Genomic DNA, 144,179 nt, shown 5'->3' on the forward strand with positions numbered 1-144,179 from the left:
TCACAAAAACACTGAAATTCGAGTAAAATTCAAAACTGGAAGGTCCCTAATCAAATGGCAAATCAAAAGCTCAAACACAGCAAACGAATGGATAACATCTGTCATATTCCTGACTAGGTATATGCATTTTCATATGTCGAAAATGGTGGATTTAACCTGATTTTAACACTAGCTAACCTCCCATCACTTGTATGACAGTTGCATTAAATTCCAATTGACTGTCCCTTTGATATCTTTCGTCCCTCTTGCATTAAATTCCAATATATTGACAACGATGCGTGAACAAAACAAAGGTAAAAATACGAAACTGGGGATACAGTACTGAGCATTGTGTTATAATCTTAATCACAATCAGAACAAAGCTACTATTTAACAAAGAGGCACGAAAAGACATATATCAATTTAAACAACACTATACATTGCTTTTTATTTTTGTATTTCATTGATGGATGCTCTCTACACGTTCCGTTGCTGGATAACTTTTGATTGAGTCAGGTTTTTTTAATTTTACTTTTTAAACTAACATTGAAGTTCTGTATTTTGTAATACTTTTTATTGTTTAGTCATGATTTATATTAAGAACGCTTGCTTTCCGATACAACCAAAGGTATTGCTTACTTTCCGATATGTGTATAGCATGCTGTCAGCTATAAGGATAGACAAAACTTTAATCGGATGGTATATAGTACGGTGTTCTCTCTTATATTTCACGGAACACTAGAGTTTTTTTTCTGGAATGAAGACCGGCTATGAAATAAAACAAACCGGAAAAAAGATTCCAAAATCAAATCGCAGTCCAAAATAGAAAAATCAAGCAAAGAGAATGCATATGTCAAACCAAAAGTGCTGACTACATAGCTATTCATACCTTCGTGGAGAAAACTCAGCATTCGTATCGACCCAGTGGTTGTAAATAAACTTAACATAGTTACCGTGTCAGGTTTTTTTCAATGTTTCTATTAATTGAAATGTACACAGATCTTTATTTTTGGGCAATGAAATATTATTCATAACAAGAAGTCTTTAGGTATGCATTTTTTATTGCTTGAAATAGAAGCGCAACTACCTTGCTCGTGTCAAATGGTATGAAGTGAACAACCAATTATACTGAATATATAACAATGACTACACATGTTTGCAAAGCGGAGAATTCAATGATAAATGTTGATATGAAGTTGCCTGTTTTTTGTTATATGAAGATTATAAATAATTTCAAAGATAACAGAAGTGAAATTCAATAATTGGAATAAATGTGTTACACCATTAGGAATACGTATAGGTTAATTTTCCTCCTATTTTTCTTACTGTTTAGATAACATCCTGTGTTTTGGAACAAATCTTATTCTAAACTTACCATACAGCGACTTTTAAGACAAAGCTTAAGTTTACCAAATACTATAGAATACCAGACATAAACAAATGGGAGAAAGTAGTCCAATTGGCAATCAAAAGCCAGTATATATTAAATTGACAGAAATCCGATCACGAATGGTCAAAAACTACATAATTCCCACACATCCGGTTTTCATTGACTGTGCATATTGTCAAAGTGTTTTTTTTTCTTCGATTACTAGTATCTCAACTTTCTCAGACAAACGTAAGATGCCCATAGCAAATACAGTCAAAGGAATCAGACAAAGTGACATCACATACAATTATAACAGATATAATCATATCAAAAAGAAATTAATCTGTTTTGTGGAAATAAACTATTCACATATTCAAAAATAAAATAGTGCAATGTATAAAACATATGAACATGTACATCACTAAAACAGTTCAAATGTCCTCAATCAACCTGCATCTAAAACCTTGTGATACCTTACTTCCTGGCAATATTTTTCAAGAATGGCTTTGATTAAACCATTTGTAAACGTTATCGGAATAAACCCAAACAAGTTGCGCCATAAACAATGTGTGTTCTAATTTGATAGTATTCTTAAACATTGAAATCCTGTTAAAATGGAAAGGCATATGTCATGGTGTTGATATTTCGGATACGAGCAGAGATAGATGAGTTTTCTTCATATGGTTTCTGTCATCTATTAACAGATAACCTATTTATTTATTTTGTTCTTTAGACTTCCTGGTAATGGTTTGTGTAAAAGGAAAATATCTAAATGGATAAACTGGTCTTGCGTACAAAATTTGACCCGGTATTTATGATGAGAAATTTCATCATTAAGCATACATTGATTCACTTGATAATTCTAAATCCCGAACTTCAACTTTTAGTACTGGTGTTGGTCGACTGTCATTAAGAAAGCTGCATGTACTCCGTGTAAAAAATAGTCTTTAGTTTTATATTGAACATTTAATCATCCAATGTCATGGTTTCAAAGAGAGTGACTTACTAGTACATTCCATTCAATTGTGTTGGAACTATGTATTTTAAAAAACAATTTAATCACAACCACGACCTACTAATAAGTTATCAAAAGTACCAGAATTATAATTTAGTACACCAGACGCGCGTTTCGTCTACATAAGATTCATCAGTGACGCTCATATAAAAATATTTATAAAATCGATCAAGTACAAAGTTGAAGAGCATTGAGGACCCAAAATTCAAAACAATTGTGCCAAATACGGTTGAGGTAGTCTATGTCTGGTAAACGATACAGTTAACGAACTCCACGCTGCAGTCTGGATTAAAATGGTGTGCTAAAACATAGCAAATTATTTGTAAATATAAAATCGGAAGTTTCTTTAAAACATCAAAATAGAAGATGGACAACATCAACAGCTTTGCCAGCTGTCTCGAGGTTCAAGTATTAAAAAACAAAAGTCGTACCGATCTCAAACAACTCCACTATAACAGGTGCTCAAATGCAATATATATGCCATTATTCTGCTATTTTTTCATTGATCCGACTTATTTTTTAATTTATTAAATGCACATTTTTTTAAATAAAGAGGTGGAGTTATACCAATGTTCAAATATCAAAAATCCATTAAGAAAATTCAGTATAAATCAAGGTGATGTTTCGGTACTCTGATAACTTGAAGTATGACCATCTGCCATGCGCATCAACAATCAGTAATGATACGGGAAAGAGGTTGATAATACAAAAGAACTTTTTAACAAATGTCTTTCCCATGTTCGGATAAATAGGGAAAATTCTTCAAATAATCCATAATAACAGATGCACAACTTCAACATGTGTGCAATCTCGGTGAAATTTCAGGAATCTTGGTCGGAAACTGTTGGAGGAGTTGATTACACAAATAATCTACTTTTCATACGACAGTCCGATCATAATCCCGATATTATCATACTATTAGCTGGTACAATTCGTCAAATTCGGCCAATTATTCAGTATGTATGCATTATTTGAAAATGGGGTTAATTTTTAGTTTATTTTTAATTGAGATTTTACCTGCTACTCTATAAGACTTATTGCAATGTGTGTGTGTCTAAATTCATTAGCGATAGGTTTTAGATCTTTATTTTCATATACTAGAATAGTCGTTCGATCAACAAATTTAGCGATTGTGTCTGCCATGAGAATGATGATTATTAGGCATGGGTGGCATTTTAGTCTCGACACTGATCACATATGGTCAAGAGTTTTTTTCTGACAGCCGGAAGACCATAAAACGGCTACATTTGTGTATGCCAGTCATCTGATAGAATATTTGTGCTTACAACGAAGCTATTAAACCAAAGTCTCCCAGTTTAACAGTAAAAGTCATACCTTCGAAATGTTATCAAACACCATCATGATTTGTTTTACCGTTACAACATATCACATACCACAGATATGTTCCACTTATCGTAACCACGATGCTGTATCAACCTTTTTGTGTTTATGATAAAATTGAGGAAGGAAATGGGGAATGTGTCAAAGCGACAACAACTCGACCATAGAGCAGACAACAGCCGAAGGCCACCAATAGGTCTTCAATGTAGCGAGAAACTCCCGCACCCGAAGGCGTCCTTTAGCTGGCCCCTTCAAAAATATGTATACTAGTTCAGTGATAATGAAGTCATACTAAACTCCGAATTATACACAAGAAACTAAAATTAACCAGGTGCTCCGCAGGGCGCAGCTTTATACGACCCCAGTGATTGAACCCTGTCCAGTTGGGGCAAATTTGCTCACAATATTCAAGCTTAATACTGTTTGAATTTGGATTGTGATCAAATTTTTTACATAATATAGGTTTTTGTCACAAAATTAATCTGATCAAATATCTAACAAATCCATTGCACAATACTGTGCATTTGAATATTTCTTCTTAAAACTTTTCAAATGAAAATTTCGAAAAAAAAAAAAAAAAAAGGAATCCATTAAAAAAAATTGGTAAACAAAATATCCCCCCCCCCCCACCCCTCAAAACTTTTTTGAAGTCCCCGTGGAGCAATAACCTTAATTCAAACCCATGCTTTCCTTTGTAGTATTGAACCTTGTAGCACATTTTCAGAGAGATCCATACACTTAAACACAAGTTATTGTCATGACTGTTTTCTTTGATAACTATTAACACCACTGGGTTGATACCACTGCTGGTGGGCGTTTCGTCTCCGAGGGTATCAGAAGCCCAGTAGTCAACACTTCGGTGTTGACATGAATATCAATATCATTTTCATAAATTTCCTCAGTGTTTACAAAACTTAAAATTTTTCGAAAAACTAAGGATTTTCTTATCCCAGGCATAGATTACCTTAGTCGTATTTGGCACAACTTTTTGGAATTTTAGATCCTCAATGCTCTTCAACTTTGTACTTGTTTGGTTTTATAAATATTTTGATTTGAGCGTCACTGATGAGTTATGTAGACGAAACTTGCATCTGGCGTACTAAATTATAATCCTGGTACTTTTAATTAGTATTTGACCCTTAATTCCTAAACTTTGGCCCCATAACTCCTGAAATGAATCCAAACCTTCTTCTTGTGGTTTTAAACAGTGTGGTATAATTTCAGAGCAATTGAAATACTTGTACACAAGTTATTATCCTGAAACTAGAAAAACGCTTGTTTTAGCCCCTTTTAGGACCAACATTCCCAACCTTCCTTTTCCTTTGATATTGAACCTTCTGAAAAAATTACACAAATATCTATTGACTTACTAGTAACTTAAGTTATTTTCTGAAAACCAATGTGTCTTCTGTAGACGCAGATGACGACATCGTACCATTATACGATCCCAAAAATATTTTGAGGTCGTATAAAAATCATAAAAGACTAACAAACTGGGGAGGCTCCTGAATTGGGAAAGGCGTAAAATTGCATGAACATGTCTTTAAATGATTTCGATTTTATTATTAATTAATCGACAAGCAAATTGAGAATAAGATGTTCTATTCACTGAAAAAAAGTTCATTAAAGAGCAAAATTTTCTCACATTACATCAATAATATTTCACTTTGCCATTATTTTTCCAATCTCATAAGTCAAGCCCTTTCCAATTGCTTTTTAGTTTGTTCTTGTGTTGTATTGTTGGACCACTTCAATGGTTTGGGAGAGGATTGGTTACTGACAGTTTTCTTGTTCAGTCCATATCTATGGGTGGCTATGTTGCTCAGCAGTGTCTTCAACCACAATGTTGTGTGAAGTAGGTTGATGGACTGTAAATACATTGACTGATAACAAATGTCTATAAAAGGCATATCTGGCCCAGAAGCTTATTTGATTTAATAAAGTATCTTATCTGCATTTAGAGAGGAACCTGTTGTTGAGTGGTTATCGTTTGTTTATGTGGTTTATAAGTATTTCTCGTTTTTTATATAGATTATACCGTAAATTTTCCTGTTTAAATGCTTTTGCACTAGTAATTTTTTGGGCCCTCTATAGATTATTGTTTAGTGTGAGCCAAGGCTCCTTGTTGAAGGTCATACTTTTACCTATGACAGTTCATTTTTTTTAATATTGTGAATTGGATAAAGAGTTGTCTATTTTAAGCACTCATACCATGATTGAGTTCAATATCGTAGCAGCTACGTAGTGCTACATAGATTTTGACTATTGAACGTATAGCTATAGACTAGTTGTTACATAGATATTGATAGCACTTACGTAGCTGCTACGATATTGAACTCAACCCTGATCTTCTATAGAACCAGGTTTAATCCACCATTTTCTACATTTGATAATGCCTGTACCAAGTCAGAAATATGACAGTATTTGTCCATTCGTTTTTTATGCGTTTTGTTATTTGATTTTGCCATGTGATTAAGAAATTTCCGAATTGATTTTCCTCTAAGTTCAGCATTTTTGTGATTTCACTTTTTTCTTATATCTATTAGTTCATACTCCTAAATGCTGAATGATTCAAGTCTTTTTTCTTACTTGGCTAGTGTTATAACTAACAACCTTACAAATTGGAGCTAGCACACTGAGGTAGTCCTCTTAGAAAAAAAACAATTATGTGAAAATATTTGAATTTTTTCGTAGTGAAGATATTTGAATTTTTTGGAGGTGAAAATATTTAAATTTTTTGGAAGTGAACAATATTGTATTTTAAACAAACACACTTATACCAACAAAGTATTTTATAAGATATCAAAAAACAAAAATATTACATGTTAAAACATTTTATTTACAAAATAATGTGTTGTATGAAACAACAAATAAAACCATTCAAACAAATGTTCAAATTTTTTTCAATGTATAAAAATTAACTGAAAATGATCAACTAATGAATTAAGGTGGTACCCAACACTTTCACCATATTTAATTTCGCTCGTTTAATTTTCATAAAATTTTGACAAAGTATTTACTTTGACCCTTTGACAAAAATATAAAAGTTTCAAAAAATTTGAACCAAGCATTTTATCAGAAAAGTTACACTGGTTATATAGTAGATTTTGATCATTGAGAAGCTTAATATTCCCTTAACAACACAACATCATTAAAACGTAAAAGTGATTTTACAGAGTTATCTCCCTGTAGTGTTAGGTACCATCTTAAACTGTCTGCATTTCAGTTAGCAACTATAAAATGAGAATGATTCACTTATAAAATGAAAATGTGATCAGGTGAAAATGATAATTTTTTGATGACATGATCTTTCAGTCAATAGTTATTCTGTGACATAAAAACAGGCTAGATCAGAATTATAATCTGACAACTTAACACGATCTCAAATTATTATCTATCAGCTGCATTTTAACAATGTGAGGGTAAAATTGAGTGGTCTTTCTCCTGAGATTGTTCATTTCTTCCATTTTTCCTGGTGTGTATACTTTGTCATTGGTTTACCACTTTGACCACAGGTACCAACACCAACTTTACCATTGACATGATCTGGGGTGGCAAATATACTCTTCTTTACTTTACCTTTATTTGTCTTGGAAAATGTCTGCAAAAAAATTAGAAAAATTAATCTTTGAAATCAGATCTTATTGTTTCTATGTTGTTTTTTTTTATATTTAAACATTTGGAAAACAACAAAAACCAGGTTTAAAATATCAAACAATAAATTAATTTTGGATGTAACACATCTTCTGTTTGGCTGACGTTGTTTTGTTTATCATATCTTAGAAACAATTTTGTAATGTGACCATGATGTCATCAATGTTATTTTATGATTTACGCCAGTTTAAAATGGAATTTAGAATAAAATTATACAAAATAACTAATATTTTGTCAGTCTATTCAAAATAACATAAAAATTGTGTAGCACACAATTAAATAAACTGCTACACACATTATTCAGTGTGCACCACATTTTTATGTTATTTCTTCATAGACAGAAAAATATTACAGTCATTCCTTAATTAAATTAGCTATATATTTACATTTGTCTTCAAACTTTTAAAACATAATTATTTCTAGCAAATTGCAAAACCATCAAAACTCATTCCTAAAATTTTTGTGATATTTTTATTGTTAAAAAAAAAGAAACAGGAAAAAGTAAAATAGATATTAAATTTCAAAAGCTTTACTGTAAACAGTATTACCCAAAATTAAAATCACAACTTTCACTTTTTTTCTTAATTATTGATCAACCCAAACATTTAATTCCAGAACAACCTGAGCAACCTTAAACTATACTGTCTCAGCACTGACTTACTTTGGCATTAAAATCCAGCCATTTATTTTTCTCTGTTTCTCTTTCTTCTTCCTGAGCCTTCAACCTCGAAGCCTTTTTCTGTGTTTTCTTTTTCTTGTATTCTCTCTGTTCTGCTATCTTATCTCGTCTGCAAATAAATTTTATATTCTTGAACAATAAGTATTTCATTTAAATATGGTTAAATGTTATCATTTTCAACTGTTACACATTTATCTTTTTTCAAGATACCAATTCTGCTTTACTCTTGATTCCATTTTTTTCTATATTATCAAATTAAAGTTTTTAGGTAGAAAATTTATTACATTTTTTGGAATATCTGTTAATATTGTACTGATAGTTCATGCAAAGGAATCCATTAGGATCATGAAAAGCAATCAAACAGCTTAAACTAGTAGTGTCATAAAGCTAACAGTTTGTTATTAAAATTCTTTACAATATTTCATTAGTTACTGAATAACTGGAAATAAGAGATAACTGTATTGTATTTGAAGCTTTAAGGACATCCATCGGTAGTTTTACTGTCGCAAATTTAGTTTACCTGACGACACGTAGCGGAGACAGGTAAACAGGTATTTGCGACAGTTAAACTACAAATGGATGTTCGCAAAGCTTCAAATACAATACAGTTATCTCTATTCTAATGAAAAACAAGTTCATAACTACATTTAAATAATTATTTCAGTGTAAAATCTTCATTAAAGAAAATTCCCCGAAAAGATGTTATCTTTTTTGGTCCATTCACTAGGTGATGTCATATGTATGCTCTTGGCGTCAAACATAAACACCTGGCATTTTCTGGCTTCTGTGCTGCTTCAGAATGTAATAAAATTTGATAAAAAGAAGATTTTTAGGTGTAACATTTAAGTTCTTTGGCTTATTATTGTAGAAATAACATGTCAATACATTCAGCAATTCAAAATGTCGGCTTCCTTAGTTACAGACAAGGAGATAGAGAATTTTACGCTAACTGTCATCCAATCAGAACCATTGATACAAAATAATTGCATTAGAATATATTTTAGCCCATAACTTGGGCTCATTCCAAATACCATACCAAAATATCTTAACCTTTATGAACAATAAAAGGGTCAATAACATAGTTGTCCAGTGGCAAAACTGATGAACAGACAATGACATATAAAGTCCAACCACTTCTATGTATAATGTCCAGTGGCAAAACTGATGAACAGACAATGACATATAAAGTCCAATCACTTCTATGTATAATGTCCAGTGGCAAAACTGATGAACAGACAATAACATATATAGTCCAACTACTTCTATGTACAATGTCCAGTGGCAAAACTGATGCACAGACAATGACATATATAGTCCAACCACTTCTATGTATAATGTCCAGTGGCAAAACTGATGAACAGACAATGACATATATAGTCCAACCACTTCTATGTATAATGTCCAGTGGCAAAACTGATGAACAGACAATGACATATATAGTCCAACCACTTCTATGTATAATGTCCAGTGGCAAAACTGATGAACAGACAATGACATATATAGTCCAACCACTTCTATGTATAATGTCCAGTGGCAAAACTGATGAACAGACAATGACATATATAGTCCAACCACTTCTATGTATAATGTCCAGTGGCAAAACTGATGAACAGACAATGACATATATAGTCCAACCACTTCTATGTATAATGTCCAGTGGCAAAACTGATGAACAGACAATGACATATATAGTCCAGCCACTTCTATGTATAATGTCCAGTGGCAAAACTGATGAACAGACAATGACATATATAGTCCAACCACTTCTATGTATAATGTCCAGTGGCAAAACGGATGAACAGACAATAACATATATAGTTCAACCACTTCTATGTATAATGTCCAGTGGCAAAACTGATGAACAGACAATGACATATATAGTCCAACCACTTCTATGTATAATGTCCAGTGGCAAAACTGATGAACAGACAATGACATATATAGTCCAACCACTTCTATGTATAATGTCCAGTGGCAAAACTGATGAACAGACAATGACATATAAAGTCCAACCACTTCTATGTATAATGTCCAGTGGCAAAACTGATGAACAGACAATGACATATATAGTCCAACCATTTCTATGTATAATGTCCAGTGGCAAAACTGATGAACAGACAATGACATATATAGTCCAACCACTTCTATGTATAATGTCCAGTGGCAAAACTGATGAACAGACAATGACATATATAGTCCAACCACTTCTATGTATAATGTCCAGTGGCAAAACTGATGAACAGACAATGACATATAGTCCAACCACTTCTATGTATAATGTCCAGTGGCAAAACTGATGAACAGACAATGACATATATAGTCCAACCACTTCTATGTATAATGTCCAGTGGCAAAACTGATGAACAGACAATGACATATATAGTCCAACCACTTCTATGTATAATGTCCAGTGGCAAAACTGATGAACAGACAATGACATATATAGTCCAACCACTTCTATGTATAATGTCCAGTGGCAAAACGGATGAACAGACAATAACATATATAGTCCAACCACTTCTATGTATAATGTCCAGTGGCAAAACTGATGAACAGACAATGACATATATAGTCCAACCACTTCTATGTATAATGTCCAGTGGCAAAACTGATGAACAGACAATGACATATATAGTCCAACCACTTCTATGTATAATGTCCAGTGGCAAAACTGATGAACAGACAATGACAAATATAGTCCAACCACTTCTATGTTTAATGTCCAGTGGCAAAACTGATGAACAGACAATGACATATATAGTCCAACCACTTCTATGTATAATGTCCAGTGGCAAACCTGATGAACAGACAATGACATATATAGTCCAACCACTTCTATGTATAATGTCCAGTGGCAAAACTGATGAACAGACAATGACATATATAGACCAACCACTTCTATGTATAATGTCCAGTGGCAAAACTGATGAACAGACAATGACATATATAGTCCAACCACTTCTATGTATAATGTCCAGTGGCAAAACTGATGAACAGACAATGACATATATAGTCCAACCACTTCTATGTATAATGTCCAGTGGCAAAACTCATGAACAGACAATGACATATATAGTCCAACCACTTCTATGTATAATGTCCAGTGGCAAAACTGATGAACAGACAATGACATATATAGTCCAACCACTTCTATGTATAATGTCCAGTGGCAAAACTGATGAACAGACAATGACATATATAGTCCAACCACTTCTATGTATAATGTCCAGTGGCAAAACTGATGAACAGACAATGACATATATAGTCCAACCACTTCTATGTATAATGTCCAGTGGCAACACGGATAAACAGACAATGAAATATATAGTCCAACCACTTCTATGTATAATGTCCAGTGGCAAAACTGATGAACAGACAATGACATATATTGTCCAACCACTTCTATGTATAATGTCCAGTGGCAAAACTGATTAACAGACAATGACATATATAGTCCAACCACTTCTATGTTTAATGTCCAGTGGCAAAACGGATGAACAGACAATGACATATATAGTCCAACCACTTCTATGTATAATGTCCAGTGGCAAAACTGATGAACAGACAATGACAAATATAGTCCAACCACTTCTATGTATAATGTCCAGTGGCAAAACTGATGAACAGACAATGACAAATATAGTCCAACCACTTCTATGTATAATGTCCAGTGGCAAAACGGATGAACAGACAATGACATATATAGTCCAACCACTTCTATGTATAATGTCCAGTGGCAAAACTGATGAACAGTCAATGACATATATAGTCCAACCACTTCTATGTATATATAATGTCCAGTGGCAAAACTGATGAACAGACAATGACATATATAGTCCAACCACTTCTATGTATAATGTCCAGTGGCAAAACTGATGAACAGACAATAACATATATAGTCCAACCACTTCTATGTATAATGTCCAGTGGCAAAACTGATGAACAGACAATGACAAATATAGTCCAACCACTTCTATGTGTAATGTCCAGTGGCAAAACCGATGAACAGACAATGACATATATAGTCCAACCACTTCTATGTTTAATGTCCAGTGGCAAAACTGATGAACAGACAATGACATATATAGTCCAACCACTTCTATGTATAATGTCCAGTGGCAAAACTGATGAACAGACAATGATATATATAGTCCAACCACTTCTATGTATAATGTCCAGTGGCAAAACTGATGAACAGACAATGACATATATAGTCCAACCACTTCTATGTATAATGTCCAGTGGCAAAAGGGATGAACAGACAATGATATATATAGTCCAACCACTTCTATGTTTAATGTCCAGTGGCAAAACTAATGAACAGACAATGACATATATAGTCCAACCACTTCTATGTATAATGTCCAGTGGCAAAACGGATGAACAGACAATGACATATATAGTCCAACCACTTCTATGTTTAATGTCCAGTGGCAAAACTGATGAACAGACAATGACATATATAGTCCAACCACTTCTATGTATAATGTCCAGTGGCAAAACGGATGAACAGACAATGACATATATAGTCCAACCACTTCTATGTTTAATGTCCAGTGGCAAAACTGATGAACAGACAATGACATATATAGTCCAACCACTTCTATGTTTAATGTCCAGTGGCAAAACTGATGTACAGATAATGACATATATAGTCCAACCACTTCTATGTTTAATGTCCAGTGGCAAAACGGATGAACAGACAATGACATATATAGTCCAACCACTTCTATGTATAATGTCCAGTGGCAAAACTGATGAACAGACAATGACAAATATAGTCCAACCACTTCTATGTATAATGTCAGTGGCAAAACTGATGAACAGACAATGACATATATAGTCCAACCACTTCTATGTTTAATGTCCAGTGGCAAAACTGATGAACAGACAATGACAAATATAGTCCAACCACTTCTATGTATAATGTCCAGTGGCAAAACTGATGAACAGACAATGACATATATAGTCCAACCACTTCTATGTATAATGTCCAGTGGCAAAACTGATGAACAGACAATGACATATATAGTCCAACCACTTCTATGTATAATGTCCAGTGGCAAAACTGATGAACAGACAATGACATATATAGTCCAACCACTTCTATGTATAATGTCCAGTGGCAAAACTGATGAACAGACAATGACATATATAGTCCAACCACTTCTATGTAAAATGTCCAGTGGCAAAATGGATGAACAGACAATGACATATATAGTCCAACCACTTCTATGTTTAATGTCCAGTGGCAAAACTGATGAACAGACAATGACATATATAGTCCAACCACTTCTATGTTTAATGTCCAGTGGCAAAACTGATGAATAGACAATGATATATATAGTCCAACCACTTCTATGTATAATGTCCAGTGGCAAAACGGATGAACAGACAATGACATATATAGTCCAACCACTTCTATGTTTAATGTCCAGTGGCAAAACTGATGAACAGACAATGACATATATAGTCCAACCGCTTCTATGTATAATGTCCAGTGGCAAAACGGATGAACAGACAATGACATATATAGTCCAACCGCTTCTATGTATAATGTCCAGTGGCAACACTGATGAACAGACAATGACATATATAGTCCAACCACTTCTATGTTTAATGTCCAGTGGCAAAACTGATGATATATATAGTCCAACCACTTCTATGTATAATGTCCAGTGGCAAAACGGATGAACAGACAATGACATATATAGTCCAACCACTTCTATGTTTAATGTCCAGTGGCAAAACTGATGAACAGACAATGACATATATAGTCCAACCGCTTCTATGTATAATGTCCAGTGGCAAAACGGATGAACAGACAATGACATATATAGTCCAACCGCTTCTATGTATAATGTCCAGTGGCAACACTGATGAACAGACAATGACATATATAGTCCAACCACTTCTATGTATAATGTCCAAAGGCAAAACTGATGAACAGACAATGACATATATAGTCCAACCACTTCTTTGTATAATGTCCAGTGGCAAAACTGATGAACAGACAATGACAAATATAGTCCAACCACTTCTATGTTTAATGTCCAGTGGCAAAACGGATGAAAAGACAATGACATATATAGTCCAACCACTTCTATGTATAATGTCCAGTGGCAAAACTGATGAACAGACAATGACAAATATAGTCCAACCACTTCTATGTATAATGTCAGTGGCAAAACTGATGAACAGACAATGACATATATAGTCCAACCACTTCTATGTATAATGTCCAGTGGCAAAACTGATGAACAGACAATGACATATATAGTCCAACCACTTCTATGTATAATGTCCAGTGGCAAAACTGATGAACAGACAATGACATATATAGTCCAACCACTTCTATGTATAATGTCCAGTGGCAAAACTGATGAACAGTCAATGACATATATAGTCCAACCACTTATATGTTTAATGTCCAGTGGCAAAACTGATGAACAGACAATGACATATATAGTCCAACCACTTCTATGTTTAATCAGTAAATTGTCTTATTAATAATAATCTACTATACTTACTTTGATTTGTGTTTGTCATCAGATGATCCTGGTACTGCATTAGGGTCAATTGGCTTCAATATTGTAACCTGTAAATAAAGGATTGATTTATGGCTACTTCATGTCCAGCATATGATAACATGTTAATGAGGTATACACATGATACCCTTCTTACTAAAATGTACTATACTGACATACTGACAAGCTATAACACTGTCCCAGGTTAGAAGAGGGTTGGGATCCTGCTAATATGTTTAATCTGCCACATCCTGCAAGTATGTGCATGGCCCATCATACCCAATATTTTATAAGTAAACATTTCTGAACATGTCAGTTCACAAGGTGCTAGTCTGCAGGAAGAGGTATCACCATTTTCAGACAAATTATTCTGAATCTTAGCCACCTAGGCCATGAAGACACCTTAATACAAAATAATTTGTTGAGTTTTATAGGTTGTTTTTTTAGTATTCAGAAAGACATTTTTGCAGGTATGTGATAGTTTTATTAGGACACAGTAAATACATCATGTCTATACCCTGTAATGATAAAATAGCAACAATTTAAAAAAAATGTGTGACCAATTGATTAACTATCCATTTAAGATTTTGGAAACATTCATAAAAAAGAATGTGTCCCATGTACATGGATGCCCCATCCCCATTATTTTTTTTATATTCAGTGGAATGTAAAGGTGGGGGTAAAACTAAAATTTGGCATTAAAATTGGAAAGATCATTTTGTAAGGAACATGTTTACTAGGTTTCAAGTTGATTGGACTTCAACTTCATTAAAAACTACCTGGACCAAAAACTTTAACCTCAACCAAAAACTTTAACCTGAAGTAGGACGAACAGACAAACGGATGCACAGACCAGAAAACATAATGCCAATAAATGGGGCATAAAAATAAAAAATATTATATGCTAATTATGTATGAATTCTAATTATGTGTACATAATGGTTCACTTAATGGACATTGTATACCATACCTACTCTGTTAAAAATTGTGTATGAATGTCTTTTTTAATCAAATATGCAGAGTTTATAACCACTGTTTATAACCAACTATTGGTATGGAAGTTACCAAAGGATTTTTACATTTAAAAACAATGTTTGCTTTAGTTTTACACAGATTTTTTGCTTTTTTTTTTTTAACTTGCCATTAAGGTGGTACCCGACACTTTTACTTTAATTAATTTGGCTCGTTTAATTTTCATAAAATATTAACAAAATATTTTCTTTGACCCTTTGACAAAAATATAAAAATTTCAAAACATTTGAACCAACCATTTTATCAGAAAAATTACACTGGTTATATAGCAGTTTGACAAACACTATTTTTGATCATTGAGAAGCTTAATATTCCCTTAACAACACAATGTAATAAAAATGTTTAGCTGATTTTACAGAGTTATCTCCCTGTAGTGTTAGGTACCACCTTAAAATCAATATGTCAGAGCAGCAAATTTTGGTCTGTTAACATTTCACTGAAGCTTTTGTCTGAAAAAAAAACAGGAGAGAGGAATAAAACAAATTTTAAAAACAACCCTCTCTTACAAAGGTCATTACAAAGGTTATTAAGACCCTCTCTTACAAAGGTTATATGAATTTTGCAGGAATTTAATTTGACGTACATTGGTGACTTCTGTGTTACCCCAGCTATCAAAAGTTACTGTGCAGGTTCCATCCTCTAGAATCTCATCTATCTTACTGCCATAGTATCTGAAATAACAAAGGTTGGCATATATAATCCCCTCTAATATGTCTAGGATCTCTTATAATTTAACTGTAATTTAGAATCTGAACAAGAATGTGTCCTTAGTACACGGATGCCTCACTCATGTCACTCGTACTATCATTTTCCATGTTAAATGGACAGTGAAATTGGGTAAAAAATCTAATTTGGCATTAAAATTAGACAGTCTGCACGGTTAGCCACTAGTCTGATGCCCCAGACTAGTAAAATTTCATGCGGACTAGTAATCTTTTGCAAAACTTTGTGTAGACCAATAAGAAAAATGCCAGAATATTGGTCTTTGGACTAGTAGTTGAAAAAGTTTTTGGTGCAGACTGTTAGAAAGATCATACCATATAGGGAACAAGTGTACTAAGTTTCAAGTTGTTTGGTGTTCAACTTCATCAAAAACTAACTTGACCAAAAACTTTAACCCGAAACTCCCACTTTCATTTTCTATGTTCAGTGGACCGTGAAATTGGGGTCAAAAGTCTAATTTGGCTTTAAAATTAGAAAGATCATATCATAAGCAACAAGTGTACTAAGTTTCAAGTTGATAGGACTTAAATAGCTTCATCAAAAACTACCTTGACCAAAAACTTAAACCTGAAGTGGGGCGAACGGACGAACATAGACACAAACCAGAAAACATAATGCCCTTCTACTATTGTAGGTGGGGCACTGACAAATGGAGGCACAGACCAGAAAACATAATGCCCCTCTACTATTGTAGGTGGGGCATAAAAACAAGGGTTGAAAAATAATCTACATAAATCAGTGCATTGCCAGCAATCAGTCGCCATTAACAAAATACTTTTAAAACATTGAAAGCGAATACAGATCAATTTGGTCACTAGCATTAGTTCTTATTCCAATCATCATTTTTTGCACATCTAAAGATCATTTTGATTATATAATGCAACTAATTTTTTCTTAACATCAATTTTATAATTGATGGCCTCAAATTGGACTGGAACTTAGGTTTGATTGACTTTGCAGATCCAGACCAGATGCTCCGCAGGGCGTAGCTTTATACGACCGAGAGGTTGAACCCTGAACGGTTGGGGCAAGTATGGACACAACATTCAAGCTGGATTCAGCTCTAAATTTGGATTGTGATTAAAAAGTTGACACAGCATAGGTTTCTGACACAGAATGAATGTGTTCTAATAAACTTAAAATTTTTGTTTTCTCTTAGAGCAATTCACTATGCTGTTGAATATTAATCCTCTCAAAAAAATGTTTGAAGAAATTTTCTTTTTATTTATGAAATTTCAAATGAGAAAATTGAACCCAATTTTTTTAATCACATTCCCCTTTCCCTTATTCCAAAACTAATCTCAATTAAAATTTCTAATGGAGTTTGCAACAATAACTACTCATTTAAATACATCATAAAATATTAAGATGTAAAAAAACTGCTTGTTATCACTGAATGGTAAAGATTATTTTAATTTATCAGTTGGTAGTAAAAAGTGAATAAACATTGTATATTGTATATATAACAAAGATTTAAGTTGATTCTGGTCAAAGAAAGATAACTCCAAATAAAAAAAAATCTTTACAATTAGATATTTCTTGCTTACTATTCTGGACAAAGAAAGATAACTCTAATTAAAAACAAAATTGCTATTTCACAATATTTTGCAATAAGATATTTCTTGCCATTGCGCAATACTGTGCAATTGAAAAGACTTGCTATTGCACAAAACTCAATATAATAATTTTAGATCCTGATTTGGACCAACTTGAAAACTGGGCCCATAATCAAAAATCTAAGTACATGTTTGGATTCAGCATATCAAAGAACCCCAAGATTTCAATTTTTGTTAAAATCAAACTAAGTTTAATTTTGGACCCTTTGGACTTTAATGTAGACCAATTTGAAAACAAGACCAAAAATGAGGAATCTACATACACAGTTAGATTTGGCATATCAAAGAACCCCATTTATTCAATTTTTGATGAAATCAAACAAAGTTTAATTTTGGACCCCGATTTGGACCAACTTGAAAACTGGGCCGATAATCAAGAATCTAAGTACATTTTTAGATTCAGCATATCAAAGAACCCAAATGATTAATTTTGTGTCAAAATCAAACGAAGTTTAATTTTGGACCCTTTGGACCTTAATGTAGACCAATTTGAAAAAGGGACAAAAGTTAAAAATCTACATACACAGTTAGATTCGGCATATCAAAGAACCCCAATTATTCAATTTTGATGAAATCAAACAAAGTTTAATTTTGGACCCTTTGGGCCCCTTATTCCTAAACTGTTGGGACCAAAACTCCCCAAATCATTACCAACCTTCCTTTTATGGTCATAAACCTTGTGTTTAAATTTCATAGATTTCTATTTACTTATACTAAAGTTATGGTGCGAAAACCAAGAAAAATGCTTATTTGGGTCCCTTTTTGGCCCCTAATTCCTAAACTGTTGTGACCTAAACTTCCAAAATCAATACCAACCTTCCTTTTGTGGTCATAAACATTGTGTTTAAATTTCATTATTTTCTATTTACTTAAACTAAAGTTATTGTGCGAAAACCAAGAATAATGCTTATTTGGGCCCTTTTGTGGCCCCTAATTCCTACACTGTTGAAACCAAAACTCCCAAAATCAATCCCAACCTTTCTTTTGTGGTCATAAACCTTGTGTCAAAATTTCATAGATTTCTATTAACTTAAACTAAAGTTATAGTGCGAAAACCAAGAAAATGCTTATTTGGGCCCTTTTTGGCCCCTAATTCCTAAAATGTTGGGACCAAAACTTCCAAAATCAATACCAACCTTCCTTTTGTGGTCATAAACCTTGTGATAAAATTTTATAGATTTATATTCACTTTTACTTAAGTTAGAGTGCGAAAACTAAAAGTATTCGGACGACGCCGAAGACGACGCAGACGACGACGCCAATGTGATAGCAATATACGACGAAATTTTTTTCAAAATTTGGGGTCGTATAATAACTGGTGTTGGGCATAAATTGCAAGTGTTTAGGTTTGACTGAGTTTCAGAGCAAGTAACTGAAATAGGGCATGAATTGAAAATGCTAGGTTTGACAAACTTTGGAGAGCCATTAAATTGATATTTAGGACCATCAAATCAATGTTGATGTGGACAACTTTTCAAATATATTATATTGTTGTCTGCATTCTACTACAAATGAAATAAAACACCCCTTAATCATTTTGAGGAATTGATGCTCTGAAATTTGTGGTGTTGCTCACTTAAAATGAACATATATATTGTGTACAATTTGCAGTTTAGTATGGCGTTCATTATCAATGAACTAGTATATATTTGTTAAGGGGCCAGCTGAAGGACGCCTCCGGGTGTGTGAATTTCTCACTATATTGAAGACCTATTGGTGACCTTCTGCTGTTGTCTTTTCTGTGGTCGGGTTGTTGTCTCTCTGACACATTCCCCAATTCCATTCTCAATTTTCTATTAACCATGTTGTAACATAGTTTATAAGTTGTTGTTACAAATAACTTTATCAAGAGTATACAGAATGCAGGATTTTCTCGCTGTGTTGAAGACCTAATGATGGCCTTCAGCTGTTATCTGCTTTTTTGTCAGGTTGTTGTCTTTTTGACATATTCACCATTTCCATTATTAATTTTATTAATGTAGTACTAGTGCAGTGACTTACTGTCCATCTTCTGACCAGATAGCCATACATGGATCACCTGACTTCCAATTATATGAGGATACATCTGGTGCGTCAGATTTGAGTACTTCTGTTGCCTCAGGAGGTAATTTGGTACCAATCAGATCTACAGTCAGGTCTATGACTTCCTGTTAAATACACAAATACATCGTATCTGAGAAAATGGAATATAACACTCATAAAGAAATCTGTTAATAAATTGCTCTGTTCACACAATATCCTAAGATATAACAGATATAAGGACATAATGATATGTAACAAAAAATTGGTGAAGACTTGCAATAAGCATGTAAAGTTTTAATATTACATGTAATACTAGAGCCATCATAAATTTATAGTTTTAATATGCAATGTTAACTATTGTCCACCTATGTTCATAACTACTGTATGTTTTTTTGTACCAAATCAGGTATAACATCTTTAAAATTGGTCGTCATATATAAATATGTATCATCATGATCATCTCTGATTATCTGATGAATGATTCCCAATATGTTCTTAGATAAGCATTTGTCCACACTGAGGGTATTATTTAGCTTATATGTGTTAATATGTGTGATAGCCTTATCATGCTTCTCTTTTCTAAGTTAGTTGTGCCAGACTCCTTTCTGTTTAATTATAATCACAGAATCTAGTTAATATGCTTATAATAAATTAAAATTTTACAAATTTATTTTTACCCTTTTTAAAATCTTCTATCTAATTTCAGTTAATTATAAAAAAAATTATCAAAGAATCAATTACGGTGACCTATAGTCATGATAGTTGTTAATGTCTGTGTCATTTTGGTCTTTTGTGGATAGTTGTCTCATTGGCAATCATACCACATCTTCTTTTTAATAGCTACATTTCATAATCCTAAAATGACTAAAAAATATATCCTGAATCAATTTTTACCACTTTAACAGCCTGTATATATCTGTTTGGTGTGTGTCTTTGTTACTTACGATCCAAACTTATTCTTGCAATACAATTGTACAGCTGAGCTGTTGTGTCTTGTCTATAAAATATAAATCTATACACACATTAACACTGACAGTTGTTGTAATGCTTGGACGTTTTCAACTTTAAAATTCCTTTTATTTTTTTATGTTATTTTTTCAATATTTTTTGGTAAATACACTACAGTAACAGGCAAATGACAGGTATTTGGAATTTTTTCAATCAAAATATTTTTCACATTAATAAATTTAATTACTGAAATTTATGGATATAAAAAAAATGATGAATATTGGAATATTTTTTTTAAATATTTTTTTTCATCTAATATATCAATTCAATGAATTTTATATCTCTTACTTGACAATAGATGTAAATGTATAACAACCCACCTGTAAATCATTCTTAAGCTTCAATAGATCTTCATTATCAGGATCTGTAGTTAATGATGCTTCAACCTATAAAACAAAACAGATTGTCAATTGTTTACCATTGAGTCAAAAATTAAAATATAGTGTGTTGGTCTTTTCCCAACCCTATTTTTCAGAAGAGGGTAATAGAACTGAAATTTTAAAAATATTTTGAAATTCTTTTCATACATTCATAATGTGCATTTCGTTTAATTTTTATCATGATTTTGTGTGACAGAAACTGTATAGTTTTAATCCTTTTTCAGTGTGTATTTTGTTCACAATGTTTTTTTATATCTTTAATTTATAAATGTGAATTAAAAAATATCATTTTCTATTCCCTTCACTAAAGCAAGAAGGGTTAATTAGGTATGGCAGATTTTACAATAAGAAGGAATTATTGTTTTTTTGTATCCATCAAAAAAGCAATTGCTGAAACTGTGAAACAGACTGTGTAATGGAGTAATGCATTATGTTATTGAATAAAATGTGTCTTTCTGAGTAAATAAAAATAAAAATTACTCTGTGCTTGTGTTTTTTGTTAGAATTAGAGGGTTTTCAATTTCAAAATATTGGACATGGAATAGACATCATGACCTACTTTACTGACATCCAGCTTATTTGGAGTGGAATTTTGAAGTATTATTTATAAGTTGAGCCTTATCACATGGACTTATATTTTAATAAAAAGTCTTCTTTTGTGTTTTAATCATAACTTTAAGGCAGATTTTTATTGGTAAAGGCTAAAAAAGGTAATTTAATAATATTGTTGCTAACGTCACGTCTTTTCCGTCCATTGTGGTATGTCACGATCGCAATTTTCTTGTTGGTTCTCAGACAGGCAATTGTAGTTATTTTTATCCCGGGTTTTATAAATAATTGAAAATAGCAATCATATTAAATTTGGATGACGTAAGGGGGTCAAAGGACTTGAGGAATCAATATCATTGGCTGTTTTATTTTTTGCGAACGTTACTACTTGAGGTTTCCGTCCAAATCAGTGTCACGTGAGCAACATATATTTAGATCTGTAACTCTCCTGTATAGGAGTTACGATATCGCCCTTTGCAGAATTAGATTCGCAGTCAGTTTCTTCACATGATGGGGTAGCAAAGAAGGTTAGTTGTATGTAATATCGTTACAAGAGGACCTTAAATGTATTCCGTCCATCAAAAAGACGTTCGCAACAAAACGTAATGTCATGATAGTAGATGTTGCTAATGTTACTATTACGAATTGGTTTCATGTGTATTCATTTGATATAAAGTACACCTGCAAATGACATTCTGTATATTTAGAAATTCTAAACCAGACTGTACAATTTTATTACTCCAGGCATATATTAAACATCACTGTGTGCATACATTTGAACTTTTAAAGATGTTGTTGCTCATGTTACATGTCCAAATGTCGCTAACGTTACTTATTTTTGTCTCCGTCACGTTAGCAACATGAAAGTAGGAGACAGAACACAATACTGTAAAATCTGCCGTATGCTAACTGAATTAACAAAATCCACGAATCCGGGTCCGTTTGCCCCCATTCACGTTCGCATCCACTCATCTTCGCCCCTATTACTTTTGCACCCTACATGTTCGCACCCAAAGTCCGTTGGCACCCTACATGATCATGATGATCGCGCCCAATTTTAATTGGTTTTCAATTTGTGTTTAATAACTTTGTAATCATATTTTGGCAAGTGTATTCTTATAAGTATATTTGTTGTCATTGTCTCAAAATAAAGTAAGAGCATATTTTTTTTGTGTTGAATAAATCTTAATCATGATTTGGATATGAATTGTTAAAAAAAATCTTTCTAAATAAAGTGGGATTCTGTCAACGTTTTATTTTGTGGTGAATAACTCTTAATCATGTTTTGGTTAGTGTATTGCTATAACTTTGTTTCATTGACTTGTTTCAAAATAAAGTAAGAATCTGACTACGTTTTTTTTTGTGTGTTGAATAAATTATGATTTTCCAATTATTCAACTGGAATACATGTATATGGACCATAATTTGGTATTCGGCCTTTGGTTTCTTTTGGTTTCCTTTTTTATAAGTTCTAAAACTTTAACTTTTGGTGGGTTGTGTTGGTGTTAGAATAGTATTAATGGAACAATTGAGTTTTTCAAGAAAAAATTAATACATTTTGATTCACCGGTTACGTGACAGGAAACCAAACAGGAAACCAATCTTTATTTTCTTTATTTTGCACAATATATTTCAAAAGACATAAATGAACACCATTACAAGTGTTACTTGCTTGATGTTAATATTTAAAATCTATTTTCAATGTTAAATTAAAGTTTTTTTTAAACGCGACAGGAAACCATAAGAAACCGAAAGCATTTTATAAGTTTCATTTTATTGCAAAAAATCTGCTTAAAATAATCTGAACAGTATACTTTTTCTTAAAATCCATCTTTAATGTAACAGTATTATAAAACTCATAAATATGTGCTTGTTTTGAAAACAATTAGTACAATTTATTCAGAAATTTCCATTTTTTCTTCATTGATACAGGATACCATAATCGTTGTATCTTGATGTTTAAGCCAAAAAAATGTATTTATATTTGGTTTTGAAATTCCAGTTATATACAATTTATTCCAAATCATTGGCAATGTAACATTCTTTAAATCCAGTAAAGAAAAAAACTTTTAACTTGGAATTTAAATCTTTAAAATAGGCACAATGTGATACTTGTGACCTGTACACCATCTACATGGTTTCCACATTTTAACCTACTTTAGTGGGCTAAAATCAATAAAGTAATTCCTTTAAAGTCATGCATGGTAAAAGTTTACTTCTCCTTTGACAAGTTTATTGCGTTTCAGATAAGTGTTTGCAGAACATGAATAAAAAATGATAATTAAAAATTGTGACAAAGATGCAAACTTTGTACATTTTTATTGGTCGATGTTCTTTATTATTTGAAAGCAAAAGTTACGAATCTGCTGGTGACGATTATCTATAAATCAGTCAGCGTTATGCACTTCGGAAGCGGAAAGTAACGCAAGAAACGAAACAAAAATACGGTCGTATAATCTTTGAAATTTGTTAATTTCAATTTTTTTCTAGGGAAGAGTAGCATACACTTGTATGTTGATAAAAATAAAGGTTTCTTTAGATGTAGTTACGACTTTTCTTACAGTAATACACATTTTTATCACTTTTCTATAATTATAGGAAACGAGCCCAATAGCAAATTATGGTCCATATATTAAAATTGGGCGTGAACGTGTAGAGTGTGAACGGAACTTGGGTGCGAACCTGTAGGGTGTGAAAATGTATTGGGCACGAACGGACCTGATACCAAAATCCACAACTTACTAGAAATATCAGAATGTTGTGTATAGTTAAGGTTTCATTCCCAAAACAATCATATTGCATGTATTGTATTATAACGAAAGAAGAATCAATAAAAAAAAAAAATCGAGAATATTTCCCGAAATTTTAATTCTGCTAATGAACTCAAAATCGTTCCCTTTTTATTTTCAGACTTTATAAAATTCCCCGATTTGCGCAGAAACTACTTCCTTTTTACGGTTTCATTGTCCGGAGTCTTTAAGTAAAATATATATTTATCAGTCGAGTTAAACATCACAACTAAAATATGTGACAACAGAACCAAAATCGGGAAAGTTATTGTATTTTGTGTCTTTTTAAATATTTTTGAATTAAAAAAAAAATTCATACAGACTTTGTCCCCTTTCACAGGTAATGCCTGCCTCAGATGCAGGTATACCCAGGCTACAAAAGCTAATCTGGTTTCTCATCAGGAAAATTATATTCATATTATTATTAAACCATTAAGACTAAAATAACACCTGCTGAGACCAACAAATAAGACAGGACTAAGACTGTCAGACAAATAGCAATTTTAAAACATCATTAAGCATACAATCTGTGATGAAAATATTATTCCTCTGAGGGTTACCAAATCAGAATATCGTTGAGGACACAGATAAAACTTTCCAAACAGGATCATACAAATCTGAGTTGGAGACCCTCCCAGTCAACATCGTACATTTATTGTTATCACTCAGTTTTAATTTATTCACATATAAAACATGTTTAACATTTCAAAGCCTTATACCTGTTGTAATTGCAGCTTATACGTAGACAAATTTGTTTGTAAATCGTCAGCCATTGTTCAAGATGCCGGAAATGAAAATTTTAATTTTTGAACAAGTACGTAAAAATAAATTCCGTGTCAAAAAGAAGATAATCTTCCCATGTCTTGTCCTATTTAAACATATTTAAATTATAGAACTGTAACGTGTTACTGTATTTTTGGACACAAAGTTCTGCCTAAAAGATTTATTTAACGACAATAGACAATATTTATTAGCACATGTAATTTACAATAAAATAAGACATGATGCACTGGCACAAGTGGACAATGGACAATTGCAACGGACTTCTTGTATTATAAGACTTTCAACGGTACAATAAACTGACATAATTACAATGAAAAAAGAGGATGACAGTGGCTTTCATGTGTTCATATGACAATTAGAAAAATATAAGAATACTAAATGACAGCATATATTAGAGTATTTCTAACTAATCATTTATATCATTGTACAAAAAAGTATTACAAATGTAGTATACTTAAAAGTCCGACCCTGATAACTGTTAGGGGATGACCATTTGATATTCTGCGGGGGGGGGGGGGGGGCGAGGATTTTAAAAATAAATAAATCATCCTCGATAATATCACGAAAATAAATGGTTTGTTCTGTGGTAGTTTGAAAATAAATTACCTGAGTTGCAATGATTGAAAATATGATAAGGCTCAGCAGGTCTAACTGAAAGTATGAGCTGGCACTAGATTCGTCATAAATTCATCTTTTTCCCCAAAAAAAATCGGGTATAAGTTCCCAAATCTTTAAATAATAAAAGTATAAATATAATATTAAAAGTATAAATATTATTTAAATATACTTAAAATGTCTAAAAATTGGTTATATTAAACTTGAGCCTGACTGAGGTACACTTTCTCAGGAACTCTTATCTCACTTTTATTACAGGGCCATAACTATACATTGATGCAAATGCCTCATGCAGGAAGTTTTAAAACCAAACGCTCGTCTCTATATAAAATTGTGTCACGGCGAGTGCCTTGCAAGAACCAAGTTCTGTTCTCCCTCAGACGTAGCCCCTGATTTTTCGGGATAAATGTTTCTTTTTTATTTGTGTATTGTTCTGTATTCTGTTAGTGTTGCATTCCATTTTGTTATTGACTTGATCATGAGTTTAAAAAACAAGCTACAGACTTAACTATGTGAATTACAGTTTTTGCTTTATCAAGCATATTGGTCTTTTGATGTTGTGCCTAGAAACTTATGTCTTACAGTGAATCTATACATTTTTCTTTAATTGAGACCAAAATATTATCAAAAAATTATCAAAATAGAACTTGCATTATCAGATTAAGAAAGGGTCTGGGGAGCACCCATAAAGCATGATTTTGCATCATTTGTTCTATAGCTTCTTGGGCCTTCAATGGGTCCAAAACCCTTCAAATAAAAAAAATTGCTTCGCTCCGCTCGGTCAAACATGTTTCCCCAATCATTTTAAAAAGGCTAGATACAACCAAAACTTTAATACTTTGTATGTATGTATGCAATACATGTCTATTTAGTTGGGAATATAGAAAATAGATTTCTGCAAAGAATGCATGATGATGAATTATGATTAAATGGTATATAATGACTTGAATATACATGTATTAATTATAATAAACAAAATAATTTCAAAATTGTATGTTTTCGATTATAACTATATTATAACAGTTACTATAGTTGTGAAAATAAATAATCAGTCCCTTGCTTTCGGTCCTACTAAAATGCGCCCGGGAGCGCCCGGGTGAAGAAAAAGCGCCCGGGGAAAAGAAAAAGCGCACGGAGAAGAAAATATAGCGCCCGGGGAACAGAAAAAGCGCCCGGGAGAAGAAAATAATAATATTTCATAACAATATTTTTTTTCCTTAAAAAATAACTAAATAAATCATTGCTTGTTTTGTCCTAAGTAATAAAAATGGGGATATGTACGATGCTACATCTAAAGTGTTGTTGTACTTTTACATTTTACATTTCAAAATTGTATATAAGTAAGTAAATAAATATAAATAAGAGTATACAGAAGAATCATGATTGCCGGTTATTAAAAATAATCGGTGCTTGAGGTCTATTATTTTCGAAACTGCATGTTGAAACATGTCTTTTGATGTCTTACATGTTATAAATCTGCCGCATAAACTGTGATCCATTAATATTATTATCAGTCTTTCGAAATGGTATTCATATAATATTGTTAAAATTGAAATATTAATACTTGTTTTTGTGCTTTATAACAAATGTCTATTATCTGAATTTGCAAATTACTTGTCTAAAATTTAAAAAAAAATCAATGTCCATAACTTAACAAAGTTGTCTCATGCCAATAAAATATCTAAATATTTTCCCCGGGCGCTTTTTCTGTTTCCCGGGCGCTATATTTTCTTCTCCGGGCGCTTTTTATTTTCCCCGGGCGCTTTTTCTTCACCCGGGCGCTCCCGGGCGCATTTTAGTAGGACCCCTTGCTTTAATGAAAATGAAAAATCTTGCTTCAATAGTGCAGAAAATAGATAACCTGTCCTCTTAGTTTACAAAAATAAATAACCGATCCAAAACAAATACTCCTGACCCCAAGAATATCAATTGGTCGTCCCCTTAGGCATTTTTTCTTACTGAGTCAGAGAGACAATAATTAATACATTTGCAGTGATTTTGACAATGATGCGGCTCAACAGTGTGAACTCTTTCATATTAACGTGTACCCATTTTTCTTTTGTTCAGGGGAAAACAACACAAATATATATAGCACATATTTCAATATAAAGCTAGTAATCATATTTATCGCTATTTTGTGCATTTTTCGTTTGATCTTTTTTTGTGATAATTTTCATATCATGCTACTCGCTTGAGATGGAATAATTATCACTAGAAACTAAGGAGGCCACGTGGCGTTGCTAACGAAATTGACATGAACATGATGAAGTTGACAACGTCGTAATAGGTAAAATAGCGATAAATAGATTATCATTGGTCATCTCAACTCGATTGCTTTTCTCACTTTCGATGTACCATCTCAAGCGAGAAAATCAATCTCGTTGAGATGATCAACGATAATCTATAAATACATTCAATACGTTATCGGTCGTTGTCATGATATGCAGAAAATGCATTATTTATACATAATAGAATAATTGAAAAGCACTTGAGATCATGCCAAATTGACATTTTGTTCCTTCTTTTGGATATGGGAAGTTTGTCCTACAATTTGATCGGGAACTTATTTTGTCGGATAAGTCAAGACCCTTCCTTTTAAACGTTAGGACAGATTTGATCATAGTCACTGTTATGAATAGGTATTTTGGATCCTCAATGCTCTTCAACTTTGTACTTGTTTGGCTTTATAAATATTTTGATATGAGCGTCACTGATGAGTCGTATGTAGACTTAACGCGCATCTGGCGTATAATATTGAATTATAATCCTGGTACCTTTTATAACTATTATAAGCTTATAAATATAAAACCATATCGCAGCTTTTTTTAAATTTTCTATCAATATATTGATTGGGTTTACACAAGAAGGAAATTTGATGATATATAGACGGATCGTAAAGTTTTCTGCCAGAACTTACCAATGTAGTTAACTTGTCCTTTTTGGACTGATTGAGTTTTGGTCTAGTGACATTGTTAATGACAAACCATTCCCTGTTTAACCTTATAAGTCGCAAAGGATTAAATTTTAAAACGGCTTATAGGTATATACGTGCATATTATCAGATTTTTTTTACAAAATGTACCGTGTGGTATAACTATTATGTAGAGGAATGTGAATTCTATATTTATTGTTATGAGATTATATGTTTTTTGTCAAATTTTCATACTTTTTGTATTATATCATTTTAAAAGGACCACAGCGGACACAAGAGGTAACTTAAATCAATTAGTGAATAAACTTATTTTAAACAATAGGCGTTTTTAATAGAAATGTATGCTGGTAACTTAAAAACTGATCGAGGACAAAATTTAGGCCGAAAACACATTACAATTTGATGAAAAGAACTGAGGTAAAAACACATGAAATATGGAGACTTAATGTTTTAGTGTTTAATTTTTTGTTGTTTTAATTGTATGCATATTTGTATCTTTTATATCTTTATTTAGGCATTTCCAAATAAAAAAAAAAAATTGGGGTCTTTTAAGTATGGATGCTACTAGTGGCACATCCTATTTGTGAGATTTTTCATTTTTCAAAAACAAGAAAACAATGTTTACGAAGACTTGATTTCAATATCCACTTTACTTGCTTACAGTGACTACAATTTATCTTTCTGAAGATGTTACTTATTTATATACCCTCTCTTCCCCGTCCATTCGATGATTCTTTCGTATGTCATTCTGTCTCTTTTAATTGGCGTATGGTTCACAGAAATCAAAAGAAACAGATACAGACACACATTAATAAAGCATATTTGTTTTGTTTACATTGTTTTGAACTTGTTATATAGCAGGGTTTGTGTGTCTTTGAAGTTTAAACCAAAAAGATTTTTTTGTAGATGTCGTGTTTGTCCTAGATAGATCCGGCAGCATTTATTAAACCAAAAAGAATTATCAATGTTTTGTAGATATTGTGTTTGTCCTAGATAGATCCGGCAACATTTATTAAACCAATAAGAATTATCAATGTTTTGTAGATGTTGTGATTGTTCTAGATAGATCCGGCAGCATTTATTAAACCAATAAGAATTATCACTGTTTTGTAGATGTTGTGTTTGTTCTAGATAGATCCGGCAGCATTTATTAAAACAATAAGAATTATCAATGTTTTGTAGATGTTGTGTTTGTCCTAGATAGATCCGGTAGCATTTATTAAACCAATAAGAATTATCACTGTTTTGTAGATGTTGTGTTTGTTCTAGATAGATCCGGCAGCATTTATTAAACCAATAAGAATTATCACTGTTTTGTAGATGTTGTGTTTGTTCTAGATAGATCCGGCACCATTTATTAAACCAATAAGAATTATCAATGTTTTGTAGATGTTGTGTTTGTTCTAGATAGATCCGGCAGCATTTATTAAACCAATAAGAATTATCAATGTTTTGTAGATGTTGTGTTTGTCCTAGATAGATTCGGCAGCATTTATTAAACCAATAAGAATTATCAATGTTTTGTAGATGTTGTGTTTGTTCTAGATAGACCCGGCAGCATTTATTATAACAATAAGAATTATCAATGTTTTGTAGATGTCGTGTTTGTCCGAGATAGATCCGGCAGCATTTATTAAACCAATAAGAATTATCAATGTTTTGTAGATGTTGTGATTGTTCTAGATAGATCCGGCAGCATTTATTAAACCAATAAGAATTATCACTGTTTTGTAGATGTTGTGTTTGTTCTAGATAGATCCGGCACCATTTATTAAACCAATAAGAATTATCACTGTTTTGTAGATGTTGTGTTTGTTCTAGATAGATCCGGCAGCATTTATTAAACCAATAAGAATTATCACTGTTTTGTAGATGTTGTGTTTGTTCTAGATAGATCCGGCACCATTTATTAAACCAATAAGAATTATCAATGTTTTGTAGATGTTGTGTTTGTTCTAGATAGATCCGGCAGCATTTATTAAACCAATAAGAATTATCACTGTTTTGTAGATGTTGTGTTTGTTCTAGATAGATCCGGCACCATTTATTAAACCAATAAGAATTATCAATGTTTTGTAGATGTTGTGTTTGTTCTAGATAGATCCGGCAGCATTTATTAAACCAATAAGAATTATCAATGTTTTGTAGATGTTGTGTTTGTCCTAGATAGATCCGGCAGCATTTATTAAACCAATAAGAATTATCAATGTTTTGTAGATGTTGTGTTTGTCCTAGATAGATCCGGCAGCATTTATTAAACCAATAAGAATTATCACTGTTTTGTAGATGTTGTGTTTGTTCTAGATAGATCCGGCACCATTTATTAAACCAATAAGAATTATCAATGTTTTGTAGATGTTGTGTTTGTTCTAGATAGATCCGGCAGCATTTATGAAACCAATAAGAATTATCAATGTTTTGTAGATGTTGTGTTTGTCCTGGATAGATCCGGCAGCATTTATTAAACCAATAAGAATTATCAATGTTTTGTAGGACAAACACAACATCTACAAAACATTGATAATTCTTATTGGTTTAATAAATGCTGCCGGATCTATCTAGAACAAACACAACATCTACAGATAGATCCGGCAGCATTTATTAAACCAATAAGAATTATCAATGTTTTGTAGATGTTGTGTTTGTTCTAGATAGATCCGGCAGCATTTATTAAACCAATAAGAATTATCAATGTTTTGTAGGACAAACACAACATCTACAAAACATTGATAATTCTTATTGGTTTAATAAATGCTGCCGGATCTATCTAGAACAAACACAACATCTACAGATAGATCCGGCAGCATTTATTAAACCAATAAGAATTATCAATGTTTTGTAGATGTTGTGATTGTTCTAGATAGATCCGGCAGCATTTATTAAACCAATAAGAATTATCAATGTTTTGTAGATGTTGTGTTTGTTCTAGATAGATCCGGCACCATTTATTAAACCAATAAGAATTATCAATGTTTTGTAGATGTTGTGTTTGTCCTAGATAGATCCGGCAGCATTTATTAAACCAATAAGAATTATCAATGTTTTGAAGATGTTGTGTTTGTCATAGATAGATCCGGCAACATTTATTAAACCAATAAGAATTATCAATGTTTTGTAGATGTTGTGATTGTTCTAGATAGATCCGGCAGCATTTATTAAACCAATAAGAATTATCAATGTTTTGTAGATGTTGTGTTTGTTCTAGATAGATCCGGCAACATTTATTAAACCAATAAGAATTATCAATGTTTTGTAGATGTTGTGTTTGTCCTAGATAGATCCGGCAGCATTTATTAAACCAATAAGAATTAACAATGTTTTGTAGATGTTGTGTTTGTCCTAGATAGATCCGGCAGCATTTATTACGAAGATTTTTACGAAGCTGTTGACTTCCTCACAATGTTACTAATTGGTTGACAATTGGAACATCCACTGACGAACTTCAAATTTCTGTCATCACATTTTCAAATACAGTAACAGAAGAATTTGATTTGAACGACTATACATCAAAAACTGATCTCCTGGATGCCATTGAAGCAATAAAATCAAGGTCACCGGGAGGACAAACATACACACACGATGCTCTAGAATTTTGTTATAGTTCAACATTTACGTCAGGTCATGGTTCTCGAAGCGGTGTGCCAAAAGCTGTGGTTGTTTTAACAGATGGAATATCCACCGAGACGGCAGAAACCAGTACACAAGCCAGCATACTACAAAATGCTGGGATTGAAGTGTATGCCATTGGCATTGGTTCAGTTGTGACTTCATCAATGACAGAACTGGAATCTATTGCTTCAGATCCAGACTCTTACTATGTAAATACAGTTGGAACATTCTCAAATTTGTGTTTACATGTACCAGAATTGGTGGTAAAGCTAGGTAAACATTTTTTTGGGATTAATAGATTAAAAGCAGTGCATTTAAAAAAAACTCACCGATATGCAGACATCGGAAACTACCTAGGATTTAAAATCAATCAAAAACGGAATTTGTTTTAACGTAACTTTATATGTTCATTTGTCTTTCTGTCAATAAGTGTTAACACGATCATTCTCTGTTTTATACACATCTAGTGACAAACTTCCAGGGACAAATAAAATAAAAACATTATCGATGAAATGATCCAGCCATTGTTTTCTCTTGTTGGATATCCTTTTCTGATCGCGTGTGTAATTTTATTCCCATATTACACCTAGATTACTGTATCAGCATTATATACATTTAAAATAAACCTGACTTAACCGAATCCTGTATAAACCGAAAACCTCACAGGCACTTGACAAGTGCCTGCGGAAAACCTGTATAAACCAAACATGTTCGTAAACACCGTCATATCTAATTATGTGCGTTGTGAACCTGATAATTTTTTTAACAGAACATCGGCCAAAAACCGAACAAAATCTTAAGTCCCGAAGAGGTTTGGTTTAAATAGGTTTCACTGCATCACGAATTCATAAAAACAGTACATAATGTACAATCATGATGTATATTATTTCTTATTTCATTAAAAAAAATCGTGGATTTGTCGTCTGTTTATTTATCATTCTACTTAATAAATTCATCACGGATACAGTGAAAATGGCATTTCAGGATTCGCACATTATATACACTGATATTACCAACTCTTGTAAAACATTTCAAGACTGCCATCAAAACTTAAGATATTCAGCCTGAGTAAGTAATTTTGGCCAAAAATGTAAACTATACGCCGTAGCGAAATGTTCCCATGCTGTTAAACGAAACAGACTGGAGCCCCAAGTTGAAAAGGCGACATTTTATTATGAATGAAAAGACGAAATTTCTGATTATTGCCGGTATTTATTTTATTTGTAGATAGTAACGTGCTAGAATCGGCAGTAGATAAATGTGGGGTGTTTAATACCACCAGTACTGACGAAGACACAAGCGGGACAGGTATGTATGCATTGTGTGCCGTCCATTTCGCTGAACTAGTAATTACATTATTGCTAAAAGGCTAGCTGAAGCCTATCTTTTGGTGCGGGATTTTCTCGTTCGTTGAAGACCCATTGGTGGCTTTAAGCTCAGTGTTTCTGCTTTTATGTCGGGTAATTGATTCTTTGACACATTCACCTTTCCCATACTCAATTATATTTTTCTTTTATTTAACAAAGCAAAACTATTTTTTTTTATCAGAAGTAAGATAAGAACAATTCCCCTCGTTTTAGTTTCAGATGACACAACCGTGTACATTGCCGCAGTATCTGGGGTAGCAGCTACAGCGGCCATTATTGGTGGGATTGGTGTCGGTATAGCTAAAGCTTTAGCGGCCATGTAAGTCTTACAAGCATATATCTTTTACTGAAAAATAAGTCATGAAATTGAAAAACTCACGTTCAATATGTTATAAGGGATTTGACATATCTCTATTTCTCTCTCGCTCGCTTTCTCTCACAAACATAATGTATAAACTAAAAGCACATAATGTTGGCAAGGTATACATATAAAACATTTTTTTATAAAAGTTTTGACTGGCTGAACATGTTCCTTCTATCCCTTACCTCACAACACAGCTAAGCGGAGCAATGTAACGGACTGCTTTGATATTTCTTTGTCTTCCTTTATTTAGGAAGATGAGTGCGAAGATACCAACAATGTTATCGGCTGTCGGGATGTACAATCAAGCACCACTAGGCCCAGCGAAGGCGAAATTTACTACAAAGCTTATACAGTCTGGGATACCTTTTTCAGGACAAACAATACCATCAAAGGCACCAGCACAGACCTTCTCTCCTAGGTCGATTGCATCTATTACTTTTTTCGATTGAAAGCTCACGTCGCCTTTGAATATATTTGAAGGTTATAAAGATTAATCCTCTCCCTGTTTTAACCTATCATGCTCATAGTGTAAACCGATGTTCAAATGGAACTGCTTAATGTCAGAGCTGTTTTTTTGTAATATAACAATTTGAATAAGCCCGTATTATGGTATTATCCCCGTCCGTTCTTCTTCCCTTTCTTCTGTTCGTCATTTTGTGCATGTTTCAGTTTTTCTGACTATAATAGCTAAAAAATGATTTGAGCAATTTTCTTCAAATTTGATGAATTGATTATAGATATTGACATAAGTTACCTTTTGATAAAAAAAATCTGACTTATCAGAAAATAGTTAAAAATAGTTTTGTGATTTGTGTAGATCTATTGAAATAAGCTCCTTTTTTTCTTTTTCTTTTGTCTTTAAAAAAATCTAATTTCCGGGAGTGAAATCAGGTGGTTATCCTTCCGGAGCACCTGATTTCGGCACTCCCGGTTTTTAGAAGAGTTCGTGTTGTTTCTTATTTATTATTTATAACTGTTGATGTCAATGTCCTATGTTTTTTTTAGTATTTGTTTACTCCTTGGTTTTGATTGTTATTGTCTTCCGAATGGGCATATTTCGCGCTCTTGACGTATAGCTCTTTATTGTTGAATGCTTCGACTGTCTCTTGTGGAGGGTGATACAATGACAACGAAGGATCTGTTGGTATGTGGAAAACAAACAAACAATTACGCCAATTTACAGCTAATATATCTTTTTAATTTGACAGTTTTGTCATCTCGATAAGGCTACTCACATGCATATTTAGGGGATCACTAATTGTTGTTCGTTTAAGGGAAGGAGGGGGGTGTAGAGATTTTTTATTTCTTTTTACTTTTGTATACAAACATTTCCTTCTCCTCAGTCCTGATATTGGATGGTTCAAATATTTCTTTGTATTCTGTCTTGGGCACTGTAGTATGTTGTAACCAGTGTTTATGTGCTTTCTCGATTTAGCTTTAAAAGTTATATTGTTATCATTTTTACCTTTATAGAATAAATTTTTTTAAAAGCCTGTAATTTTTACCAATATTAGTGAGTGTGCTTATTGTTACGCCTTGTCCGATAACGAAACTGACCACAGAAATAACAGCATTCTAAAATTTTATAAATTCGTATGTTTTATAATCGGAAATATCTATCACTAGAATAAAAAATGAAATTACAAAAATACTGTCTTCTTAAGAAAACTAAAAAAAGATAGCCTCTAATCAAATTGAAAAATGAAAAGCTCAAACACATCAAACAAATGGATAACAACTGTCATATTCCTGACTTGGTACAGACATTTTCTCATGTAGAAAATGGTGGATTAAACCTGGTTTTATAGCTAGCTAAACATCTCACTTGTATGACAGTCGCATACAATTCCATTATATTGACAACGTTGTGTGAACAAAACAAACAGACATAATAGGTAAAAATGTCAAAAGCAAGGGTACAGCAGTCAACATTGTGTTATAATATCAAGCATTATAACTATTGTTATACTGTTATCTATTGCTTGACAGTGACGGACAGGCTTAAGAATCGATATTCGTGTGAGGAGCATTTATTAGAAACAATGTGTTGACAGGTAAACTGACATTCTATGTATGGGCTTGATGTCCATAAGTTGAATGTTTACGTTTCAGAATCTTATGGACATTTACATACACCAAAACCACGTTAGCCATAAATTGTGTAGACGTTTTGGTGCAAATAACCTTTTGGTTTTAATCCATTTAATATTTGTACAAGTATACGGATAATATACAGACACCTTCTGACATAAAATAGTGATGACAGAAGGTTACACTGGACCTTTGAACCAGATAAGCCATTACATAACTATAATCACACAGTTGTACATCATGAAAACTAAGAGTACATCCTTGTGATACTCAAATATTGGTCCTGTTTTAAAAAAAAAAATCTTCACAGCTTTTGGTATTATTAGGTGTATTCGTTTTTCTTTTTTTAATCTGGTATGAAAAGTAACACACTTTGTGACAATATATATATTGAATTTTTAACCTACTGACATTGCTGATTATTGTTACTTGCTCTGTAAGATGTGTTTGTCGCCACGTGTCCTTGAGCCACAAACCAATAAAGTGAATCAGTTTAATCAGATTACTTTGCTTTATTCCTACCAATGAATGTAATAAAAAATAACACTAAGAATACTTTGTAATAAATTGGATTTGCACATATCTTTATGTTTGATTACATGTATGACATATATGATATGTATTTTCTAGGGCTTTTTCAAGTTATTTAGTTTACATGTTCTAAATAATTATTTTTGTGCAATCTGAAAATGAAATAAAATGAATTGATAATACTGAAATTTTATTGCTTTTATAATTCATGTTTTGTTGATCGGAATTTAAAACAGTATTTACAAAACAATTTAGCATGCAGTTTTATTATATTAACATTCAACTGAAGGAAGAAAAAGGGAAAATGAATAAAGAAAATAATCATCTATTAAAACAACTTTAAATTGATATTTATATATAATACAATGAAATAAAGTCATTCAAGTTTGTGACAAATAAAGACATTTTATACGTTCAGGTATTTCACATCCAATCTTTTATGGTAATATTCTTTACAAAACACAACTAGAGGCTCTAAAGAGCCTGTGTCGCTCACCTTGGTCTATGTGCATATTAAACAAAGGACACAAATGGATTCATGACAAAATTGTATTTTGGTGATGGTGATGTGTTTGAAGTTCTTACTTTACTGAACGTTCTTGCTTCTTACAATTATATCTATAATGAACCTTGCCCATTAGTAACAGAGAAAAATATTTGGTAAAAATTTACATAAATTTACCGAATTAATGAAAATTGTTAAAAATTGACTATAAAGGGCAATAACTCCTTAAGGGGTCAATTGACCATTTAGGTCATGTTGACTTATTTGTAGATCTTACTTTGCTGAACATTATTGCTGTTTACAGTTTATCTCTATCTATAATAGTATTCAAGATAATAACCAAAAACGGCAAAATTTCTTTAAAAATTACCAATTGGAGGGCAGCAAGCCAACAACCGATTGTCCAATTCATCTGAAAATTTCAGGGCAGATAGATATTGACCTGATAAACATTTTTATCCCTGTCAAATTTCCTCAAAATGCTTTGGTTTTTGAGTTATAAGCCAAAAACTGCATTTTACCCCTATGTTCTATTTTTAGCCGTGGCGGCCATCTTGGTTGGTTGACCGGGTCACGCCACACATTTTTTTTAACTAGATACCCCAAAGATGATTGTGGCCAAGTTTGGATTAATTTGGCTAAGTAGTTTCAGAGGAGAAGATTTTTGTAAAAGATTACTTAGATGTATGAAAAATGGTTAAAAATTGACTATAAAGGGCAATAACTCCTAAAAAGGTCAACTGACCATTTCGGTCATGTTGACTTATTTGTAAATCTAACTTTGCTGAACATTATTACTGTTTACAGTTTATCTCTATCTATAATAATATTCAAGATAATAACCAAAAACAGCAAAATTTCCTCAAAATTACCAATTCAGGGGCAGCAACCCAACAACAGGTTAACCGATTCATCTGAAAATTTCAGGGCAGATAGATCTTGACCTGATAAACATTTTTACCCAATGTCAGATTTCCTCTAAATGCTTTGGTTTTTGAGTTATAAGCCAAAAACTGTATTTTACCCCTATGTTCAATTTTTAGCCGTGGCGGCCATCTTGGTTGGATGACCGGGTCACGCCACACATTTTTTAAACTAGATACCCCAATGATGATTGTGGCCAAGTTTGGTTTGATTTGGCCCAGTAGTTTCAGAGGAGAAGATTTTTGTAAAAGCTAACACCAGACGCCAAGTGATGAGAAAAGCTCACTTGGCCCTTTGGGCCAGGTGAGCTAACAATGTCAGTTTTCACCTCAAAAGCTTAAAAAACTTTAAACTGACTTATTACGAAAGGATATAGTTACGCTACTGTTCTCAGGTCATTAAAGATTGAATATTTTGGCTTTAATATTGATTCACTTATAAGGTCTTTTGCATCGGAATTACTCACATTTATTCTTATAAAAACCTGTTATTGGCATGACTGCAAGGATTGTTTTTGGATATTTTTGGAAAAAAAAGTTGGTTTCCAGTTTTTGGAGAAAAAAATAATTTGTTTTTGATTCTGTGAAAAAAAAAAATGTTTGTTTCACCCTCAGCTGCCACTATATGTAATGCTAAAATTGAAAGAAAAAAAATGTTTTCGACTTGTCCCGAAAAAAAATTTGTCCAGAAAAAAAACCCGTAGCCCCCCCCCCCCCCCCCCCGAAAATCAAATGGTTGTTGCCTAAAGGGGGAAGGTTGAGATCTCAAAAACATTTTTGACCCCGCTGCAATTTTGCCCCTGTCCAAAATCAGGAGCCTCTGTTAGGCTGGTATAGTTTTTAATTTTAGTTTCTTGTGTATAATTCGGAGTTTTGTATGATGTCCATTATCACTGAACTAGTATGCATATTTGTTTAGGGGCCAGCTAAAGGACGCCTTCGGGTGAGGGTTATTCTCACTACATTGAAGACCTGTTGGTGACCTTTGGCTGTTGTCTGCTCTATGGTCGGGTAGTTGTCACTTTGACACATTCCCTATTTCCATTCTCAATTTTATGTACCGAAAATTGTTACAATGTCGCCAACATAATGAACGGCATCTGTACATCTAGGCAACACAAAAGTAAGTTAAAAAGATGATGAGGATGATGAAAGCTTGCTTGTCCAGTGGCAAATTGATATGCATGTTAAAAACAACATGTAAATATAAAAAAGAAGTTGTGGTATGATTGCCAATGAGACAACTATCTACAAAAGACCAGAATGACACAAACATTAACAATTATAAGTCACCGTACGGCCTCCAACAATGAGCAAAGCCCATACTGCATAGTCAGCTATAAAAGGCCCTGATGTAAAGGTAACAAATATCAAACCTGCTTTGTACTAGACCAACACATTGAGCTAGATTTTTAAAGTGCTAGTTCTCAAGGTAGGCAGGCATGCCACCTTACCCAGTCTTACTCTTTCATATTAATTCTTAATGCAAAGTGTTTAGCAAAGAAGCAGCAAATACCAACTTTTAAGTCTTTGTACCAAGCTGGGGTTCAAACCCACAACTCTCCTCACTTAACGACAAACATACTACCACAATACCACCAAGGCTGTTGGTATGAAGGTAGACTTATCAGATTGGAACTAGGTCAAAAGAAAATATATAATAAATCTTACAAAAGACGCAACTTTCTTACCTGTTTGTATTACGTCATGAAATCAGCTAGGACTCAATGAGCCTGCCCTTTAACCTGCTAGTTTAACAGTATGCAGAAATACATCTCCTCTTCCAAGACACATACTACTTGTCTTTGAGCCAACCATTTATAATGTTGTGTGCTGGCAGTGAAGTACAAATACCAATTAGTTGATGGGAAAAACAGGGCAATTGCATAGATCCAGCATGGCTGAATCAAAAACCTTCTACACTCAAAATAAGGCACCAATGGTACTTCTGAGCATGAATCTCTCACCTCAAAATAATACATATTTTGTATAACTAATCATTTTAATTGTTTAAAGTTTCTAGCTTTCTAATGTTGTTCTCATGTTAATAGGTAATAAGGCCAGGTGAGCTCAAATCCATTTTACAAAACGTAAATTGGTAAATATGATCATAATTCTTTTTTAAAAATGTAATCATGAAATTATGATTGATAATAAATCCTTTATGATCAATTTTTAAATCATGATCAAACACAATACAAAATATTTGAGATGATGGTCAAAAGTTATGAAGGAGATACTGACAGAAATATGAACAGGGAATTTATACCACTAGAAATATGCATTCTGTATCATGCTGTTTTAAAACATGCATTCAAGTAATCAATGGTTACAAAACTTCTCACTAATTTTTTATTCAACATTCTACATAATAAACAATAACACATTAACAAGAACACTGGTTTAAAAATGCATCTTACAAAAAAATATTCTGTTTGTGAATTCTGTGTCTGGCAAGGTAACCATATAAAAAGATGTCAGAAGGAACATTAAATTATAAGATGAACAAAAATATCATTATTATATTGCATGTAGGTTATAGATTTTTTTTAAAAGTTTAACACTCAAAATTATAACTGTTTTGCATAATCTTTTGTGAAATAAGTTTAATTGTTTTGTAAGAGGTTCAAATGCTGCTTTTTGAAGACTAAAATTGCTGAATTGAGAAATATAATGTGTATACTGTATATATGCTTTTGCCCAAAAATGATTAATTATAGTCAAGAATTTGTATAGTGACAAGGATTGGAATCTTGTAGTACTTTGTTATTTTGAGGGTATAAAGAGCAGTCCCATACTCACCTGTATGTGTAAATATCCAGGTGTATCGCTTGGTTGACAATGTAATGAACATATACTAACTTCTTTCTTCATATTTTGTAGAGACTTAACGATAAAATAATTCTTATTTCTCTTAAATAATTACCTAAATCGATCAAAAGGAACAGTTGTCTTTTATATACTATTCTATGTCAATTTACAAATCCTTGTTCTAGTATTGTTAAATATTTATTCACAACATTAGAATAGTATATATATATATAAGGATTAAAATAATTTTTATTTAACTGTAAATAATAAAAGCTTCTAAAAATGTTAACAGATCGATTATGTCTATGAGGCAACTTAAAAAAAACCTTAATAGACTTAATACACATCTATTGGATTACACATATCAAACAGTGGCTATTCATCAAAAAATGAAATTCAACATTAAATAAGTCATTTGCTTCTTAATCAGTAAAAACATGATATAGTGGTTTACATGAGTTACTTGTTATTAAAAAGTTTTCATCAGTGAAAAAAGGTAAATAATGCTATTCATGATAATTTTTTTCTTCAAAAAATGGATTTGTTAAATCCATTGAGCTGTAAAAATTTAAAAACATAAAAAATATAATACTTAAAAAGTAAATAACATAACAAAACAAGATGGACGGCTACACAGTTTATAAAATGTAATAAAAAAGTTGGGTCTATGTCATATAATTATTCTTGCAAGCAGAAAGACTGATAGATTGGTTATCTGTAGGACTAGTCTACACAGGAGGGTAGTTTACTTTAAACCTAATAATGACTTCACAGTTCAGCTAGTAAGCAAGCTAATCAAAGATATAACCTTTGACTACACACTCAATGCATTCTGCTGTAATGTTGAATTTCTGGACATCTTGTTAAATGGCACATATTTTACAGTTCACTATGATGAAGTTTACATTACCTTCTTACTTCCTTGAAACTTCCTACAAAGTCCTTAGTTTCAAACTTTTTTGTATGTTGGTAAAAAAATGAAAGGTATTACTTAGAAGTCTAGCCAATAAACATGGTGGGATGATTGATTGGAAGCCTCATAATTTACATCAGCAAATGTCAAATGAAACAGCATTGACAAGGTTAGAAAACAATCACCTGAAAACCATTTTGATTTCACCTGAAAACCATTTTGATTACACTGAAGTATAAAAGAAACCTTAGGATATTAAAAAAAAAAAAATCTATGAGTATACATTTTCGGGTTGTTGTCTCTTTGACACATTCCCCATTTTCATTCTCAATTTTATTGTATATAAATCATTCAGTGATGTCAGTGAAATAATTGATAACTAACACAGGTTGGTTGATCTTGAATTTTTGTCTCAGACGCTGAAAACAGCTAAATGTCTATCGAGAGTTTGTGCATGTATAGGATTGCAAAACACGTACAAAGTACTGTAAATTCAGAAATTATTGTGGGCATTTATGATTGCCTTTTCTCAATATGGCAGATCCAAATGCAAAGCTGCATACAAATACATTAGTCAAATTTTATAATATGATTCATATTATTATGATACTCACTCGGTCACATTATTCGCAATAAATAAAACCTTGCAATGAATTTACAGTCCACCTTTAAATTCAACTTGTGAGTAAGGCTGTCAAGTCTGCTTGGAAATGACAAGGGAACATCAACAGCATCAACAGCCTATCATGAATACTTTACTTTACTTGATCAGAAATTAACATGTAATTTATTTCAGAACATAACAAGAATGTGCCCAAAGTACACGGATGCCCCACTCGCACTATCATTTTCCATGTTCCATGGACCGTAAAATTGGATAAAAATCTAATTTAGCATTAAAATTAGAAAGATTATGCTATAGAGAACATATGTACTAAGTTTCAAATTAATTGGACTTCACTTTCATCAGAAATTACCTTGTCCAAAAACTTAAACCTGTAACTCCCACTTTCATTTTCTATGTTTAGTGGACGATGAAATTGGGGTGAAAAGTCTAATTTGGCTTAAAAATTAGAAAGATCATATCATAAGCAACATGTGTTCTAAGTTTCAAGTTGATTGGACTTTAGCTTCATCAAAAACTATCTTGACCAAAAATTTCAACCTGAAGCAGGACGAATGGAGGAATGGAGCCACTGACCAGAAAACATAATGCCCCTCTTCTATCGTTGGTGGGGCATAACAATCTAAAGCAAATGGAAATTATTCCAAATATCTTATGAATTATACACATTGAAGTGGTTTCAGCTAAACAAGTTATTACACATGACCTGCATGTTACTATGGTGAATACAACTGTTAAAAAAAAGCATTTACCCATCAACATACAGTACACTTTACCTAGACACATATATGCTGAGTTATCTAAGATCATCAAAATGTTATGTACAAGATAACAAATAAATGGAGAATGTGTCAATGGGCCACAGATGATCACAGCTTGCTAATATACAGGAGCCAACTTCTACATACGGATGCCGGATTCACAAAGCAGAGACTGTTTTATAAAATAATGAAACCTATACACAAAACTTGATCTGTGTTTTGTGGTAATAATCATTGTGGATAAGTTTCATAAATTTTGATTATCTAATTAATATTTTATAAAATCTGTTTTTTGTCACGTATATCCTCCCTCCCTATTCTGTGAAGTTCTTCCAAGTAATCTATCTGTTGTCATGGTAACTGATGATATACTTTTTTGAAGTTCTTTAGTATACTGTTCTGTTTTCTTTATCAACAGTTCCGTATTTGCTCTGTCATTGGTTGAAATTCTAGTCCTGTCATCCAATGAAAAGTTGTCTCTTATTGCACTTTGGTCACTAGAATTTATATCACCTTGCACTATTTGTTGAGATTTTTTGTCATCTCTCCAATCAGGTAAAAGTTTGGCTTTCATATCACATTGAATATGTCTGAAAGAAAGAATTTAGCATCTATTCACACATTGATGCATTGTAGTTTAATTTTTTATTTATGTGCATATTTTTTTCATAAAATCAATAACTAAATTACATTCCAAAATTTATGTTCTTAGCTGTTATATAGCTTTCTTCACTATATTCTAAAATCTAACATTCTTTTGAAAGAAATCATCACTTTCAATGTAAGAGAATAATTTTCAAGAACATTTAAAGCTTTTTCAAACTATTGTAAATTAAAATAATGCATTCAATTTTTTTTTTTTTTTTTTTTTTTTTATCTAAGACAAGAAATAACACTTTAGTGTGCCAATCATCTTAAAACTGTTTCCCTCTGTCCTGAATTCCTTGCTTGATATTAACACTGTATTGGTCAAAGATTAACATTTTAGAAATCATACTTTCTTTAACACATTGGTATTTTTTGGGGTGCATTCAATCCTTTAAAGGACTTTTGCCAAAGAAAAGAAATTGTTTTGAAATTCCAATTAAAAATAAGATACTTTAAGCCAAAGTTTGGAAGTTCCAACCAAATAAAGAAACCTGACATCTTTAACTGTAACCTACTTTAATTTCCGTAAGGACTCTTTCATTTCTTCACATTTTTTGCGTGTATCTACTATAAGTCTCTGTACATGAGTCCATACAGCTCTTTCTTCAGTTAAACATGTCTCTGTAACACTACGTATCTGTTGTTCTTGTAAAACCTGAGCTTTCACGGTCTCAACCTGCTCATAGGCCTACAACAATAAAACACAACCATTAAATTTATTACTTATTCGACAATTCACCCCTCCAAATATTGATGTTAGTGTAAATGTGTAAAGATGACTGCCAAAAAAAAGAGCTAGTCCAAGGAATCTTACCACTGTCTCTTGCCCATTTATTCAAACCGTTGAAATTCATATTTCATAGGTCACAATACTATGATAACATGTGTTTTTATATTTGTTTCACTAAAATGCAATTTAATGCTTGCAGTATTTGAATATACAGATAGATATGTCATTTGTGTAAAAGGAAAAACATACCCATTCAAATTAAAGTTCTATCATGTGTAACTGTTTCAAACAAACGTTCATTATCACTGAACTAGAATACGTTCATTATCACTGAACTAGAATACGTTCATTATCACTGGACTAGAATATGTTCATTATCACTGAACTAGAATACATTCATTATCACTGAACTAGAATATGTTCATTATCACTGAACTAGAATACGTTCATTATCACTGAACTAGAATATATTTGTTTAGTGGCAAGCTGAAGGACGCCCCTGGGTGTGGGAATTTCTCGCTACATTGAAGACCTGTTCGTGACCTTCTGCTGTTGTTTTTTCTATGGTCAGGTTGTTGTCTTTTTGACACATTCCCCATTTCCATTCTCAATTTTATTTGTTTATGTTTAAACTAAAAGAAAAGAGAGCCGTGGTGTAGTGGTTAGTGCATCGGACTACTAACACAAAGGTTCCTGGTTTGATTCCCGTTTGGGATGAAAATTTCAGGAACTCAATTTTCGACTCTCCCTTGACACCATTTGCGAGTATGGTCTTGAGGAAACGATGATAGTCCGTCGGAAGGGGACGATAAATGGCTGACCTGTGTTAAGAGAGAGCCATATCTCTTGCACGTTAAAGACACCCTTGTAGATTTAGAAAAAGAGTAGGCTAATGCCGCTACAAGGTAGCACTCGCACCCGCAAAGTGGAAAGGGATTAATACAAGTTGCAAAACTTGTTTTCCAATCCACTCTAAATAAATATGTTTAAACTAAACTAAAGAAATACAGTAAAAAGATGTTTTTTTCAGATTACAGATTGACTTTAGTTTACTTGTATTGTCTGATTCTGGCAATTCAGAGATTTTACTTTAACATCATAAAATTGAGAAAGGAAATGGTGAATATGTCAAAGCGACAACCACCCGACCATAGAGCAGACAACAGCCGAAGGCAACCAATGTGTCTTCAATGTAGCGAGAATTCCCGCACCCGTAGGTGTCCTTCAGCTGGCCTCTAAAAATATGAACAATAGTACACTGATAATGAACGTCATACTAAACTCCGAATAATACACAAGAAACTAAAATTTAAAATCATACAAGACTAACAAAGGCCAGAGGCTCCTGACTTGGGACAGGCGCAAAATTGCGGCGGGGTTAAACATGTTTATGAGATCTCAACCCTCCCCCTATATCTCTAGCCAATGTAGAAAAGTAAAAGCATAACAATACGCACATTAAAATTCAGTTCAAGAGAAGTCCGAGTCCGATGTCAAAAGATGTAACAAAAGAAAATAAATAAAATGACAATAATACATAAATAACAACAGACTACTAGCAGTTAACTGACATGCCAGCTCCAGACCTCAATTAAACTGATTGAAAGATTATGTCATCATCATATGAATATCAGGCACAATCCCTCCCGTTAGGGGTTTAGTATCATACTATCATAAAATATATGAGAAGAACATAACCTGTGTCATGCCAACAACTGTTTTTTAGAAATAAATGTGTTTAGTTCCGATGCAAAGACCCTATCAGTGAATCAATATTAAAGCCAAAATATGCAATTTTTAATGACCTGACAACAGTATCGTATCTATATACCTTTTTAATAAGTCTATTTAAAGGTTTTGTTAGTTTCTGAGGAGAATACTGACATTTTTGTGCTTTATAAAGAATATTTTCATAAAAAATTGGATGTGAAATACCTGAACGTATAAGATGTCTGCATGTTGAGTTATATTTACGAATTATTTCCTTATACCGGTGATAAAATTTGGTAAATGTTTTGACCAGTTTGTGATAACGAAAAACCCTGGTGTAATAATTTTTCAGTAAAACATAAATTTCTCTCGCTAAAATGTAATACGTTGTTACATACACGAGCAAATCGTACAAGTTGAGATATATAAACACCATAAGATGGTGACAAGGGAACGTCACCATCTAAAAATGGATAATTAACAATAGGAAATGAAAAATCATCTCTTTTATCATAGATTTTTGTATTAAGCTTCCCGTTTATGATATAGATATCAAGATTGAGGAAAGGGCAGTGGTCATTGTTATCATTAGCTTTATTTAATGTAAGTTCTACAGGATAAATTTCTTTAGTATACATACTGAAGTCGTCATTATTGAGAGCCAATATATCATCCAAATATCTAAAAGTATTGTTAAATTTTTGTATCAAATGTTGTTTTGATGGGTCTTTGCTAATTTTAGTCATAAATTGTAACTCATAACAATACAAAAACAGGTCCGCAATAAGTGGTGCACAGTTAGTCCCCATTGGAATTCCAATAACTTGACGATATACGGAATCTCAAAAGCGAACAAAAATATTATCAAGTAAAAATTCAAGCGCATAAATGGTATCAAAGCATGTCCAATTGACATAGTTCTTTTGTTTATTGCTACTAAAAAATGATCTAAAAGAGTTTGAACATATCTACTCACATTCCGACTTTTTAAATGCCCAGTTAATTAGGGATGTGAATTTTTTCTCAATAAGAATATGAGGCAAAGTGGTATATAGAGTAGAAAAATCAAAACTTTGAACAGATTCAAAATCACCAATATATGCATGCAATTTATCAAGTACTTCCAACGAGTTTTTGACACTCCAAAAGTAATTAATTCCACTATTTTCAAAGGCCTTATTTGAATAATTTATTATCAGGTTTTTTATTGTCCAAAGTGTACTAGTAAGTAAAACAGACAATTTAGTAGTTGAACAATGGCTTGAAGATGAAATAAATCTATATTTGTAAGGTTTTTTGTGCAGCGTCGGAAACCAGCACATAGTTGGGACTTTCATTGTGTTTGGTTCTGCTTGTAAAGAAGTAGCTAAAAGTTTATGTTTGTTACAGATGTTGTTTTCTGAAAATGAAGTCAGTTGGAATGTTGGTGAATTCGTGATTTCCTTTTGCAGAACCTCTATATAAAATTTACGTCAAACAATAATGATATTATTAGCAGCTTTATCAGCAGGGACAAAAACAAATTCCTTGGCTAGTTCTGTTAGTTTATTTTTGATACACGAAATAGGGTTTTTATAGTTTTTGTTAAGAGTAAAATGTTCCTTAAAATGTTGTATTCGAATATCAACTATCTTCAATACTGAATTAAAAGAAGAGTCCAAAGATTTTTATGTCTTCTTTCCTAAATTCTGTACAGGGACCTTTAAACGTCTATTTTGCTTGACTTGTATCAAGCTTTCTTAATCTTTATTCTTTTTTTTGTGATTATTCCACTTCTCCTTTCACATACTGACACTACTTTTGTACAAAAGAATTGATAGGCATACCTTATGTAACTGCACAGCCATTTCTTGTAATTGTCCTTCGAGTCTATCAGCGTAGGCCTGTTCTAATTGGTTACTTATAGCCATGGGTGCCTGACTGTGCCATCTGGCTATTGCATTGGTTAACTTTTTTCTTGGTCCAAATAACCTGTCAATGTTATTAAACAGTGTACATACTTGATTGAAATTCCAGATGAAAAATAGATAACACTTCTTTAGTCTAACATTCCACTTATTATAAATTCAATGTAGGTTTTTGTATCACAACTTTTCATTGCCTTTCTGTATACAATGCAATGTTCTCCCTGGGGCCTTTTAACATCATGGTAACGTGATGCTGTAATCTTAAATGTGATGTTATTTGAAATGGTTTTCTTATAAATTATGTTATGGACGTTATTCTATAATTTTTAGAAACAAGATGGTATTTCAATTTCCCCTGTTTACCAGGATGCTATTTATAAGAAATATCTGGGGAGAACACTGCAATGTCACCTGCCTAATACGACAGTTGAGTAGTCCAACATCCTGCTTTAACTGCATGATCTCAAAATATGTGTATCCTTGCAGAAGATACCTGAGTATTCCGACATTTTTTTCTGGTCCTCCAGTGTGTGGGATTAGGCAGAGTACAATGTAGTTACTATGGAACCGTTCCATTGAAACTCAAAATTAAATGAGCTGTTTAGAAAATTAATATGTTTCAGTGAGAAATACCTTTAACCCATAACTAAAGATATACAGATACATATAAAAAGAATTTTCAATTGCTGTAAAATTTAGACATTATTGCTAGGATTCTATTAATACCAAAGTATCGCAAAAATAAGCAGGTTAAAATGTGTACATTTATTTGCTATTAATTAATATCGATGCTACTTAGTTCACCTGGCAGGTAACATGTGTACATTTGTTTATACTTAGTGCACCTGGCAGGTAACATGTGTACATTTGTTTATACTTAGTGCACCTGGCAGGTAACATGTGTACATTTGTTTATACTTACTGTATTCCTATTTCTTTGAGATCATTATCTGTTAGGGAGAGAAACACTTCCAGGTTAATTTCTTGTTCTTCAAAAACAGGTAAATATTTAGTTAGACTCAGCTGTTCTAATAAAGCATGTAAATCTTCTGGATGATCTGTGTTATTACCCTAAAATTACAAAAAAGATAAAGTCAATATTTAAGTTAGATATAAAGAGCATTAGCTGTCAAAATGGGTTTCAACATTTTACTCAAATTCTCGTATTTGATTTATAACAAACTAAAATATGCATGTTATCAGAATTTCATGTGTATTTTAGTCAAAACACTATCTAATTTGAATTCGAAGACAGCAATCTGTCACATTACCCTGATTTAAACAAATATAAATAGATAACAACCTCATGCAATTGGATTGTTCTATTTCTGTTTGATTTCATGAAATAGGTTAAAAAATAATTTGCTTATCGGTTTTTACCGGTATACATTTTTTTATTTGGGTTGAATCAGTCAACAAAATGAGTTCACATTCATCATTGGCATTCTTTTTCTTTTAACAGTTGAACACTACTTAAAACAAGTGTAACCAATTTCTGGTTAATGGATTAAATCAAAGGTCACATGAATAGATTCAATGAGTTTGAACTATTCACTTGCTTTGTTTATATTGACAAAATTGAACCAAATTGGCTGTTGAAAGTGGACAGTTATTCCTTCCTTTCACTTTCATTAAGGATTGAACCAAACTAAATCATATTCTAATTTTTTCATATCTCATAGCTAATGCCCCTTTAGATGTTTAAATGTCTATAATCGTTAAGTTTGTCAAACCTCAATTACACCATACATTTACCTCAAAAAACTAAATTATGGCCATTTTTATTTACAACAAGCTAATGGCATCTGTATTTCTAAGACCATATTATTAAAAGACAACATATGTACACTGTTGTTGTAGATAGGTTGCAGCATTTATTGCTATTTGAAAAATACCTATAGCCGTCAAATTATAATTCTCTGCTGCCATTGGAATTTATATACTAGATTAGAAAATAGATATTTAGCCTAAATATCTTTTTTCTAGACGTATAATATACAAATTAAATGGCAATATAGATTATAATTTGACTTATACAGTTACTTTGCAAATGGCCATAATTATTGTTACCTCTTGCGGTTTGAAGAATTGTTGGTCTGGCCTGGTAGCTGGATTCTGTGGAAATAACTGTCCAAGTTGAGCACCGAAATCTGCACCTATGTTAGGAAATCCTTTCTTATTATAATCATCAATAGTAGCACCATTGTTTACAACATTCTGATTGCTGTAGTTTATACCAATATCCCTAGACTTAACATTGCCTCGGTTTTCTAAAGTTGTCTTCCCCTGGTTTGCTAGAATATCACTAGGTGTCATTTTATATACATTGATATCTTGAGGAACATTTGTAGTTCTCACATCTTTACTTTGTTGAAGATCAAAATTAATACTAGAAGCTGGTGAAAGTGCACTTCCATTTAAACTACCAGTGCTGCCTCCTAGTGACAGATTGCCCATAGCGCCCCCTATACTACCATCATGTGATGATATACTGCTGTGAGGCTGGTAGTCATCACTGTCAACACTATTGTCCCGACTTAATCCTAATGCTGACATGAGTCCACCAGAGGAACCAGAGCTGCTCTTTATGGTCAGGGCACCAGTCTTTGAGAAAGCATTTCCATCATCATCAGGATCATTATCACAAGAATCTGGAAAAATAAATTGAATTCTATATAAATATGTAATTTTCGTAGGAGTATTTTCTTTACTCTTTTACATAACATAGCACATATACTGGTATACATACAAATAATTTTATTGATTTTTAAAATACAGCGTTTTAAACCAAAGACTTCAAACTATTAACTGATGTTTCATTGAAAAGCATGCCTAATTGATGAATAATGACATTCCACAAGCTACATTTTATTTCCTTAAGAAACGTTCAATCCTAAGTAAAAGCAATGACTGTCTCAGCAGTCTAAATAATGAGTCGCAATAGGATGGTATGATTCTGTGAAATGTTTTGTGTACCTTGTGAATTAACACATTAAAGATCTGTATGACTTTTGAAGTCTGGTACAGAGCAGGATTCACATTTATATCATATTGACATGCTCATGTTATCACATATTGGTTAATACAAATACCTGTTGAGTAAGCTCACATGAAAATAGTTAAACATCTAACTTAACTTGCTTTCATGAACACATTGTATGAATCTGACCTCTGCCACCAGAACTATCCAGAGCATAATCTTACCTCTGCCACCAGAACAATCCAGAGCATAATCTTACCCCTGCAACCAGAACTATCCAGAGCATAATCTTACCGCTGCCACCAGAACTATCCAGAGGATAATCTTACCTCTGCCGCCAGAACTATCTGGAGCATAATCTTACCTCTGCCACCGGAACTATCCAGAGCATAATCTTACCTTTGCCACCAGAACTATCCAGAGCATAATCTTACCTCTGCCACCGGAACTATCCAGAGTATAATCTTACCTCTGCCACCAGAACTATCCAGAGCATAATCTTACCTCTGCCACTAGAACTATCCAGAGCATAATCTTACCTCTGCCACCAGAACTATCCAGAGCATAATCTTACCTCTGCCACCAGAACTATCCAGAGCATAATCTTACCTCTGCCACCAGAACTATCCAGAGCATAATCTTACCTCTGCCACCAGAACTATCCAGAGTATAATCTTACCTCTGCCACCAGAACTATCCAGAGCATAATCTTACCCCCTGTCACCAGAACTATCCAGAGCATAATCTTACCTCTGCCACCGGAACTATCCAGAGCATAATCTTACCTCTGCCATTAGAACTATCCAGTGCATAGTCTTATTTCTGCCACCAGAACTATCCAGAGCATAATCGTACCTCTGCCACCAGAACTATCCAGAGCATAATCTTACCTCTGCCACCAGAACTATCCAAAGCATAATCCTGCATGTTGATAGGAGAAGTGACATCTCTATAGGATAACTGTGGTGTTGTTTCTTCTGCAGGTGGAGGAAATGTTACATAACCTTTTGGTACACAGGTATCTATAGAAAAATCAATTTGAAAACAATAACTGAAATATTAGCTGTAGAGTCTAATCATCTTTATCAAATTACTTGAAAATAAACAATACTAAGAAATGTGTCAATATTAGTGTGTTGTTACTATTCTTAAAACCATCTTTATCTTCATAGTTCTACTTAAAACTGTTAAATTCAAAATTGAAAACATAAAACAAAGGTCAAATCACAAGCATGTAGTGGTTAAACAAAACGCATCAGTGATGGACAATTTTTTTTGGGGCCAGTTCAAAAATTACTTCAAAGGTCCAAAGTGCATATTGGTAGCCCAATTATTTTACTAAAAACAAATTCCATGTTGAGCCATAAAACATGACAATTAAGCATTTAAAATAGATGTTCTTAATTAATTCTCCAATCAAACCTTCCCGACACTAAACCCTTCTCATTTCATGAGAGTAAGGATAAGTGAAGTTCCATTAGAGTAAGGAGAAGTGAAGTTCCATGAGAGTAAGGAGAAGTGAAGTTCCATGAGAGTAAGGACAAGTGAAGTTCCATGAGAGTAAGGAGAAGTGAAGTTCCATGAGAGTAAGGAGAAGTGGAGTTCCATGAGAGTAAGGAGAGGTGGAGTTCCATGAGAGTAAGGAGAATTAAAGTTCCATGAGAGTAAGGAGAGGTGGAGTTCCATTAGAGTAAGGAGAAGTAAAGTTCCATGAGAGTAAGGACAAGTGAAGTTCCATGAGAGTAAGGAGAAGTGGAGTTCCATGAGAGTAAGGAGAAGTGAAGTTCCATGAGAGAAAGGAGAAGTGAAGTTCCATGAGAGAAAGGAGAAGTGGAGTTCCACAGGAATAAGGAGAAGTGAAGTTCCATGAGAGTAAGGAGAAGTGAAGTTCCATGAAAGTAAGGAGAAGTGAAGTTCCATGAGAGTAAGGAGAAGTGGAGTTCCATGAGAGAAAGGAGAAGTGAAGTTCCATGAGAGTAAGGAAAAATTGAGTTCCATTAGAGTAAGGAGAAGTGAAGTTCCATGAGAGTAAGGAGAGGTGGAGTTCCATGAGAGTCAGGAGAAGTGAAGTTTCATGAGAGTAAGGAGAAGTGGAGTTCCATGAGAGTAAGGAGAATTGAAGTTCCATGAGAGTCAGGAGAGGTGGAGTTTCATGAGAGTAAGGAGAAGTGGAGTTACATGAGAGTAAGGAGAAGTGAAGTTCCATGAGAGAAAGTCCATGAGAGTAAGGAGAAGTGAAGTTCCATGAGAGAAAGAAGAAGTGAAGTTCCATGAGAGTAAGGAGAAGTGAAGTTCCATGAGAGAAAGGAGAAGTGGAGTTCCATGAGAGTAAGGAGAAGTGAATTTCCATTACCGTTTTGGTTGCATAATGAGTGCCCAATACTCAGGAAGTTTTGCTGTTGCTTTTAATATTAGACATTTTTCTGCAAATTGATCTAAAATTAGCATGGCGAATTTCCGCCATATTCTATTCTGTAATATTTTCTTGTCACTGCCACAGACACTTTCTGTCCTTGTGGGTTACTATCCACACTCGTATGAAAAATATTTTAATGGCTTCTCATTTGTATTAGTGTATGGAGTTCTTTCCAGAATTTCCTTGCCCTTGTTTGGTTTAGTGGGTCAGACGAGGTTTTACTGTCAATGGCTGTCGCTATCCTACAAAAAACACAAATTGTTTAGCGACAACCATTGCCAGTAAAACCTTGTTTGACCAACTAAACAAGCACATGTCCTGATGTGTTTGTATCCACCATGTTAATATTCTATTGCACTTTCACATTTTAAAGATGTGTCAAGAGGATTTCCGAAAATGGGGTTTCCAAAGTTGGGGTGCTTTTTTAAAAGGAGTAACTATAATTTAAAGAATGATAATGCACTCGCCAAATGATTTATTTTTGGGCCATTAACTATCTATCTTTTGACTATTTCTAATTGCCCAATCAAGGTTTTGGTCGCATTTGGCTACCAGGCAACCGGCTATGTCCTATGCTGTACATAAGTGATACAAACAAAAATTCTGTAAAAGAAAGATTACCGGTAATACATAACATCACTTGGAGTGTAAGAAAATATATCAACCATCAAAATAACAGGATACCAGTTTACTGTCATTTTCATGATTTACTGTCCTATCTTCAAGAAAACTAAGGCTGACCAAGTTTCAAATCCTGATTCAATAGTAGACCTACCAGTAAGTTACAACAGTAGACCTACCAGTATGTTACAATAGTAGACCTACCAGTATGTTACAATAGTAGACCTACCAGTATGTTACAATAGTAGACCTACCCGTATGTTACAATAGTAGACCTACCCGTATGTTAGACCTACCAGTATGTTACAATAGTAGACCTACCCGTATGTTACAATAGTAGACCTACCCGTATGTTACAATAGTAGACCTACCAGCTATGTTACAATAGTAGACCTACCAGTATGTTACAATAGTAGACCTACCAGTATGTTACAATAGTAGACCTACCCGTATGTTACAATAGTAGACCTACCAGTATGTTACAATAGTAGACCTACCAGCTATGTTACAATAGTAGACCTACCAGTATGTTACAATAGTAGACCTACCAGTATGTTACAATAGTAGACCTACCCGTATGTTACAATAGTAGACCTACCAGTATGTTACAATAGTAGACCTACCCGTATGTTACAATAGTAGACCTACCAGTATATTACAATAGTAGACCTACCAGTATGTTACAATAGTAGACCTACCATATGTTAGACCTACCAGTATGTTACAATAGTAGACCTACCAGTATGTTACAACAGTAGACCTACCCGTATGTTACAATAGTAGACCTACCCGTATGTTACAATAGTAGACCTACCAGTATGTTAGACCTACCAGTATATTACAATAGTAGACCTACCAGTATGTTAGACCTACCAGTATATTACAATAGTAGACCTACCAGTATGTTACAATAGTAGACCTACCAGTATGTTAGACCTACCAGTATATTACAATAGTAGACCTACCAGTATGTTACAATAGTAGACCTACCAGTATGTTAGACCTACCAGTATGTTACAATAGTAGACCTACCAGTATGTTAGACCTACCAGTATGTTACAATAGTAGACCTACCAGTATGTTAGACCTACCAGTATGTTACAATAGTAGACCTACCAGTATGTTACAACAGTAGACCTACCCGTATGTTACAATAGTAGACCTACCAGTATGTTACAATAGTAGACCTACCCGTATGTTACAATAGTAGACCTACCCGTATGTTACAATAGTAGACCTACCAGTATGTTAGACCTACCAGTATATTACAATAGTAGACCTACCAGTATGTTAGACCTACCAGTATATTACAATAGTAGACCTACCAGTATGTTAGACCTACCAGTATGTTACAATAGTAGACCTACCAGTATGTTACAACAGTAGACCTACCCGTATGTTAGACCTACCAGTATGTTACAATAGTAGACCTACCAGTATGTTACAATAGTAGACCTACCAGTATGTTAGACCTACCAGTATGTTACAATAGTAGACCTACCAGAATGTTACAACAGTAGACCTACCCGTATGTTACAATAGTAGACCTACCAGTATGTTAGACCTACCAGTATATTACAATAGTAGACCTACCAGTATGTTAGACCTACCAGTATATTACAATAGTAGACCTACCAGTATGTTACAATAGTAGACCTACCAGTATGTTAGACCTACCAGTATATTACAATAGTATACCTACCAGTATGTTACAATAGTAGACCTACCAGTATGTTAGACCTACCAGTATGTTAGACCTACCAGTATGTTACAATAGTAGACCTACCAGTATGTTAGACCTACCAGTATGTTACAATAGTAGACCTACCAGTATGTTACAACAGTAGACCTACCCATATGTTACAATAGTAGACCTACCCGTATGTTACAATAGTAGACCTACCCGTATGTTACAATAGTAGACCTACCAGTATGTTAGACCTACCAGTATATTACAATAGTAGACCTACCAGTATGTTACAATAGTAGACCTACCAGTATGTTAGACCTACCAGTATGTTACAATAGTAGACCTACCAGTATGTTACAATAGAAGACCTACCAGTATGTTAGACCTACCAGTATGTTACAATAGTAGACCTACCAGAATGTTACAATAGTAGACCTACCAGTATGTTAGACCTACCAGTATATTACAATAGTATACCTACCAGTATGTTACAATAGTAGACCTACCAGTATGTTAGACCTACCAGTATGTTACAATAGTAGACCTACCAGTATGTTAGACCTACCAGTATATTACAATAGTAGACCTACCAGTATGTTAGACCTACCAGTATGTTACAATAGTAGACCTAACAGTATGTTACAACAGTAGACCTACCCATATGTTACAATAGTAGACCTACCAGTATGTTAGACCTACCAGTATGTTACAATAGTAGACCTACCCGTATGTTACAATAGTAGACCTACCAGTATGTTAGACCTACCAGTATATTACAATAGTAGACCTACCAGTATGTTAGACCTACCAGTATATTACAATAGTAGACCTACCAGTATGTTACAATAGTAGACCTACCAGTATGTTAGACCTACCAGTATGTTACAATAGTAGACCTACCAGTATGTTACAACAGTAGACCTACCCGTATGTTACAATAGTAGACCTACCAGTATGTTAGACCTACCAGTATATTACAATAGTAGACCTACCAGTATGTTAGACCTACCAGTATATTACAATAGTAGACCTACCAGTATGTTAGACCTACCAGTATGTTACAATAGTAGACCTACCAGTATGTTACAACAGTAGACCTACCCGTATGTTACAATAGTAGACCTACCCGTATGTTACAATAGTAGACCTACCCGTATGTTACAATAGTAGACCTACCAGTATGTTAGACCTACCAGTATATTACAATAGTAGACCTACCAGTATGTTACAATAGTAGACCTACCAGTATGTTAGACCTACCAGTATGTTACAATAGTAGACCTACCAGTATGTTACAATAGTAGACCTACCAGTATGTTAGACCTACCAGTATGTTACAATAGTAGACCTACCAGTATGTTAGACCTACCAGTATATTACAATAGTAGACCTACCAGTATGTTAGACCTACCAGTATGTTACAATAGTAGACCTACCAGTATGTTAGACCTACCAGTATGTTACAATAGTAGACCTACCAGTATGTTAGACCTACCAGTATGTTACAATAGTAGACCTACCAGAATGTTACAACAGTAGACCTACCCGTATGTTACAATAGTAGACCTACCAGTATGTTAGACCTACCAGTATATTACAATAGTAGACCTACCAGTATGTTAGACCTACCAGTATATTACAATAGTAGACCTACCAGTATGTTACAATAGTAGACCTACCAGTATGTTAGACCTACCAGTATATTACAATAGTATACCTACCAGTATGTTACAATTGTAGACCTACCAGTATGTTAGACCTACCAGTATGTTACAATAGTAGACCTACCAGTATGTTAGACCTACCAGTATATTACAATAGTAGACCTACCAGTATGTTAGACCTACCAGTATGTTACAATAGTAGACCTACCAGTATGTTACAACAGTAGACCTACCCATATGTTACAATAGTAGACCTACCCGTATGTTACAATAGTAGACCTACCAGTATGTTACAATAGTAGACCTACCCGTATGTTACAATAGTAGACCTACCAGTATGTTAGACCTACCAGTATGTTACAATAGTAGACCTACCCGTATGTTACAATAGTAGACCTACCAGTATGTTACAATAGTAGACCTACCAGTATGTTAGACCTACCAGTATGTTACAATAGTAGACCTACCAGTATGTTACAACAGTAGACCTACCCATATGTTACAATAGTAGACCTACCCGTATGTTACAATAGTAGACCTACCAGTATGTTACAATAGTAGACCTACCCGTATGTTACAATAGTAGACCTACCAGTATGTTAGACCTACCAGTATGTTACAATAGTAGACCTACCAGTATGTTACAATAGTAGACCTACCAGTATGTTAGACCTACCAGTATGTTACAATAGTAGACCTACCAGTATGTTAGACCTACCAGTATGTTACAATAGTAGACCTACCAGAATGTTACAACAGTAGACCTACCCGTATGTTACAATAGTAGACCTACCAGTATGTTAGACCTACCAGTATGTTACAATAGTAGACCTACCCGTATGTTACAATAGTAGACCTACCAGTATGTTACAATAGTAGACCTACCAGTATGTTAGACCTACCAGTATGTTACAATAGTAGACCTACCAGTATGTTACAACAGTAGACCTACCCATATGTTACAATAGTAGACCTACCCGTATGTTACAATAGTAGACCTACCCGTATGTTACAATAGTAGACCTACCAGTATGTTAGACCTACCAGTATATTACAATAGTAGACCTACCAGTATGTTACAATAGTAGACCTACCAGTATGTTAGACCTACCAGTATGTTACAATAGTAGACCTACCAGTATGTTACAATAGTAGACCTACCAGTATGTTAGACCTACCAGTATGTTACAATAGTAGACCTACCAGAATGTTACAATAGTAGACCTACCAGTATGTTAGACCTACCAGTATATTACAATAGTATACCTACCAGTATGTTACAATAGTAGACCTACCAGTATGTTAGACCTACCAGTATGTTACAATAGTAGACCTACCAGTATGTTAGACCTACCAGTATGTTACAATAGTAGACCTACCAGTATGTTACAATAGTAGACCTACCAGTATGTTACAATAGTAGACCTACCAGTATGTTAGACCTACCAGTATGTTACAATAGTAGACCTACCAGAATGTTACAACAGTAGACCTACCCGTATGTTACAATAGTAGACCTACCAGTATGTTAGACCTACCAGTATATTACAATAGTAGACCTACCAGTATGTTAGACCTACCAGTATATTACAATAGTAGACCTACCAGTATGTTAGACCTACCAGTATATTAGACCTACCAGTATGTTACAATAGTAGACCTACCAGTATGTTAGACCTACCAGTATGTTAGACCTACCAGTATGTTACAATAGTAGACCTACCAGAATGTTACAACAGTAGACCTACCAGTATGTTACAATAGTAGACCTACCAGTATGTTAGACCTACCAGTATGTTACAATAGTAGACCTACCAGTATGTTAGACCTACCAGTATATTACAATAGTATACCTACCAGTATGTTACAATTGTAGACCTACCAGTATGTTAGACCTACCAGTATGTTACAATAGTAGACCTACCAGTATGTTAGACCTACCAGTATATTACAATAGTAGACCTACCAGTATGTTAGACCTACCAGTATGTTACAATAGTAGACCTACCAGTATGTTACAACAGTAGACCTACCCATATGTTACAATAGTAGACCTACCCGTATGTTACAATAGTAGACCTACCCGTATGTTACAATAGTAGACCTACCAGTATGTTAGACCTACCAGTATATTACAATAGTAGACCTACCAGTATGTTACAATAGTAGACCTACCAGTATGTTAGACCTACCAGTATGTTACAATAGTAGACCTACCAGTATGTTAGACCTACCAGTATGTTACAATAGTAGACCTACCAGAATGTTACAATAGTAGACCTACCAGTATGTTAGACCTACCAGTATATTACAATAGTATACCTACCAGTATGTTACAATAGTAGACCTACCAGTATGTTAGACCTACCAGTATATTACAATAGTAGACCTACCAGTATGTTAGACCTACCAGTATGTTACAATAGTAGACCTACCAGTATGTTACAACAGTAGACCTACCCATATGTTACAATAGTAGACCTACCAGTATGTTAGACCTACCAGTATATTACAATAGTAGACCTACCAGTATGTTAGACCTACCAGTATGTTAGACCTACCAGTATGTTACAATAGAAGACCTACCAGTATGTTAGACCTACCAGTATGTTACAATAGTAGACCTACCAGTATGTTACAATAGTAGACCTACCAGTATGTTACAATAGTAGACCTACCAGTATGTTACAATAGTAGACCTACCAGTATGTTACAATAGTAGACCTACCCGTATGTTACAATAGTAGACCTACCCATATGTTACAATAGTAGACCTACCAGTATGTTACAATAGTAGACCTACCAGTATGTTACAATAGTAGACCTACCCATATGTTACAATAGTAGACCTACCAGTATGTTAGACCTACCAGTATGTTACAACAGTAGACCTACCAGTATGTTAGACCTACCAGTATATTACAATAGAAGACCTACCAGTATGTTAGACCTACCAGTATGTTACAATAGTAGACCTACCAGTATGTTAGACCTACCAGTATATTACAATAGAAGACCTACCAGTATGTTAGACCTACCAGTATGTTACAATAGTAGACCTACCAGTATGTTACAATAGTAGACCTACCAGTATGTTACAATAGTAGACCTACCCGTATGTTACAATAGTAGACCTACCCGTATGTTACAATAGTAGACCTACCAGTATGTTAGACCTACCAGTATATTACAATAGTAGACCTACCAGTATGTTAGACCTACCAGTATATTACAATAGTAGACCTACCAGTATGTTACAATAGTAGACCTACCAGTATGTTAGACCTACCAGTATGTTACAATAGTAGACCTACCAGTATGTTACAACAGTAGACCTACCCGTATGTTACAATAGTAGACCTACCAGTATGTTAGACCTACCAGTATATTACAATAGTAGACCTACCAGTATTTTAGACCTACCAGTATATTACAATAGTAGACCTACCAGTATGTTAGACCTACCAGTATGTTACAATAGTAGACCTACCAGTATGTTACAACAGTAGACCTACCCGTATGTTACAATAGTAGACCTACCCGTATGTTACAATAGTAGACCTACCCGTATGTTACAATAGTAGACCTACCAGTATGTTAGACCTACCAGTATATTACAATAGTAGACCTACCAGTATGTTAGACCTACCAGTATATTACAATAGTAGACCTACCAGTATGTTACAATAGTAGACCTACCAGTATGTTAGACCTACCAGTATACTGTGGATTCATTTATTTTCGTGGCTACCAATTTTCGTGGATTGAGAAAAATTTATATGTTCGTGGATATTTAATTTCGTGGTTTTGCCAAAATCTGCATACAGACCTATAGAAAATTTGGTGTTCGTTGAACATTTAATTTCGTGGTTCACCTGTTCCCACGAAATCCACGAAAATTGGTATCCAACGAATAATAATGAATCCACAGTATTACAATAGTAGACCTACCAGTATGTTACAATAGTAGACCTACCAGTATGTTACAATAGTAGACCTACCAGTATATTACAATAGTAGACCTACCCGTATGTTACAATAGTAGACCTACCAGTATGTTACAATAGTAGACCTACCAGTATGTTAGACCTACCAGTATATTACAATAGTAGACCTACCAGTATGTTAGACCTACCAGTATGTTACAATAGTAGACCTACCAGTATGTTAGACCTACCAGTATATTACAATAGTAGACCTACCAGTATGTTACAATAGTAGACCTACCAGTATGTTAGACCTACCAGTATGTTGCAATAGTAGACCTACCAGTATGTTACAATAGTAGACCTACCCGTATGTTACAATAGTAGGCCTACCAGTATGTTACAATAGTAGAAACTATGTGATTAATCTGTGTCGATTTATACTATAATTGCACTAACCACCTGTACTAGTTGGAGGTTTACGAGATCTGTCTATAAGCCTAGCTATTGCCTCAGGTCCATCTCGTATACTTGGACCTCCTTTATTATTAGACCTCCTAGATTGATGTCTTCTTCTCTCAGGCAAATTATCATCAGATGAACTTAAATCTCCATCCAAACCTGAAAAATACAGTTGATGCATATTTTCACAAAAATCTTATGAATTATACATTCTAAAAAGAATTTCATTTTCAAGAGTTGTTACACCTGTTTTGCAGGAAAACTGAGAAAAAGTAAAAGAACACTGTTCTTGGGACACAAATGCCCCTGTAGCCATACAAATCAAAGTGCTTGTAAGCACTGAGCAATAAAGATTGCTTCAATTTATCAGTGGGAAGGAAAATTAATTATTGTGTTGGTTGTAGTTGATTTAACAGCAATTCTAGACAAAGGCAGATAACTCCAAATTTTTAAAGATGATGTTAACAATGACATCATTCTATTTTTAGAATAGATTTTAAATTCCTGCACCTTTCAAAAGTTATGTAATTTTCTTGACAAGTGTTACATCATTTTGTGCCTTGAATATCTGAGCATATATTACATCCATAAATGTCTTGAAAAGTTCATAGATAAGATGCACAGAATGTTATGATCAATGCACTTTATTTTGTGTATCAAAAAAGGTAGTGATAAGCCTTGGAACATTTAAATATCAAGTCAGTCCCATATTGTTTTGATTGCATTTCATGCAATCTTTACCTAAAAATTCAGCAATTTTCCTATTTTGAAATGGACATAACTCAAAAAAGTGAAAATGGCAATACTCAAACTAAAGGAGTAAGTTCGGTAAGTGCCATATTTGGCCCCAATTATAAAGTTCATGGTTACAAGACAATAAGTGTTTTAAGTTGCCTTAAAGACATGTGAGAAAGTTAAACAGAGCTGTTTTTGTCAAAGTTTAATTCTAACACGTTGATTTTTACATACCAAAAAGGTCAAGATAAGGGATTTTGGTAAAATTTGACGAAATCAGCTGGATTTCAACCAAATAAAGGACCAGGAAACATAGAGCGCAGGCGTCGACAAGCTTAATATTCAAATGAGACATGTTAAATGTCTTCACAAACATTATTTTAAAAGATTTTTGTTGTCGAAATATGCGCTCTATGCTTCCTGTCGAATAGTTCTTGGAAATTTACCCACTTTCATTGATTTTTTCGTGAAAAATCAATATGAGTACAACTTGTGACGTCATAATAATAATGAAACATAGAAACGTGAAATTTTTAACAAAATGGCTTATATCCTATCTAGTCAATGTATTAGCTATAATTTATCGTGATATTGGTCAATAAATCCGAATTTGAAATTTACGCTAAAAAATGGGGCCATTTTAGGACCTTTTCGAAACATACTCCTTTAACTGTGTAAAGTGGTAATGAGCATTATGCAAAATTTTCATAACATTTTAAGTAGAGGCAAAGGTACATTGAATGTAGATGCTGACAAGGGTAAAACTTAATGCCCCCTGTTAAAAACACTAATTCCATAGAATGTCCTATACATAACTGGTTTTGAAAGAAATAAAACCCCAGGACACACAACACTAACCTTACAGCTCTCAAAGTATCACAGCATTATGTGCCTCTCTGGCTCTCAATGTTGAGAAGGACATATAGCCATATTTACCAAACTAGCTATGGATGTAATAAAACATGGTACCAAGTTATTTGCCTCCCAGCTCCAATTGTAATGAAACTGAAAGACTCATATCTATCTACCTACCTAGTTCTGAATGTAATGAAACTTTGTGGTACAGAATTATTTGTCCCCTGGGTCAGAATGTAATCAAACTTTGTGGTACAGAATTATTTGTCCCCTGGGTCAGAATGTAATCAAACTTTGTGGTACAGAATTATTTGTCCCCTGGGTCAGAATGTAATGAAACTGCAAGACTTATATCAATATATACCTACCTGGTTCTGACCGTAATGAAACTCCAGGACGCATAGCATTATCTATCAAGTTGACTATGGCTACATGGTTATATATCATAGCTAATGATCTTGCTGTTTCATTTTTATAGGACTTGGCATTTATATGTGCTCTCTAAAACATATTGAAGTTAAAATTTATACTGAAAGAAATTAATAATCAAAAGGCATTTAAAGCAGAGACATAAAGATAGTTTTCATACATGTTTGATGAGTTAAGCCCTATTCAACTGGTTTTTACAGTTTGTTCTTTAAATATGTTGTACTGTTACACCATTGTCCAAGGTTAGGGAGAGGGTAGGGGTAGCACCTTCAAACTAGTTTATCTGCATCACATAAATCACACAGTAAGTTTTCTTGTTAGAATTGTATTACATTTCAGTGGCAGATCCAGAACTTTTCTAAAGAGTTGGCCCGCTGACTGACCTAAGGAGCGGGCCGCTTCAGTCATGCTTCAATGATTCCCTATATTATCAACCAAATTTTTCCCACAAGAGGGAGGGGGGCCTGGGCCCCCAGGCTCCCCCTGGATCCGCCTATGCATTTATCAATTGGGGACCCATATATCTGACTATTGGTATAGGTTTTGCTCATTGTTAAAGACCTTGAGTTGTAAATTTCTTTGTCATTTAGTCTTTTGTAGAGGGTTGTCTCATTTGCAATCAAACCACATCTTCTTATTTTTATGTAAGTTCATAATCTATATTTGTGTGAGTATTTCTGTCCTGAATTACTGATCTTTAAACAATTGCCAGTACACCTGTTCTTAAAATTGTTACTTTACATTACAAGATCTAACATCATCTGAAAATTTAGCTGTCACGTGATATCATCCATTTAAGTATTTAACATAAACTTGGCGAAAGACTTGTTATTTATACAAATGTACAGTTAACTCTCTTTGTTTCGAATTTGGTTGACTCAAAATTTTGAATGAGTCGAAGTTTTCAAATGTTTCCTAACTCTGTTCCATATAAATGTATGTGTTTCGACTCCTGTTGAGTCAAAATTTGATGAGTCAAAATTTCTGTCCCAATGTTAACAAATGACCTCCCGGATTTAAATGGATTGAAGAGTTAATCTGACAATACACGTGTAATTAAATTTCCGGTCACTGAACACTGTATTGACGTATGACATGCTATTTCCACAAGTGTTTACCAGTACCTAAGATTATCTTTTTATAAAAAAGTTATTCCTTGTTTTCAAAATTCCAATAGGGAACATACTTTATATAATTGTTTAAATAAACCAATTTTTCAAGACGTTTCGGCCATTGGCCTTCTTCAGTTCTTTATTTTTCCTCTCAACTACATGGCTGACTTTACATTTGTATTTCCTTTTCAATCATTAAAAAAAAAAAAATTATTAATAATTAGTTACACATTGTTAATGTTCATGAAAAAGTACTTATGTTTACAAAAACAATTGTGATTTACACTAATGATCTTGGATGTGTATAAAGTATGGATTGAGACATCAGTTAGTGATCACCTAAAAAGTACTTAATCAGCGTCTTTAATCTTGTTGTATTTCTTTTTCCAAAGAAAGAGTGAGATGAAAGAAAATAAAGAGAAATCTTAATTTTCTAAAATTTATTGTATCTGTCATATAATCTGAAAATAAAATTTTTTGTCAACTTTACAAATAACCTAGTAAATAAGCTAAGATCTATTAAAAATTACTCTCTCGGGTAAAAGCTATAGGGAAAAATGTAACTGAAACAATTGAATAAGTACAAATACATAGATCTGATACCAGAATATCGATTCCCTTCCCATATGCAACCAGATTTATTTTAGCTTTACCAAGCTAAGCAAGAGTTGTGTCCCTTGGTCTATCAAACTTCTGGTTTTTTTTTTAGTTGAACTACGTGTACCTGGAAATATTTCTCTGGTACGGCTGACTTCGAGAAAACGAGAGTCGACTGCATATCAAAATTTAACTCAAGTTGATATTAAGCAATATACAATTGTCAATTGGTATGAAACTTTATGATAAGTACAAATGTATCACATACATGTTGGAGAAATAACTGTACAATCTTCTCATGGCCTTCAGCTGCAGCCTCCATAAAGGGAGTTAATCCATGAATAGGTTCTCTGTAAAAAAAAAAAAGATATGATATATGAAGTTTTTACAAAAGGGGAAGGTATAATAGGAGCCATTATTTGTCCATTAAAATTCCAAAAAATTGTACAAAAAAAAAAAAAAAAAAAAAATCAAAATACTTTCAAAAACATGTTAATTGTATTGATAAATTAATAGGGTAAAATTAAAATGTAAAAAGTGGCTATTTGGTTCAAAGTTTGGGACCAATTAAATTAGACAGTGGCATTACTTTTAAATACATTTGTCTTTTTAGTTACTTATATATTTTTATTTTTATTTTGTTTTTATGAAGGTTTACATGATTTTATCACATCAAATTAAGAATATATTGAATTTAAGAGGACTATAGAGATAAAAGGTTATTCTAAATGTAATGACAAAAATACTACTTGTAAAAGTTATTTTATACATCTTTGAAAGAATGAGTGATCACAATTATTTATTTAGGCACATACATGATTGTTCTGACATCTGTGTTTAAGTTTGAGATAAATAATGCAATTTGAATTCATTTGTTAACCCTTGGAACATTAATCTTGGTTAATGTCAACCAAAATTTTGACTCATCCAATTTTGACTTGTCAGAAGTGGAAATACGTATATTGTAATGTATTTATATGGAACAAAGTGAGAGACCACAGGAAAACTTTGATTCATATGAAATTTCAAGGAAACTGAGTTTGAGACAACAACAGTTTCCTGTATTTTGTATTTTTACCAACGCAGCCTACACTTACACAGCATTGATATGAGCTCCTTGTTCTAAGAGAAATTTAACCACATTCTGATGTCCAGCATATGTTGCATGAAATAAAGCTGTCCATCCTTTTCTGTCTCTGGCCTCTAAGTCGCCTCCTTGCTGCAAAATAAAAATAACAACTTTAAGTTCTAATTCAAAGCTTAACCTTATCAATCAATTAAAAAGGATTTTAATCTCAATGTTTAACAGAGATCAAAGGTGGATCCAGGGGGCACTCGGGGGCCTAGGCCTCCTTTTGGTGGGAAAATTTTTGTTGATTATACATGTATAGGGAATCACTGAAGCATGGTTGGAGTGTCCCAGTGTACAGTATAGAGTTGTAGAATAACAACATATATTACATTGTAAAGTGTAATTTCAGTTTCAGTAATTGTTCCTGTTATTAAACAGACAGAACATGATGTCTTTATGGTATAAATTCAAATAAAAAGCCAATGCCCATTTCTCCCCAAAATAGTGGAATTATAATAACATTATGATATGATCAATAACACATAATCAATTCTACCAAGTTAAGACATATTTCTATCAAAGAAGTTATTGTGGTACAGAATCAAAGTCACAGAACTTCTGTAAAAATAGTCAATCAAAATGACAGTATAGCAAATGAATAAGACAAGTAATCCTACTAAGTAAGCAAGCTGTCTGAATGTTTTTGTATGGATGGAGGGACATCCCTACTGTATCTTTGCAGCATGAGCCCTAGCAATATGAGAAGACATTAAGTTTTTCTGTACAATATAAATTACAATTACTTCATGTACTGTGAATTTACAAATACCTTCATCATGTTCAAGAGAGTTACTGTTTATGTGTATAGTATAATCATGTGCACTTGTCTTTTGGGTATATTTGAGGTTTACCTTTTATTCACATGTATTCTGAAGCATTTGTCTTTTTGATATATTTGGAGTCATATATTTGAGGTTTACCTTTTATTCACATGTATTCTGAAGCATTGATCTTGGTTCTACTCTTACCTGGTAAACAAAGTAAGCAACACTTTCATTTCCACAGCTAGCAGCTAACATGAGAGGAGTCTGTCCTTTATTATTTTGTTCATTGACACCAACAGAGGCTTCTAGCAGTAGGTTGACTATATTGTCATGTCCAATGTAACATGCATACATTAAAGGTGTCCATCCTCCTCTGTTCTTCTTGTCTAAATCAACCTTTCTGCTAATGTAAAGAAAACAAAATGTTAATACTGTTCCTCACTCCAAAACAGTACTTTATCTAAATCAACCTTTCTGTACATGTAAAGAAAACAAAATGTTAATACTGTTCCTTACTCCAAAACAGTACATTATCTAAATCAACCTTTCTGTACATGTAAAGAAAACAAAAAGTTAATTACTGTTCCTTACTCCAAAACAGTACTTTATCTAAATCAACCTTTCTGTACATGTAAGGAAAACAAAATGTTAACACTGTTCCTTACTCCAAAACAGTACTTTATCTAAACATGCTAAATTAACTTTTCTGTACATGTAAAGAAAACAAAATGTTAACACTGTTCCTTACTCCAAAACAGTACTTTATCTAAATCAACCTTTCTGTACATGTAAAGAAAACAAAATGTTAATACTGTTCCTTACCTCAAAACAGTACTTTATCTAAATCAACCTTTCTGTACATGTAAAGAAAACAAAATGTTAATTACTGTTACTTACTCCAAAACAGTACTTTATCTAAACATGCTAAATCAACCTTTCTGTACATGTAAAGAAAACAAAATGTTAATACTGTTCCTTACTCCAAAACAGTACTTTGTGTAAATCAACCTTTCTGTACAAGTAAAGAAAACAAAATGTTAATACTGTTCCTTACTCCAAAACAGTACTTTATCTAAATCAACCTTTCTGTACAAGTAAAGAAAACAAAATGTTTAACACTGTTCCTTACTCCAAAACAGTACTTTGGCCTTGTCCTAATTTATCTTATTGATTCTTCATGTTCTTAAAAACTATCAGTAATAATTATGCTGTTTCAAAATTTAAAAAAAACCCACACTTTTGTTGACCATAGAAATGATTGGCTCTCAAAGAACCCCCTTTTAACTTTTAAAACCCCAATTATCAGTACAATACATCTTTGTTTTTCAAACAGTTATTTAGTATTTCAAATAAAGGTAGATTCATCAACAAAATTTCAGCTCAAAATCAGTTAGATCCATTATATATACATGACTGTGTATGTTATTTCCAACTGATGTTAAAATATAATACAGTATTTCTTATTTGAGATTGAAAAATTAATTATTCTTAAAGTAATAAAACAAGACATGCAAGATGCATGCTCCAAATAGTCTGTCAATTTTGATATACTTTATACAATGGCATTATACTTTTAGTATATATTTCAAATGAATTGCAGAAAAATACCAAATAAAGTAATACACCGTATCATCCTTCTGGGGTACAAATCTGAGTACACTGAAGATTCCAGGCATGTTGACTGAATTGTGTTAAGGGTCCATCCACATAATCCAGGAGATAAGTTTAGTTTTTTACCATTTCTCTCAATCTATAGCTACTATATAGATTACACACACACATACACACACAAAAACAACATGGTTATAGCTATGAAGATCTAGCAGTACATGTCTTGAGATTACCTGGATATAAATGACTTAACACTGTCATAATGGCCAATACTAGAGGCTGTATGAAGATCTAGGGGTATTGATGATTCATCTTTGACATCCCACCCATGCCAAACAGATAAACTACGTTCTAACAATTCATTTTCTGAGGATTCATCTGATGCTTCAAACTGGGCATCTGCTGATGCCATGTTTACATCTATTTAATATAAAATATTAAATCATTAAGAAAATAAAAGTATGTAAATTAAATGAATTTCTAATAAATATTAATCAATGCAAAACATTAGCCATGTTAGCTATCAAATTCACCTATTTAAACAAAATTAACACATTTAGCAATAGTTTTATTGGTCAACATATGATATTTTGCCAGCAGAAGTGCAGTCTTCAACTATTGTGTATAAGTCTCATAACATTTAGAGGCAAACTATATATGTTTTTTATTACTGTTAGAGAACAGAAACCAATTTTGAGACGTATGTTACAATGACGGACAATATCATTCAAGAATAACACTTAATTCCCCATTTGTCTTTGCATTAAAAAATCTATCAAAACATTACAGACTTAATATTTTATCCAAGTTGACATTGAAGTTGGTTTGGTTTTATTAGAGATAGAGTTGTCACAGTCACACCCTGCCTGTGACAGGTATCAGGTCCATTAGCGCCCTATATACTTTCGCACCCTACACGTTCGCACCTCCTACATTCGCACCCAAGGTTCATTAGCACTCGGCACGCTCGCGCCCAATTTTAATTCAAATTCCAGTTGAATAATTGGAAAATCATGATTATTGATTTTAATTGCTTTGGTGTAAATACTGAATGTATTTATAGCTTGGTATGAGTAAAAGATTGAAGATTTTAAATGAAAAACACAAAAGATAATTGTTTTAAACAGCTTGGTCCCTTTGATCTGAAACAATGAAACAATAAAATATAACAATACACTATTATGTAAACCAAAACATGATCAAACATGATAAAATTTATTCAACACAAACATGACAAACAAAAACGTAGTCAGAATCTCACTCCATTTTGAAACAAGACAATGAAACAAAATTATAGCAATACACTAACCAAGACATGATTAAGAGTTATTCAACACAAAATAAAATGTTGACAGAATTCCACTTTATTTAGAAAGGAATATTATTTTTTTTAACAAATTACACTATCCAAAACATAATTAAAATTTATTCAACTCAATAAAAAATGATGTCTCACTTTATTTTAAGACAACCAAAACAATTATGAATAATACTTATAAGAATACACTGGAATAAGTACTTGCCAAAACTTGATTACAAAGCTATAATAAACCCAAAACCAATTAAAATTGGGCGCGAACATGTCGGGTGCGAACGGACTTTGGGTGCGAACATGTAGGGTGCGAAAGTGAAAGGGGGCGAACATGAGTGGGTGCGAACAGAGCTCGGATTCCCTGTGACAGGAGGCTGTGTGCCAAAAAAATATATATTTTACCATAAAATTTATATATAGGGTACTCTATATCTGTTAGCAAATTTTAGTTCTATCAGGATTATTTGAACAACTTATTTGATTAAAGAAGTGAAAAAAATTACAATGTCAATATGAAAGAATATAAACTGAATATACACAAAACAAATCAAAAAAAAAGGGGGGGTAAGTTTCGAGCTCAAAGCCCCTGATCATGATCAATTTATACTTTCATATAGAGTTTATGTTATTTGTTATCACGATACTCTTTGTTGATTTAACACCTTCACATTACCATAATTTTACAATCTAAAATGAAGAGTCCTGAGAAAAAAAATCCAAGTTTAATGCCAAGGGATGTAATCGAAAGAAAAATATTAATAAAGTTCTTCCACAGTAACATATAAGATATACATAATACAAATTTCGTTCAGTATAGATAGAGCGCAACAACGTACCTTAAAGAATCGCATACGATTACGTCATACGATTGAGTATAAAATCGAATCAAATTACAGAGCAGTTTATATTCCATTGATAGGACTGTAATCTCCTCTATTCAATGTTATAAGTTGACTGATAGCTGAAAACTTCATAAGTTCTTTGTTGTTAGTTTTAGAACGTTGTGGTTTATTATTTGGAAGAACTTTCTGTATTTGATTGTACTTTTTTTAAGTTCTTTGAGGAAACAAACCAGACACAGCTTACTTTATCTGGTAACTTGTTCTTGGATAGAATTATCTTCGTTAGGGTGAAATAGGTAAACAATAAAAGAAGTACCAGTACACATCCGGGAAACTGTAATGGGAAAGAATGTTGAACGCCGAAACACGAAAAATCGTGTTTACTTCATGAACTGACCTCAGCTTATAGTTAAGATAACGATGACTTTCAAGTTATAAACAATTGCAGATTAACATTTTGGTATGAGAGGGAGTGTGATGCACTGATATGTCATTTTTATTCCATGATATTCCACGGAGCGTCTGCATAGTTTACACAATTACCATGGATTCACGAATTACTGGATCTTTTATTTTTACTCAAAACGCTCTATTAAACATAGAAAACATCTTAAAATACAATATCAAAAAAATATATGAACATGATTGCATATGTTTGATCATGTTGATAAGGACAGATTGGCAAATGGTCTGACCAAGATATCCCCCCTTTTATTAGGGAACAGGTCTGACTGATCGATACCTCATATGACCGAAATCTATCAGAATAACACTTGTAATGGCTGAATAACAATTGAGATTTTAACAATAGCACATATTAGTGACTTTTAAACAACATTGATTATTAAATACAAGTATATTATAAAGGTTTTAAATAACTTAAAAATTATTTATAAAAAAGCAAGTAAGTTCATAAAGATCGTTATAAATATAGTGTTTACATCCAACAAGGCGACCAAGGATAACCCATATATAAACCTTGTGACATGGTCCCCATGTTGGATGTACACACTTATTGACACTATAACAATCTTAATGAAGTTACCTGCTTGATATTAATCATTTTAAGGGGGCTTGCGGGTCTAAATGATTTTTTTTATTTAATATAGGATTTCGCTATATTTTTCTATAAATGAACTTTATCTTATACTTAATGGAAAAATGAAATAAAAAAATGGGGTTACCGTTCATGCCTTCAAAAGAAGCATACATTTTGGTCAATGTCCTTTTTTTCTGTTGATCTAATAGGAGAAATAACGGTAATATCAAAATAAAAAAAGAACTAAATTACAGAAATCGCTTAAATTTAACAATAATTTAGTTTGTGTACAGCTTATTCGAAAACAACAATAAAAAATATAGGTCACCGATGATTTAAAAAAGATATTTCAATTTTAATGCCAAAAAATGGCATTTTTGCACCAAAGGGAGATAATTTGGAGCTTTTTCAATAAAATCTACATTTTAAAAGTCACCTGGGGTCAACACGAATTAATTTTTTGGAATGATTTTTGTACCATATGATAAAGTAACAACTGCTAAAGGTAATTAATAAAATTTGTAATGAAAAATAAATGTTTATTTTTTTTCTAAAAATCTTATACCCGCGAGCCTCCTTAAGTTATCTAATATACTTAAATTATAATATCATTTATTTAATAATCAATGTTTTAAAGTCACCAATATGTGCTTTTATTCTGTTATTCGCTCATTACAAGTGTTAATCGGATAATAACAAAAATGCATCATTCACATGAACCAGAGCACTGGGATATAATAATAACCCAAAAACTTGATTTTATATGAATTAATGCTGCTATATCAAGTTCAACTTTTTAACATTTTTTTGGGGGGGGGGGGTTGCTGTATGATTTTCTAATCAACTTTATGTGTATTCTAAGTACTGGATATTCATTATATTTGTTATGCATGCTTTAACCAATTGAGCATTTTGCATGATAGTTGTTTTTATGCTGTTTAAACTTTCCTGAAATGCCACCTTTATTGCTGATTATTTTGCTTGTGAGTTTGAAAAATGGCAAAAACTTGACTGGTAGCCATGTGTATAAATGAAGAAGAAAAAATTTCAACTTCATAATAGAAAGAAACTAAACAGCAATAATGTTCTGCAAATTAAAATCTACAAATAAGTCAACATGAACAATATTGTCAATCTAGCCCTTCAGGAATTATTGCCAATTAAAGTCAATTCTTAACAATGCTTAACAATTTTTCATAATTTTTTTATCTTCTTTGAAACTACTTACAATGACTGAGAAAAATTTAAATAAACTTGGCCATAATCATTCTCAGGGTATTTAGTTTTAAAAATGTGTCTAATTACCCCGCCTGCCAACCAACATGACCATACATGGCTAAAAATAGAACATAGAGGTAAAATGCAAATCAAACAAAAAAAGAAAATGTATTTTTTAATCATTAGAGAAACAGATTCTTACATACATGACATAGTTACTGGTGGATTATCGGATTTATCCAATCTCGATAGTTAAATTATAAATTTTCAAGTGCTCACCAAGGCGGCTCAGACTTTGAAATTGATAATTTAACTATCTTGATTGGATAAATCTGATAATCCACTGGTATTAATGTGAGAATCTATATATATCTAATAATCTATAGTATCTAAAAGTATTAATGATTTTAACCTTATTGTACATGATTTTCAAAACAACAGTAAATTCAGGTGAGCGACACAGGCTCTTGAGAGCCTCTAGTTATTTTTATATCAAATCATCTGGCGATAAGGATAATTTTTGATTATATTGACTTCATATATCAGTTATTTAAAATCAATATGCTGTTTTTTTTGCTTATAAAACATTTACACATGTTAAAAGTTTACCTGGCATACTTCCAGTTGTACCTGTCAAAATCTAGTACATTGTATATATGTACAAATACAGAGGTCATAGCAAAATAAGATATCTTACATATAATATATAAATGTAAGGGGGACCACAACTAGTTTAAATTAAATGCAAGGTAAGAGATACTGATTAGAAAAGGATGTAATTTTGATTTGTGAGGAATCAGAAAGCTATTAGTTCATGCAAAAAATAGTGCTGCTGATAATTTGTGGTGTTTTCACTCCTCACCAGCTCTCATTGTACAAATGTAACCTACAATGTACATACCCAAAAGTCGTTAATCCAGACCTATGACAATATTCCAGAGTTGATATTTAAGTTTTTTCCCAGTCCATTTAGTATCTGAGATTGGAAGGAATTTTACATGAAAAAAATGTGTGTGCCATGTTTTTGAAGAATTTCATACAATTTCTACAATACAGTTCAACAGGCACTGCTAGATTGTAAAAAAACTTTGAATGACATAATCCCAAAAACTGTGTAGGTTAAAGGCATTAAGATGAATATAGTAGTAGGTCATCTTGCTATTTGAATAAGACCTATAGAGTAGAATTGAAATCTCAAATGTTATGCCTACTACATGTACCAGTTATATTTAAAAAATATATTCCACAAAAAGAGTTATTTTACATGTTAATATAAAAAAGAAGATGTGGTATGATTGCCAATGAGACAACTGTCCACAAGAGATGTACATGTATTATCATTTATAATGGTGCAATTATTTTTTCAATGTTATATGATTAAAAGTTGTGCCTCAATTGAGTTATATAATCATCATGATCATAGCATGTTTTACCTAAATAGCTTAACCATGTTTACATGAAAATTATTTATATTGTATTTCCAGATTGATTAATAAGTAATACCATAATGGAGTTAAGTGATGATGGGGGAGGAGACAGTGAAGTCAGAATGCCATCTCTTCTAGGACAGTCACAACTCAAACCAAAGTTAGACGACATCTTTGCTGAAGTGGAGAAAAATCTACCCTCCATTGATTTTGATCTATCAGATGTAAGAAGTTTTTCTCATGGGAATAATCATGACAATACAAAAATTGAACTTCTATCTGACCATTATAAAGTTATTTACTTTAGAATATAGTCAGAGTTGTGTTGTTTATACATACATTGGACCCAGGGAAGGCACTTGACAATCTAAGTATGGATGGGTGGATGTCATTACACAACAAAAATATGAGTGAAATTCTTTGTTTTCCTCTAAAGGTTGTTACTTAGTTTTAAAAGTGTCTTCCCTGGGTACCATGTTTGTTTTAATGAAACAGTTCTTATAAATTCAGATTTTGATAATGTATTTTACAACTTAAAACAAAATGCTGTTCAATTCTTACTTTCAGATGTCCCATCTTAATATTTTTAAATAAAACCTATATGATCTTTTATAAACTACTTATGAAAACAGTAAACATATATTTAGTGAAGATAAATCTATGCATTATTTTTATTTCATATGTTATCTTTGATCTTTTTAGGTGAGTTCTGATAATGAAGAACCAATTATATTTCACAGAAATTTAAAATCGTCCATATTTGACGATGACAAAGATTTGGATACAAGCCTTGATGATCCAGACATTATTTCATTAAGTGGTGTCTCTTTTGAACCTGCTGATTTAACAGATATATATGACAATGATCTAGCTTTTCAGCTTCAACAAGGTGCAGTGATGAAATCATCACCTAAACCAGTTCCAACTAAAACAGTTTCAAGCTGGACTGAAATCGTGATGGAAGCTGAGAATCGTCCTGAAGTTACTCCCCCTGATAAACAAGAGGTCACCTTACATGATGTAGGCTGTGGTCCTGATGATGGGGAGGAGGCTTTAAATTTAAATGAAGCTCTGAAAAATATGGAAAACGAACTGCTGAATAATCAGATGCAGGATTCATATGAAAAACATGAACGAGAATCAACAGCTGAGACGGAAAAAAAGAAAAGTTCTACGTGGGAAGCCATAGATGTTGGGGATAAGAAGATGAATAGTATGCTGAGAAAGGAAGTACGGCGAGATGAGGAAAGAGAACTAGCTCATAGTATACTGTCACCTAGAGCTCCTACATTAGTACCTCCCGGATTTGATCCTTCTAATATAGGTAAAAACAACCTCTGTTTGGTATTTCTCAGTTTAAAGTAAATAATCTATAAACTGTTTCAAGTATTGCAGTATCTCATTATTTTTATCAAATAATAATGTTACAAATATTCATATGTAGAATAGGTTTTCTTGAGACCTCTCAATGTGTCTAGTTACCTCATTCTGTTCTGATTTGAACCTGATATTAAATTATTTTATTAGTTGAAACATTTTACAACTTTAAAAGCAAGCTGTTTTTTTTTTTTTTTTTTTTCAATTTTGAAAACTAAATCTTTGATGAATCCTGTCTCAAAGGTTAGTGATCACCAAGCAGTAAGAACATGCAATTGATATAATATTTCACAGATAAGAAACAGTTGTGAATTGTATCATACTGTTTCTTACAAATATCTTACTATAAAAGAAAGTTTCTTTTTAATTTATTAGCCAATCTTTAAATGATTTCCTCATGAATATTGTCTGACAAATGATTTTTTGAATTTTGATAGACACAGTTATAATTTCTTTATGAATTATTTCAGGTATATAATAAAGATAGATTTTTTTTGAATTTCAGATACGTTATTGAACCAGTTAAATGAAGATAATCAGTTTGCCCCGCCTATCAACAGATCAAATCAGCAAAGATTAGAGGCTTTGTATGCTTCAGGGGAAGGAAACCAAATTGACAATAATGGTAATTCATTTGAATTGATGGGTTTAAAAAATGTATGAAATTAAGATTATTAGTACTGATATAAATTGAAAATAACACAAAATTCATTGGTGTGTTTAAAAAATCTTGAAAGATAAGACATAAAGAAAAAAATTTACACACAACATTAAAAGGAAACAGGGGCAAATGGAATGGTGAAGTATTTTATTTCTTTAAATTATCTTAAAAAAATTCAGAACTTAATATCAAATCAAATCATATATTTTATTATAGTTTCACCTCTCTACATGTACAATACAAACATGAATACAATACATACAACATGTTTAAATTAAAAGTACAAAACAATCTTAAAAATATTCGAGAGCCACTCTCAAAAGAGTTACGAGAGACTTTTGCATAAAAATAGACAAATCGATAAAGATACAAAACATTTTTTTTTGTTCTAAATAAAACATTAATTTGCGGATTAAGTTACTTGAAGAGTCAAGCTGTATGAAAATAACATTTAATTGCAAAAAAAAGGATTTTTAAGACTCATATAAACCATGCCATAAATTTTCTCTTTAAGTTCACATGTGATTGTACATTGACTTAATTTAAAGTTTATAGAAATAATGTGACTATGACTTTAAAATCAGAGTTTTGACTTATATATTTATATATATATTTCTACAAACAGAACAAAATCAGAATTTGTCGTTGATACAAAGATTAGCACTGATATCCACCAGAGTATCGGGAGAAGATTTGACTGATGTGTGTCCCATGACTGGAGTTAAACAACAACAGATTATAGAGGAGGCTCCTCCAGTCATTAATAAGTGGAAACCTGTTCCTCAATCACAGCCAGGTATGTTCTTAGTATTATATGTTTAAACCCCATTTTCCATTCAACACAAATATTTTAATCATGTTGTATCAAGTTATTGCATTTTAAAGGATGCTATCAAAAAAGAGTCTCTAGTTAACTTGGGATAAAAGTCTGTAATATAACTTATATTTTGATGCTCAATGTGCTCTAGCCTCTATTCCCCCCCCTTATTATAAATAAGTTATAACACTTCAAATTAAAAAAAAAAGCTCTTTGAAATAAAATAAAATTGGAAGATGCATTACGTCCATATTGGCATTTTTTTCTTAAGGATAGATTGCATATTTCATCTAAAAAATATATACCAAACTTAAATAATTATTTGTAAAAGATAGTGTGGAGCATGAATTTTTTAATTAGATGTTTAATTTTGTTTTTAATCAACAGAGCCAGCGAAAAAGGTGACATCTAGTTGTGGCACCAATACTAGTGATATGCCGGTTAGAATTATTACACCAACTGTAAGACCAGTCACGAAACCACCAGGTAAATTTATGTTACATTATAAGATGATTAAGGTGGTACCCAACACTTTCACTATCATTAATTTGGCTCGTTTAATTTTCATAAAATTTTGACAAAGTATTTACTTTGACCCTTTGAAAAAAATATAAAAAATTCAAAAAATTTGAACCCAGCATTTTATCAGAAAAATTACACTGGTTATTTAGCAGTTTGACAAACACTAATTTTGATCATTGAGAAGCTTTTTATTGCCTTCACAACGCAATGTAATTAAAACGTTTAGCTGATATTACAGAGTTATCTCCCTGTAGTGTTAGGTACCACCTTAAACATCTCTCTTTAACTCAGTCATTCAATACTTACACACTTACAACCAATAGCCATTACAAAAGATAAATTGTAGAAATATTGAAACATACACTAACTTAACTCCTACCTTATAATAACATACCATCTATTCAATCAGTACCCAAAATTACATATAAATCAAATTTTAAATACTAAAAATATTCACTACAAGGAAAAACAGTCAAAGATAAAAAAAAATTATGGGGGACAAATTCTTTCCCCAAAAAAGTAAAATCACAAAAATACTGAACTCTGATTCATTCACAACAGAAATCCCTTATCATATGACAAAATCAAAAGTTCAAACACATAAAACAAAAAATTATCAACTGAATATTGGAACTAAGGACTGTTCCATTAAAACATAAATGGTACCCTGGGAAGGAACTTCAAAAACACAGTGTCCTCCAATAGAACCTACATACATTTAAAGTCTATTAAACACAATATTTAAAACCAACCCATAGTGGCAAATTTAAGTTGTCTTCCCTGATTCCATGTATGTTTTCATAGATCAGCCCTAATCAGAATTTCAAACTTTACAGAGTTATAGAACATTTAATACTTGAGGATATGCATGAAGAAATATCCTGATCAAACATTTATCATTGTTAAAGGGGAGATAATCAAATCTCCTAAATTTAATATGTGAATAGTAATATTGGGCAGGGACTATCATAAGTTACTTGTGAGTTTGCTTACAGTTCTAGTTTATTACGTATATTATAGTTGTAAAGAAAGAACCCCCTAAATCCAGCACAGTATTTATTGATCTAAGAGATTTTGAGAAGACGAGACAGGAACAACAACAAAGTATAGAAAGAGTACAAAGAATACTACATGTATCTGGTGACAGGTATTTATACTGACTTTTCTCATGACTGCATATTTGAAAGGCTTTATTCTCTCTCAATACCAATTTGCTTACAACTTTACCTAATTGCAATTTGATAGAAAAACAAAGGATATGGGGCTTTCCATCTAGCATTGGCTTGAGAGGAATTCCTTGCAAATTGATTTGTTTTCAACTGATCATCTTGTAAAGAATTTCAGCTTATTTCCTCTGTAAAAATTTGTATGAAGTAAGTGCAATTTTAGAAGAAAAAAAATCTGTGTTGAGTTGTGAAGTAGGAAACAGTGGACTGTTATAAGGAAAGCTGGTTTATAAAAGTATGACTTCTATCAATATAACATTTTATAAGAAGTTATTTCAAAACAATATTTTGCTGTCCAATACAATGACTGTTGTTTTGCTTTCTTACAATTTTTAAGTTACAAGAAGTTATTGTGAACCTGAAATTTGGATATTTTTTCTATAGCAATGACTGCTTCGCTGATATTATAAGGAAATAATTCACATTGTATATAATTTACAACATAGTCTATTCCTAATATTATTAACGTTCTGTGGCAGAAAAACATAGAAATATTTTAAGCAGAGAAAATAAATATGTACCTACCCCTATTAGTTTAAAGAAAAAGAAGTCAATGATCCCAGACTATTTTTTTTTATCTCTACAGGGACTCGAGTGATGATTCAGATGATGAAGTAGATACTTGGCAGAAACAGAGACAAAAAATGAAAGAATCATTGAAATCTAAAGGTCTTCACGCAGAGGCTTTACCAAGCAAGCCAACACCTCATGGGTAGGTTTAACATAGAATCATTGAAATCTAAAGGTCTTCATGCAGAGGCTTTACCAAGCAGGCCAACACCTCATTGGTAGGTTTAACATAGAATCATTGAAATCTAAAGGTCTTCACGCAAAGGCTTTACCAAGCAAGCCAACACCTCATGGGTAGGTTTAACATAGAACCATTGAAACCTAAAGGTCTTCACGCAAAGGCTTTACCAAGCAAGCCAACACCTCATGGGTAGGTTTAACATAGAATCATTGAAACCTAAAGGTCTTCATGCAGAGGCTTTACCAAGCAAGCCAACACCTCATGGGTAGGTTTAACATAGAATCATTGAAATCTAAAGGTCTTCACGCAGAGGCTTTACCAAGCAAGCCAACACCTCATGGGTAGGTTTAACATAGAATCACTGAAATCTAAAGGTCTTCACGCAGAGGCTTTACCCAGCAAGCCAACACCTCACAGGTAGTTAAAACATACTGTAAAAACAGAAATTTTCGTAGAAGATTTAATTTTGTTTATTTCGTGGAAAGAATATATCCAAGAAATTTAAGGAGGCTCGCGGGTATAAGATTTTAGAAAAAAAAATAAACTTTTAGTTTAGATTACAAATCTTATTAATTGCCTCTAGTAGTTGTTACTTTATCATATGGTACAAAACTCATTCCAAAAAATCAATTTGTGTTGACCCCAGGTGACTTTTAAAATGACGATATCATTGAAAAGGCTCTAAATTATCTCCCTTTGGTGCAAAAATGCCATTTTTTGGCATTAAAATTGAAATATCTTTTTTAACTCATCGGTGACCTATATATTTTATTGTTGTTTTCGAATAAGCTCTACATAAACTAAATAATTGTAAAATTTAAGCGATTTCTGTAATTTAGTTCTTTTTTTATTTCGATATTACCGCTATTTCTCCTATTAGTTCAACAGAAAAACAGGACATTATCAAAAATGTATGCTTCTTTCTAAGGCAGATTGTGAGCGTAGATGAACGGTGACCCCATTTTTTTATTTCATTTTTCTATGAAGGATAAGATAAAGTTCATTTATAGAAAAATATAGCGAAATCCTATATTGAATAAAAAAAATCATTTAGACCCGCGAGCCCCCTTAAGTCCCAACAAAAATTCTGCCTCCATATAATGCCACTTTCATTTTTGGAAACCATGAAATTAAATCCCCATGAAATCTTATAGAGAGACAAAACCACGAAATTTTAACCCCACGAAAATTAATGTTTCTACATTAGTTATAATATTTGATTTTGTAAAAAATTTATTAACAACAAAACAAAACTCAAAATGGATTAAAAAAATGTGGGGAAATATATAAAATTGAGACAAAATATGCCACTCGCTTATATCATTCAGCAGAAAAAAATGAAACAACCTATCATATTTTTGATTTGGTATAGGCATTTTCTGAAGAAAATGATGGTTTAGAACTGGTTTTTTATCTAACTAAATCTCCGACCTGTATGATAGATGTTTATTGTGTAATACTGTAAATTCAGAAATTACTGCATGCATTTATTATTGCGATTTTGTAATTTAACGATTTTATTTTTTGTGTTATTGAGAAAAATCTTGTTTAATTCATATAAAAAAAATTCAAATGGGAGTGTGAATTATTGTGATTATCACCCTGTCACATTCGTCGCAATAATAAAAACATTGCAATAATTTCTAAATTTACAGTAGTTGACTTAATCAAAGAATAAGGGTTTGGATAGGGTTAAATGATTAAAAAATAATGCCCTTAAAAAATGAAGATTAGAGAATAATGGGCAAAAAAATGAAGATTAGAGAAAAAAGGGGTTAATTTCTTAAAGATTAGAGAAAAAAGGGGTGAAAATTATATGTTTACAGAATAAAAGACCCCCCATCCAGACCCTCAAAAATAAAGGTAATATTCACATAATAAGAAAGGAATGGATATGGTGTATAAGTTATTAAAACTCATTTTGAAAGGAAAATATCAGATATTGTTAGGATAGATTTAAAATGTCTTATGGTTTTGTTTTTTTTTATTTTTCCAGACCTATAAAGAAGCCTGCAAGAGTGTTAAACCTTGACCATGTGATAGACAGCCGTGCTAGGACAGCACCACAGACCGTCGTAGAAACAGAACAATTATCAGAGGAAGATATGGAGGCTAAACTGAAGGCTGAACAAGAGGAAAAAGAGAAACACAGAAAAGTAGAAGAGGCTAGGTAAATTTTGTTAAGTGGAATAACAAGCATTTTTCACAAATATATTTAATCATTAGAGCTAATGAAAATGTGTGCGTAAAGAAACCAGAATTTCTATTGACAGTATTATTATCTTAAATCTTAACTTTGATATATGATCTGTAAATCAACTCCACCTTCAAACAACATTAGATATGATCTGTAAAAACAACTCCACCTTCAAACAACATTAACCAACAATCTTAACTTTGATATATGATCTGTAAATCAACTCCACCTTCAAACAACATTAGATATGATCTGTAAAAACAACTCCACCTTCAAACAACATTAACCAACAATCTTAACTTTGATATATGATCTGTAAAAACAACTCCACCTTCAAACAACATTAGCCAACAATGTTAACTTTGATATATGATCTGTTAAAACAACTCCAACTTCAAACAACATTAGCCAACAATCTTAACTTTGATATATGATCTGTAAAAACAACTCCAACTTCAAACAACATTAGCCAACAATCTTAACTTTGATATATGATCTGTAAAAACAACTTCACCTTCGAACAACATTAGCCAACAATCTTAACTTTGATATATGATCTGTAAAAACAACTCCACCTTCAAACAACATTAAACAACAATCTTAACTTTGATATATGATCTGTAAAAACAACTCCACCTTCAAACAACATTTGCCAACAATCTTAACTTTGATTTATGATCTGTAAAAACAACACCACCTTCGAACAACATTAGCCAACAATCTTAACTTTGAAATATGATCTGTAAAAACAACTCTACCTTCGAACAACATTAGCCAACAATCTTAACTTTGATATATGATCTGTAAAAACAACTCCACCTTCAAACAATATTAGCCAACAATCTTAACTTTGATATATGATCTGTAAAAACAACTCCATCTTCAAACAATATTAGCCAACAATCTTAACTTTGATATATGATCTGTAAAAACAACTCCACCTTCAAACAACATTAACCAACAATTTTAACTTTGATATATGATCTGTAAAAACAACTCCACCTTCGAACAACATTAGCCAACAATCTTAACTTTGATATATGATCTGTAAAAACAACTCCACCTTCAAACAACATTAGCCAACAATCTTAACTTTGATATATGATCTGTAAAAACAACTCCACCTTCAAACAACATTAGCCAACAATCTTAACTTTGATATATGATCTGTAAAAACAACTCCACCTTCAAACAACATTAGCCAACAATCTTAACTTTGATATATTAGTGTTTCCTACAGGTGGTTTTGGCGTGTAGTGGCGCCCTGCCGCGATTTCTCGACGCCCTGCCCTAATTCTGTCAAAATTCTAGACGCCATGCCTTTATCGTCTGTGTGCCTTCATCAGCGCCCTTCTGCCCTGACGTCTTTTTCCAAAATTCTCTTGTGCCGTTTTGGTGAAATTTTGTTTTATCGATTTCTGATCTACAAGTTAATTACATATGATACCTGTGTGATTGCCCCCAGGTTAATCATGTCATTACAATCAATTACAATGATAAAGACTTCAAAGGTGTTAATAACTAAGTAATTTGATTAGGACAATGTATCTTTTTGTCATACTTTTGATGAATGTGTCAGGGAGTGTATTTAGCTTGGGTCGGCATTTTCGATCTCCAAGTCACAATGGAGGAGTGTATAAATGAAGACTTTCATGACTTTAGAATTGAATTTAAGTCATCAAAATAAAACTATGCCGTTACAGAAATGCCTTCCATCTCAACACAGTTAACGCAAACGTGGTGGAAATTGATTTTGGAGTTACTTCCCCTGTTTTAGCCTATTACAAATTTGTGCTCTAAAAATATTATCTAAGAACAAAATAAGGGATAAATTACCAATTGAATATATAATAACATAATAATGTTACCTTAAAGATATTAACTGTCTTTGAACATATTGGAAAAAAAATATTGCAATTTCTACTTGATAATTATATATATAATAATCCACAATTTTCTACATTTGAAAATGCCTGTACCAAGTCAGGAATATGACAGTTCTTGTCCATTCGTTTTTGATGCTTTTTTTTTTTTTTGATTTTGCCATGTGATTATGGACTTTCCAAATTGATTTTCCTCTGAGTTCAGAATTTTTGTGATTTTACTTTTTTTTTAGCAATCTATGTTCTAAACATAATCAAATTAGAATTGCTCACAGTTTTCATAAATTCCAACCGTGCAATGGCTGTAAAGCCAGTAAATGACGTTAAAAACTTCTTGTTGTTGTAATAAAAGTTGTAACTCTTATATAGATATAATCAAACCATATTCTTTGATAATGGTTAGAGGGAAGTTAAACTATAAAAACATAATAAAAATTGTATGTTGATGAAGATGTACTATAACTACACAAACAATGACATAAAGACTATAGTTGAAATGCATCTTTATTTAAAAAAACAACAACCTATACAGGAAAAACTGGCACCCTGCCCCTTTTGAATTCTAGCTAGAGCTAGCTAGCTAAATTGTGTTTATTGTTTTAAATATTTCATATATACACTTTTCCTTGTTTAACATTTGTTTTAATGATTGATTACAGACGTATATGTCCTTTTTATAGCATTAAACTAGTATGTTTTAAATGAATCCATTTTATAGAAATTGCCTGTTTATAGTTAGTGCCCTAAAATTGTTGTCTCTCGCGCTTAATGTGCCCTCTGAGCTAACAATTACCCTGCCCTTTTTAAAAGCTGCAGGAAACACTATATATGATCTGTAAAAACAACTCCACCTTCAAACAACATTAGCCAACAATCTTAACTTTGATATATGATCTGTAAAAACAACTCCACCTTCAAACAACATTAGCCAACAATCTTAACTTTGATATATTAGTGTTTCCTACAGGTGGTTTTGGCGTGTAGTGGCGCCCTGCCGCGATTTCTCGACGCCCTGCCCTAATTCTGTCAAAATTCTAGACGCCATGCCTTTATCGTCTGTGTGCCTTCATCAGCGCCCTTCTGCCCTGACGTCTTTTTCCAAAATTCTCTTGTGCCGTTTTGGTGAAATTTTGTTTTATCGATTTCTGATCTACAAGTTAATTACATATGATACCTGTGTGATTGCCCCCAGGTTAATCATGTCATTACAATCAATTACAATGATAAAGACTTCAAAGGTGTTAATAACTAAGTAATTTGATTAGGACAATGTATCTTTTTGTCATACTTTTGATGAATGTGTCAGGGAGTGTATTTAGCTTGGGTCGGCATTTTCGATCTCCAAGTCACAATGGAGGAGTGTATAAATGAAGACTTTCATGACTTTAGAATTGAATTTAAGTCATCAAAATAAAACTATGCCGTTACAGAAATGCCTTCCATCTCAACACAGTTAACGCAAACGTGGTGGAAATTGATTTTGGAGTTACTTCCCCTGTTTTAGCCTATTACAAATTTGTGCTCTAAAAATATTATCTAAGAACAAAATAAGGGATAAATTACCAATTGAATATATAATAACATAATAATGTTACCTTAAAGATATTAACTGTCTTTGAACATATTGGAAAAAAAATATTGCAATTTCTACTTGATAATTATATATATAATAATCCACAATTTTCTACATTTGAAAATGCCTGTACCAAGTCAGGAATATGACAGTTCTTGTCCATTCGTTTTTGATGCTTTTTTTTTTTTTTGATTTTGCCATGTGATTATGGACTTTCCAAATTGATTTTCCTCTGAGTTCAGAATTTTTGTGATTTTACTTTTTTTTTAGCAATCTATGTTCTAAACATAATCAAATTAGAATTGCTCACAGTTTTCATAAATTCCAACCGTGCAATGGCTGTAAAGCCAGTAAATGACGTTAAAAACTTCTTGTTGTTGTAATAAAAGTTGTAACTCTTATATAGATATAATCAAACCATATTCTTTGATAATGGTTAGAGGGAAGTTAAACTATAAAAACATAATAAAAATTGTATGTTGATGAAGATGTACTATAACTACACAAACAATGACATAAAGACTATAGTTGAAATGCATCTTTATTTAAAAAAACAACAACCTATACAGGAAAAACTGGCACCCTGCCCCTTTTGAATTCTAGCTAGAGCTAGCTAGCTAAATTGTGTTTATTGTTTTAAATATTTCATATATACACTTTTCCTTGTTTAACATTTGTTTTAATGATTGATTACAGACGTATATGTCCTTTTTATAGCATTAAACTAGTATGTTTTAAATGAATCCATTTTATAGAAATTGCCTGTTTATAGTTAGTGCCCTAAAATTGTTGTCTCTCGCGCTTAATGTGCCCTCTGAGCTAACAATTACCCTGCCCTTTTTAAAAGCTGCAGGAAACACTATATATGATCTGTAAAAACAACTCCACCTTCAAACAACATTAGCCAACAATCTTAACTTTGATATATGATCTGTAAAAACAACTCCACCTTCAAACAACATTAGCCAACAATCTTAACTTTGATATATGATCTGTAAAAACAACTCCACCTTCATACAACATTAGCTAACAATCTTAACTTTGATATATGATCTGTAAAAACAACTCCACCTTCGAACAACATTAACCAACAATCTTAACTTTGATATATGATCTGTAAAAACAACTCCACCTTCGAATAACATTAGCCAACAATCTTAACTTTGATATATGATCTGTAAAAACAACTCCACCTTCAAACAACACTAGCCAACAATCTTAACTTTGATATATGATCTGTAAAAACAACTCCACCTTCGAACAACATTAGCCAACAATCTTAACTTTGATATATGATCTGTTAAAACAACTCCACCTTCAAACAACATTAGCCAACAATCTTAACTTTGATATATGATCTGTAAAAACAACTCCACCTTCAAACAACATTTGCCAACAATCTTAACTTTGATATATGATCTTTAAAAACAACTCCACCTTCAAACAACATTTGCCAACAATCTTAACTTTGATATATATAATCTGTAAAAACAACTCCACCTTCAAACAACATTAGCCAACAATGTTAACTTTGATATATGATCTGTAAAAACAATTCCACCTTCAAACAACATTAGCCAACAATCTTAACTTTGATATATGATCTGTAAAAACAACTCCACCTTCGAACAACATCAGCCATTAATCTTAACTTTGATATATGATCTGTAAAAACAACTCCACCTTCAAACAACATTAGCCAACAATCTTAACTTTGATATATGATCTATAAAAACAACTCCACCTTCAAACAACATTTGCCAACAATCTTAACTTTGATATATGATCTGTAAAAACAACTCCACCTTCAAACAACATTAGCCAACAATCTTAACTTTGATATATGATCTATAAAAACAACTCCACCTTCAAACAACATTTGCCAACAATCTTAACTTTGATATATGATCTATAAAAACAACTCCACCTTCAAACAACATTTGCCAACAATCTTAACTTTGATATATGATCTGTAAAAACAACTCCACCTTCAAACAACATTAGCCAACAATCTTAACTTTGATATATGATCTGTAAAAACAACTCCACCTTCGAACAACATTAGCCAACAATCTTAACTTTGATATATGATCTGTTAAAACAACTCCACCTTCAAACAACATTAGCCAACAATCTTAACTTTGATATATGATCTGTAAAAACAACTCCACCTTCAAACAACATTTGCCAACAATCTTAACTTTGATATATATAATCTGTAAAAACAACTCCACCTTCAAACAACATTAGCCAACAATGTTAACTTTGATATATGATCTGTAAAAACAATTCCACCTTCAAACAACATTAGCCAACAATCTTAACTTTGATATATGATCTGTAAAAACAACTCCACCTTCGAACAACATCAGCCATTAATCTTAACTTTGATATATGATCTGTAAAAACAACTCCACCTTCAAACAACATTAGCCAACAATCTTAACTTTGATATATGATCTATAAAAACAACTCCACCTTCAAACAACATTTGCCAACAATCTTAACTTTGATATATGATCTGTAAAAACAACTCCACATGCCAACAATCTTAACTTTGATATATGATCTGTAAAAACAATTCCACCTTCAAACAACATTAGCAAACAATCTTAACTTTGATATATAATCTGTAAAAACAACTCCACCTTCAAACCTAATTAAACAACAATCTTAACTTTGATATATGATCTTTAAAAACAACTCCACCTTCAAACAACATTTGCCAACAATCTTAACTTTGATATATGATCTGTAAAAACAACTCCACCAGCCAACAATCTTAACTTTGATATATGATCTGTAAAAACAATTCCACCTTCAAACAACATTGGCAAACAATCTTAACTTTGATATATGATCTATAAAAACAACCCCACCTTCAAACCTAATTTAACAACAATCCTAACTTTGATATATGATCTGTAAAAACAACTCCACCTTCGAACAACATTAGCAAACAATCTTAACTTTGATATATGATCTTTAAAAACAACTCCACCTTCAAACCTAATTAAACAACAATCTTAACTTTGATATATGATCTGTAAAAACAACTCCACCTTCAAACAACATTAGCCAACAATCTTAACTTTGATATATGATCTTTTAAAACAACTCCACCTTCAAACAACATTTGCCAACAATCTTAACTTTGATATATGATCTGTAAAAACAACTCCACCTTCAAACCTAATTAAACAACAATCTTAACTTTGATATATGATCTGTAAAAACAACTCCACCTTCGAACAACATTAGCCAACAATCTTAACTTTGATATATGATCTGTAAAAACAACTCCACCTTCAAACAACATTAACTAACAATCTTAACTTTGATATATGATCTGTAAAAACAACTCCACCTTCGAACAACATTAGCCAACAATCTTAACTTTGATATATGATCTGTAAAAACAACTCCACCTTCAAACAACATTAACTAACAATCTTAACTTTGATATATGATCTGTAAAAACAACTCCACCTTCGAACAACATTAGCCAAAAATCTTAACTTTGATATATGATCTGTAAAAACAACTCCACCTTCGAACAACATTAGCCAACAATCTTAACTTTGATATATGATCTGTAAAAACAACTCCACCTTCAAACAACATTAGCCAACAATCTTAACTTTGATATATGATCTGTAAAAACAACTCCACCTTCAAACAACATTAGCCAACAATCTTAACTTTGATATATGATCTGTAAAAACAACTCCACCTTCAAACAACATTAGCTAACAATCTTAACTTTGATATAGGATCTGTAAAAACAACTCCACCTTCAAACAACATTAGCCAACAATCTTAACTTTGATATATGATCTGTAAAAACAACTCCACCTTCAAACAACATTAAACAACAATCTGTGGAAATGTATAAGCAAAAACTAAATTCGCAAATTATTGCACATATTTATAATTGCATTTTTTAAAGAGAGAACAAAAAGCGAGATTTCTTGTTGTTATTTAAAGATAATTTTTCGTTCTCTTATCAGATTAAGAATGCAGGTTTTGATAATTGTTAATGCAAAGGTATTGGTTTGCAAGATATCAACTGCATTAATTTAAAGAAAAAAATATGATAAGGATGGTGTTAAATCAAATATTTATGAAAGTTAGTTCGTTGATAAAATGCCGTGAATAATAAAAAAGATGAGCTTTGTTAAATATGAGGGTGAATGAATTTTCACAGTATGACTCTAAGAAACGCTTATTAAATTTAAATTTGAATTTATGTTTATAACTGTTTACAGAAAACGCAGAGAACAGAGAGAAGCAGAAAGACAAGCCAGGATAAGGTTATCCAAACGTTTAGAAGCTCTTCGTCCTTCAGCAGCTGTCAGTGGTAAACAAGACAGTGCTGAGGGTACACCAGTTGTCTTTGACATTGTAAGTCCACCTAATTTATGACAATACATTTACTGAGGATATCCCTCTTTGTCCTCCAGCAGCTGTCAGTAGTAAACAAGACAGTGCTGAGGGTACACCAGTTGTCTTTGACATTGTAAGTCCACCTAATTTATGACAATACATTTACTGAGGATATCCCTCTTCGTCCTCCAGCAGCTGTCAGTGGTAAACAAGACAGTGCTGAGGGTACACCAGTTGTCTTTGACATTGTAAGTCCACCTATTGAAGGAGAAGACATTTACTTTAATATTCCTATTCCTAAAATCAAATGGAGAAATACTATTCATAATTGCAAAAAATTAAATCAATAGAGCCTGTTTTTAGCCATCCATTATATTATTGTACAAAATTTGACTATGGATATATGAATTCTTTTTAAATTTAAAGTTCAGAGATGAAAGGTAAAGGTCACATGATTTGTTAACACAGACAGTCTCTATAAAGGATCTTTACTTTTGTCCAATCAATATTTGATAAATTCCAACTTTTTACTAAATAAGGATAACATTTTATAGTTGATGATAGAAAGGTAGCTTCTTGACTGTTATAAAGAATGCTGTTCTATGAGTTTTGTTGTTGTGTTTTAGGAAGCTTCCTACGAGCCTGCACCAAGAACTTTGCCACCAACACTGGGACAGGACCATAAATGTTTGTTATTGACAATACATTTATCTAGTAATGGGGAGATAATTCTTCATCGTGGGAAAAGCAGAAGTGCCGATACAGGTTTGTTATAGTTATAGAGAATTTTTAAATTGTGCTTATTATTATGGTTGAAGGAATACCCTACTTTACCTCTTTCCATCCATTGAAGTTGTAACTTTAAGTTGGCAGATATAGAGATGATTTTTGGCATGTGAGTTAACCAAGATGAGTTACAGATCAAGTTTAAGTTTTGTTCCGCTGGGTTAATTTTTGCCGAAATTACAGGCTATGGACTTTGATAAATTGTTGAAAAGACAGTTATACAAACTTTTTTTCTCAAGGTTTCAGATATTTGGCTAATTTTTGGTATGTGAGTTACTCATGATTAGTTACAGATCAAGTTTAACTTTGGTTCCGCTCGGCTAATTTTTGCTGTAATTTCGAGCTTTGGACTTTGATAATTATTTGAAAATCACAGTTATACAGACCTCTTTTCTAAATGCTTTCAGTTAGTTAGCTGATTTTTGGTATGTGAACTAACCATAATGAGTTACAGATCAAGTTTATGTTTCGTTCCGTGCTGCTAAGTTTTGCCGAAATTAAGGGCTTTGGACTTTAATAAATTGTTGAAAATCACAGTTATACAGACTTTTTCTATACGCCTCCAGATTTTGAGCTGATTTTTTATATGTGAGATTACCATCATGTTTGTGTTCACATGTGTTATTGAAATTGCAGATTTTTCAACTTTTTGAGACGGGGCCATTCATGTCACTTTGACACATCTAGTTTTTTAAATTCATTTCTGAAATTTCAGAACAGTTCTGACCAAAATAAATGTTGCTAACCTTTTTCTACTCAGTATATTTATTGTTAAACTTTTTATTGACCTATAATGTATTTTTACAAATTGTGACTTAGATGGAGAGTTGTCTCATTGGCACTCATACTACATCTTCTTTTATCTGTTCACAAATTATTGTTTATGTGATATTTTTTATCTTATTGATTTCCAGGTGTTGGACTTTCTGCCAGTTATACAGTATTATTGTCATGGTTGCTAGCCCTGGTACCACATGACTTTACGTTATTTTTTATCTTATTGATTTACAGGTGTTGGACTTTCTGCCAGTTATACAGTATTATTGTCATGGTTACTATCCCTGGTACCACATGACTTTACGTTCCTCCAGAAAGAAGAGGAGGATCACAGCCCACTACCGTTCTATGTTCTTGGTTTACAACAGGAATGTATGGATGAACAGTTGTGTTTACAAGTAGCTGTAGCAGCACCCAGGGACTATGATAAACAAATGAACCTCAAAACTAAAAAATCTAAAGTTAGTGCTTCTTTAGGTTATAGAATTTAAATTTAGTATTTCTTGGGTGGATACATAGATTCATTTGTTTTTTAAATTTTTTTAATGAAGTCTGATAAAAGAGAATTGATTGACTTAATTTGTCCTTTTTTCCCAAAGTAAATAAAATAAGTACTGATTTTTACTTAATTTTAAAGCCAACCAATTATCTGTTTGATACAAGAGGGGTTTACCAAACTTACAGCTATACAAACTTAAATTGCTCAAGTGGAAGGGATTGTAGTCGGAAGGATTTTTAGTGGCATTTGAGAGTGAAAAGATGAGTTATCACATTAATATGCTCCATTAAAATAATCTTTATTTTAAAACTTATAATTCTAAACATGCGGAAGAAATGCACTAAAAATTTTGTATTGATAAAAAAAAAATCACATTTTTGAAACTCTTTCTGCTGTTCAATTTCATGTGATCACAAAACAGATTTATTCCATGAATAATGGTCACCAATCAAATGAGACTTAACAGTCATCAATGAAATGATTAGTTATAGATATATATATGATAAATGTTTTTATTTGCAGGTAAAGGATGAGATGAAAGGTTGTACTGCATTCCAACACTTTATAACCAAGTTTCTTTCTACCAATACATTACATTCAGTGTGTCCCTGGCTAGTGGATATGGTATCAGTAGAAGTTCCCTGTTCACAGGTGGATAGTGCCACAGAGAAACCAACATATGTATATCGTCCTCCATTACCCAACATTACAACGAAACCATTGTCAACTTTCATTCAGGTAAACCCTGATCAACAGGCTGCTCAGAAAGTGTTCAATTCCTCTGTCGGTTTCTTCTGGCAGACAATTGATAGTGAAGAAGCATTCTGTGATCAAAATGTTGGAGAGGTTAATTACGACACACAAGTGACAATGTCGTTAATTTACAGAAAAATATTCTATGATCCCCGAGCTATGATGGGTATTTGTAACAGGATACTACAGGAAGGATTAGACTTAGCTGGTGTCCGACTGTTATATCCTACATCAGAACTGATCAGTCTGGCTTCAGGACCAAGTGTATCTAATGACAATTCACAAGCAGATGTTTTAAACAGTATTGGACCAGTATTAGCTATCAGTTTACGAGGAACATTTGCGAGGTCTATATGGCTTGATGCTGTTGGACCTTCAGACCCAGTTTTGGCAAGAAGGACTGATCCTAATTCTCTTTGTGCATTATTTGGTGGAGAATCTAGAGATGAGTGTTTATTGTTTTGTCCTAGAAATGCCTCTCGTGTTCAGACTGAACTCAGTCGATGGTTTGGGGGACGTGTTCCACCAGGTGGCAGTGTTGATGTAGGAACACCCTATACACGTAGAGATACATATCGAAGTGGTAGTCCCAAGGGTAGAAAAGGTAGAAAATCTTCTTTATCAGACACTAAAGACAATGATATAAATGCCACAATACATAGGCCACCGGCTGCATTAACAGCTACAACCAAAAATGACATTTTCTTAGTGCTATCACCCCATGTGCCACCTAAATGTATGGGTATAGTGTTGTCTACCTGTCAGAGACGAGGGTACCAGATTAGAGGAGTAAGGAGGAGTAAACTCAACACAAAGAAGGCTAATTTACTGGGTAAGCTGTTTAAGTCTGCATTATAATTTGGTTTTTATAGTTGTAGAACATAAAAAAGTAGATGAAAGCCAATATTAGAAACAACATAATTTAATCGCATTTTAAATTGTCAGTCCTGTTAAAACTGTTACACAAAATTTAAAAAAAAAATGTTGCTTGTTGACACCAAAATATTTTTTTCACAGAAGTTTGATTTCTGTAATAATTATTATACCTTAGATTTGCCAAGTTTTTTTGAGTAAATCTGATTTGAATTTGCAATGTTTTTGAAGAAGCTTTTTGGAGAACTTACAAAGAAAATCAAGAAGGCATATGAATGGATTTTGCTGTAATGTATCACAAGAGAAGAAATCTTGAAAATCTTAAAAAGTCACAAACTTCTATTGAACTATTGGTAACAACTTATATAGGTTAGCTCATATCAAACATCATTGAATGTTCACAGGTTAATATTATGATTTTATTACAGGTATTTGTGGAGAAACTGTTCCCACCTTTTGTCCTGGAGCTTTACATAATGATGTAGTCACAGACCAATGTAAACATACAGAATCTGTATATCCCTGTACACTGATCTTACTACAGAAAGAAAATGCTTCACATGGAGTGGCCAGTCTGATAGAGGCTTGTATGGTGCAACTTACATTACAAGGTGTCATGGGTAAGACTTATAGGAATTTATGAAATTTATCTTCTATCCTTTTGTTATTAGTAAGTATCCTCTATAATGGTATAATGACTTAAGACAGGATGTGATTCATTTACTCATACAAAATCAAATCAAAGGAACAGCACTGGTATTGTTCATCTTCATCTCAAAGTCACACTGAGGTCTTATATTAGATGTAGAACACAGATCACTTCAGAGGGGCCTTGGTGGCCAAGTAGTTTAAGTAGTTACTACTGCAATCATTAGACTGTCAACACTCATGCAGGTGCCCTCAACTCAAATCTTAATTGACTAGGATTGTGAGTTTTCGAGGGTTGTTGGTTTTCTCCAGGCACTGTAGCTCCCTCCACCAAAAAAAAGAGTGTCCCCCATGAAATATCCCAAAAGATTTGCTTAAAAGAAGTGTTAAAACACACAAAAATCAAATCAAATCAGATCACTTCATAGTCTTTTGTACTACAATTTACATTTTAAGAAGGAATTACTCATTTGCACAAACATGACATATGAACTATATTTATTTACAGGTACAATACAACAACAAGCTAGTATTTATTTATCTTCAAAACATATGTTCCATGCAGCAAGATATTCGGATTCTCTACTGTCTCAACTGGGTGGGGATTTCTCTAAGGTAGGTATATGATGGAAACCACACGCTGGATTTAGATTACAAAAGATTTTTATGCCCCACCTACGATAGTAGAGGGGCATTATGTTTTCTGGTCTGTGCGTCCGTTCATTCGTCCATTCGTCCGTCCGTCCGTCCGTCTGCCCATCCGTCTGTTACACTTCAGTTTAAAGTTTTTGGTCAAGGTAGTTTTTGATGAAGTTGAAGTCCAATCAACTTGAAACTTAGTATACATGTTCCCTTTGATAAGATCATTCTAATTTTAATGCCAAATTAGAGAATTTATTCCAATTTCACGGTCCAGTAAACATAGAAAATGATAGTGCGAGTGGGGCATCTGTGTACTGTGGACACATTCTTGTTCAAAATAAAAATAAAAAAGTATATCAACAAAGCATGTACATACATATGAAAATGAATATTATAAACTACACGTTTTACTAATATAATTTTATGACAAATTTTGATTGTAATTTATATGAAAAAAATTTAATGAGCAATTTAATGATAAAATGCTATAAATGACTTGGAAGTTTCTGTTTATTTAAAAGAGAAATGCATACCAATTTTTTGGCGGATGAAAAAGTCTGCCAAAGTTTCTTAGCCAAAACAGAAGAAATAATTAATTTAAAAAAGTAGCGTGAAAAACAAGTATGCCAATATAAAACAAATTTTCATGGAACATTAAGTTGTAGAGGAGAAAGTGCAAAAAGAAGCAGGGTGAAATGAAAGATATCATATCAAGTTCAAATTCTATGATGATATGAATAACAATTAGTTGTTCACACTCTTTTCAGTGTTTTGATTTTGATGTACAAGTGAACCCTAGCTGTATCCTTCCTAAACTGTACACCAATCCAGAAGTAGAACAGATTGTTGTCCTATTGTTGCTTGGTAACCAGATATTGAAGTCATGTGGTTTGTTTATTGGTAAGTTAATATTATATTTTATTAATTTAAATATCACATCAAAATCAATCTTAACATGTTGCAATGTTGTGTATAAAAAATTATGGCGAAAAAAAACTGCACTCCAAGGCAACTTCCATAAAAACTGACAATATCAAATGCTATCAATTAACAGAATAAGTGAAAAACAACTGCCATATAGTCATGACTTGGTACACATGGTACAGGCATGATCTAAAGAAAAGGGTGGGTTAAACCTGGTTTTATAGCTAGCTCCCACAGTCATGACAGTTGTTTTTGTACTGAGATAATGAAACAATATGTGCTTTCTTTAAATTGTTTCTCACTTTACAAGACTATAAGTATTCTGATCATTGTATGCATCAGTATAATAGCTGTAATCATGATTAAAATAAGTAACTGAAAATTGAAGAAAATGTTTGCTTATATTATAGGAAAGTTACTTCACATGGTGCCATACAGTAAAACAGTAACAGTATTACCACTTAAAGAAGGATTTGAATTACTGGGAATAAAATGGGTACCATCCCTATCCATTTCTCAGGCAAAAGATGTGACACCTTATGAAGTAGGAGACAGAGGCTGGAAGGAAAATCTTCATACTCTTACAACGGGTATGTAAATTATCATGTACAAGAAAGTTTTTATTACTGTGGTTCATTTATTTTCGTGGGTACCAATTTTCGTGGTTTGAGGAAAACTTACATATTCATGGATATTTAATTTCGTGGTTTGGCAAAGTCTACACTCATTCCTTTACAAAATGTATATTTCGTTGAACATTTGAATTCGTGGTTCTCCTGTACCCACGAAATCCACGAAAATTGGTATCCAACGAATATTAATGAATCCACAGTAGCTTATCATTGATACTTTAATGATTAATGAATAGGGGGGGTGAGTTCTAAGAAGTTTCATAAAGTCTTGTGAAGCTTTATGATTGCAAAGATTCTCAAATAGACCAATTTGAAAATGGTGTTATAACATAGATGCCAACCATTACGATTTTTCCGTAGTTTTTCCGATTTCGCAATAAAAACTACGCTATTACGGTCAAAGTCGAATAGTTACGGATTCCCAATCATCGCCGTTCAATTTTGTAAAACGCGGTTTTTTATCATTACTTTTCCGTCCTGGTCCGGTATTTAGAAAACGCCAATGTAATCCTTCCGGTTTCTTGGGAGTTATCGACCTATTGTTGGGCAACTAACTGACTTCCGAAGAGGCAAACTTGCATTTTATGAAGTAGCTTTCCCCCTTTCTCTCTTTCTCCTCAAGAAAATGTACGAGTCGAGAACATCTGAACAATTGATGAATGGAATACATACTTCAGACAACATGTTAAACGACAAATTTTAGTGCACATCACTTTGCAACCACTTGTCAGTAATTTTTATTGGTAAATGCACGTTTATGAATGATAACTGAAAACTTTTAAAAATACGGAAAATTTGATAGTTTGTTACTGATTGTGTCAAAAGGGGGTTGGCATCTATGTTATAAAAATAAGAAGATGTGGTATGATTGCCAATGAGACGACTCTCCACAAGAGAGCAAATAACAGTGTAATTAACAACTAAAAGGCCACTGATTTGGATATCCTGATTGGTCTAAATGTCATTTAGGAGGATGCATAACATAATTTACAAGAGAGAAATTTAAATTTTGAAATTGGTCAATTGGTACTTTGTATGGGTTCTCATGTCACTAGCTTTATGTTTGGATACATTGAAGATATTAAAAATAGAATTATAACTATTGATCCTTGTGAAAACATTATTACAAAAATTATAAATTATTACGGTCTTTTTTTCATTACAGAACCAGCACTGGTCCTAGTATTGAGAGGTATTAATGCATTTAAAAGAATGGAGCAAGTGATTCCACGACCAGACCCTAAGTCAGGACACATGGATTATCTAATGTCTAGAACAGCAGAGGAGGCCTATTCCTTCACAAGAGCATTCTATACTGACAAAGAATTGTATGGAGATCCCCATTCTAGACCATTGTTACCATACCTACCCCTTAGTAAAGTTGTCCATACACAGTAAGTGTCAACCATTATTATCAAAACAGTTCAAGGGGCTGAATCTGAATGAATCAGACAATCATACATGTATTCATATGTACATCTGAAGATCTAGAAATGTACAAATTTTCATGTATATCTATAAAAATAAATCAGAGAAGTTGTGCTGATCAGGTACATACTGACAGAGTTGGCAGGGCCATAACTATGGAAAAAATCCTTAGAATTGAACATCCTACATTTGAACATGAAGATCTAATAGAAGACCAACTTTCATATACATCTATACACATTATGTTCTTCTCATATATGTTATGATGGTAACGTATGATACTAAACCCCTAATGGGAAGGATTGTGCCTGATATTCATATGATGAAATCATAATGTTTCAATCAGTTAATTGAAGTCTGGAGCTGGCATGTCAGTTAACTGCTAGTAGTCTGTTGTTATTTATGCATAATTGTCATTTTGCTTATTTTCTTTGGCTACACCTTCTGACATCAGACTCGGACTTCTCTTGAATTGAATTTTAAATGTACATATTGTAATGCGTTTACTTTTCTACATTGGCTAGAGGTAAAGGGGAGGGTTGAGATCTCATAAACATGTTTAACCCCGCCACATTTTTGCGCCTGTCCAAAGTCAGGCACCTCTGGTCATTGTTAGTCTTGTATTATTGTAATTTTAGTTTCTTGTGTACAATTTGGAAATTAGTATGGCGTTCATTATCACTGAACTAGTATATATTTGTTTAGGGGCCAGCTGAAGGACGCCTCCGGGTGCGGGAATTTCTCGTTACATTGAAGACCTTTTGGTGACCTTCTGCTGTTGTTTTTTCTATGATTGAGTTGTTGTCTCTTTGAGACATTCCCCATTTCCATTCTCAATTTTACATATCAAATGAGTTGTGATTACAGGTGGAAAGTAGACAGGGTCAAAATTACCACACAGTGATAACATGGTAGAAACTTGACACATGATTTAAAATTACTTTTTGATTAAATCATTAAGAAAGACAATAGATATGTTCAACACTTTTAAAAAGGTTAAACATCATATAATGTTTATTGACATTTGTGCTGGGAAGCCCTGAAAGTTATTTTCAAAAATGAAAATAAAATTGCTTGCTTTTAAGAAATGTTTTGTTTCTGCTATATAACAATAGTTAATTAATTACAGTTTTATTACAGTTCTAACTGACTCTAAATGTATTATTTTAGGGCTACAAACGACAGTATTATCACCCGATCAGAAGCACTGAAGGAATCTATATTCCATGTGATGACATCAGGACCACAGCTTATAACCACACTCCTCCTCATTAAACCCAGAGCAGTCAAACGTCACCTTCCTAAAGTTGTCAAGAAAATTATACAGGAGGGATTCAGAGTTATAGCAATCAAGTTCAAGATTCTGCCTGATGAGGATATTCAATATATTCTGAAAACTGAGGAAAATATGGTAATCATGCATAATATACTGGAAATAAGTTGCATTTCTAACTTACTGTGGACTCATTATTATTCGTTGAATACCAATTTTCGTGGTTTTCGTGGAAACAGGTGAACCACAAATTTGTATGTTCAACGAAATGCAAAATTGCTATTAGATTGTATGTCGACTTTGTAAAAACCACAAGATCATTTATCCACGAAACGGCAAGTTTTACAACATCCACGAAAATTGGTACCCACGAAAATAAATGAATCCACAGTATATAGGATCTTTCCATCTTAAAACATGTAACTGTATCGAAAGCAGAATATGATGATTGTTAATTTTGTTGTTGTCAAATCAAATGTCATGTAAACACTCTGGAAAAACAAAAATACAAAATGACAAAACAAGCATGTTTAAACTTTTTCATGATTTATATGAAAGAAATGAGAAATATTGATTTTTAACATAGGATTCAGAGATAGCAGATAAGACCATGGATTATTTAAAATCTGGACCAAGTTTATGTTTAGTATTACAACGAGAGAACGCTGTGAAGAAGTTGCTAGACTTGCTAGGACCTTCAGATCCATCGAGCGCTAGAAGACAAAGTCAGTTCTTATGGAGGGGAACTTTTGGTGTAGATACAGTCAACAATGCATTCCATGGTAAACATTAAATCTAATGTAGTAGTAGGATTTGACATAAATTTTAATGCCTCATTTATGGGCATTATTTTTTATACGACTGCAAACAATTTTTTGCGTCGTATAATGGTATCATGTTGTCGTCTTTGTCGTCGTCAGAAGACACACTTAGTTTCCGAACAATACCTTTTGTTTCAGTGAATGGATCTCTATAAATTTTTACCAGAAGGTTTAATACCACTAAAGGAAAGTTGGGATTAATCATGGAGGCTATGGTCCCAATAGTTTAGGAATAAGGGGCCAAAAAGGGGGCCCAAAATAAGCATTTTTGTAGTTTTCAAACAATATCTTGTGTTAAAGTGTATGAATCTCTCTGAAATTATACCACAAGTTTCCATACCATGAAGGGGTGGTTAGTATTGACTAAGGGGGGGGTTATTGCTCAAAATATTTTGAAATAAGGGGCAAAAGGGCCAAAAAAGTGGGAAAAATGTTTTTTTCTGGTCAATGGACAATTTAAACAATTTAAAAGCAGTGTAAGGGATTAAATCATTTACATACTATGTTGGGCATTTTCAGATAACAGTTCTTGTAAATTATGTATAAAAAAATGTCAGGTTTTGGACTAATTGCAAAAAAAAGGGGGTTGAAGGTGTTTTCAATTATTTTTCCAAATTTCTCAAATTCCAAATCTTTTAAAAGATTAAAGAAGAAATCTTTAATTGCACAGTATTGCACAATAGATTCCTAAGATCTTGGCATTTGTCTTGTGTCAAAAACTAATATTGTGTCAAAAATTTTATCACAACCCAAATTCAGAGCTGTATCCAGGTTGAAAGTTGTGTCCATACTTGCCCTAACTGTTCAGGGTTCAACCTGCAGTCATATAAAGATGCGCCCTGTGGAGCACATGGTTTAAATCTGTGCATCTGTTTGTTCATCTGTCTGGCTGTCCCATTTCATGTTAAAGTTTTTGGTCAAGGTGTTTTTGGCGAGTTGAAGTCCAATCGACTTGAACATTAGTAAACATTATCCCTATCATATGATCTTTTTATTTAATGCCAAATAACCGATTACCACAATTTAATGTGATAATATATAGTATTTGTTCATACGATTACCAGAATTTAATGTGATAATATACAGTATTTGTTCATACAATTACCACAATTCAATGTGATTTTACTTACTCAGTTTCTGCACTAAATAAACTGGCTGTTAATTCAGAAATTACTGTGATGTTGAGAAAAATCCTGTTCGATTCATATCGAAATTTTGAGATTTTGAATTATTGCAATTATAACACTGTCCCATTTTTTCGCAATAATTTCTGTATTAACAGTAAGTTTTTGTAGTGCAGAAACTAAATTAGTAATGCACACAACTGTGGGATTCACTTTTTAGATATTGTTTATTATGTTGATTTTCTTTCTTAGGTTCCATGAATTATATCAAAGCCTTAGAAGATCAGAAGACATTTTTCCCAGATGGACTTTGTTGTAAAGCTTCAGAATACTTAGACAGTGAACAGGTATAAAAATAAAATTCAGTTAATGAAGATCTAAATATGATAAAAACAGGTTTTGTTTGTCATTATATTTCATGTTTTTTTTTGTTGACTTTGAGCCTTATACATAAAATAGCTCATCAGTGTTTCAAATACAGTGTAATCATATGGCATTACAAACAATAGTAACAATATTCAAAAATTACAATAGGTGATGTGAGAAGTGTCATGGTTATTAAATATTTATAATTAAAAATTTTCTTAATTCAAAAGAGAAATGGGAAAGTTAATAATAGATAATTAAATGTTTTTATTGACAGGTAATTAAAAAATTTGTAAGGGTTCCGCGGAACCCAGTGTCTCGCCTACTTTTGCTGTAAATTGCAGGCTCAACAAAAATGAGGGAAAAAATCAATAAAAATATTCCTTTTGATACAATCTTTTGATTGTAAGAAGCTTCTGTCCAAGTTTGGTAAAATCCAGCATAGTTTATTATTCTAATAAATGCTTTATAAACTTTAACTGCAGACTTTACAGGTATGTAATGTTAACTGGAAGAAAATCTAAGTCCATTTAAGTGTAAAATACCGAGAAAGTGGATTTTTTTTTACAAAATTTACTTCTGGATACTATCTTATGATCATAAATAAGCTTCTGTCCAATTTTGGTACAAACCCAGGATAGTTTAAGAAAGTTATTAAAATTTTAAAAACTTTAACCACAGAGTGAATGTAATGTTTCCCAGGCGGAAAAACTAAGTCCATTTAAAAGTAAAATATGGGATAAATGGATTTATTTTTTTTACAAAATTTACTTCTGGATACTATCTTATGATCATAAATAAGCTTCTGTCCAATTTTGGTACAAACCCAGGATAGTTAAAGAAAGTTATTAAAATTTTAAAAACTTTAACCACAGAGTGAATGTAATGTTTCCCCGCAGAAAATCTAAGTCCATTTACAAGTAAAATATGGAAAAAACGGAATTGTATTTTTACAAAATTTACTTCTGGATACTATCTTATGATCATAAACAAGCTTCTGTCCAAGTTTGGTAGAAATCCAGTTTAGTTTAAGAAAGTTATTAAAATTTTAAAAACTTTAACCACAGAGTGAATGTAATGTTTCCTGGCAGAAAAACTAAGTCCATTTACAAGTAAACTATGGAAAAAATGGAATTTTATTTTTACAAAATTTACTTCTGGATACTATCTTATGATCATAAACAAGCATCTGTCCAAGTTTGGTAGAAATCCATTTTAGTTTAAGAAAGTTATTAAAATTTCAAAAACTTTAACCACAGAGTGAATATTTGTGGACGCCGCCGACAACGACGCCGACGACGACGGAATGTAGGATCGCTTAGTCTCGCTTTTTCGACTAAAGTCGAAGGCTCGACAAAAATGTACTTGCTTATTTATCCTTGTTGCACTTAAGCATTGTCAAATATCATATGAAATCCTTATGGGGATTAAAACCTGGAATACTGCAATGTTTGCATAAACAAATCATTACCTGTATATATCCATTTTGATTTGATATGTCAAAACTAAGAACTGAACTCTGAAACTATTGCATATGATGAATGTGATGATCATGATGAAAGTATATGTATACATATGTTTTCAGATTCTCTGCCCAGCTGAAGACAGTATTGTAGATATAAAGTATCAGATGAATAGAGAAATTGTTGTCCATACCCCCTCAGAACATCCAGGTATATATCTTTTGTTTGGATTTATTCATCCCAAAATTTGGAGGTAGGAAGTCTGCACCAGCAGAATATATTATACTCACGTGTTAGCATTCTGCGTAATATCAACTTGATCAATTGGAGAATTGAGAGTTGTTTAATTAACAAGCATTTCATTTTACCAATTGAGCTCTGTGTAATTTAAAATGTTCAACATTTGGCTAGAATATTATTAGAACATGTTTGAATGGGAGATTACCTCCCTTTTACTTATTATATATCTGATAGAGTTATTTCCCTTAGAATAAAAGTTCTTATAACAAACTTATACTTGCTTTGTTTTCTTTTGGAAAAATTGATGTAATTTGCAGTTTATTTACAATTTAGAATTTCACACAACTTTTATCTGATTACAACTGGTGATTAAACCAGGTTCAATCCACCATTTTCTACATTTGAAAATGCCTGTACCAAGTCAGGAATATGACAGTTGTTGTCCATTCGTTTGATGTGTTTATCATTTGATTTTGCTTTTTGCTTAGAGACTTTCAGTTTTGAATTTTCCTCAGTGTTCAGTATTTTTGTGATTTTACTTTTTCACCGATGTAAACATGCAAATGTTTGCACTAAAATAATTTAATGATCCATTCATCATAAGATATCCCTAAAAAAATCAATTACTATCACTAAAAATGTAGAACTGCCATTTGTTTTTCTAGATTGTCCTGATTATATATTGATGGAGACAACATGTCTGGTATTTAAACCACCACTGATTACATTCAAAAGAGATGGTACTTATGGCTATTCTGACCTTATTGAAGGATTAGTTACACATGGGTAAATATCAAATTGTCTTATTTCAATATTTAATCATTTAAGTCATTTGATTAATTTGTTACAGGCAACTTGAAATTATTATTTTATTTGTAAGAAGACACATCAAAGATATTTTATACTTATAAAGATAAATTAATACTTTTAACATAGGTAAAACTTGATGTAGTATTCTTTTTTATGCCCTGCTGTAGAAGAGGCTGCAGTTCATTTTACCCATGTATGTTTGTATGTCCAGGACAAACATACACATGTCTGTTCAGAAATTGGTTTCATGTCTCTATTTTTAGTTTGCTTCCACAAAATGTTCTGAAACTTATACACAATACACAGATCAGGTTTGAATTTTTGGTGGAATCAGTTTTACAGTTCTTGAGTTGTGTTCCTTTATAATGTTATGTGCAAGCAGAGCATCATATGTGTCCAATGGACACATTCCCCATTTATTTGATCATATTTTATATTCTTCTTGGCTGCCTTTATATATTCTTTAAGTTGTTGCTTAAAAATATGGATCCATTATTTTTCTGTCATTTAAAAGAATTGACTTTGCATGTAATTAAGAAATTATATAAAATTTATTGTAGGTTTGAAATATATGGCTGTAGAATGGTATGGTTTACTCAGGAACAAGCAGAACATTTCTTACATGTTATAGATGCTGGCAGCTTCAAACAGGTATGTGTCTCTTGTTTGTTGAACTTCTGTCTGTCTAACAACCATTGTCACTTTTACAGGTATATATATAAAAGAAGATGTGGTATGATTGCCAATGAGACAACTATCCACAAAAGACCAAAATGACACAAACATCAACACCTATAGGTCATAGCACGGCCTTCAACAATGAGCAAAGCCCATACCGCATAGTCAGCTATAAAATTTATGTAAAACAAATGAACGAAAAACAAATATGAAACACATAAACAAACGACAACCACTGAATTACAGGCTCCTGACTTGGGACAGGCACATACATCAATAATGTGGCGGGGTTAAACATGTTAGCGGGATCCCAACCCTCCCCTAACCTGGGACAGTGGTATAAAATATGTTTTCTATTAATGTATTTGTATTAGTTAATCACTTTGTTGAATTATGACTAAAATATGAAAGCATTTTTGGAAAGATATTTCAATTGCAGTTGTACTTTCATTTTCAATTTTTTAAAGAAATGAAATATAATGAAAAGGAAAGGTTGACTAGATGTTAATTTGAAAATAAACAAACTGAAAACAGCAATAAGTAAAGGTGCTCTTCTTTAGGTTACATACACTGTTTGCCATAGAAATCAATGTGTTATTCAGATTGAAAATAATGAAAAATTGAAAAGTTTTTTAAAATTCATCTCCCTACACTATATTTTACTTGAATTTACAAAAATGTCTTATTCCACCATTTGTTTTAATTTCTAGGTACCGTTGCTAACCTCTGGACCAAGTATTGTATTGTGTTTACAGAGAGATAATGCTATCCTGGCTTTTGATTCTATCATGGGAAGGTAAGTAACAAGTAGAAAAATCACTTTATTCACCCAAGGAATTTCAAATTTTAACAATCTTCTGTGGGGGGTCGTGGTAACATACGTCAGGGGGACATAGTATTTTCTGAAACAGTCCATAATTTAGTTTTAGTCTCATCTTTGTTGATGGCTAAAATATCAATATTCTTTTACTTTACATAGAGTGAATGAGAGTTTATTATGTATAATGCAATGAAGAAATTCCAATGACTAATATTTTTTCTGTCTGAAGAAATAACATAAAAAATGTGGTGCACACTTTTTGATGTTAATATCTCTAATAGACTTTAAGAAATATTACATATACAGACTTGTGCCAAAAGTGAAGATAATTCCAAGATGGCGGCCACATACAGTTGGCAAGTATCTGTCACAGTTCAACCTTTGTAATTATATTAATAAAATGATCTGAACTCACCTAATACTTTGTGATATTTCCTTTTGCCCTTATAACTAGCCTCAAACGTCTTGGAATTGAATTATAAAGTTTTCTTATGAATTCTAAGGATATTTTTTTCCATATGTCCTGAATTGCTGTCTCCATTTGAGCCTTTGTAGTGATGTTATGTGCCTGTTTTTGCAGTTCAATTTTAATTTTACACCACATATTTTCAATTATATTAAGGTCTGGACTTTGTGCTGGCCATTCAATACCATGAAGTTGATTTTGTTCCATGTAATCCTTCACAATTTTGGCCCTATGAACCAGGGCATTGTCATCTTGGTATATGTAATTGTCAGCTGGGAAATGACGAGCAATAACAGGCCAAACAAAATTGTCAACAATCTCAATATACTTTAAAGTATTTATATTACCAGTAACAACAGTAATAGTACCAACGCCTTCATAGGTAATGCAGCCCCAGATCATCAAACTCAGTCGTGACCCACGGCCAGGATTTAACAAGCAAGGAGGAGTCCACTCCTCACCAGGCTGTCTCCAGACTAAAACACAATTATCCATTCCAATTTCCACCTTACATTCATCACTATATACGACCCTTCTCCAATAATCCTCCACATTTTTGTGCCTGGCTAATTTACACCATGCCAGCCTTTTTTTGACATTTGCAGCCCGAATTCTGATGGATTTTTTTACAACATGATTTTTTAACCTTTCTTCATACAATTTTCTCTGAACAGTAAGCTTAGATACTGGTTCTTCCCTAGACTCATCAAAAACAGCAGTTATTTCATGCAGAGGACGTTTTCTGTCCGACTTGACAGTGGTGCAAAGTTTGTGAGTATCCCACGGTGTTAGCAGATTTGGCCTTCCCGTTCTCTCCTTGTTTTCCAAAAAAGTGGATGCCTAGTTTTTCGTGCAATGTCAGGTCCTTTCATACCAGGCTTATGTAATGCTGCAATGGCATTTTTCTCAGACAATGACAGTTCCTTGCGTTTTGGGCCCATTCTCAAAACTATACAACATGTAATCAAAGAAGACGATTCTAAACTTCAGGTGACGTAACAGGTCAATGACCTTCCTCAAAACTTTCATATTGTGCAAAAAGAGAGATAACTCCAACTTATTTACAGAGAAAACGGCTTAAGAAGTTGTCACTTCCAACCCGCATTCGACATGACGTCGTTATATTATCTTCACTTTTGGCATGGTAGTGTACCTTATAATTCAAAATTAGATTTTTAAGAAATAAATGATCAAAATTAAACATGTTGATGGGGACATTCAATTGACAAATTTATGTCTATGAGCTGATATTAAAAAACTTATAGACAATTATGGAACACATTACATCCAAACTTTGATATTCCAGAATATATTTTAACCTTACTTTATTACAGTGATTATGGTGCAGAATCTTTGATAGGTAAATATGGTGAGATGATCTTCAGACCAGCAGACACAAAACAGGTAAGCATTTATTATTTTATTGTTTCCAAAAAATTGTTTGTTTTTTTGGTGGAAATGGTTTCCAACTGACTTTCTCCCTCTAAACAGTGTTCTAGCCAGGATTTGAAAAGGGCAGAGTGCTTGTCAGAAAAAGGGCAATTTTACGTGTGAATGTCATTAAAAAAAGGGCAATTTTCGCGTAAATTTATTTTAGCCTCATAATTGGTACTCTCATAATTAATTAACACATAATTTTTACCATATACTGTGAAAGGACTTTTTTTCGTGGGGTACCAATTTTCGTGGTTTTCGTGGTTGACTTTATCCACGAATTTAAGTGTCCAACGAAATAAAAACAACCATTGTCCAAATCAAGACATAGGAAGATCTCCATCGGTAGATTTGACTATCGATTAGATTTAGAGAACATATTGAATAACGCCAAATCTGAGAATACTTTAATATCAGTAACAGAACTACAACCGCATGCAGGATTATACCGCTAGTAATTTAATCTGTTATAACCTAAACTGCACAACTTTTCATTTTTTAGTTCTCATAAAAATATTTTTGATCAATGAAAGTCAGATTTCTGGTATTGATATGCTAGTTTGGTAAAGTGTTCATTTTATATCCTCATATTTCTCGAACATTTGGGAAATAATAATTTAATGCTGGGCTTGATTTTGATAAAAATTATTTAACAATTCAAGATACGTTTATTTAGCATTTGTTTATGTTACTGTTTTCTTTAGGTGACATGTTTATGGCATAATTAACACCTTTGATGGTCTTCAATCTGTTGATCACTTTATCATGGGTTAGTTAGTGTTATCACTGTGATTTTCACGGGTCAATGTTTACTTTGCAGTTTCCTTTAATCCAGACTATTTGTAATCTTCGTTTCTAAAGACTTTAATTTTTCAATTTTTTTTTATAGGAAAAACATAAGTCCACAAATTTAAAAACCCAGGAACATGTAAATATTGCTCAAACCACGAAAATTAAAGGTTAAAGTTTTTGGTCAAGGTAGTTTTTTATAAAGATGAAGTCCATCAACTTGAAACTTAGTACACTTGTTGCTTATTATATGATCTTTATAATTTTAAAGCCAAATTAGACTTTTGACCCCAATTACATGGTCCACGGAACATGGAAAATGATAGTGCCAGTGGGGCATCCGTGTACTTACTTAGTACACTTGTTGCTTATTATATGATCTTTATAATTTTAAAGCCAAATTAGACTTTTGACCCCAATTACATGGTCCACGGAACATGGAAAATGATAGTGCCAGTGGGGCATCCGTGTACTTTGGACACATTCTTGTTTTTTATAGTTGACTTTTTAAAACTTATGGTCATGTTGCTGATACCCTCTTTGAGAATCATCTGTCTTAAATTGTATGTGAAGCTGTCTTGTGCTGGCTGTCATCATTCATATTAAAGCCTCATGCATGGCTTCTTTTATTAGGCTGTCACCATATCAGGCTGCCTATAAAGAGGTGGGAATTCTTCATTGCTTTTGATAGATAAATTATTAAATGGAAGTACAGATGCAAAATATAATTTTCAAATTATTTATTTTTTAAAGTGAAAATAATTTAAATTAATATTTTAATAAGCATTTGCATTCAATTTGTTTAAGGATGTCTGCTGCTCTAATTTAAAATAACAAGGATTTCATGTGGTTGCTTAAAATGAAAACAACTTTGATATTTAAACAAAATAAAGTAATAAAATCATTAGTCTCGTGTGTAGTTTTCAAAATACGAGACATTTAGAAAATGGCGGGAAAAGGGCTTTCTTCAGACTTTACTATTTGTTAACATTGGAATTGTTTTTTACCCTTTAAACCAAGAAAAAATAACAAGGATTTCATGCCGCCGGAATACTAAATCTTAAATGATCTATTGAACAGATTTATGAAGACAAAAGTGGGGTGTCGTGTAAATTTTTTTTTAATACATTTGGATGGATAAAACCTGAGAAAATCGAAAATATGACAAGAATTCAAAAACATGACCAGCAGACATCCTTAATATTAAATCTTTTTATGAAAAGAAACATAAATTTAAGTAATATATTGTAAACAGGGGATAAATAAGGGGAAGTAATCAGATTGTTTGTCAAACTTATTTGGAATTCACAAATTATTTATGACCTAAGGCTAAGGTAATTGGTGTTAATTTTTAAAACAATGTGTTTAACTTCAAAGCCGTCAGGTAAAGCCATACACTTAATGGGTCACTTAATTTGACAGCAGGCACAGGTAGCTGAACTTCCTGTTGATGGAAAAATTACGAGTTTACCTGTATTTTAAGACAGAAAAATGTCAATTTTTTGGTGATAAAAACGGCAGGGCGCCAAAGGAATAACAGAGAAAAGGCACGGCGTCAATTAAATAGGGCCGGCGCTGCGCCCTGTTCAAAAGTTTTAGCTAAAACACTGCTAAAATATACTCAGTGATCGTTTGATATAAAGCTTTCATACATGGTAGAATTATTTGTCGTCATTTTCTCATACCTATATCCTCAGTTTGATTTAACAGAAGTGATTGAATTTTGTCCTTTTGTTTATGCCCCATTTATGGGTACATGTATTATGTTTTCTGGTCTGTGCGTCCGTCTGTCCCACTTCAGGTTAAATTTTTTGGTCAAGGTAGTTTTTGATGAAGTTGAAGTGCAATCAACTTGAAACATAAATATTAGTAGTAACTTTGTGTAATTTTTAAGCCCTACCTACGATAGTAGAGGGGCATTATGTTTCTGGTCTGTACGTCCGTTCATCCGTCCGTCGTACCGTCTGTCTGTTCGTTCATCTGAGGATCCGTGCATCAGGATTCAGGTTAAAGTTTTTGGTCAAGGTAGTTTTTGATATGGTATGATCATTTCTGATAAAACAACTTTCTACTAATTACCAAATTATGTTAATGTTAACAACTTTAGGTCAGTGTGCTTCCTTCATCAATGACCAAAACCCATATTACATATCAAGTTATAAAAGTCCCCAACATGACACAAATGACCACAAATGTTCATCAAATTTAACGGGAAAACTCATAACCTGATTTTGTATATAAAAAAACTACCAAAAAAAATGAATATGATATCTATAGCAACAAATGACAATCACTGAAATACAAGTGGCATATACAGATTGGGACTGACATATTTAGGGACGACATCAAAAGTTCAATGAAGGATAAAAAACTAAATTCACATAGTTTTTTCACTGACCCCCACCCCCCTCTTAACTTAATTTGGGAAAAAATGATTTACCAATAGGGATATATGTAAAAATCGATTTTAGATATACCAAACTTGTAGAATGTTAACCCGCCACCCCAAACTATTTGATTTAAGTTTTTTATCCTACATCGATCTTTTGATGTCGTCCCTTAGAATGTGGCAGGATTAAACATATTTGCCTTACTCCCCCTTTCATAACCTTAGACAATTGAGTAACAGCACAACTTAAAAACACATCTGTACCCTTTCCTTATTTTTTAAAGAAGAAAAAAGGCAAAGCATAACCCTAATTAGTTTTGTATTATTTTGCTCTTATCCAAATAAATGACTCAAATAAAACTAACCAATTTTGTTTTGTCTTCAATTAATATCAATATATCTGGTGATCTGGTATTATAGTGTAACTACAATTGAAAACAATTTAGCAGTTGTAATTACAAATTATATTAATTCTAGAGATAAGTGTTTAAAGAATTGGTTAATTGGAAAATAAGTACCAATTATAGTAAACTGCTTTTGTAATATTACCCAGTTTTAATATGACCAATAAACAGGATTTCAAATAGAATTTGTGACTCAGATAGTTATGAAAAACAAGTTAGAGTAAGCCTAATTAACATGTTTCCTTCATGTTATAGATTGGTGCAGATTAAACATGGAAACACATTTGTCTTCATGAGTAGACAAGTGGTTTATTGGAAAAACCTTGTAATTATCTTACAATTTGTAGTCTAATAGTTCTTTAAGGAAGAAATTATTTTTATTCACTTTATTATCAGCCTTCTGATTGTAAAATAAAGATTAAAATCATACCCTTAGCTATTGTAATTCGTGAAAGTTAGAAGTCTTGTGTGCTATTTAGGAATTACTTCTTGGTTCTGGTACAGATGTATTGATCCAATAATTGGGTACATCCTAAAGGGAAATGAAAACAAAATAAAAAAAATAAAAAAACTTTTAACAACAGCTAAATTATTGACTAGTTTCAGGCTAGGGTTGAAAATGGCAGACCAATAATAGTCAGCTTATAAAAGGACAATATATGTTAGATCAGTTTTTAGTTTTTTTCACTTTTTCGTGCTTATATATATTAATTTGATATTTGGTATATATACATTTACCATGATCAAGTTTTAATTGTTTGATTTGGATAGAGTTTATATACTGGTCCTCACACTGGAAAGTTGACAACCCATGCACATGATTTGCTTTGTATGCATCAGTCTCTGTGCTTCACTCTAAAATGTGAAAGAAACATGCTAACTATCATTTCAGTTTTCTGGTTAGATCAGCTATTGCTGGAATGGAAATAGAATTCATGATAATTCCCAAGCCTATATTTTATCAACCTTTACTTAACTCCATAACATCTTGTGATATATGGGCACTACAGAATAACGTTTTCCTGTTTTTGTAAAAAGAATCAATTGAAAACAACATTTTTTATGATAAAAAAAACCCTACTCTTTGTTCTGATACAAACCCAGTTTCTGTAGTCTAGACATAACTTGAAGGACAGGTAAGGTCACATAAGAACAACATATGAGGATACTGAATGTAAATGAAATGGTTTTGTCAAATCCTAAATAGGTAATTTTAGATATAGATCAGTAGAAATCTCCCTTTATTTTGAAAAGATATGGAAATTTCTTTTAAAGACTACAAATTGTCGTGGATTAAGGAAAACTTGCATTCTTGTGGATACCTAATTTTGTGGTTATGCCAATATTTGGCATTCTAACCTATAGAATATTTGTAATTCAGTAAATATTTAAATTACACTCAATCATCTTATCAATGATTGAGTGTAATGTCAGCCATGTAGTTGAGAGGAAAAATAAAGAACTGAAGAAGGCCATTGGCCGAAATGTCTTGAAAAATTGGTTTATTTAAACAATTATTTAAATTTGTGTTCTCAAAATCAAAGAAAAATGGTATCCAACTATAATAATGAATCCATGTAGTAAGCATACCTTCTTTATTGATTGTTTTGGATGATATGAAAGGGTTTTGGCAGGTTATAGTTTGAGCTAAGGGTCTGACGCAAGATATTTTACAAACATTTACATCTTTGTAAAAACAAAAAAAATGTTACTGCAGCAAAGTATTTTTCTGGGTAAAGCCTTCACTCAAATCAAATTATGTTTTGATGAAATGACCGAATCTCAAAATAATGTTATTTATGCAGTTTTTGCAGATTTGCACTGTATTCAAAAGTTTGAAGCCTTAATACTGCAAAAAGACATGAAAAAATGTATCTGAGAATAATGTAATGTATTCATTATACATTATAAGGATTTAATCAGTAGATTATGATATTAACTGATTTTTGATTCCAGGGGGAAAAAAAGTGGCATATTGTGAATTCATTTATTTTTGTGGGTACATATTTTGTGGATAAATGAAAACTTGGATTCTCCTGGATACTTATTTTCTTGGTGATGCCTATACTGGCATACAAGCCTATAGAGTAACTGTAATTCAATGAACATTTAAATTCGTGTTCACAAAATTTTGACATTGGCATATATTCTTGGTTATATCGTACATACAGGCTCCCTTAGAGCCTCTTATTTTTCTACTGTTTTTTTTCTACCTATTGGTACCTGTAGATTCTTGATAAAGGTGATTAAATAGTTAAGATAAGGTTGTAGAGTGCCAATAGTTGACATTGGCATATATGTTTGTTAAAATTGTACATACATGCGCTTTGAACCTCTAATTTTGTTTCTACTGTTCTTTCCACCTTTGTAGTTGTAGACATATTGTAGATGGATTCATGTTTTGACAGATCTCATTTTTAATACTCTTCAAATGATGAATGAAAACATATTTGACATCAAGTGACGAGTAAATAATCTAATAATATATCCTATGTGATATCTGTTTAACGTATGAATAGATTGGATACGATTTGTTTATTGGTCACAGGGGTGACAATAACTAATAAAAGATGACAGAATTTACAGTTGAAACATCATCCAGATATAGTGCTTTCAACACATTAATTCATCTTCACAAGCTTTTGATAGATTTATTATTGCTGTGCCTATAGGAGAAAAATGTCTAAAACATACCATGGGATATATGGTTATTGATGAACTTGTAGGAATTCATTAGTAAATTTGTTGCTATGAATATACTTTTTGAAATTTTGTTTTGTGAAGGTTCTGTAAAAAATGGAAGATTTTGAAACTACATTTGGAATGATAAATTAGTATTATGGGATTCCACATTGTATAATCAAGCTCAATGCACATTTGCATGTGTATATAAAAAAAAACTATTTATAAAAATAAATGTGGGTGTTTCAATGTCATTAAATTCTAACTGAACAAGAAAGACTGCTTATCATTGATAACTGTTATCATTGTTTATTTTACTAAATTTTTAATTGACATGAATAATACTAATAATGATATTGAAAAGGATACATGCTTCAAAAGCTCTTGGTTTTCAAGCAATCAGAGTTTTTTTATTTATATAAAAAAAATTCACACATCCTCTGACAAAACTATGATAGCATAGAAATTTGTCTTACATTGCACATTTTGTTAATACAGTATCTCTGGTAAAAGGTTAGAATTGTTTTAACAAGTATATAGATTTTTGTTAAAATATAGGAAGAAAGAAATTTGGCAAAAGCCTTCTAAGGAAATGGGATGCAAACCCAAAACAACACTAACAATTAAAATGACATATATTGGTTATTAGTTTACATGGTCTCCTCAAGATAGACACATGTCCAGCTCTAAAATTCTAAAAAGTTGTGACTAAATTAAAAGGAGACTAATTTAAATTAGATTTTTTTTTGCCATGTTTTTATTTTTTGAGAATTTGGACAGGAGATGTGTTGTTATTCAGAATTCACTGTTCATCAAAATGGAATAATTTGAGAAATGAATTGCACTGTTTGAGCATATTATTGTGTAAGATTTCAACCCTCCCCCTTTTTCAATCTTGAACAGTGGATCAACAACATGTAAACAGGAGAATGTATAACAAAATTCAGTTAAAATTAATATAAAATAACGTATCATATTGGATTATGATAAGATAATAATTTTGGTGCATAGTTGCTAAGTATTTGGGAGATTCCCTAGAACAAAATTCTATCAAACTTTTCTTTGAATAGTACCCAGCAACCATATTATTTTTAAAAAGAACCCCAAGAAAAGTAACTGTATGTTGAATTTGTTTTGAGAAAAGAAAGTTTTTTGTAGAGTAAAACTGAGGTTAAGTAAGAGTGGTATGACCATTTTATAATATAGTTTTGCATTCCTTTGGACTTCATGACATATAAAGTTATGTTTTATATTTTCAGGCTCACAAGATGCTGATGTTTTTCTTTGACAAGTTGATTCCTGGAGGACAATGTGAAATATTATCAAAACATCATTCCACAGAATAAGACGTGGCTAGAAAAATATTCACTTACATGCTGAAAAAGGATTAACAGACGTTTATTTTGTTGTTATATCATATTTTTTGGGGGGCTAGCATTTTCATTTTTAGAAGATTTTTTTTTTTTTACACAGATTGCACAATTGAATACATTAATTGTAACACTAAACCTCATTTCACTAAACGTCATTATGTTATCCATTGATCTGTGTTTCAACAGATTTTGATTTAGATTTGAATTTTATTTCTCTTTATTTATTGATTTCCATATTTTTGTTGTACATAAGTGAAGTCTTGGTTCTATGTGTATCATCTTACTTTACTTCACTCAATAAGGTTCTTTAAATGTCCAAACAACTAGATGACATGCGCTATTGTTTTTCTTTTATTATTTTAGCGTAAACCAGTCTTTTCCTTTGAATTGTTTCACATTTTGTCATGGCTGGGCAGTATAAACTTAATAAACTGTATGCATTTTGCTCATTGTTGAAAGCTGTATAGTGCTTACATCCTTTTGTGTCTGGTAGATAGCTGTCATCAATCATTCCACAACCTTTGTATTCTTATATACATGTATTGAGACTCACATATATTTAGCTAAAAGTATGTATAACATACAGTTCATAGTTCATTCAAGTCTGTTTCTTAATTGCATTATATCCTGAGTGATCAAGTGGTCTCTTTACTGTACTTGATGTACATATCCACATTTAATGTTGTGCTTGAAACCAAAATATGTGAAGATCCAAACTATAAGTTTTGAAGAGCTGATTTATCTCCAAAAGGACCAAAATAACATTGTATTGATATCATGATGTAGCTTAATTTCTCAAATAGTACTTTTTGAAATTCTGATAAAATTTCTTATATTTTTATTTAGTATTATTGCTTCTTTTTGAAACAATGGCAGTTTTTTGTTTTGACTTTTGCTAAGTTTATCAGATCAGGTATTTTTTTCATTCATTGGTTATAATATGTTCAAAAGTTATGTTTGTTATTGAATTCCTGTCATGAGCATTTTTATGTTTTGATTACAAAAAGCAGTAGTGATCAGTCATATTTCTGTTATACAAAGGCAAGAGTATTGTATATAAAATTCTATTCAAATTTAATCAATTATTTTTGTGGTATTGCTTGAAATTAGTGACTAATTTAAGCAAAGACTGCAATACCTTATTTTTTTTTAATGAAAATTGATGTTTCCTTAATTTAAAGAATTAAACTGAAAACAAGGCTATGAAGATATTTACAGATCTCAGTACCACCATGAGAAAATTAAGGAGATTTCTTGATAACTGCTTTGCTCTAAGTTTCTGTGACAAGTGTTTGAGTGCTCTAAGTTTCTGTGACAAGTGTTTGAGTGCTCTAAGTTTCTGTGACAAGTGTTTGAGAAAAACATTCTGATTTTAAGTTTATGAACTCTGAAGGAGTGTCGCTAGTTAATAACTGTTTTAGTTATTGCACATAAAATACAATTTCTGGTTCTATTGGATCTTTACTGACTGTATGCATTAATATATATATTTTTTTATTATGTTTATTCAAAAATATAATGACTATTTGCATATATAAATGTGACAACCTAATTTCAGTATGCTAAACTTTTATAAAACACTGTTCATCTCAAAGAAACCTGTTGTTTATTCTGTGATATAATTTATTTACATATGATTATTTATTTTTTTTCTGGAATAAATTATTTGAAAGTTATTTTTTATACAACTTTAATATCTATATTTTTATGTATTATCTAGGATTACTGAATGACCTAAATGATATTAGCTATATGTATGCATTATTTTGGGGAACTTCTTATTAAGAAATTGATCTAAATATAGAGAAGATATTATCAATTTGGATCTAAATATAGAGAAAATATTATCAATTTGAAGTCATCTAGAAATTTGAGGTCTTAAAAAAAATTTGTTAGATGGCTGTAATTATTAAAATCAAAAACATAATCTATAGTTTTGTAATTATGTCCCACCTACAAGAGGGATAGGGAGTCAGACTTATGTTTTTCCCTTATAAAACAAATGTATTTTAAATAATGCTAGGAAAGATTGTCACATAAATCTCCTTCCTAGAATATCACTATAACGATTAAATGTACTAGGAAGAGTTATTTTATCTTTATCTGCTACATATGATATATTGCATTTTCAATCCTTAAAAACTATATGATTTAATTGTATTCCAATCCTTCCTTTGATTACACAGACTCTTCATTAGACAATCTGCTGAGTGGTATTGTATTTATCATTAAAATTATATTCTGTAATAATACTACGGTGTTAGCTGAAATCTCAGGGTGCGACAACCTAAAGTGCATGAAATTGATTCCAAATGATGGTAGGTTGGCACGATATTCTATGCTGGTAGAAAACTTTCATAAGCTGATAACAATGTGTACTGTTATAAACACTATTGTGTTTCATTTAAATGTTTCTCATGATTTAACTTACTTTCAAAGCAACATGTGTTCTGAATAATATTGTCTAATGTATAACAATTACCCAAGTTTCCAAAGTAAAACTGCTGAAAGAAAATAAATTAAGTGGCATTGAACATTTTGTGAACTGAAATTTAAAAAAAAGTAATGTTTATTATTTAAAGTTTACTCAATTCCTGACATATTTCAAACCATACACTATAATATTCTTAAATATTGAGATCTGAAATTAGTCATTTTCTTCATAAAACATTGCATGGATTTTTGAATTTACAGCTCTTTTTATTTAAAACAGTAAATGTCTATATATTGACTTGAATTTTGTCATGTTGACAAGGCATTAAACCAAGTATATATTAATGATTGTTATTTGTATGTTTTTGTTTTATTTCTATGCTAATTCTGTATTTATGATTTGCACTGTACAGTACATAGTTAGTTGTTTTAAACCAGTTTTCACATAGAATTTTTATATCATTTTGAATTGTGCGTTTTTCTCTCTCTCTCCCCCTCTTTTATTTTCCATCAATTATTATTACTTGCACAAGAATATTATTATTTGTTGACCAGGATAGCCCAATGTGTTGAGCATGGAAGGGGTGGGAGACCAATATGACCAGAATTGATATGTTAATTAATAATGTATCAGAATTCCTATATATTTAAAGGCATACTATAGTCCTCAAAATTAGCATAGGACATATAGGACATGGTCTAAAAAATAAATTCTGTCCTGTCGATTTTTATGAATTTAGTAAAACATTCCTAAGAAAAATTCAGTCCTATAAAAATCAAACCCCAATTTGTATAACTGATTATAAATGACAAACCATTGTTGTTCAGATGGGTTTGGTTTTCATGGATTTCTTGTAAGTACAGATGAACCAAACACATGCATGTGTATAACAATATAAAAGTTTCCTATATAGGCATAAATGCAGAATTTTTCAAAACCAATGAAGTGATGTATCAAGGAAAACTTGTTTTAAAACATTCCTCAAGTTTGTATGTAACCGTCCACTTTATCAATGATCTCTGTTTTGAAAAATTCCATCCATTACTTATTGTTTACATTTTATATATTGAGTTGTGTGATAAAAGTTACATATATTTATTAATAAACATTTCTTGAAGATATTTTCTATATTTTTACATGCATTGTGAAACAACAATTCATAAATACTTACTTTTTTTAAAGTTCCAATGTCTAGACATACCTGTCATGATTCTGGTAAAATTAAAACATATGATACTGGTTTGAGAGCACATGTCACATGTGTCTAGAAATCTGAAAAGACAATGATATGCGTTCATTACTACGATTACATATAGGCTCACTCTACTAAATCAAGGATGAATAATGAATGGAAAGAAACTAGGGTATGTCTCAATGAAATGAGGATACATTTAACATAGAATACCAATTATCAAATTAAACACATTTGCTTACACATAACAACATTAACATTGAAGGATCGTATGACAAATGGCAAAATTGTAAAACACCAGCAAACAAACCAACATGGGTTCTGTATTAATTATTGAGTAGTGCTGTAGCAGATATTGAAAGAGGGACAAAAGAAAACAGAGGGACATGCAAACTCATAGATTGAAAACAAACTTACAAGGCCATGGCTTAAAAAGAAAAAGGACAAACGTTCAAATAATAGTACACTAGACACAACATAGAAAACTAAAGACTTAGCCAAAAACTAGGGATTATCTCAGGTGCTCCGGAAGGAAAGCAGATCCTGCACATGTTGCACCTGTCGTGTAACTCATATTATTACAAAGCCGGTGAATAATCTAATTCGATAGATCGTATTCGTGAAAAAAGATCGGGATTGCAGTTATGACATAAGGAACATAAGGTGACTAGCAATTATGTTTCACAAGAATATCCAGGTTTTACTCCGTGTTTGAGAGACGTGAATGTTTTATGCAAGATGTTCTTTCATGTAATGTGTTCTAGTAGTTTGAAAGACATATTAGTTAATGAAACTGGTCTATTAAAGTGAGCTACGTGTTTACCTCCAATTTTGCATACACAAAAGATGTTTCTATTGACCAGTTTTCAGGCAGTATTCCAGTGGCTATTGATGTTTGACATTTCTTGTACATTTATTCTATTATCCTGTTTCTGTCTTATTTTTGTTGCTGTTATTGTAATCGCTTCTTATGGGTTGTCTACGATGATTTGTGCATTTGAATGAGTTGAACGGATGTACTTATTTCCATGGTTTTAGTTTGAACTCCTTGTCAATTCAGTTATTTGCGACTGACATTGATTCCTAGTTTCTATCGGTACAGTCTAAAGTCTTTAGTTAACATGGTACGTGTGTGCCTACTCATTGTCATTCGGGTTTTTTTTTAAGTCATCTAGGCATTTCCATTTGATATTTAGCATGTAAAACGACCCTTGAGTATATTTTACTTTTATGTATACTTGCAATAACTATTTAGTTGTAACCAGTAATTGTGACTAGGCTTGATTGTTCTACTAATGTCTTTGTGTAAGAGGACAGACGTCCTATTTTTGCCATTTAAGCAAGGATTCTTTTCCACAAAAAAAGTCAGGAATTAATGCTTTAGATTATGTTGTCTTGTCTTTTATGATTCTGCATTTGAATCTAAGTAAATACTCTATGGTTCTTTTTTTCATTAAAGTTAAATATGTTATTACTTTGTGTTTCTACTGTAAATTGCTTGAAGTTGATGGTTGTGTTTTGAGTCTCTGACTGCTAATATTTAGTCGACTAAATACATTTGATAACATAGTTTCGAATGAAATTTCATGTGTGAGCACAGTTCCTATGTTGCCATTTATCACATTCGTCACACTTCACTGAAGAGACATGTATTGTCGAAATGCGCATCTGGTGCAAGAAAATTGGTACCGTTAATTTTATCACAAGCTAATTTTCACGTAAATTTAAATTCATGTGAATCTTACATGAAATTCACATGAAATTCAGGTTAATCTCACATGAAAATTCACGAGAATCAACTCAAACAAGCTTATCCGTGAAACTCACATACAATTAGTTTATGTGAGTTCCACATGAATCTTATGTGAAACTCACTTGAATTAAACGTGAAAACCACACGAATATATTTTGCGTGAAATTCACATAATTTTTCAAATAAAGTAATTCAAATAACATTTAAATTTCCAAATTCAATTTAAATCATGAAAAATACATATTTTTTTTTTGAAAGTTCACATAAAATTCATGTGAAAAAAATCACGTGAGAATCATGTGAATCTCGATTCATGTGAAAATCACATGAATATCTTCACGTGAGTTTCATGTATAAGCTCGTTTGAGGTGAATCTCACGTGAAAATTTTCACGTAAATTTCATGTGAGATTCATGTGAAATTCATGTGAGAAAATGTGCCTGTGTAGACACCATCCTATTTCCGTGTAACATGTTTCAATATTACCTCCATGTATAAGTAGGAGTATTGTGATGTGTTCTTTAACATTGAATGCAGTTGGTAATTATTTTGGTCTTCTGTCTATTGTTCACATGCTGTTATTTAATTCACATTTACTATTGTTCTTATGATTTTCTTTTTTAAAATTCATTGGATTTAAGGACCGATATTGTTTTTCCGTTAAATTTTTTTTGCAATTCCGAAAATTACACGCAAATGATTCTAAATTTGGTCATAATTATAGAAATGTGACATCGTGGCTCATAAATTACTTGATTAAAAATTAAATATGTCAGTTTTCATAAAAAAAAGAAAGCTTTATCACGAAATCTATTTTGAATATAAGTATTTCAGGAAAAAAAGGCACTTTTGCATCAACTAAAAAAATATTTAAATCAGATAAAAGAAGATTATGAAAAAAAATGCAATCTGTTGCTACTGGATAGGCAGTCGTTAAACACCCCCGTAGTCAAAGCTTTAAAGAATATTCTTCATTCATATTGGTAGTATGGAGACGAACTACTCCTATCATGAGATGAATAAATGCTCCAATCTGTCTGCATCACCAGTGGGTATGTACTGCGAAAGTTAATTTGTCAGCAATCGGGAAAATGAATTATATAAAAGAGGAACGAAAGATACCAGAGGGACAGTCAAGCTCATAAATCGAAAATAAACTGACAACGCCTGGCTAAAATGAAAAAAGACAAACCAACAATAGAACATATAACACAACATAGAAAACAAAAGAAAAAGCAATACGTACCCCATGCATCAAAAACTAGGGGTGATCTTGGGTGTTATGGAAGGGTAAGCAGATCATGCTCCACATGTGACACCCGTCGTGGTGCTTATGTTATTACAAATTCGGTAAATGGTGTAATTCGGTAGGTCACATTCTTGAAAGGGAAGGGGATTGTAGGTACGACGTAAGTAGCATATTTGATATCCTTTGTGAAACGGTTATTCCATAACGGTCAACCAACTCGTGATAGCGTCCGTAAAATTAACAAAGGGATGATTTAAACTTTGGGATTCTTGGTTTTTAAAATAGCTTCCTTATCAGCAGCAACCCTCTATCCAGAAAATCATGAAATGAAATGCAAGCACGGGAATAGTGCATCAATTGTGATATTTATACCCCGTTTGCAGGTGCTACTGGAATGTTGCTACTTAGAAATGGAAAGTTCACAATTGGAAAGCTGAAATCATTTTTTTATGTCGTAAAGTTTTGTTTTCAACCGACCCTCATTGTCAATTTCTGCTTTTAGAATTTTAATAAGTTTATCTTTCTATTCTTCATTCCTTGTACACTTTATTCAAACCTTTGTCGGACACTTTCGGAATCATCTTAAAATTTCACTAATGGTTTTAAATAGTGGTTAATCATATCGATGACAATTAATTCTAAACTGGATCTCATTTACGTTTGAGCATGGTTTATATAATTGCAGACCTACTCATCATTAGTCGGATAGAATGATGAGATATACAAATTATATTCCAAGTGTCTAGAGTAGAAATATGCTTGTAACTCGCCATTTCCATATTAATAATTTGAATTATATATAGCTTTCCTTAGGTCTAATTTCCTTATGCTTGTATCGTAAAACTTTGGTGGTATTGTTTGCTTTGTTGATATAAGTGTTTACTCTAACTTTGTAGTTAAGATTGCTATCTTCAAACAATATCTAGGCATAGTCAAACCTGTAAATTTTATTTTGAATTTGATTGGACATTATTCCAATTACGAAGTCTTGCTTTACATTAGCACAAATTTCGATTACGTCATCAGCATTTTTTTTATACATAAATACACATTCAAGTTCATTTTTCTATTTAGGGGTTAACTCCTATCTCTCCTGCCTGTCGATACTTTTATATTTTTGCATTACACAAGGCATGTCTTCCTTTTTTTGGCTTTAGACTAGCTTTCGGCTACTACGAGTATTACCAAATCGTAGTTTCTTGATGAGTTGACCTGTTGATACAATTTGTAATGCTTTTTTTGTTATTTAATGGCTTCTTGATTAGGGTTATATCTGGTCTCTCTATTTTTGTTATTATTGATATATACCAGTTTTGATAAGTGTTTAGTATGACTATAAATGTTCACTTCTGTTCTCGTACTCTGAACAACAAAATTATCTATTTGGTAAAAATATTCCTGTTCTCCCTTTATACTGTATACATTACAACAAAATTATTTTCATCTACCTGTGTACAATAAGGTTTATGACCCCTTCAGTAACCATTTTTTTACGAACTTTTCAAACTTCAATTGTATCAAAACTACAGATATAATGAATAATAGAGAGAAGCCATTTTGTACATTTTCCAAGGGGAAACTTGATGCAAAGCATTATTTTCTACTGTTTCATTGCATTTAATAGAAAAAATCTAGATTTTTATTTTCTGACAAAATGGCCTATCTATATTATTCATTGTATCTGTAGTTTTGATACAATTGAAGTTTGAAAAGTTTGTACAACAATGGCTACAGAAGGGCTCATAAACCTTAATATATTTGGCGGCATTTTGTCCAATGTTATGGTTGACTTTCTGAAATTATTTAACATTTCACAGCGGAATACTATTGTTATCGTTATCCATTAACCCTGTATTAAAATGATTTTGTAACACCATTGTATCATAGATCAAGTTTATTCGTTCAGTCTATGTTTATATTCACTTGTGTTGATATGTCTTTTGATTGAGATTTGATATTTTATAGTGTCTTTCTATGTTTTGATGTTACACTTATTTTCAGGTAAGAGTAAAGGTTTGTTAACGTTTAACTCCACTGCATTTGTGTGCACCTGTCCTAAGACTGGCACCTGATGTTCAGTATTAACTGTTGTCGTTTGTTGATATGGTTCATAAGTGTTTCTAGATTCTCATTTTATATATTGATCAGACTGTTGGTTTTACCCGTTTGAAAGGTATTACACTATAATCATTTTTGGGACCCTTTATACCTTGCTGTTTGGTATGAGCTAAGGATCCATTTTGAAGACCGTACATTGACCTTTAACGGGTTTTCTTTTGTTTTGTTAGATAATTTGATACAGGTGTAACACAGTGTAAATTTGCTTGCGATTATAAGTTGACACTAAATATAAAAAAATCTTTTTATCATGCATTTCATGACATAAACATCAACTTCACAATATTAATTATGATTGTCAAATATTTGTTTATGATGCTCATTTTATCTGATTATGTATAATTGAGTCTAATTACACAGAGGTTAAGTTTTGTAATAGCTGAGGGTATTGATAAAATTTTTAAAATACAGAATGATTGGCCCAATGAGAAGGAATAGGTAAGATAAGAAAAGAAAAGAATAGTTTAGATAGAACAGGCTTAAATAACGAATATAGTATAATAAGGTGCTAACAAAACAGAGGAATAACTATCAATATTATAATGGCGTATTATAATGAATTCAAAAAAAATAATGGCTGAAGTAAAAATGGGCACAACGTTATGAATAGAGAAGAAAAGGGTGGTGAAGTAATAATAAAAAAACCCAGAGTACAATAAAAAAAAAAATGAACTTTTGGTATATAGGTGGGGGGAAAGGGGGGTGGGGTGTCTAAATTAAAATCCATAAAATGTATGTTATGCTTCTTATAAAAAATATAAATAAAAATATGGGTCACCAAACTTTTATTCATGCTACAAAATTGTCAGATTTTGTATAGTTTACGCATAAAAAATAAATGTGTGTGATAAAAAGAAAACAATCATAGAATTTAAAGATAAGATATAAGAAGATATGTCTAATAATATGCTTTAAGATAAGACAAAAAAAAATATAAGTTCGCCTGACTCATTGTCTTGGTTCACGATAAAGAAAGGACATTCACAACACATTCTTTTATGAAAATTACTTTATCTAAGTTAAATCTCCTTTTATCTGAGTTACGTCCCCTTATATGGCAAAATTGACAAAACGTGAATCAAACAAAATGTTCTGTTTTTTTTTTTAGTTCACTTTTCTATTTCAACACAAAAAGTTTAAAGTCTAATTACATACAACTCTTAAATTTGACCATGTCATTAAAGATCTAAATTGATTGTTATCAGCTTTTTTCACAATTAAAGATGGAGGAAGACACAAAAGCCACCTTAAGGTACCCATGCAACATTTTCACTTAAATTTATTTGGCTCGTTTAATTTTCATAAAATTTTGACAAAGTATTTACTTTGACCCTTTGACAAATATATAAAAAAAATTAAAAATTTGAACCAACCAATTTATCAGAAAAAATACACTGGTTATATAGTAGTTTGACAAACATTAATTTTGATCATTGAGAAGCTTGATATTGCCTTAACAATACAACGTAATCAAAACGTTTAGCTGATTTTACAGAGTTATCTCCCTGTAGTTTTAGGTATCACCTAAAGATATAAATAATACAGAATGACACATACCTCATTTATACCCTCATAACTGGCCACAAATGCCATTGTCGTTCGTACTGTGATCAGTATTATATGTTTACATTAGATAATATCAATATTATAGTACACTTCAATATTAAGTGTAAATTCAATAAAAATATTGCATGACGAACGATCCATAATTACGTGATTATAATATGAATTAGACACGCTACCACAAATAAAATGTCACTTGTAAAGAAGTGCACACTTTTTTGTGGTCACTATAAAAAGAAGATGTGATATGATTGCAAATAAGAAAAATCTCCACAATAGTCCAAATGGCAGATATGTTAACAATTTGAAGCCACCTTGAACAATTAGCAAATCCCATACCACAAAGACAGCTATAAAAAGCCAGAGAACAATACAGGAAACAGCCGTATTCCATTATGGTCATCCCTCGCTATAAAAGCACATGAGACAATACTTGGCAATATATAGTTAAAGGAAAGCAAAATTATATTCACTATTAATTCATATTATCGGTATGGACATAACTAAATTAAACATTTGCCGTTGAGCTATTTTGCGTCCGCCGATGTCAGTACTAGTTGAATTAGCGAAATCTATTAAGATATAGTGTTATTCTGGAATGTGTCAGCTGATTAATCTGACGAGAGTTTTTTAAGACAATATTACGAAGAAGAAAAAAAAATTACAAACGTACTCCGGACTTCACAATGAATAGAGCGTTAAGCGATTCTGCTATAGTAGTTTTCTAGACAGTAATGGGATAACATGTTGATCAACTTATTCTGTCGTTGTCACGTGTTTGAATGTGGTCGTATTATTAAAGTATTTTGACCATAGACATTGTTTTTAAAAACAAAAAAAGAAATAAGTAAGAAAACAAACATAATAGAAAAAAGCAAAGCATAAGTGATTGATCGGGACATTTTGTCTTGATTGATGCTAAACTTTTCCCTTTCATCATGATATTCACCAAATTTCCAATTAAAGACTTGAAAATACAACGCATTGTGACAAACTCGTTTAAATGTCACAAGTGTTTTTTTTTAACATAAAGGATCATAGTCATGGTTTCAAGTCGATCACCTGGAAACAAATCACTGCAGCAGTTATAGAAGAGAACCAATTATTGTTGGTTTTTTATTTATTTATGAGGCCTATTAGGAACTATTCAAACTACTAAAGTACACATTTCGTCATTACTATATTATACTAGAAACTATAACATAATTTACCATAAGTTTTTGCCATTATAGCCTTCCTCATTGGAATAATTGGGTCAACATCCCTTATGCACCTCGAAACGAGACACTGTAGTGATATTGGACATGCTTTATTTTATTTTATTTTACAAATGACTGCGCTTAATCATTTGTGGTGATTAGGAAAGTAGACCAATATAGAATAAATGTGTAAAAACTATGGAGCTATTTTATGTGTTCAAAGTGTAAAATTTTCTTAAGAACTTATTGTGTTAAACAAGGGATTTTTACCACGATGAGCCGCATCATGAAAGGATGTTCGAAGGATGCTTATTCAAGGGAAAAGTAATCTCACTTCGTACCCCGAAAATTTAACCACATATGTTAAAATAACACAGCTTCGAAACGGGCTATCATTCATATTCAAGTTTACGATATGGACTGAGCTAAAGGAAAAACGTTACTATTACCGCCTATGGAAAAACAATTAAAGATATTGACCCAATTACAGCATTCGATATATATATATATATATATATATATATTAGAAAAATACTATGTCAGCGCATCTAAACGTGTCATACATGATGAACTGCTTTTCTGTCTTTTATAGAAAATTCTAAAGAAATATATCACAAATCAAGAACAATGTCACTTTGTATGTCGTCGATATGCATAAGTCTAGTCGCATAACAGTTAGTTTATGTATAGCAAAGTAATTCATAAAGAAAATGTCAATGACTTGAAATTCAACGTATTGCTCTGAATGTAGGATTCAGTAAATACCTACATCTTAACATTAAGATGGTATATACATAGAGAACACAATTTATAGCTAGTTTTTTTGTAAACCCATGACCCTAATAGACATCTTCATCATAAGTCTAAACCGAAATAAAAAAAACCGAGACTGATACCGATACCTAAACCAAGGAAAGTTTTCCTCTGTAAATGTCAGTATAAACTCAATCCGTCTTATCATCTATACTGTTCTTAATATAAATGTGTTATATCGATAATTTCGACGATCATCAATTCCCATGAATCTTTTCAGATAATGAAGATAAATTCAACCTTTGCTGAATACACTAGTACAAGTTAAATTCACTGTACATAGGTAACCTATCAATCCTCAAAAACTGGATTTTCAACATAAAGTCTTCTCGCTTAACCATTTTTTTAAAGTAAAATAATCATAGATACCAATTTTGAAATTTCATATTTGTTGTAAAAGACTTATCAGTGTCGCTCGAAACCAAAAAGGTTAAAAGGCCAAATAAAGTACGAAGTTCAAGAGCATTGAGGACCAAAATTCATAAAAAAAAATTGTCAAATACTGCTACTGTAATCTAAAGCCTTAGTATTTCAAAAGTTCAAAATTTGGTAAACATTGAATTTATAATATAACCATATCAATGATAAGTCATGTCAACACTGAAATGTAGACTACTGGAATGATGATTATCACTTATCAATGAGTGATCCATATGAAGAAAAATTTATAGATCCAGATATTCTTTTCGTCCAAAGCGCTTTTCTATATCGTCGTACGTTATGAGCACACTTATTTGAATATTAGAAAACCAACAGGGACCCTCAGCAGAAAACACAGAAATAGAGGCTTGGTTTTATAGTAGAAATCATCGTATATACTTTGCATGCATACTCATGTTATGTTAAATATCCAAATCTAAATCAGATATTTTAATTTGGCTTCCTACGTCACAAAAATGCTTATTCTAAGTGTATAGACATTGACAAATATAAAGCCTTCAAATGACAGTCTATGGAAAGTGCGAATTGAGAATCTGTTTCTTATGAGGTGTAGCAAATAAAGTCAACAGTAGTATACCGCTGTTCAAAAGTCATAAATCGATAGAGAAAAAAAACCTCAAATCCGAGTTACACACTGACACTAAGGGAAACGCATTAAATATAAGAGAACAACGACACAACAATACAATGTAACAGACACAGAAACGAACTAAGCATAAGACAAAATTCGATAAGAATAACAAATATAACATCAAAACTAAAAACATGAATTTGAGATAGAAAAGTATCTTGATACGTCTTATAGTAGTGTGAATTCACACTCAAATATAAAAGGAAACAAACTACACAACAGAAACACAACGTTTAAATGTAACACACACAGAAACAAACTATAATATAACAATGGCCATATTCCTGACTTGGTACAGGACATTTTTTAAATTAAAAAAATGTTGGGTTGAACCTGGTTTTGTGGCATGCCAAACCTCCCGCCTAAATGACAATGTTTAATACAACATTAAAATGACAACATAACATCACAGGACCACAACACAAACAAATACGAGAACATATTGGACAAAGAAACACACAAATAATAGCTAACAAAAGGCACCAGGTTTAAAACTTAATACGCCCGAAGTGCATTTCGTCCACACAAGACTAACTAGTGACGCCCGGATAAAAAAGTTCAAAAGCCAAGACAAGTACAAAGATGAACAGCACTGATAACGAAACATTATCTTTTGTTAATTAGATGTATTTGGGGGAAATACTATGAATATAAGGAACCGCAGTGTAATGGACATTAAACTTCTTGGATTGCATTCTACCGAAATAATTACTCGTATATGTAATAGGAAAATAATGCTAAATTTTCAGTGTTGACTTGATTTGTCATTGATATGTTCATAATTATAAATCAACTATGGCGCATAATGACGTAGCTTGTCCATATACATTTACATTCTATAAAAAGAATAATAAACCAGTAAAAAAACATAAGTAAAAAAACATAATATGAAAAACCAAAGTATAAGTAATTTACAAAATCAAATTCAACCCACCATTTTTTTCTTAAAATGTCCTGTACCAAGTCAGGAAAATGGCAATTGTTATCTTATAGTGTGTTTCTGTGTGTGTTGCATTGTCCTTGTTTTTGTTCACTTCAGTGTTTCTGTTGTAACGTTGTTTTCCTCGTATAGTTGATGTGTTTTCCTCGATTTTAGTTTGTATTCCGGATTTGTTTTCTCTCAAGTGATTTTTTACTTTCGAACAGCGGTATAATACTGGTGCCTTTCGTTTTCATCATAATAAACACCCAAAAAGCCAATCATACAATCATAGACTTAAAAAAATATAAAGCATTGCAACAAGTTCATTTTAATTAATAAAACGAGTGTTTTGTCAATCTGAGCATAACTTTGATTAAAGAATCATATTGATGTTGTCAAGTCAATCACCTGGACATAAGTCACTATAACAGTTATAGAAAACAACCAATTGTCGTATTTTTTTTTTATGCCTATTTGGAACCATTCGAGGTTGTTTAGTTTTTTTTCTTCGTTTCTTTATATAACTACTTCATTGCATATAAACTTGTCATAAATGACGGGTCGTTTTTGTGTCTCTTATATAAAAAAACAAAACATTCTAAAGATATATGACAACTTAGGCGTCACACATCAAAAACATGTATCACTTTCTATGTGTAGATATGCACAAGTCTTGTCATACAACATAGATATATATCTAGTAAAGCAATCCTACAGAACATGTCAAGGACCTCTCATTGCACTACGTGCAGGAGGATTAGTTTGTAATCAGTAAATACTTACTTCTTAACAATAACAGGGTACTAGTATATGAATAAAACAAAATTTTAGCGATTCCTGTTTCAGACGCAGTTTGTAGAGTCTCCACTTTAACCCCATGACCTTAAAAGAATCTGCATCCTAAATTGAAACCAAAATAAAAAAATGAAACGGATATTGAACCCTTAAGCAAGGAAAGTTGAGTGAAATTCTGTTTAAATGTCAGTGTGACCTTAATTCGTCTACTTATTTATGTTCTTCTTAAATCTTAATGTGTAATATAAATGATTAATTGACTCATCAATTCACATGAATCTTTTTAGATAACGAAGATGACTTGAACGTATGCTGAATACAGTGGTACAGGTTAAATCCGCTACACATAGTCAACTTGTCATTTGTCCAAAAGGAGTTTCTACATAACTTCTTCTGGTTAATATATCTTTATTTATTGATCTCGGATTTTTCAATTTTGATAGTTTAACCGTCATAAGGTATATAGTATAACCGAATATAATGTCAGACAAATATGTGGTATCAACATATGTGGTATCAACAAGCAAGTGACAACTACGAGGAATCGGTCAAGCCTCTTCTAGCCCAGCAATGTGTACGTCATCGCGTTATCTTTTATACTGATGCCAGATTTTAGATATCTAAAACGTTAAATCACAAAAACACTGAAATCTAAGGAAAATTCAAAACGGAAAGTTCTTAAGGAACCCTCATTTAAAAATAAAGGGATGCCAAGGATTATAATCAACTTTTCAAGAAATTGAAAAAAACTGGTGACCGGTTCAACGGTGTCTTCCCGATTGTCCCACTTTTTGAAATTACAGGTAAAAAGATAATGAAATTTTGTGGGACAATCGGGAATATGTTTGTGGGACAATTGGGAAGTTTAAATGTGGGACAATTGGGAACTGTTTTTATAATGATTAATTTGTTTTTAAAGCGTGTTGCAGTTAGTCAAAGGTTACTAATCAATGTAACTTATTAAATATGAACAAAATCAGAACAAATAATAATATTTACATATTTTATTTTGCTCATAGTAGGTACAATTGAAGTATCATATAATATAATATGAAGTCTTTTAAAAAAAAAAAAAAACATTTTTTCAGTCTAAGATGCATATTTTTTTTAATTATTTTTTATTGGCTTTGAACTAGCAGTCAGTACTGCGAGTACTCTCAGATCTGTACTTAGTGTCTTTGTTGTGGTGATGTCCCAAGCCAGGAGCTTGTAAGTCAGTGGTTGTCGTTTGTTGCCGTGTAACATATTTGTTTTTCATTCATTATTTTGTACATGAATTATGCTATTTGTTTTCTCGTTTTACATTAGTCATTTTGGGGCCTTTGTAGCTATGTGGTATAGGATTTGCTCATTGTTGAAGGCCTTATGGTGACCTATAGTTGTTAGTTTCTGTGTCATTTGCTCTCTTTGGGATAGTTGTCTCATTGACAATCATACCACATCTTCTTATTTCTTATGGAAGTCTGGCTTTTCTTTATAATTGGTGAAGAGTCCTGTTGACTGCAAAAATAATGGGAAAATTGGAAAAACAACTTTTAATAGTGATTCTTGGAAAGGCTGATCTGGAAAAATTCTAGACAGCAGCAAATTTAGAGAAAATAGATTGGGGTACAAGAAATGGTTTTACCAGAAGCATGTGCATCCCATATGAAAAAAAATCTTTCAAATTTCTCAAATATGTATTTTTTCAATCAATTATAACAAAGAAGTTGAAATAATAAGATTTGTGTTCTAAAAAAAGAGAAAATTCCAAAATTGACAAATTGACAGAATGGTCAATTTGACACAAAAAAACAATATTTTTTGATTAAACTTTCTTATATTAACACCTATACTTCTAGTTTTTTTTAAGTTAGATCTATTCAGATTGATCCACTCTATCTTTATTGAAAGTATGAAAAAAAAAGTTTAATTGTGAAACTGTGCTTTTTTTAATGATAATAGCCCAAAAATGGATAACATTTGATGAAAACTGAGAAAATCATCAGAATTGGGTACTTTCAAATGACTGTAGCAAAAATAAGTGCACCACCATATGATTTTCGTCACCAATTATTTTTCTAGAGTCATATATAAACCCAAAAATCAGGTTCAGAAAAAAAGTTTTAATTCAAGACCTTAAAAGATCTATTTCATAAATCAGAAATATTATATTTTTTTAATCAAAAGTGTATCAATCTAATGATTTAAAAAACATTTTTTTTATACTTTTATAAAATAATATTAAATATGCAATAATTAATTCTTGTTTATTTAGCAAAACAAACAACAGTCACCTTGTTTTTTTAAGAACATTTTACTACATAAAATAATGTGGGACAATCAGAACTTTTCATGTGGGACAATCAGAACTCTAAAATTTTAAAAAGTGGGACAATCGGGAATAAACCCGGTTCAACAGGGCCATCGATAGAAAATACCTAGAACGAGGCTCTGTTATATATTTGTCTTCATCATGTATACTTATCATATCAATCTGATGTACTATAGGTGTCGTATTTTGATGTGGTTCGTGAATGTTTCTCGTTTCTTGTTCTTTTTCTATATTCAGATTAGACCGTTTGTTTGAATGGCTTTTCGTTAGTATGTTTTAGGGCCCTTTATAGCTTGCTGTTCATTGTGAGACAAGGCTCCATGATAAAGACCGTACCTGGACCTATCATTGTTTTTTTTGTTTTAATAAATTGTGACTAGGATGGAGAGTTGTCCCATTGGCACTCATACCATGCCTTCCTTTATCTATTTACATGCTTATTCCCCGCTTGCATTCTAAATTCTATTAGGTTATTGTAACTAGAATCAGAAATTTTGCTTCCTATGTCATAAGAATTGTCACGCTTGGTATCAATATATAGACAAATATAATGCGGATACATGTTAAAATGAGCATAATAAACAACAATAAAGAATTATTTCTTAATGAATACCAGTATACAGTGTGAGTCTATTAATGCATTCAAATATAATTCAAATTCAAAATCTATGAAATTATCCTTTGTATTATCAAAACGTGGAAAAAAATGGAACAAAAAAGTATGTCTGTCAGAAAGTTCCAACTTCCCGAACAAAACTGTGCAATAAGGTAAAGAAATGATGCACTACTTATTAACAAACACAAAAACTCATAACCATATGTGAACCATTTCAGAAAACAAAAGTTATGGATCTTTAATGGCCACATTACAATAAATTATGATATATCTGTAGCAAAATAGTTTGTGTGTTAAACAGTACAGTAAAATGAAATTATGTTTTCCTTGAATAAGGTTCAGATTATATTTCAAAAAGAATGATTTTGTTCATTTCTAATCAAAATTACCAGCAATGCGTTATGTTGAGCATGAAAGCAATGTATCTATATATAAAAAGAAGATGTAGTATGATTGCCAAAATGAGACAACTCTCCACAAGAGATCAAAATGACACAGAAATTAACATCTATAGATCACTATACGGCCATCAACAATGAGCAAATCCCATACGGCATAGTCAGCTATAAAAAGCCCCTAAATGACAATGTGAAACAAGTCAAACGCGAAAACTAACGGCCTAATTTTTGACAATACTTGGTTGTTTAGGGTCTTTAGGATATGCCCATGGTTGAACGTCGCACGGTTACATATCAGACTAACATCTTTGTTATTTGTTCAAATTATGAGTTCTAAATAGAAAAAAAATCAATTGATGATAATTATATCTTAATAAAAGAAAGTACTGTTTTTTCTGTTGTAATTGATAATTGGCTATCTTATCATTTTCTCAAAACTTTTAACAAACTTTTATTTTTATTCAAATAGTATTTCTTTGCTGATTTATACAGAGGAATATACATAACTTATACTTATATAAGTCTAGCTATTTCATCCTTCACGTGACTAGATTTTGAAATGACAAATAAGCGAAAATAGATTTTTACAATCTCTTTCCCGATCATGAATATGAAACCCTTTCTGATTTAATTAAGCTACTACAAATAATAAGAATCATTTGAAACATTTATACAACACGATTTTTGTAAGAGAATAGTTCGTTAATCATTTATGTGATGGAAAAACTCATGTGTTTTTATGTCATTGAAATGTTGAAGAGCAATCTTTCTTTTGTAGTTACGTAAAAACATACTTAAACGCTAAATAAAAATTAACGCAGTCCCGCTAGTTACGTTAGTCATTCGAAATTACATGCTTTGTATCATTCCATATGATTTTGATAAATTGATCTTACTATAACAACAATTTAAGTTAAACAAACGAATCACAGAAACATGCTCAGTGTTTTAATGCATTTAGTTTACATTGGTTTAGTGAAACGAGATACAATTAACTATCATGGTCCATTGATTGCCGAATAGAAATAATAAAAACTTTTTTTATGAATAATTCTAGTGTTATAGGCTTAATTTAAATCATTGTCTTTTATATTCTATGTATACAAAGATTAGAGTTGCATCACTTAACAATTTCTTCGCCGAACATGTAAGAAACCTTTAAAGCATGCTCATCTTTATTTGCACTATCAATCTTTCTTTAATTAAAAGACATTAACCTTAACGACATCTTTCTGAAGTTGGAGATCACCATAGAGATTCATCAGAACGCGAAAAATTAAAACTGTCATCTAATCACCAAGAGACTCGAGAATGTATCACTTTACCGACTTTATGAAGGAGAGCTCTGGACATAGATCGAATTTACCAATTTTAATTGTAGGAAACAGCGATGATGAATTTTATCAATCACCAATTCCATACTTATACATAAACTCATCACAAATACCAGAATTAGAAATGTGAACGCTAGACTAGAGTTTCGTCTGCAAAAGACTCATCAGTGACGCTCGAATTAAAAAGGTTGAGAATGTCAAATAAAGATAAAGTTAAAGAGCATTGAGGACCAAATATTTTATAAGATTTGCCAGCTGAAGGACGCCTCCGGGTGCGGGAATTTCTCGCTGCATTGAAGACCTGTCTGGTTGGGTTGTTGTCTCTTTGACACCTTCACCATATCCATTTTCCATTTTTTTTTCTAATTTATTTAAGGTTGTCCATTATTCCTATGGTAGAAAATCATTATTATTCTAAAACAATTTAATTTTGGATGTAACGCGTCTTCTGATTTGCTGACGTTATTTTGTTATCAGCCCAAAGACATAATTTAGTCATGTAACGGTTTTTCATGGTTTTCTACGGTTAAAAATGGAATTTAAACTTAAATTATAAGAAATGACTGTAATATTTTTTTTCTGTCTATTAGGCTGATGAAATACCAGTGTTCGAAATTGTATAATAATACATGTATAAACATAGCTACTCAGTGGCGTATTAAAAACAGGTTCAAAAACAATGTTTTTACATAAGAGGTGTAAGATCATATTAGTATTAAAAAAATAATGGTAAAAAACATAGATAGATATACACAATGCAATATTTACATATATCATAAGAACATAAATAGATATTAATTCCATTCTTAAAAGAGTTATGAGAGACAAACATAACAGTTTTACAGTAGTAATTTTGTGGCCTTTTATAGCTTGCTGTTCCGTATGAACCAAGTCTCCATGTTCACGACCTATAAGCATGGTTCTAATAAGTCAAATGAGATGTTTGCATTAATGTGAGTGTGGATGTACTTTGTCGTTATTAATGTGACATTTTAAAATTGTATAAGATGATTAAAACATTACGTACTGTTACATATGAAGTAATATGTAATGTATCTGGTTACACGTAGGAGTTAAAGTAAAAATAAATTATTTACATAAATTAATAAAAATAAAACACTGGTTATCTCCATGCACTCTGGATTCCTCCACCAATAAAAACTGACCGACACGACATTGCACAATAGTGTTGAAATGGCGTTAAACACCAATCAATTAATCAATCAAACCAATCAATCAAAGATATGAAACACTAGATGAGAGGTTGATAGAGTATATTGTTACCCCAAGAACATATTGTTAACTCTTCAATGTCTTAAAATGTGTAACTAATGATAGAGCATGTTGTTACCCCAAGAACATATTGTCAACTCTTCAATGTCTTAAAATGCGTTACTAATGATAGGGTATATTGTTACCCCAAGAACATATTGTCAACTCTTCGATGTTTTAAAATGTGTTACTAATGATAGAGTATATTGTTACCCCAAGAACATATTGTCAACTCTTCAATGTCTTAAAATGTGTTACTAATGATAGAGCATATTGTTACCCCAAGAACATATTGTCAACTCTTCGATGTTTTAAAATGTGTTACTAATGATAGAGTATATTGTTACCCCAAGAACATATTGTCAACTCTTCAATATCTTAAAATGTGTTACTAATGATAGAGCATATTGTTACCCCAAGAACATATTGTCAACTCTTCGATGTTTTAAAATGTGTTACTAATGATAGAGTATATTGTTACCCCAAGAACATATTGTCAACTCTTCGATGTTTTAAAATGTGTTACTAATGATAGAGCATATTGTTACCCCAAGAACATATTGTCAACTCTTCGATGTTTTAAAATGTGTTACTAATGATAGAGCATATTGTTACCCCAAGAACATATTGTCAACTCTTCAATGTCTTGAAATGTGTTACTAATGATAGAGCATGTTGTTACCCCAAGAACATATTGTCAACTCTTCAATGTCTTAAAATGCGTTACTAATGATAGGGTATATTGTTACCCCAAGAACATATTGTCAACTCTTCGATGTTTTAAAATGTGTTACTAATGATAGAGTATATTGTTACCCCAAGAACATATTGTCAACTCTTCAATGTCTTAAAATGTGTTACTAATGATAGAGCATATTGTTACCCCAAGAACATATTGTCAACTCTTCGATGTTTTAAAATGTGTTACTAATGATAGAGTATATTGTTACCCCAAGAACATATTGTCAACTCTTTAATATCTTAAAATGTGTTACTAATGATAGAGCATATTGTTACCCCAAGAACATATTGTCAACTCTTCGATGTTTTAAAATGTGTTACTAATGATAGAGTATATTGTTACCCCAAGAACATATTGTCAACTCTTCAATGTCTTAAAATGTGTTACTAATGATAGAGCATATTGTTACCCCAAGAACATATTGTCAACTCTTCGATGTTTTAAAATGTGTTACTAATGATAGAGTATATTGTTACCCCAAGAACATATTGTCAACTCTTCAATGTCTTAAAATGTGTTACTAATAATAGAGCATATTGTTACCCAAAAGAACATATTGTCAACTCTTCAATGTCTTAAAATGTGTTACTAATGATAGAGCATATTGCTACCCCAAGAACATATTGTCTATCTTCAATGTCTTAAAATGTGTTACTAATGATAGAGCATATTGCTACCCCAAGAACAAATTGTCAACTCTTAAATATCTGAAAATGTGTTTCTAATGCTGCATTTGTGTGGTACATTCTTTTATAATGTCTATTAAATCAAAAGGAATATAAGACTTAATAGGTCAAGTATATTTCAAGATTTTTACATCCCAAAAAGACTTTTGACAACTTGCCGATTGACGAGGATTTTTTTTTAAACTCCAATAGTAAAACCCATGTATTTTTAATCGAATACTAAATAGGCTATTTATCATCAAATTTTGCAATGCAAACTAATACTACTTGTGTTTTTGTAACTTGAAGCTTATATTAGCCACCCTGCAGTGGTTCTCAATTGTCTCTTGGAGAATTAATTAACCCTCTTAAATCACTCCTGCGGTGCAATATCTGACAAAACATCTGGTTTTTAAGAGGAAAATTGTGACATTTAATCTGACATGAAACACATTAATACAAATATATCAAATTTTCAATAAATAAATTCGCTATTCTGTTGATTGGGTTTTAAAAGAGCAAATTGAATGTTTTAATAATTAAGGAGAATCAATTATTGCTACAGAAACTATGATATATGACTTCTATTAAAGGTTAATAATGCATTGCTTGTCGTGTTAGCTAACTTAAGTTGATAGCAACTCAACACAGATTTAGATTAATATTGATATTTTTAATATCAGAATTTGATCCATTGTATAGAAGATATTCGCTTCAAAAGTATCAACTTTCATTTGGCACTGAGGCGCAGTACTTGCTCTTTCATTATATCGTTTCAAATTTTTCAGACGACATTTAATAAATTATATAGAAATGTGATATGAGTGCTAATAAGACAACTCTCCATCTAAGTCACGGAAATATAAACACTAAACGTTGCTTTGCAAAACATCGTATGGATAAATAATTCTTATATGATAATACTTGAATTGGTTTGGTCAATACTAAATTTTCTCTTGGTTTACACTTCGATAAACCATGTTTCCGAAACTTTCGTAATCTATTCATGCACGATACACGTTATTGCAGGGATACTGGCTCCTGTTTAATAAATGGATAGTGGTGACAAAGTAACACTTATTCAGCCTAACACTTATTGTGTTACTTTTATAATAATAGGAATTCGTGAGTCGAAAAATAGAAAATTTCAAATGTATTTAGAAATAATATACATATTCATGAATAATAACACTTAATTAAACGTAGTACAAACAGATGCCACCGAAGTAGGATGAATTGTGCCGGAGTGCCTGTTAAGTGTCCACTAATTTTTATAAGGTCGTTATCTTTTAAAATTAAAAAAAAAAAAAAATTAAAAAAAAATGTAATTGATGAGCCAGAAAAGGAGAAATACTTTGTAGACGATTCTATGTTGATTTATACTTTACACGTGTTGTCTGTCTTGTGAGGTTTCATATGGCGTATCAGTTTTGTTCCGTCCTCTTATTTATTGTTTATTCTATAAATATAAATGAAGGGAATTATTGAAATCTTTGAAGTGATAGCAATGATGTTGCTTATCTTTTTCGATATCCTGCATTCTATCGTTTATTTCCTTTCAATCGGGAGAAATGTGATCAAAATAATCCCACACAGAGCTTTCTGGTACCCCTTTATAACTCTTATGAGTAAATCAATTCAAATATATATATCCCTCTTGTAAGCAATAAAAGGGTTCACGTCAATTTTTTCAATGAAGTACGAACATCGCGTGTAACGTCGAACCATTTTAAAGAATTTATGATGACGATTTATGCTGGCCACATTATAAATCTCAGGATAAAATCAGCGGATTTTAAAACATTATTTTTGGCTTTTAACTAGCTGTCAATAACTACGTGGAGTACATATAAGACAGCTTATTAGATTAAAAAGACAATTTTGTTAGTTTATAATTTATCTTATGCTGGTGCAAATGAGATATACCACCCATTCGGGCCGCCTTCATTTGTTTACCTAATGCGGGATTCACACACTGCCGATTATTGCTCCCGTTCGAGATCAGACAGCGATTCGGAACGATAAGTGAAAAAGTCGGATTACTATCCTCAATTATCTGGAATTTCCTATTATTGTCTGAACGAAGTCGTTTAAGTTCGTAACAGATTCATACGGGTCGGGAAGGGTCATAATAGTTCGGCGAAGCACCCCAACAGTTAGGTGCATCCCGTAACATTCGGGGAAACTCATGCAGCCGATTTAGTCTAGTCGGATTACAATCGTGCCTATGTCGTGACAAATTCTGCTGTATCGGATCAAAATCCTAACAATGTTCTGTGTATTCTGGACGGTGTCCTGTGGAACAGGAATGATCTGGAGAAATTTTGCATTTCTGTTTTTCAACTGATTGAGTCCAGATTGCAGCCAGATATTGTGAGGATTGCGAACCGTTTTTGCCGAAACCGTTCCGGAGCTGTCCCGTTATTAATACTAAATTCGTCAATAATACCCACGTCAGAGTCCCGACAATTACAGAATACAATACGACTGAGACCAGATAAAGGGGCTTAGCCGGTTGCAAGGCGATAGAGCGGACTTGTTCCGACAGTACCTGCTCATCCCGATTATGCCGACAGTTTTCGAACGGACAACTTCCGTCAGCGTCGGTTCACTGCCTGGTCACTGTCTGATCTCTGTCGGATTACATTTGGTAGAATCGGGACACAGTCGTAACAGACTCTGTCGAATTTTACCTGGCGAAAGATACAAATTCGATTAGTAGCGGATTGAGAACGGGATTATCATTATAAATTCGCTTGGAAACGGTTGAATATCGACGCTTCCTGAACAATATCTGATTGTTGTCGTGATTAAATTATTTGTTTTACAAATTCTAACTAAAGTTTGAATTTCCATCCACGATTCACAGGATCTTGATCAGACTTTTGACAAATTTTAATTTGGAATGGTCCTGTCAAGGACGGTTGTAAAAATCGTGAATGTGTGACCTCGGCTTTATATAAAGTATTGATTTAATCTAAATATATATAAGCTATGGTAACATCAACAGAAATAAAATAGTCACTTTGAGTATTTTTTTAAAATATTTTTTGCTTTCTTGTGTTGTTCTATCAAATTTTTCTCCCTCTGAAATTGAGACAAAAGGGGTCAGATTACTTTCTTTATTGGCAACTTTACTTGAGTGCGTCATTTTTTTCTGAGTGAAGCTGTGTTGGCTTACTGTCCCATTACACACACCCTATCTGTTATCCATATTGTCATATAAACATTAGAATATGTGGTATGAGTGTCTATGAGACACTTCTCTACCAGAGACCAAATGACACAGAAATTACTACAGGTCACTGTACGGACTTCAACAACGATTAAAACCCATCCTGTCACCTTACAAATAGTATAATCAGCTAAAAAGAAATCCTGAAATGACAATTATAAAAGAATACAACGTGAAGACTAACGGTATGATTTATGTGTAGAACAATGAAAGAAGAACTAATATCATATACAGGAACAAACGACAACCGCTGAATAACTTATAGTGGTTTGTTGCTGTATATACTATTATTTTTTTCTTTCATTTTTCTGAACATCAATCAAACCGCTAGCCTTTTGTTATCGTCTTACAGTCTCCAGACTTGTGATTGGCACATACATAATGTTGCGGTGTGGAATTTGTTTGTTGGCGCAGACCTTGGGAAAGTGCTGTTACAGTAAGAACAAACTACAAAATTCAATTGAAAAGGGCTCAACTCAGCAGATCGACACAAAGGCCCCGAACTGACAATGTAAATCAATTCAAACGAGAAAACTAACGGCCTAATTTTGTACAAAAAACAGTACGAAAAACCAATATGTAACACATAAACAAACGACAACCACTGAATTACAGGCTCCTGACTTGGGACAGGCATATACACACATAATTCATTCAAAATATATCTTTTGAAATTATAAGATATCTTATACATGTAACGTAAGGGTACCCAAATTGCACCGAGTACCCAAATTGCACCTATTTAGAAAAAATAGCAATAAAAAATCTTACAAGATTTCCTAGAGACTAAACAAGTTGTATTTTTATGATTTGATACTATGCCCGTCTTTCAACATAGGTAAACATATTTAGTTATACACAAAACGTTCACAGTATTTATCAACAGATGGACTGTTTACTGAAAAAAACAAAATGTACGAAAACGTCACCATGCGACGTCATCAAAACGTCATCTTTTTAAAATTGGCAAATACAATATATTATAAGTATCCATTTCGTAAAATATGAATAGTAAGCATGGACAAATATCCAATTGTTCAAAATATTTGAAGAAATTAAACAAAAGCTCGGCTATAAGACTTTTGATGATGTAAATTTAAGCATGGATGCAATTTGGGTACTCCTCATTACAGAATCATGGATAGTTTGGAGGTTGATTCAAACCCATTTTTTAATGACTCAATATGGACTAAAAATTAAATTGGTGTACCTATATGACAAAGAAGGATAGGGCTACAAAATAAACACAGTATGGACATTTTTTTCCTGATCATAAAAAAACGTAGGTGAAAAAACTGTCAAAATAGGTGCAATTTGGGTACCGTCACGTTAATCATTATTCGGTACTAATTTGGTTTGAAATGTTTCTGACAAATTTAATAAGGTGTCTTATAAAATTTATAACACACTAACTTAAAAAGTTTATAACCCATCTTATAAAGTGTATATGATATTTCATCAACATCAAATAAGATAAGATATTTCATAAAGAATTCAAGATATTTCATAAAGAATTCAAGATATTTCATAAAGAATTCAAGATATTTCATAAAGAATTAAAGATATTTCATAAAGAATTAAATATATTTCATAAAGAATTAAAGATATTTCATAAAGAATTCAAGATATTTCGTATACTTTGTAAGATATCTTAATATTGGATAGTTACAAAGGTCTTGTCGTATAAAGCCATTGACTGTTCTTCTGGTATCCTTCGCACCTTTCTTCTATCAAAGGTAAGAAGTCAATTACAGCAGATGCCATCTTGGTGAAAATGATATTATGTGTTTATTTACAGCCAATCATATGCATGAAAATTTTATTACAAAGATTCCTGATTTTTATTACTTTAGATTATGGTGTACACAAGCAAAAGCATGTACCAAGTCAGGAATATGACAGTTGTTAGTTGTTTTCCATTTGTTTGATGAGTTTGAGCTTTTGATTTTGCCATTTGATTAGAGAGTTACCGTACTTTTCATATTGCATAAAAGAGGGCTTATATGTAAAAATAACAAGATATGGTATTGTGACAATGAAAAAGATATCCACCAAAGATCAAAGAACAAGTATTTTAACAATTAAAGGGCACTGTGCATTCTTCAATAGTAAGCAAAACCAATACCGTATTATGAGTTATAAAAAAACTTAAAGACTTGTTTCTTGTTTCAACGATTAAATTAAACAGTTAGGTTGTAAATTTCTTAGTAGATGTGTAAATAGAAATAGGAAGATGTGGTGTGAGTGCCAATGAGACAACTCTCCATCCAAGTAACAATTTAAAAAGTAAACCATTATAGGTTAAAGTACGGCCTTCAACGCGGAGCCTTGGCTCACACCGAACAACAAGCTATAAAAGGGCACAAAATTAATAGTGTAAAACCATTCAAACGGGAAAACCAACGGTCTAATAATCTATTATCGTTAACGACCTATTGGAAAAAAATATACCAATCCAATAAAACTGTCCAATTTAGTGTATATAGTTCAAGAAACTAGAACATTAATTGAGTTATATTAATAATTGATACTGTAACTGTAACGTTGATGGTCAACACGAAATTTTCGACTAATTAGACATGTCAGGGCTTAAATCAAAGAAATACGGAAGAAAACAAGTTGTTTACTTTTTGATAAAAATAAAAACAAGCTCAGGATGTTACGGG

General features: G+C 32.3%; 4 protein-coding genes across 5 annotated transcripts; 2 read left to right on the top strand and 2 right to left on the bottom strand.

Annotated features, from left to right (window-relative positions):
• Positions 1-6,522: 6,522 nt before the first annotated feature.
• On the bottom strand, positions 6,523-25,511 carry LOC134699104 (survival of motor neuron-related-splicing factor 30-like). The gene is made up of 7 exons (XM_063560794.1): positions 25,403-25,511; positions 21,286-21,351; positions 19,937-20,082; positions 16,180-16,267; positions 14,568-14,635; positions 8,020-8,146; positions 6,523-7,305 (listed from the first exon to the last, which is right to left on the bottom strand). The coding sequence occupies exons 1-7, from the start codon at positions 25,454-25,456 to the stop codon at positions 7,159-7,161; spliced, it is 696 nt and encodes a 231-aa protein (XP_063416864.1). The 5' UTR covers positions 25,457-25,511; the 3' UTR covers positions 6,523-7,158.
• A 3,662-nt stretch (positions 25,512-29,173) lies between these two features.
• On the top strand, positions 29,174-34,983 carry LOC134698996 (uncharacterized). Its single transcript, XM_063560687.1, has 5 exons — positions 29,174-29,292; positions 32,339-32,895; positions 33,850-33,930; positions 34,203-34,308; positions 34,604-34,983. Exons 2-5 carry the CDS (start codon positions 32,787-32,789, stop codon positions 34,800-34,802), a joined length of 495 nt encoding a protein of 164 aa, XP_063416757.1. The 5' UTR covers positions 29,174-29,292; positions 32,339-32,786; the 3' UTR covers positions 34,803-34,983.
• A 5,758-nt stretch (positions 34,984-40,741) lies between these two features.
• On the bottom strand, positions 40,742-71,578 carry LOC134699093 (ankyrin repeat and SAM domain-containing protein 3-like). 2 transcript variants are annotated; one of them, XM_063560782.1, is made up of 13 exons: positions 71,488-71,578; positions 69,736-69,922; positions 68,096-68,291; positions 67,093-67,214; positions 66,264-66,345; positions 64,226-64,358; positions 62,265-62,426; positions 52,379-52,510; positions 50,579-51,159; positions 49,431-49,579; positions 48,428-48,572; positions 44,677-44,849; positions 40,742-44,103 (listed from the first exon to the last, which is right to left on the bottom strand). In XM_063560782.1, exons 2-13 carry the CDS (start codon positions 69,912-69,914, stop codon positions 43,809-43,811), a joined length of 2,349 nt encoding a protein of 782 aa, XP_063416852.1. In that variant the 5' UTR covers positions 69,915-69,922; positions 71,488-71,578; the 3' UTR covers positions 40,742-43,808. The 2 variants fall into 2 exon arrangements, with proteins under 2 accessions (XP_063416852.1, XP_063416851.1); XM_063560781.1 differs by having other exon boundaries at positions 68,096-68,294.
• Positions 71,579-71,963: 385 nt separating this feature from the next.
• Positions 71,964-119,382, top strand: LOC134698975 (dynein axonemal assembly factor 8-like). The gene is made up of 27 exons (XM_063560663.1): positions 71,964-72,116; positions 75,398-75,564; positions 76,043-76,664; positions 77,223-77,342; positions 78,004-78,174; positions 78,583-78,681; positions 79,738-79,864; positions 80,530-80,655; positions 82,691-82,864; positions 90,616-90,751; positions 91,360-91,498; positions 92,531-92,757; positions 93,318-94,380; positions 94,850-95,041; positions 95,578-95,684; positions 96,479-96,611; positions 97,046-97,225; positions 98,433-98,661; positions 99,866-100,106; positions 100,555-100,750; positions 102,166-102,260; positions 103,865-103,952; positions 104,648-104,768; positions 105,353-105,443; positions 106,181-106,266; positions 108,091-108,160; positions 115,714-119,382. Exons 2-27 carry the CDS (start codon positions 75,421-75,423, stop codon positions 115,798-115,800), a joined length of 5,064 nt encoding a protein of 1,687 aa, XP_063416733.1. The 5' UTR covers positions 71,964-72,116; positions 75,398-75,420; the 3' UTR covers positions 115,801-119,382.
• Positions 119,383-144,179: the final 24,797 nt, after the last annotated feature.

The sequence above is a fragment of the Mytilus trossulus genome, unplaced genomic scaffold (genome assembly GCF_036588685.1).
Source record: "Mytilus trossulus isolate FHL-02 unplaced genomic scaffold, PNRI_Mtr1.1.1.hap1 h1tg000024l__unscaffolded, whole genome shotgun sequence".
NCBI lineage: Eukaryota > Metazoa > Mollusca > Bivalvia > Mytilida > Mytilidae > Mytilus > Mytilus trossulus.

What these genes read in the sequence shown, in the direction of transcription:
- LOC134699104 (XM_063560794.1), bottom strand. Translation starts at nt 25,456, where the DNA reads ATGGCTGACGATTTACAAACAAATTTGTCTACGTATAAGCTGCAATTA. An exon ending in ATAAGCTGCAATTACAACAG is followed by an intron (nt 21,352 to 25,402) that starts GTATAAGGCTTT and finishes TTTGTTTTATAG; the next exon opens with GTTGAAGCATCATTAACTAC. An exon ending in GTAACACAGAAGTCACCAAT is followed by an intron (nt 14,636 to 16,179) that starts GTACGTCAAATT and finishes CTTTATTTACAG; the next exon opens with GTTACAATATTGAAGCCAAT.
- LOC134698996 (XM_063560687.1), top strand. Translation starts at nt 32,787, where the DNA reads ATGACAGAACTGGAATCTATTGCTTCAGATCCAGACTCTTACTATGTA. An exon ending in AGAATTGGTGGTAAAGCTAG is followed by an intron (nt 32,896 to 33,849) that starts GTAAACATTTTT and finishes TTTTATTTGTAG; the next exon opens with ATAGTAACGTGCTAGAATCG. An exon ending in CGAAGACACAAGCGGGACAG is followed by an intron (nt 33,931 to 34,202) that starts GTATGTATGCAT and finishes CCCTCGTTTTAG; the next exon opens with TTTCAGATGACACAACCGTG.
- LOC134699093 (XM_063560781.1), bottom strand. Translation starts at nt 69,914, where the DNA reads ATGGCATCAGCAGATGCCCAGTTTGAAGCATCAGATGAATCCTCAGAA. An exon ending in TTCATTACGGTCAGAACCAG is followed by an intron (nt 62,427 to 64,225) that starts GTAGGTATATAT and finishes TGTATTTTTCAG; the next exon opens with GTTTGGATGGAGATTTAAGT. An exon ending in AATTCTTCAAACCGCAAGAG is followed by an intron (nt 49,580 to 50,578) that starts GTAACAATAATT and finishes TTGTAATTTTAG; the next exon opens with GGTAATAACACAGATCATCC.
- LOC134698975 (XM_063560663.1), top strand. Translation starts at nt 75,421, where the DNA reads ATGGAGTTAAGTGATGATGGGGGAGGAGACAGTGAAGTCAGAATGCCA. An exon ending in TGTTCCTCAATCACAGCCAG is followed by an intron (nt 78,175 to 78,582) that starts GTATGTTCTTAG and finishes TTTAATCAACAG; the next exon opens with AGCCAGCGAAAAAGGTGACA. An exon ending in GTCATGTGGTTTGTTTATTG is followed by an intron (nt 96,612 to 97,045) that starts GTAAGTTAATAT and finishes CTTATATTATAG; the next exon opens with GAAAGTTACTTCACATGGTG.